The following is a 141,576-nucleotide window of genomic DNA, read 5'->3' on the forward strand; positions in this document are numbered from 1 at the left end:
TAATTTTCAACATTCACTTCCATAAGATTTTCAGTTCCAAATTTTCTCCCCATCTCATCCCTCCCCCCACCCCAAGATGGCATGCATTCTGAATACCCCTTCCCCTAATCTGCCCTCCCTTCTATCTCCCCCCTCCCTTTTCTTATCCCCTTTTTCTTCAATTTTCCTTGTAGGGAAAACTATTTTTACATGTAATTGGAGAAAAAATAAAATACTATTAAGTTAAAAAAAAGAAAAAACTGTTAGGGTCCCTATTTCAGTGCCCTTGCAAGCTGTTCAGCAAAATTCTGTTGGCTAGTCTAGAAGAGAGTAATAATGAAATGAAATGCCTTTTGGATTGTCAAGGGAGCCTTGGCCTCCATTTCTGGGCCTTGGAAGCAGGGCACAATTGGGTAATGGGAGCCAGGTTAAGACAGGGCAGAAATACTGAATAGAGACTAGAGGTGCCCTCATATGGAGATGTTAGGAAGGCTAGACAGTATGTTATCAGGAGCAGATCAGGCTCCTCAGTCTGGGGTCCTGATAAGGTTATGTGATCCATCTTTCTGCCTCTAGGAAAAATAGCTATTCCCATGTCTCAAAATAAGAGATTTCTCCTGTTCTTCAAGATCTACAGAAGGGATAGAAGGGGCCTGGGACAGGCAGGGGAAGGAACCTTGGAAAAGAAAGTCAGTCACCATATGAGGAAGGAAAACACAAAGGAAAAAAGGAGAGTAAGAATCCTAGGAAAAGAAAGGAGGCAGCAGAAAAGGGAGGCAAAGGGTTGGGTATCGTTCAAGCTCCCACCTACACCTCCCCTCCCCTACCTTGGGAGGAAGGGAACTCACCTGAGATAAGGACCAACAGCAGGTCATCAGCTGTCAGCTTCTCTGCTAAGTCCCGGATGGCCAGTGCAGCCTGCTGGGCATTCCCATCAGGCAAGTTGTCCTTTGCTCCCTCAAACACTTGGATACAGCTGTTTGGCTTCAGCAGCATCTCCCTGCAAAGGGGGAGTAGTGGGTCCAAGACAGAGGAGGCTTGTGTTCCTGACATTTTCCTACCCTCATTTCCGGGCTATAGGGAAGATTTGGAATGGGGAGAGAGGGGATGACTCTTCTAGTTAAGTCCCAAAATTTCCAAACTTCCTACCTGACATGGGGCCATCTGAGGTGTCCCCTGCTTGATTACAGAGATATTCTCTTTCTCAAATAGGCCTGAACTAGGCAAGCTCAGCTGATGGAAGAAAAGGAATCAACCTGCCAAGTCTCAAGACCAAGCCTAGCACATGACCCAAAGTATTTTATTCATCCTACGTAGATAGGCAGAAAGAATCTGTTCTATCAGGATCCGAAGAAGCCTGTGAGGTGGAAGATGGGGAAAGGACCCTAATCATAGCACCTAGAGTGTCCTCTGTAGCAGTTTCTCTCTCTCCCCTGCCCCCCATTTTGCCCCCCCCTTACTTCATGTCAGTATGTTCCATAGCTTCTTGGATACCCTTGGGCACGCTGATCACACCCTGAACCAGGTGTTCACTCAGTAGCTCCTCTGTCACTGCCGCCATGCCCAGCACAGCTTTGCCAAAGCCTACCAGGTAAAGATTGTGGTGGAGCTGGAAGTTTCTGTCCCGAACCTTCAGCTGTCCAGTCTCTGTGTCCAGTGCCAGGACCCGGTGTAACATGGGGCCTGGCATCACGACCCCCACTGCACCCTCAAACATTTTCCAAGCATGCTCTACCAGAGCCACGTTGCTAGTAGACCAGGAAGCTGGACTCCCCCAAAGTACTGCAGTGGGGCGAGCGCGCGCAAAGCCAGGGAGGATTCGCAGTGTGGCAGCCATGTCTAGCCCACTCTTAGCAGGGCCTGGCATCCATGATCATCTGTAAGAAAAAACGTCAGAAACAAATGAATTCTGTGTGTCTTTCGTGGGACTGACCTCCATCTAACCTCCAGAGACCATGGTAGGCGATGTAAAATAGTGGAACTAACGTGAGATTTAGAACCAAAAGACCTAGGTTCATGGCTCTATCACTTACTATGTGTGTGACTTTGTACAAGTCACTTAAACTCTCTTGGTTTTCATTTCCTTCTCTTCAACTTCAGGAACCAGATGGTCTCCCAGGTCCCTCCCTACTCTGAAACCCTATGATTCTATGATCTCCAAGAGCTCTAGCTTCACAGGGGTTGCTATGGTAATGGACAACTTAAAAAGCTCTGAAAGGCTTTCCTCAGTTCTAGAACTGCTGGCCCTCATTCCTAACCTCTGATCAAAACACTTCCCACTCCCATCCATTGTTTCATCGTTCTCTGTGTCCTACTGTTTCAGGCTGCTTCCCAACCCCCTATTCCCCCTTTGAAATCCCCACACCCTAAGGGCCCAACCTCTCTTCACCAGAAGCCCCCACCACCCCAGGTATAGCAGAGGCACAGCCCTGGCCCATTTTCTTACTCCCTCTGTTCTTCTGGGTTCCCAAATGGTTCTGTCTCAGAGTCCAGAGGTCCTGTTACTCAAACTCTCCAGCAAGGTCATCCTTAGCAAAAGTTAATCATTCACAAAGGGAACACCGCCTCAACAACACCCCCTGAACCCAGTGCCCCATCCCCAGATGTCTACATCCCTATCCCAGTGCCAACCACACCTCCTCATAAGCATTTAGTCCTGTCTCTCCACCACTCTTCTCTATCAAGAGACCCCACTTGGCTGTCTGAATGCCCCAAGTTCCACTCTGCTGTAAATCATTGTTGAGCCTAGGAAAAGACAAAGCCTGAAGTGCAGAGGATGATCAGGGCGGCATCTATCATCCTCATTCTGATATGTAAGAATCACAATCCACTGGGTTTAAGAGATCAATTTCTATTTACGGCAGGCTGAGGACTCTGACCCAAGGTCAGTCCTCAGGTATTCCACCCCAACACTCTTGAAATCTGATGTAGCCTCCAAGGATCAGATCCACTGAGACAGAAAGAATCTCTCTATCCCACCACTACTACCAGAGTGCCTAAAATCATGGGCTGGGGGAAGAGCAATCAACAACATCCATTCACTTCCAAGTGTGGTTCAGAGGAAAGACCCCTAATCTGGCAATCAAAAGGCCTGGGTGGTAGAGTATTTGACTTGGAGTCAGAAAAACCTGTTTTTTTGAATTCTGATTCAAACACTTAGGTTCAAAGAATTATAGGGTCATATAGGTTTACAGATTTAGAGCTAGAAGAGATTTAGGGATTATCCCCCTTCACTTTAGGGATGAAACTGAAGCACAAAGGTTAGTGACTTGCTTAAGGTCACACAGGTAGTGAGTGAGTGAGTGGCAGGTTCAAACCCAGATCCCATGACTTCAAATCGAGTGTTTTTTCCATTGTGCTGTGCTGCCTGGTTGGATGACCCTGGACAAGACTTGACCTTTTTGAGTCTCAATTTCCTTATAACACCTACCTTAAAGTTTGCAGTGAAATTCAAATGAAATACTGTAGGGAAGGCTCTTTGCAAACCTTAAAGCCCTATCAGGTACATTTATTATTAGTTCTGGCTCTGCCAATGACTTGTTATATGACCTTAGGCAAGTTATAAACTCTTTTCTCCCCTGCAAAATAAGGGGATTGAATTGAATGATTTCTCAGGTCCTTGGTGCTAACCATTTGCATTCCCTACCAAATGTGACAATAAGCCCTAGGTAACAATGAAAAGGAACCAGGAGCCAAGACAAAAGCTCAAGGACTGAAGAAGAGGCTGAACTCACTGAGGAAAGACCAACTAGCTATTTTCGCAGAGAGGGCCAGTGGCAGTGAAGAGGTGATGGGACCTGGGCCCCTGAAAGGAAAAAGACCATGTCTTTGAAAGCAACCCAGTCCCTGAATTTTCCCATACATTTCAGTAGCCCAGATCATTGGAGTCTCAGCCCAAGGCATCTGGCCCACCTCAGCCCACTTAGATGGCTTAATTAGCTTACTTGACAATCCTTTCACTGTAGCTCTTAGCCCACCCCAGACTATATAACATTCCTTTCACTATTGCACCTGGCCCACCTCAGACTACTTACCATCCAGATCCTTTCACTGTCCTTTTTTGTATATAAGCATCAGTCTCACCCCTCTTAAGTTGCAGATCCCCTAAGAATCTTGCCCACTATTATTAGGGTTATAATAAACCTTGTCATTTGACTGGAAGAAGGTCTGAGTGCATGAATTCATTCCAGGTGGACATCGCCCTGTACCCCTTTGAGGTTCCCAGCAATTCCAAACCACATCAGCAGTAAGGGCTGGAATGAAAGGCGGGAGAGGAAATGATGGTGGGTATTTCATTGCACATTGCCATAAAATAATTAACTTACAAATTAGCTACAAACTAAGATGGAAAAGCATCCCTACTGAGATAATGTGCCATAGACTTTATATTATGGATCAAATTTCATTTTCAAAGAAATCATATGGTATAAAGTATCTCTTACTTTGATGTAGAAATCTTAGAATACAACCACAACCTACCTCCCCCAAACAATAAAGCTTTGTTGTGTTTTTTCCAGTAATTATCCTAGAATGGAGAAGCAACCTGGGTTCCTAGTCACTAGACTTGGGGTTCTTTGTTCATGAGAGCTTTTTTTTGTTTTGTTTTTTGCTTGATGGTTTTTTTTTCTTTTTTTTTTTGGTTAGGCAATGGGGTTAAGTGACTTGCCCAGGATCACAGACCTAATAAGTATTATGTGTCTGAGGCTGAATTTGAACTCAGGTCCTCCTGAATCCAAGGCCGGTGCTCTATCCACTGTGCCACCTAGCTGCCCCTGTTGCTATGTTTTCTCATGTGCTACTTCTTTGCCATGGAGCCTGACAAGTCATCTCTAGCAGCGGATGTGTCACCTATAATTGACATTTGGAGGAAAATATACCTTAATCATATTTTACATTCTGGGACTATCCCTGCCTCTGGAAAGGGGTATTCAAATCTTTTGCTGGAGAGGAGATAAAAAAAACCCATCCTTAAAAAAAGCCCCAATCCTTAAGAAATAATAGCCAATTTCTAAAATGCTCACATTTTCATAAGGTTTACAAGGTTCCAATATCCTTGAGAGGTGAAAGTGCAAATGTTATTATTTCCATTTTACTGAGGAAGAAACTGAGGCACAGAAAGGTGAAGTGACTTTTGATGGTCACACAGCTAATAAGGGTTAAAACTAGAAATAAACCCACGTCTCTTGAATCCAAATTCAGGACTCTCCACTGCAGTGATGTGCTGCTTTTAAACCATGGGTACTTAACCTGAGCTCTGTGAATTTTTTAAAAAGTATTTGATAACTGTATTTCAACGTAATTAACTTTCTCTGTAGTCCTACACATTTTATTTTACCCATTTAAAAATATTGAGAAGTGGTTATAGACTTCACGAGATCGCCAAATAGTTCCATAATAAAAACCAAAACACTTAAGATTCCCTGCTCTAAGCTTCCCTTGGGCATTGATTATGCCTGCTATGCTCAATAAATGTTTAATGAATCACCCCTTCTCATGTATTCAATGGATCTGTAATCTTATCCATAGCATTTTTCAATCCCAACTCATAACAGCAACAGTTCACATTTCCATAGCCCTTTTACATTTTACCAAGAGCTTTCGTCCCAACCAGCTTGTAAACAGGTGACACCTTGGTCATAATTTCCATTTTACAAATAAGGAAACTGAGGCTACAGAGGGAAAAGCGACTTGCCCAGGGTCTCACAGACAATAGATGACTAAACCTTGGTTTCAGGATCACTTTTCAGCAAACTTCATTCCGTGATTCATTCAATAAACACTGATTATGTGCTAAGGGCTGGGGAGCTTTGGCTGGGAGCAACTAAGAGGAACCTCAGAGGTCTTATTTTACAAGAGGAAACTGAGACCTAGAATAAAATAAACAACAGTCCTAAGGTAATGCTTGCGGCTCCTCACACAAGACACTACAACTCCACCTCTCGGATTTTCTCTTCAGTGTTTCAACGGTGGGCAAACACAAGCCCAGAGGGTACAGCAATCTTGCTCCAGGTCACTCGAATACACAGGGATCATAAGATGCGGAGTTTAAAGGGGGATTGGAGGGCACCTAATCTGATTACCGTGTTTTACAAATTGGGAAATTGAGGCCAAGGGAGGGTAAGGGTTTCACCTAAGGCCACGAGTAAGTGACTGAAGCAGGAGTCTGTCTGCAAACCCAGTGCTCTTTCCAGAGGCAGGGAAGAGCTAGAAAACAGAGGCATTCTCTCGCTCCCCACCTCCATTCCCACGTTCCCTCCCCCGGCGCAGGAGCTGAGGCCCTCATCTTTAAGACCAAGCCCGCAACTGGGCCTCGCGGCCTCCAAGCGGAAGCGCGAAAGCCACTTCCGGCCCATTGCCGGCTCACACCGAAGTTGGATCCGGAAGTGACGCATTCCTGCCCCCTCCTTGTCACTTACTCCGAACTTACTCTGATTGGGCGGTTGTACATGGAGTTTCCGCCTTCTTTTTTCCGTAAACAAGGCAATTCAGCGGGAATCGCCACTGGAAGAGCGAGAAGGATGGATGAGCGAGAAGGATGGATGAGCGAAGGCGCCGACGTTCTGGCTTCAGGCTCTCTTCCCAGCTACTTGCGCCCGGTTCAATTCTCCCACGGCCTCCTGTCTTCGAAAGTTCCCTGTCTTGGGCGGAACTGGAAGTTCTTGGACGGGCGCGAGGCCGGAGCCGGAAGGGGAGAAAGAGCCGGACGGAAGTGGGGCTGGATGGAGACGCCGGCGGGGCAGGGCAGGGTGGGAGTCGCCCGCCTCCGAGGGGGAGAGTGTTGAAGAAAGTCCGGGTGTCTGTTCCGCTTCCCACATCGGCTCCTGAGGCAGAGGGCTCCATCTCCTCCACCTCGTCCCTACGTGCTGCCCTTATCACCTGCCCCCTACTCTCCTCGGAGCCCATCCCCGGTCCCCTCCCGCAGCCCTTGATCCACTCATTGCTCTGCCACCCCCCCCCAGGTCACCCAAGACATCGGAAATGTCACAAACCATGGCTTTGTCTCAGTCCTCTTCCCACTTGAAGTTCTGCTGAGAATTATCGCCTCCTTCGCTTGGCTTCCTTGACACCCCCTCGAGTTGTTTTCTGCTGCATCCCCAGTCGGAGCTGCTCGAGGGTGCCCAGGGCTCATTTTTCTGCCCAAACACTTAATACCTTTGGGGATTTCTTCAGTTTTCGTGGCTTTATCGCTGTGCAGTTGACTCCCAAGCCTTATGTGTCCAGCTTAGTCCTCGTCACTAACTCCAAATTACCCCCTTCCTGCTACGCTCCTGGATGTCCTAGCATCTCAGACTCATGTACCAAAAGAGATTGTAGCTCCTGGACCCTTTCCTTTAGATATGGTAACCTGGGTCATGGAGTAACATTAGGAAACCTGGAATTATCTAAATAGTTACAGAGCCTCTAGTTTAAGCTTGGGGGATGCTCTTGGTTTTAATATATAGCCACAGTCAACTTTTGACTCAGGATGGGCATAGGCTCTCATTCAATAAACCACACTCTATTTTTTGTATCTCCTGTATCACTCCTCTCCCTGTCACTCTCCAGATGTCAATCATCTGTGCTGGATATAGTGTTTTTTGAGCAGCTAGGTGGCATAGATTGCTGGGCCTGGAAGTCAGGAAAACTGGAGTTCAAATCTAGCCTTATACACTTAACTAGCTGTGTAAACCTGAACAAGTAATTTAATCTCTGCTCACCTTAACTTCATCATCTGTAAAATGTGGATAATAGTAGCACCTGTCTCACCAGGTGATAATTGTAAAGCACTCACTTAGCACAGTGCCTGGCACCTAGTAAGTACTATATTTTTATTCTTTACTTGTAGGGCCATAGATTTAGAGCTGGAAAGAACCTTAAAAGTCATCAAGTAAAGTCTAGCCTTCTCATTTTAAGGCTGAACAAGCTGAATAGCCCTGCTTCAGTTATATCTATAAAACCCAACTGTGTGAGTGGGAGGATATTTCCTGCATTGTCTTGGTAACAGTCCTATTTTATTTGCAGATCAGTAACGTTCATCTTCTGGTCATTGATCTGATTTCCACTGGTTCTGTATATCTGGAGGAAGCTCATTCCTTCCATCTTTCATTTCCCATGCATTCTTTATATAACATGTTTGCAACTAAATATTCTGAAAGCTGGCATGTTTTTTATATATACTATTTAGGAGCCTTCTTCATATCCTTGGACCTGAACCAACTCCTATGAGACTTGTTTCACTCCAACCCCTAACACATTTTAAGTCTTTGGCTATCTAAATAATCATCTTTCTCCCAATTTCCTTATTTCTGTTGGTGTCAACATGATCTTCTCCATCATCTAGGATCTAAACTTTGGAATCATCTTTAATTCTTTCCTCTCCCTCACATCCACTGGGTTGACAGGTACTATATAACCTTCACAACATCTATATCATCTGACCCTTTTGTTGTCAACGTTCTTCAAAATATCTGACTCCATGTTTTTCATTGCCCTGCCTGGCGCCTTAAATGTGAATGACCCCCAGATTCTATCCTGAGCCCTCTCTTTTCTAACTCTTTTGGCAGTCTCATTCTATGAAATTTATTGATTGATTAATGATTAAGAGTTGCAGTTAATCACTGGAATCAGTGTGTATGGATCAGATTTAGATTGAATGGTATAGGCCTTAGTAGTAGAGTTTGTAAGAATTTAAGTCCGCTAGTTTTCAGAGCTACAGCCTAGTCCTGCCTCGCCCAGAAGGGAGGAGGGAGCTAAGGAAAATAAGTCAACCTGGTCCTAAAATGTTTCTCTGGGTGACTGTGGGTGCTATCTGACATGGGACTTTTCCAGAGAATGTTGACTATGTGTTTTCTCCATTGCCATGGATTCTGAAGATCCATTTTTTGCAAGTAAGCATGATTAAGCAAAATGTAAAGCCTACCCTTCACCTTTGTTATAGACCAGTTACAATCTTAGTTTATTTGCATCACTGGATTTTATGTAACCAACCATATAAAAAGCTGCTCTGACTATCAGTTGTGTCTTTGGCTACTGGCTACTAAGCTATTGACCTTATTTATTGGTAATTGAGAGAGGCATTTAGCTGGTGCTGTGGGTAGAGTGCTGGGCCTGACGTCAGGAAGAGTCATCTTCCAGAGTTCAAACCTGGCCTAAAACACTTAGTAGCTGCGTGACCCTGGGCAAGTCCCTTAACCCTGTTTGCCTCAGTTTCCTCATATGTAAAATGATCTGGAGAAGGAAATGGCAAACCACTTCAGTATCTTTGCCAAGAAAACAGTATGTGGGGTCACGAACAGTTGGACACAACTGAAAAAGCAATTGAACAAATTGGCAATTGCTAGCTTTGATAATAAATTGATCACACTCAGAACTTTGTGCCTCTGTTTCTCTTGATCAGATTTTTACTGTAACAATTCATATATTATACTATGATCTCTATGTAGAAGACTCCTAAATATGTAACCATACCTAATCACTCCTCACAATATGGTCCCATATTTCTACCTGCTTGCTATTTGAAACCATTTTTAAAATATAGTTTCTCTCTTACATTTATTTCACTGCACTAAGCCTACTTTGATGCCTCATCATGGTGCAGAGATGTCCCTGGGCTCTTAAAGACCATGTACAGACAGTGGATAGAGCACTGGCCCTGGATTCTGGAGGACCTGAGTTCAAATATGGCCTCAGACACATAATACTTACTAGCTGTGTGACCCTGGGCAAGTCACTTAACCCCATTGCCTAGACAAAAAAAAAACCACATACAGGGTCTGATAGGTCCTAACAAGCTGGAAAAGCTTCACATACGAGTTTCAGAACAGGCTGGACATCTGTAATCTGAGTAATCCAGTAAAGATCAGAAAGTTTTATCACTGGAGTGTTGACTGAAGGCTGATGAAACATTCAGGAATGGCAACTCAAAAGACAGTTCATCAAGATGTACAGGAATTGTGATCTGCATCAGTGAAGGGAATAGACAAAAACGATGACTCTGACTCCAGTCTCTCCAGATTTATTTTACTCCTTGTCTTCATACCTAACATTCAGTCTTCTATCTCTGCACCTTTGCACAGTCTGTCCCCCTTGCTTCTTCCCTCACTTCTTTCCACCCCTTAGAATCCCTAACTCCTTTCAAGGTTCAGCTCAGGTATGGCTTTAGAAGGTACTTCCTGATCCTGGATAATTTTTAGTACTTTCCTCTTCCCACAAAAAGTTACATTCTATATATTTTGTATTTATCTGTGTGCATGTTATCCCCTTGGCCCCAAGAGAATATAAATTCTTTGTGAGGAAGAACTGTCTCATTTTTTTGTATTTGTATCCCAAGAAGCTAACACGGTATCTGGCACATTTTCATAAATGCTTGTTGAATTGCTTCAAGCCTCCCTGTCTAGCTTTTTCTTTTATCATTCTCCTTCACCTATTCTCATGTCTTCAGAATCATTTTTGACTCCTCTTCACCATCATCCTCATCTCATCAGTTACCAAGTCCTACCTACACATTATCTCTTCCATTTGCTTTCTTTGTTCCACCCCCCACTGCCACCTCCCTAGTTCAGACCTTCATTGCCTCTTGACTGGGCCATTGCAATAACTTTCTGGTTGGTCTCCTTGCTTCTCCTTCTCCAATATACCCATCACATTACTGCCAAAATAACGTACCGATTCTGTGCTCTCCTGTTTCTGTGCATTTATGCAGATCATATCCCATGCCTAGAACACACTGCCTCATCATCTCATCAAATAAGATAATGGAATCTCAGAGTTGGAATGGACTTCAAAGAGTATCTAATTTTGGTCAGAGCTTTACCTTAGCAAGAATGTCTTCTTGCAGCATTCCTGACCAGAGATCACCCAGCACCAACATGAAGATCTCCAGGGATGGAGTCCCCACTATAAGGCAACATGATCAGAATAGTGCATGAAGAAGTTGAATCTGGCAGCATGTAAAAGGTGGATTGGAGAGGAAAGAAGCTGGGGACAAGGAGAACAGTAAGGCTATTACAGTAGACCAGGTGAGGTACAAAAGACCTCAGGTAGGATGATACTGATAGGGAAAAAAAGAGGGAACAATAGAAAAGGGCACTGTGGGAAAAAACTGGAAAGCACTTCTCCATACAACCAAAACCCTTTATCTTTTGTGCCAGGGCTGTCCAGGAATTTATTTTCTTTTATTCAGTTTTATTTTCAGTTCTGGATTCTCTCCTCCCACCCCTTCAAGAAAGGCAAGAAAAAATTACAAATATGTATATTCATGCAAAACAAATTCTAGTATTATCCATTAAAAAAAAAATCTGGTTCTCTGGTGTCTGTGGAATAAAGCATAAACATAGTTAAGTGGAAAGAACCCCAGATTTTAGGGGAGGTCATGAGCAGGAGACATCAAATCCCAACTCAGAAAATAGCCATCTGTGTGATCATAGTGAATCTGCTTAACCTCTGTCTGTAAAATGGGGTGATTTTAGTGATATCAGATCTTTTCTACTATGAAATAAGCTTCTATAAACATGTACATATGAGTCCCTTTCATCATTCTTTGATCTCTTTAGGGTATAAGCCCAGTAGTTGGGTCAAAGAGTACACATAGTTTAGTGACTTCAGAGGCATAGTTTCAAATTGCTTTCCAGAACGTCTAGAGCAATTCATGAAGTATTTTATAAACCTTACAGAGCTATAGGAATATATTATTATTCCCCGGGCATATAAACTCTAGCAGTCTGGTATACCCCATAAAAGTGCAGGGTTTGGATACAGAAAGACCTGGATTCAAATCCCACTTCTGACACTAGCAATGTAACCCTAAGCAAATTACTTAACCTATCATGCTTTATCTGTCGTCCCAAGCTGATGAAATCTTACATCCTAGTGTATTTGCATATGAACTCACAATTCTGGGACTCAAGGATCTCCTCCTCTCCTCTCCACCCTCCCAACCTCCACCCAATTAGACATGACTAGGAATCAGATGAACTTAGTTCAAGTGCTGGCTCTAACCCTTTCTAGCAGAGTGATTGTTTGCAATGTATTCTCCCTAGACCCCTATTTATTGAGATTCCACCCTTTCTTCAATAGCCAACAAGTGCTACCTCCTCCATGATGCCTTCATTGACCTTCTTTCCCTCAGATCCTTCCCAGCACTTTGCCTGTACTTCATATTTGTATTTAATTTACTCTGACTAGTAGCTTAGTTTTTTGTAGACTTGTCTTTCCCTCCTTTAAATTGTAAACTCCTTGGCATCAGGGCTTGGGTCATAGCAAGGTGCAGAAGATAACAGGCTGAATAAAGCAAAGACCAACCAATTCTTTTCTTCTTTTTTTTAATGTTTCATCTTTCATTTTCAAATGGAAAAAAAAATTTGAACGTTGTTTATGCTAGAATTTGTTTTGCATGACTTTTTTGCATATTTATAATGGGTTTTGTTTTTCTTGCCTTCCTGAAGGGTGGGGATGAAAATTCAGAACCAACACTTTCATTTTTATTCTTAAAAACCAAATAGAATTGGTATTTGCATATAGAGAGTAGAATAGAAGATTGTACATGAAACTACAGATCTCTATTATCCTTTTCTTGTTAAGTATATAGTAAAATCAACATGTAGCTTTCAAAGTTTTCCTGCTTGTCTGACCTTTCTGGCCTTCCTGCTGTCCTTTTCTCTCTATTAAAAAAAAAATGCCTTAATAACCTTTTTGTTTCTACCCTATCTCCTCCTCTTGCCCTCTCCTTACTCCCATTAGGGGGAAAAAAAAGAAAGATAAGGAAAACATAGTTCTTGTAACAAACATATATACTCAAACAAAACAAATTCCCACACTGGCTACACCAAAAATGTGTTTCATTCTTCATCTTGAGTCTATCACCTCTTTGTCAAGAGGTGGGTAGCAAGCTTTATTGCCATTCCTCTGGAATCACAGTTGGTTATTGCATTAATAAGAGTTCTTAATTCTTTCAGAGTTGTTTTTCATTATGATATTGCTATTTATGTAAATTGCTCTTCAGCTTCTGCTCACTTTACTCCGCATCAGTTCTCCCAGTTTTCTTTGAAACCATCCTTTCACCATTTCTTATGATGAAATTTCATTATATTCATATAGTACAACTTGATTAGCCATTCCCCAACAGATATCATTCTCTTAGTTTCTAAGTCTTTTCTTCTATAGAAAGAGCTTCTATAAACATTTTTGTACATTGGAGTCCTTAGCTTCATTCTTTGATCTCTTTGGGGTATAGGCCTAATAGTTGGGTCAAAGGGTCACTGTTTAGTGACTTTGGGAATATAGTTCCAAAGTGCTTTCCAGAATGGCTAGAGCAATTCACAGCTCCACTAACAATGTATTAGTGTGCCTGTTTCCCTTCCTCCCTATTGTTTTCTTTCTTTCTTTTTTTTTGTCATCTTTGTCAATCTGCCAATCATTTATTTTCCCAAGGTGGGCCAGCTCATCTTGTGATGGTAAAAGCTGGGGGAATCCTAGAGTAAAAGATTGTGGTAGAGGCGGATTCACGCTATATGTTTATTGAACTGTCTCTTCCTTTCAACTTACTTTTTTTAGCCTCTCTCTCACTTCTCCCTTTCACACACTTTCCACTGCACCCAAACTGGTCTGACCTAGAATTGTTCCTGGAACAAGATGTGAGGTCTCCTCCCCACGTCACCTTGCTCATGCAGTTCTTTCCACATGGACGTCACTATGCTGTCCCCCACCCCCAGCCAGCTTAGCCTATCAAATTATTTGTCCTTCAAATTCTACCTCAAATGGCCCCTCTTCTCACCCATCATGGACCTTTGTTAAAACTGAGTATCTCTGAAGTTCTGTAGTATTTTGTACTATGGTCACTTTGAAAAAGTACCTTTTGATGTAGATATTTGTGTATATAACTTATAATTCCTTCATCCTTATGCCCAACTAGACTGTAAGGTATCTGAGGGCAAAAATCATCTTATGAAACTTTGTGTTTTAAACTGTTTCAAACTGATAAGACTAAGAGCTCTTCCTCAATAGATAAATGGTCAAATATGAACTGGCAATTTTCAAAGGAAGAAATCTAAGCCATCAACAATCATGTTAAAAAATGCTCTAAATCACCAATAATTAGAGAAAAACAAATTAAAGCAATTTGAAGTTCTACCTCACACCTATTAGCTTGGCAAAGATGACAAAAGAGGAAAATAGCAAATGCTGGAGAGTCTGAGGGAAAACAGGTACACTAGTGAGTGGTGCACTGTTGAAGTGGTGAATGGATCCAGCCATTCTGAAAAGCAATTTGTAACTATGCCCAGAAAGTTACCAAACTGTATATACACTTTGACCCAGCTATACCACTCTAAGGCCTATACCCCCCCAAAAAATCAAAGAAAGAGGAAAAGGATCTCTATGTACAAAAATATTTTTAGCAGCTCTTTTTGTAGTAGAAACAATTGGAAACTAAGGGAAATGGATAAATAAATTGTGGTATATGAATGTAATAGAATATTATTGTGTCATAAGAATTAATGAAATTAACAATTACAGAAGAAATGGGGAAAACCTTTATGAATTTACACACAGTAAAGTGAGCAGAAATAAAAAAAATTCACAAAAGTAATAACATTATAAAGAAAAATAACTTTGAAAAACTTTAAAACTCTGATCAGTGCGATGATAAACCATAAGTCCAAAAGGTTGAAGATGAAACATGCCACTAACTTCCTAAAAGAGAGTTGATGAATATAAAATGTTAAAAAGAGACATGCATTTTAGAACATAGCTAATGTAAGAATTTGTTTTGCCATGTAGCTATGTAGCTACTATGAACCATTTTGAGCGCCCCATCACCTGTGAAAGGCCTAAAACCTGGGTTAGCCAATCAGGAGAAAGACATTTTTGGCCCACTCTGAGCTTAACCTACCACAATGGCTTGCATGCTCTGGCATAACACACATGCTTTGCTTTGCTCTCTGAGTGAACCCAAAATGCCCCTTCTTGTGTCAGCAACTACAAAGCCAGATGAAGCTGATCAGGAGCATTCTTCTGTTTATGACTGTCCAGGGCAAGACACCTTGAACCGGACACTATCTTGAATAATGGGACTTTTCTTATCTTGGTATTTTATGAATACATGTTATATGCTCTCTCTCTCTCTCTCTCTCTCTCTCTCTCTCTCTCTCTCTCTCTCCATATATATGTTAATGATAAAAGATACACAGACATCCTAGATCTATAATTTCAACAGATACTTTGATACTTATCTTATTGTACTTGCAACCTATTAAGAAATTCCTTTCTCATATTATGGTTGACACTATGGAGACTATAATTTTGTAGGCATCCTGAGTTGGGATTGCTCTAAGTGTAAAATAGGTCTCCATCAGCTTGTTTACGTTTGAGTTCAGAATTATTTTCTAACTCCATGCATGCATGATTTTCTGACTTAATGAGAATAAATAGGCATACTATAGCACACATACAGCCTGATTCTGTTTGTTCCTTGTTCAAACCTTTGGTAAGGTGAACCACGTTTTGTTTGTTCTTTGGACAAACCTTCAGTTAAGGGGGAAACTGATTCTGTTTCTTTGGACCAAACCTTTGATAAATGGTTGACACCATTCAGTAAACCTCAGTGGCTCCCTATCACCTCCAGGATCAAATACAAAATTCTCTATTTGGCATTCAAAGCCCTTCATAACTCCTCACATTTCCAGTCTCCTTTATACTCTACATCCCATGTCTTCACCCAGAGATACTGGCCTCCTTGCTGTTCCCTGAACAAGATACTCCATCTCTTGGCTCTCAGCATTTTCACTGGCTCTTCCCATGTCTGGAATGCTCTCCCTCCTCATCTCGGCCTCCTAACTTCTCTGGCTTCCTTCAAGTCCCAGCTAAAATTCTATATTCCATAGGAAGACTTTCCTAATCCTTCTTAATTCTAGGACTTTCCCTTGGTTAATTATTTCCTATTTATCCTGTATATAGCTTGTTTGTACACATTTGTTTGCATGTTCCCTCCTCCATTAGATTAGGATCTCTTCAAGGGCAAGGACTGTCTTTTGCCTTTCTTTGTATCCCTGATAGCACAGTGCCTGGTACATGGTATGCACTTAATGAATGCTTATTGACTTATTGATCATGTATTGAGGGTACTTTATTTTCAAGTTTGTTTGTTTCTTAAGTTTGCTCAATGGGGGTTGGGGTAGTCAGAAGGAAAAATTAATTTTAAAAATACTTGCTATTTAAAGAGTTGATTGCCATCCTCAGTAACACCTGCTCTTCCAAGGGCATATAAACTATGATCCCACTGCCATGAGGGATCTTTGGCATTCAAGAGTGTCACTGACCCTTTTATTAATAAAATGCTAGCATTAAAAATAATAAACTAGTTTTTAAAAGAGTTGCCTGGGGCTATTGAGAGATGAGCAATTTGCCTCAGTCACACAGCTGGTATTTATCAGTGGCTGAATTTGAACAAAGGTCTTCCTAATCCATAAGGTCAGCTTGCCATTCATTATGCCAATTTGCTTGGCACAAAGTACATATTTAAGAAAAGTCGATGGAATTGAAATTGGGGACCAAAGCAAATTCCCTCTAACCTTAAAGAGCCTTGGCCCTATCTTTATAGAAGCAATCAATATATGTACGCAACCCTCTCATTAAGACAGTTTAAACCCCTGGAGGAAGGCCACCCAACCTCCAAATGACATGTGGAATTGGGGCCAAAGTCTTAGCTAGGAATTTTGCCCACCCTCCAACTGTGAACTAGCTCATATGAGAGGACACCCTCAAATCAACTTTGTAAAGAAAAAAAAAGAGAAAAGCTCTGTGTCCACTACTGTTGCTCAGCACCTTGCATATAAGAGGAGTGTCTATATTCCTTCCATTCAGTTTTCCAGTGCCTCAGTGTGATGTGGAGATGACCCTAGAGTCTTAAAGACTGTAGCAACAGAATACAAGCTCTCAAGCTAACAGTCTCCAGCTGGAAAGACATAAATAAACCTGAACCAGTGATGCACTATTTGTTTATCTATGGCTTAAGAACTAGCCTAGTTAAGTTCAAAGAAGTTCATCACCAGGTTAGCCAAAAAGTGATCAATTTGGGAGCCACAGAAATACTTGAAGGCTATCTACTAATAGTACCATAACTTAGTTGTGGCCAGTGTCTGGGGATGGGATACCCCCACTGCCAGAATCATAGATCCCTGCCATGTTGACATGTATGGAGTAATGTGAAGTGAAGAAAGCAGATCTCAGAAAATGGCATATATATGGATTATTTGTCTTTCTTAGATTTAGCAAGTACTTAGCACAGGGTGAGGTATGTAGCAAGTACTTAAGAAATGCTTGTTGAATCCAAAGAAAGAACTATGGAGTTTTAATGCAGATCGAAGCATACTATTTGCTATTTTTTTTCTTCTGTTGTGTTTTATTTCTTCTTTCTGGTGGTTCCTCCTATTAGTTCTAATTCTTACAACATCACTAATGTGAAAATCTGTTTAATAGAAATGTATATGTATAGCCTATATCAGATTGCGTGCTGTCTTGGGGAAGGAGGTGGGGAGGGAAGGGGAGAAAAATTTTAAACTCAAAAGCTTATGGAAGTGATTGTTGATAATTAAAAATAAGTTAATTAAAAAAAAAGAAATGCTTGTTGGCTTCATATTTATCTCTTTCTCTTTTTTGAAAGAGAGAAGCAGGGCAGAATAGTGGATAAAGGACTGGCCTTGGAGTATCAAAGAGCTATGATCAAGTCCTGTATTTGACACATATAAGTTGTATGATGTAAACATATCTCTTAACATCTTAGGACCCCAGAAAACTCTCTAGCACTGTAAGTTGCAGATAAGTTGCTAATACTCTGGAAATTCCTTAAATCACAGGTGTGCCAGCCGCGCTGTGCACTCTCCTCCTATAAGGAGCAGGCTGCCAGAGTCATACTTACCAGTCTTCGGTGCCCACCTGGATAAACACAGAGACGAGCTGATCAGGAGGTGCCAACACTCGAGCTTTATTCAGAGGCCATCACAGCAAGGCCAAGCAGGAAGGCCAGAGCAAGAGAGCAGGAGCAAAAGAGAGAGAGCTCCGAGCTCTACTGTTCCTTAAGTACCTACTTAGCCCCTCCTCCTCAGCCCGCCTACTAGTCATTGATTGTAGGATCAGATACCGGAAGGGGATGTCTGGGTTTAGCGCACCAAGGGAGAGGAAGTGACGCAGGAGGCTAGGACTGGATACAGGAAGGAGGCGTCTGGGTTAGAGCTGTACCTAGGGAGAGGACGTGACCCAGGAAGTCAGGCCCAGATACCGGGAGGAGGTGTCTGGGGTGCTACACAAAGGGAAAGTACGTGACCCAGGAAGTCAGGAAGGAGACGTCTGGGGTTAACGTTGCACCTAGGGAAGGGGACTAGACAAAGAAACTCGTTCTCTGCCGTCCCTCTCCCACGTGGCACAGCCCCCTGCCTCAGCAGCACGTGCTCCGGCTACTTCCTTGTATCCTGTTCCTTCCCCAGCTTATCACAGCTCCACATAGCACTGCCCACTGCCTCAGGAGCGTGAGCTCCGGTTACTTCTCCGTATCCAGTTCCCATCCCAGTTCACTACAACTCCGCCTAGCACAACCCCTGCCTCGGGAGCGTGAGCTCCGGTTATTTCCTAATATCTTGTTCCTACCCCATCTTGCCACAACTCTCACTTGGCAGTAGTCAACATCAGACAGTCCCTCACACACAGGTCCTGTCTTTTTTTTTTTTTTTTAATAATTTTAATGGCATTATAATTCCATTGCATGACTATACCATAATTTATTCAGCTACAGTGTCATATTCTTTTGATAAGAAATGGGATAGCTCAGAGATTGGAATAATCAACATGAATGACATGAAGTATTTGGGTTCTGAGGCTATGGAAATTATTAGGCCTCTAAGAATTTGGTTTATAGAACTTTCAGGAATATTTCCAACTTCAGAAAATTCATTATTTTATCAATGTGGGCCCTGGCTAATTTGGGTGGAAAGTAGAGTGCATCAGGGAAAATAATAAAAAATCAGTCTGAAAGATAGATGGCAAGGATGGAACCAGAGTCATGATTTTTGCCTGTGTTGGTACTTCCTCCTTTGACACAGATTACAACTTCTGTTGTTGTTGTCTCTGAAAAATACGTCAGCCTTTGGCCAACATTACAGTGATAATGTCTTTCTGATCCTTGTTGGGTTGGTCCTCAGGTAACACATGCACAACCTGTCCCTGAACCCATCTTTGAAGCCTGTCCAGCTTGCATTCTGATTATATAACTTCTGAGAGGGCAAGATCACCTCTACACAAGGATGAGGCATCAAAGCAGAACTTTAGGGGAGAAGTGAAATAAAAGCAAGTGATAAATCATATTTTAAAGGTCTTTTCAAATGATCATTCAGGAAAAAAAAAGTTTTATTGAATTCCTCTCAACTTCCTTTGGCCATTACCTATCTGGGAAAACTTAGCTAGTTAAAAAGGATAACAGTTTAGCAAAATCAATAGACACAATGACAACATATGAATGCATATGCAGCATTCCACATCCATAATCCACCACTTCCCCAAAGAAAAGAAGAAAATTTGTTTTCTCATCTCATTTTATCCCTAGGGCCAAATTAATCATTACAATTACATGACTCTCGGGGTTCATTTGATTTCCTGGCTCTACATATTTCACTCTCTATCAGTTTACACCAGTTTTCCCAGGTTTCTCTGAATTCCTCATAATTGATGTTTCTTATAAGGATTATACATTATCACCACTGTTGTTCAATGTGGTACTAGAAACATTAGATTTAGCAATAAGAGAAGAAAAATAAATTGAAGGTATTAGAATAGGCAAAGGAGAAACAAAACTATCACTCTTTGCAGATGATATGATGATATATTTAGAGAATCCTAGACAATCAAGTAAAAAACTACTTGAAATAATAAACAACTTTAGCAAAGTTGCAGGTTATAAAATAAACCCACATAAATCATGGCATTTGTATATATTACCAACAAAGACCAATAGCAAGAGATAGAAAGAGAAATTCCATTTAAAGTTACTGGAGCCAGTATAAAATATTTAGGAGTCTACCTGTCAAAACAAATCCAGGAATTATATGAACACAATTACAAAACATTTTTCACACAAATAAAGTCAGATCTAAATAATTGGAAAAACATCAGCTGCTCATAGGTAGGCCAAACTAACATAATAAAAATGACAATTCTACCTAAGTTAATTTACTTATTCAGTACCATACCAATCAAACTACCAAAAGATTATTTTACAGAGCTAGAAAAAATAATAATATTCATTTAGAAGAATAGAATATCAAAGGAACTAATGAAAAGAAATGCTAGGGAGAAGGTGGCCTAGCTGTTCCAGATCTTAAATTGTATTATAAAGCAGCAATCATCAAAACTACTTGGTACTGGCTAAGAAATAGAGTGGTAGATAAGTAGAATAAGTTAGGTATGCAAGACACAGTAGTCAATGACTATAATAATGTCCTATTTGATAAACCCAAAGACCCTAGCTTCTGGGGATAAGAACTCACTATTTGACAAAAACTGCTGGAAAGATTGGAAAAGAGTATGGCAGAAACTAGACATAGACCAAAATCTTACACCATATACCAAAATAAAATCAAAATGGGTTCATGATTTAGATAAGGTTGATACTATAAGTAAACTGGGAGAGCAAGGAGTAGTTTACCTGTCAGATTTATGGAGAACAGAAGATTTATGACCAAACAAGACATAGAGAACATTATGAAATGCAAAATGGATCATTTTGATTATAGTAAATTGAAAGGTTTCTGCACAAACAAAGCCAATGCAACCAAGATTAGGAGAGAAGCAGAAAACTGGGAAAGAATTTTTATAACCAGTGTCTCTGATAAGGGCCTCATTTCTAAAATATATGGAGAACTAAGTCAAATTTATAATAATACAAGCCATTCCCGAATTGATAAATAGTCAAAGGATATGAAGAGGCAGTTTTCAGATGAAGAAATGAAAGCTATGTGTGGTCATATGAAAAATGCTCTAAATCACTATTGTTTAGAGAAATTCAAATCAAAACAACTCTGAGGTACCACATCACACCTATCAGATTGGCCAAGATGACAAAACAGGAAAATGATAAATGTTGGAGAAGATGTGGGAAAATTGAACACTAATGCATTGTTGGTGGAGTTGTGAAATGATCCAACCATTTTGGAGAGCAATTTGGAGTTATGCCCTAAGGCCTATAAAAATGTGCATACCCTTTGACCCAGCAATAACACTTCTAAGGCTGTATCCCAAAGAGATAATAAAATTGGGGAAAGGACCCACATGTACAAAAATATTTATAGCAGTTCTTTTTGTGGTGGCAAAGAACTGGAAATTGAGGGGACGCCCATCAATTGGGGAATGGCTGAATAAGTTGTGGCATATGAATATAATGGAATATTACTATGCTATAAGAAATGATGAGCAAGTGGATTTCAGAAAAACCTGGAAAGACTTGTACAAACTGATGTTGAGTGAAGTGAGCAGAACCAAGAGAACATTGTACACAGTAACAGCCACATTGTGCAAAGACTGACTTTGATAGACTTAGCTCTCCTCAGAAATGCAAGGATCTAAGACATCTCCAAAGGCCTCATGATGGAAAATGCTACCCACATCCAAAGAAAGAACTATGGAGTTTGAATGCAGATCAAAGCATACTATTTGCTCTTTTTTTTCTTCTGTTTTGTTTCTTCTTTCTTGTGCTCCTCCTATTTGTTCTAATTCTTCTTTACAACATGACTAATGTGAAAATATGTTTAATAGGAATGTATATGTATAGCCTATATCAGATTGTGCACCATCTTGGGGAGGGTGGCAGGGAGGGAGAGGGAGAAAATTTAAAATTCAAAAGCTTATGGAAGTTATTGTTGAAAACTAAAAATAAATAAATTAATTAAAAAATAATTGATGTTTCTTACAGTAGAGTAATATCCTGTTACATGAATATATCATAATTTGTTCAACCATTCCTCAATCAATGATCCTCACTTTGTTTCCAGTTTTTTGCTACCACAAAAAAAAAAAAAATCCTGCTATGAATATTTTGGCATAGATGAGACTTTTCTTTCCATCTATAATCCTTCAGGTATATGATGAGAAGTGGGATTTTTTGGGTGAAGGGGGGAAAATTTTAATCCATTTTTTTTTCATAGATACAGTCGATGGAATCGCAGGAGGATTAGCAGGAGACTTCAAGGCCACCGTGCAACCCACCCCTCAATCTAATCTCATATAAAATTAGGATTTACCTCTCAAAGTGGGGGCAGGAAGGAGAGGGATGTACTGTTGCTCTCCTCAGAACCATTGAGGGAGAATGAAAGGGTTTTAAGGCAAAAGGGCTTGGGTTCAGGACACTTGGCTCAGATCCTAGCCCTGAGAAATGGTCTGTTCAGATCTGTCATTAAAAATCTCTTAGCACTGGTGTTATGATAAAAGAAATGTTTAACTTAGATTAGAAGGCAACACATAGCGATATTAAAAATGCGTGAGACAAGTGGTATAGAATGCGGCGAAGGGTCTTCTTCCTCCATTCCAAGTCTGGCACTCAGTTAACTAAAAACAGATGAGATGGGAACAGGACATGCTGCAAATACTCATCAAAGGTTCTCAACTGGGTCACTAGCGTTGAAGTGTCAGGTGCTATGTATGAATCAAGCCGATTTGGCAGGCTGGGAACAAAACTCCCCCCATCCGCTCTGCAACCGTGAAAATATAGGAAAGAGGACCACCTACTCCCCTTCCCCCCACCCACCCCATCCCCACCCTGAGGAGCACATTGTCACTTACAAGTACAAACTTAACAGCCAATGTTAGTCTTTCCAGTGTTCTCTGTTTTCTCTCTTCCTTTCATGTCCTCTTTCCATCAACAGTACCCCAGTGTGCCTATCTTCTTGACTTACTGAGGCAGCTAGGTGGTCTAGTGGACAGAGCACTGGACCTATAGTCAGGAAGACTTGAGTTCATTAGCCTTTTAGATACTTACTAACTATATGCCCCTAGTCAAGTTACTTACACTCTTGTCTACAAATTTCTTCTGTAAAACGAGGTTAATGATAGCACTTACTTCCCAAGGCTGTTGTGAGGATCAAATGAGATCATAATTGTAAAGTGCTCAGCATGGTGCCTGGCACATACTAGGTGTTTAATAAATGTGTGTTTCTTTCCTTTCTCTAGCTCTTTTAAAGACACTTAACCAATAAGTGTTTACCTAATCAGAGTTTATGTTGGGGCTGTGTCATCAGTTACAGTGGTGTGCAGGTAAATGTTTAACAGTCAAGTCTCCAAAAAAAAAAAGTATGCACAAAACACTTTTAGGTTTAATTTACAGTATTACCATTTTCTCCATCACTTCCTCATATCTAGACAATCAACAAAACAATAAATTAAGCCCTAATTTGTAGCATTTGCTGATTTCCAAGGTACAAATACTCACACTGAAAATTCATCAACCAGGCTCTCAAGTCAGTTTTAGCTGACTCCAGCATAGCCTTGCCCTTATATATGTAACAACAAACTGGGAATGGTGCAGATGTCTAAAAGAGCTCTCTCCCATTAAGGGTCCTAGCTCTAGACTTTTGTGGACTGGTTTCATCCCTGGGGGAGTATGGCCTCTCAAAAGAAGGTATCAGGGTCTTTCTAATTCTCTCTCTGGCTCTTTGTATTCCCACCCCAGAGCCTTAACCCTAAAACTATTTAAATATAGATTAGGTTTTCCTTATGTCTAGGGCCTCCCCAAGAGTGTCCTTTCTGGAAAGGTACTCAGTATCAAAGGATATAAATAAGTTGTTCTCAAAAAAAGAATGGCAAATTATCAACCTCATGAAAGAATGCTCCAAATCACTAATATTAAGAGAAATGTCAATCAAAATAGCCATAATGCTTCACCTAACAAAATAAGTGCTTAAAACACAAAAGACTCATAAGGCTACATTGATAGACTTAAGACATGATTTGGTAACCTATAACTCCCATTATACTTTCCCAGGAGTTTTTAAAACATCAAAATATGAGACATTTTGTGGGATTGCTGAATAGCCATTCCGTCTTTACCTCAAAGCTGCATTTTATTAGTAACTTGGACAAGACTCAAAAGTTCTGGCAAGCCTATGCATGGCTTTAGGGTCATTCTTCTAGAAACAATCATCTTCTCCAAGAAGAGTATGGTCACAGAAAGCTCTTCCTGCTACCAATCAGCTCTGACTGAGCAATACAGAATCTCCTAAAATGTCTATGCATCAGGATTACTATTAAATCACCTACACTCAGGGAAAAAAATAAAGAATAAAAGAAGCAGGCAGGGCCAAAATTCCAGACTCAGAGTTGCCTAGATAATACATACTGCCCTATGTGAGCGGTCACCATGTCTGCTGGGACTGAACAGAGTTCCTTCCTTCACCCATAGAAGTCCAAGAAGGAGGCTCACCGAGTCTCCACTGCTCAACACAAGGGAAGACAGGAAGAGTCTGCCAGAGGGAAAAGTCATTCCTTTTCAAGTATGCTGAGTGGGCCCGGAGTAGGTCATTTCTCCTTGCTCAGTGACCAGTCCTCTTTGGTACAGTGACTTGCCATGGATTGTTGGGGGTGGAGAAAGGAGTAAGAGGCACACAGGGTTGAGTGAGTCTGTTTGCAAGGAGGTAAAACCCCGTTTCTATCTCCTCTTAGGCTATAGTACACATTCCATTGGGATCACCTCTATTTGACCTATATATTTCTAACAGAACAACAAAAACAAATGATAACTCTCTTCTTTGCTGCCACAGGCCCCATTCCTTGAAACAGCTTTGTGAGGCTGCAGAGTTTAACAAGCTAGATGATCCTTGGGTGAGCAGTTTTCAGTCAAATGAGCTGTCCTTTTAATTCTATCAGGGAAGAGATTCACACATTTCAGAAAGGACTATCGGGTATTAAAAAAAACAACAACTTGTTAGTATATGTAATCTTTTTGCCTCTTATGATTACAATCTTCTTTATACTTAAGTTTAATACCTCCAGATTAGGCTGATTTAATTCAAGACAAACTCTCCCCTCTCCCCATAGATATATATCCACATAAAGACCAGATACATTTAGAAAAGAATAATCTACATTGCAATGGGCCTATTTGCATATAAATCACCAAGAGATAGTGTGGCATACTGGAAAGAACACTAAACTTTGGAGTCAAAAGATCCAGATTCAGTTCCTTACTACTTATATGACACTGAGTAAATAATAAGCTTTTTAATTTGGAAGAGGTCTTGGACTCCAAGTCCAGTTGTTTCAATTTGTAGATGAAAAAAACTAAGGCACAGAGAACAGAAATGACTTGTCCAAGGTCATACAGTAGGGACCCCAACTTCACTTTTCTCACCTTAGTTTCCTCATACATAAAATGGGGTAATAATATATTTGCACTATCTGCCTCCCAGAGCTGTTGCAAGGAAAGGGTTTTCTGTAAGCCTTAAAATGTTATATAGAAGTCAGTACCATCATTAATAATAAATGGGAAAACTCAATTCATTACCTGGCATATAAAGAACTTTTAGGTGAAGCTTTATGTTTCCTAAGTGGAAGTAACAACAAACAAGCATTGTGTGATGAATACAAGATAAAATTCAAAACTCGTTTAGGACTTTTTTTGAAAGCAGTCACTGATGAATGTGATAAATTAAGAAATGAATACACTTATCAATTTCTGTGCCCATCAAGAGGTAGCCCTAGAGGGTTGGGAAGGAAGATCTTAGGGTGAGCCTGGCCCACCCTGCCAAGCTGGCCCCAGTGGAGGGGAGAGCCTGAGCCAAGAAGTCTGAGTTTCCACCCCGCTCGGCTTTCCCTCTCTCTACCATCACCATTCCCTGAGCCTGACGTACTTCCTTTTTATAAGCATGTGCAGCATATTACATTGGATTGTACAAGCTCAAGGAATTTTGTTTATTAATTTTTTTAAAGGCAAACATTCATTGAGTCTTCAATCATAAAGGACTTATTTTTATTCATCAAACAAACTGAAGAAACTAAAACTTCACAAACTTTTTTTTTTCAAATTTGCAACTAAACTTTATTTTAGAAATACAGACTTTGCAAAAAGTTCCTTTTAATTAAACCCTTCCCTGTTTTCTAAAATACAGAACAGCCTTTGCAGCCTTCTATTCTTCTTGGCTAAAAAGGCATCTTTCTGCTGGACCCTGTTCCCCCAGTCCTGCCCTTCGCCCTGAAAGGCTGCTGGCAGAGTTTAAAGGCCGATAACCAGAAGGGCATCTTTTTCAAATGTTAACTTTTTTGTTTCCATGCCACACTAACCAGACCTCCGAGTCCAAGTTCCTGCAGGCCAAGTCATGGAAAACAGTGGCCGGAGGAGACTGAGGACCACAAATAAGGCTGAGTTTATTTTTCCTTGCCCATTGCCGGCTGGTGTCCCTGGGCAGGAACAGGAGGGGGTGAGGGGTGGTTGTGCTTCCTGGGCCTGGAAGGAGGAAGAGACATTGTACTTGACCCTGAGAGGAAAAGGGATCTACCAAGCAGAAATGCCACTGAAGCAGGTGAGGCAGCCCAGCTGGAGGGAGTACAGGCGGATGTCAGAGAGGAAGGGTCTTTAACTGTGGGGTAACTTCATATGGGCTCCCACATCAGAGGGAAGCAGTTGAGGGGAAAGGGGTGAGAAATGGAACCGTGTGCTGGTGGCAATGTTTGCAGCAGCTGAAAGACCCCAGAGACTGGGAAAGTTGCCTTGAGAGGCTCCAAACTCCAGGCATGAGTGGCCTGGCTGGGGGAAGAAGAAACAGAGACAGAGAGAGGAAAGAGAGACAAAGACAGTGACAGAGAGAGGAGGGAAGGAGAGGGGGGGGGGAGAGGAAGAGGGGGAAAGAGAGAGAAGGGAAAGAGGGGGAGAGAGAGAAGGGGGGGAGAGAGGGAGGGAGAGGGGGAGAAGGGGAGAGGGGGGAGGGAGGGAGTGAGAGGGAAGGAGGGGGAGGGAAGGAGGGGGAGGGAAGGAGAGGGGGAGAGAGGGAGGGAGGGAGAGAGAGAGAGAGAGAGATTGAGAGAGAGAGAGTTCTGGCACATACGTGCTTGGGCACACATTTCTTTTTGCCTCCAGAAGAGCTAGTAGTAATATGATGTCTCATTTAGATGAAGAATTCTACTGCATAAGAGTTTATGTTTCACTTATGTGTTTATTTGCACTTTTGTCTTCAAATTATTTTTGCCATAATGAAGTTTCTAGGTTTCCTACAAATCTGATGCCTGGGATATGCTGAGCCCTGTTCTACCAGCACTAGGTACTACTAAGTTGGGCCCCATTTGTAATCAAACAATCAATAAACTTTTTAAAAAATGCCAATGTTAGGCACTATGCTAGGGTGCTGGGTGTACAAATGCAAAATATAAAAAGTGAAACTATTCCTGTTCTTAAGGGCTTTCACTGTAAGAGACAGCATGTATATAAATTTTTATATAGAAAAAATACAAAATAAATACAAGATGGTTAAATATAAGGTAGTCAGGGAGAGGAATGCCTTCACAGTTGGGAAATCAGGAAAGGCTTGACTAAAGAGATGTGCTATAATAGGAAGTGACTGAAGGTCCATCGAGGCAGAAACTGAAGGCACAGCCTCATGCCAATATTCCTGGCAAGGAGCAGATCTAGGAAGCCCAACAGAGCAATATGCCTAGAAGAGACACCATACTTAACGAGAAGCAGACTACTAAGACAATTGCAAAAACATTACCAAAAGACATCCTGCAGCATCATATGTGTGTTGTCCATCAACCCTCACTCCCTATGTGTGAGCCCCTCATATATGATCCCTATGCTTATTCCCTCTCTTTACTGTTAGAGGGGACATTTGTGAAAGACTCTGCCCTTTGTTTTTGGGGAAATGTTCTATTGTATATATTTTTAAATACTATTCCATCAAATCTTTGATTTAATTGTAACCTCTGGCTGACTAGAGAAAAAGTAGACACATGGGTAGGGGTTTGTGAACTACTGTTTTGAGTGGATGTGAACCCACAGAGATACATGAACCTGGGTTAGCTATTATATGGGGTACCACAGGTTCTATACTATTATTAAGGTATATCCCTAATCCCAATTTAGCACATGGGGCAGCTGATAAGAGTGCCAGGTCTGGAATCAGAAAGATCTGAGTTCAAATACAGCCTCAGACACTTCCAAGCTGTGTGGCTCTGGGCAAGTCACTTAACCCTGTTTGCCTCAGTTTCCTCAACTGTAAAACAGTTGGAGAAGGAAATGGCAAATGACTCCAGTATCTTCGCCTAGAAAACCCCAAATGGAGTCACAAAGAATCAGACATGACTGAAACAAATGAACAACAAAATTAGGACACAAACCCTTCTCTGGTCAGACCCCACCTGGAGTAAATGGACTTTACATTTTAGAAAGGATGTTGGCAAGTTGGCACTTTCAGAGGACTTCAAGAAAAAAATAAATATAAAAAAATTTCCTAGATATAGTGCTCCCTCTGGATTTTCTAATGGTTCCTAAGTAGACTCTAATGCAATATGATCCTCTTCTGGCTGAAATTCCACCAATAGTACTTGCTCCAGCAAACTTTTCTGACGTAGTTATTATTGATTTCCTATTTGGAAGGGCTAGTTAGGGCCTCTGAAGCGGTGCCCCTAGTGGTCAGGAAGTTACGGGGATGACTGAAGTACAGGAGGGAGTGGGTGTCAGGAACACAGAACAGTGGGTGACTCAGGCAGTTCCAAACCAGAGCTTTCTTCGTAGAGGGGGGTTCCTGATGAAATGCCATTCTAAATATACTGTTAGGCCAAGGCAATTTCAGCCTTGCCAGTGAAATCTTTGACAAAATACATATTCATTAAGGTTGTCTCTGCACTTACCTTGGTTGATACAGACACACAGAACACTGTAGCCATTCTCCAAAAAAAAAAAAAAAAAAAAAAAAAAGACCTGGATCCTGACTTGACATCAGGATCTAGGAGAAAATCTGTTCCTAGACTTCTTTTCGTCAGCCTTCCCACCATGCAGAAAGGGGCAGGGGAACCAATGTACTTGGTGATAAATGACTCAGAATACTGGGATGTGGAATAATAAGGATAATAGCTGATAATATAGCACTTCCTATGTGCTGGGCACATGAGCCCTTTACAAATATTTTACTTGACCTTCAAAACAACCCTGAAAAGTAGGTAGTATTATTACTTCCATTTTACAGATGAGGAAACCAATGCAAACGGGTTAAGTGACTTGTCCAAAGTCACACAACTACTAATTGTCTGAGGCTGAATTTGAACTTGGGTCTTCCTGATTCCAAGCCCAACGCACTATCCATTGAAACACCTAGCTGCACCTAGTAGAATGGAATGATTTCCCTTCCCGGCTTTTGTACTTTTGAAGAATGACATCCAATTAAATTTCACTCAAACAGGATTCTTCAAAGCCCCTGGAAACAATACCCAGAGATTATGTTGGAGTTTCAATCCAATTCAAGAGATTTATTAAGTGCCTACTCTGTGCAAAGTAGTGTCAGGTCCTGGCGATAGACACAGACAAAACCAGTCCCTGCCCAACATGCAGACAGATTAAGTGCAAACTACATACCACGCAGAACAAAGCAATTTCAAGAGTGAGACCCAAAGATGGAACCTGAAGGGGTAGGAAGCCAAGGCAGCTAAGAGGCAGAGGTGAAGGGGTGAGTACCTTTCAGTCATGGAGATAGGAGACGGAATGTTGTATACGAGGAACTGTAAGTAGGCTTGCTGGACTGAAATGAAGAGCACATAAAGGGGAGTAATATGAAATAAGAATAGAGAGATAAGTGAAAATCAGATGACAGTGGGCTTTGGAAGTGTTTTGTGACAGTCCTCTGGCATAAGGGAGGCCCTAAGTTTCTCTTGTTGATACTTGCTTTCTATGACTGGGCTCACAGTGCTATGTGCTCTGGCTACCAATGGGTTAAGGCCTGGGCTGATTACTAACCCAGTTTATGTTTAAAGGAAGGCCCATGGGCCAGCAAGAGAGTTAAGGGAAGATAACCCCTGAAGGAGTTAGACTGCTGAGAATAACAGGTGAAACAATAGGAGACAGTTCACTGCAAAATTTTATTGGCAAATAATGGGGAAGAGGAGGAAAGGGAAAGGGAGGAGAGTCTTAACTCATTTAAGGGCGGTGTTGTACTGGGAAGCAGATTGGGAAGTCCCTTCTGCTAGAAAGTAGTGCTCCAAGGTGCCCTCCTGAGAGTGGAACACTTATACCCTGATTTTGGTGGCCACTTGGAGATGGCTGCTTTCCATGTCAGGGTTTGGGATTCACAGAGGACTCCTGGGGTGTATAAGTACAAGGAGAAAAACAAGATATTTGTGGATACATAGCTGCACTGATCTTAAAAAATATTATTGCTAACATTTTTTTTTTCACTCATCGATTCTATAAGCGACAGCCCCCTTTAAGGGGAAACTGTCATGGTGGTCTCAAGACTACCAGACCTAATCTTTTTTTTTGGCTAGGCAATGGGGTTAAGTGACTTGCCCAGGGTCACACAGCTAGTAAGTGTTGTGTCTGAGGCCGGATTGAAACTCTTGATTCCAGGGCTGGTGCTCTATCTGCTTTGCCATCTAGCTGCCTCTTACCAGACCTAATCTTATAAAGATGCCAGGCTGGAAAATTTTTATTTTATCCTAGAGACAATAGGAAACCATTGAAGATTTTTTTAGAGGAAAGTGACAAGGTCAAATCTTTGTTTTAGGAATATCAGCCTGACAATAGTAAGGAAGATGGATTGGAGAGGGGAAAAGAGGAAATGGAAGTAGGGAGATGAATAATTAGGGTTTTGAAGCAGTTGCTGTACAGGTTAATCTAGGTCCCCTTGTGATGAGAACAGCTTATCTTTTAATTTTTTTTTTAAGGCAATTGGGGTTAAGTGACTTGCCCAGGGTCACACAGCTAGTAAGTGTCAAGTGTTTGGTCTGAGTTCAGATTTGAACTCAGGTCCTCCTAACTTCAGGGCTGGTGCTCTATCCACTGTGCCACCTAGCTGCCCCAAACAGCTTATCTTTAAAGAAAAGAATTATGTTTTTTAAAGGTCTATACTCAGGATAAAATCATATACTTTTCCTTGGTATGCATGAGAAGCAGTATGATGTCATCTGCTTCTTCTAGGAAGATCCCAAACTATTGTACTACTTTTTTGTAGGGTTCACAGAAAAACCATCCTGTTGCCTTATTTCTGTAAATGAAATGATTCACCATCATCCCACTTCTTTTTTCTCCTCTCAGTTCAAGCACTTCAGCTTTGCAAAGTAAAATAAATGACTCATTTCCATTGTTTGCAGCTTCAAGCAATTATGACTTTCTTGGCCTTAATAGTGAAATTTTAATAGCTAAAGGGAAAGTGATAAGAATTTCTTAAGTGGAAAGCATATCCAACAAACATTTATTTGTTAAGCGTCCAACAGATGCAAGGCATTACATATTGTATATTTCACCTTAATAATTTTCAAACCAGGAACTTTAGTTATTTCTCTCATCAGTTTTTAACTTAGTTAAATTTCTAATTCACTAATTTCTTAGCGCTCAACTTTCCCTCTTCCCCTTTTAAAACAGACCTTTAAAATACATCCTTTATATTACACTCAACAAAGTAAAGGTACCACAATTATTATGAACCTCTCCCAGTTCTTTTTCCTCTTTGGTGACTCCTCTATCTCCTTCATGTGTTCACTGTCCTCCTCTAATCTACCAAGTGTGTGTATTCACCAAGGCTTCAACTGAAGCTCTCTTTTCCCTGTTTAACACACTCTCATAAAGATCTCATCTACTTCCAAGAGTCCAATTGTTATCTCATATTAGTATTATCAATTATTATTGTTATTCAATTATATATTTAAGAGTCATCTGTATAGAGATAATTACAGATGATTCCTAAACATATACTTCTAGCCATAAGCACTCACAGTTCTGGTCCTGTATATCTAATTGTTCAATGGACATTTCCACCTGGAACTCCTCTCCCACCTTAAATTTAAAAAGTCCCAAACTGAAGTCAACACCTATCCATCTTCCAAACTTCCTTGTTTCTCTTAATGGCGCCATTATCCTATTCACCCAGACTCAAAACATTGAATTAATCTTGGCTCTCACATCCAATCAGCAGCCTATCAATTCTACCTTTGCAATATTTCTCTTATCCAGATCCTTTCTCTTAAATTTCCACTGCTACTTAGGTTGATAATCTTGGAGTCATCCTCTACTCTGTACTTTCATACCTCATCTCCAATCAGTTCCCAAATCTTAATCATTCTGCCTTTTACATTCATCCTTTCCTGTCCACTCACATGGACAGCACCCTAATCCAGGTCCTCATCACCTCTCATTTGCATTTTGCTTTATACAGTTTTACACATGATTTTCTTGCCTCCAATCCCTCCCCTCTCCAATCTGTCCTCCACAGTGGAGTGCATTGCTAAATTGTTATTCATAAAGTACAGGTCTGACCACACCAGTCCCTTATTCAGGAAGCTTTTGGTGTCTCTCTATTGCCTCCAGGATAAAATACACATTCCTCTTTCTGGCATTTAAAAACCTTTAAAGAATGTCTGGACTCAAAGGGTGGTCATTAATGGTTTGATGTCAATGTGGAAGGAAGTTACCAGTACAGCACTCCAGAGATTTGTGTTTGACCCTGGGTCATTTAACATTTAAGAGGATAACTTGAATTAAGGCATAAATGATATGCTTATCAAACTTGCAGATGGACACAAAAGTGGCCAAACAGAAAAAAACTCTAATCCTTTTTCTTTGTGAGAGTGCGTCATGCCCACAATTGAACAGTGTAATCCAGTAGTCCAGATTTGGTTGGATAGGAAGAATAAGTGGGACTATTAACCCCTTCATTCTGAAAGTTATACCTCTCTTAATGCAATCTAAGATAGCATTAACTATTAACTATAGAACTGAGATTGAATTCCAGTTCTGCCAACTACTACAGGGGTGACCTTGGGCAAATCCCTATGCCTCAGTTTCTTCATCTGTAAAATAAAGGAACTGGGCTGTATTACTTCTAAGGTCCCTTCCAGCTTTAAGCTATAATCCTATGATAATGAACTTTTTATTTATCCTTGTTAAATTCAATTTTTATCTGCTTGGCCCATTGTTGTAAACTGTTGAGATCACTTTAGATACTTATATCATGAATGACAGGTTTATATCACATTATTATTATATCACAATAAGCAAGTCTTATCTTTGAATTGATAAAAATATTAATAGGACCAGGGACAGGTCTCTGCTGGCACACTACTATAAAGCTTCCTCCAAGATGACCTTGACCCATTAATGATTCAGTGTGGGAGTCTTTGTCAAATGCTTTACTGAAATTGAAATACCCTATGAGAAGCAATATGGTGTCAAGGAAAGAACACAGGACTTATATGAGTAAGAGATGTATTCTTAATCAACAAGAGATAGAGGAAATTACAAAAGATAAAACAGATAACTGGTTACTTGAAATTGAAAAGCTTCTGAAAAAAAACATTAATGCATCTACGATAGGAAGGGAAGTTGTCCAATGGAGGGGGAATCTTTGTATCAAAATTTCTCTGATAAGAGTTTGGTATCCAAGATATCTAAGTAATTAATAAATATACACAAAACTAAAAGCTATTTCCCAATAGATAAATAGTCAAAGGATACAAACAGTTCTCAAAAGAACTGCAAAATATTTACAACCACGTGAAAAATGTTCCAAATCACTGATAACAAGAGAAATGCATATCAAAACAACCCTGAGGTTTCACTTCACGCTCTACAATAGGCAAAAATGGCAGAAAACGGCAACAGTGTTGGAGTTGTGGGATGTTAAGCACACTAATACATTGTTGGCAGAGCTGTGAAATGGAAAGCAACTTGGAATTATGCAAATTAAGTGACTAAAATATCCAGCCCTTTGAACCAGAAACTCCATTACTGAGATTATTTCCCAAGGTCACCATCAATAAGAAAAAAGCCCCCATATACTCCAAAATATTTATAACAGCACTTTTTGTGATAGTTAGGAATAGAAACAAAGTAGATGACCATCAATTGGAAAATGTCTAAAAAAATTTTTGGTACATAAATGCAATAGAATATTACTGTGCTGTAAGAAATTATGTGTGCAATCAATACAGAGAAGCATGAAATGATCTATATGAACTGATGCAGAATGAAGTGGAGCCAAGAAAACAATATACATAGTAAGTACAACCATGGAAGTGAAAAGAATAATACATAAAAAATAAAAAGAAATAAATGTAACAAAATTATAAAGAACAAGGGGGACATATGAGAAGATACCTCCAACCTACCCCTTGATGGAGGTGGGAAGTCCACAGGTGTTACACACTACACTTTTTTTTAGACTTTTTCAATGTATTGATCAGTTGTTCTGACTTTTTTCCCCCAGTGTAAAAAATATTATTTGTCATATAGGATGGCTCTCTGGGAGGGGAAAGGGTATGGGGTACTGTGGTGATGTAAGAACAGAACATATCAATAAAAAATTCGTAAACAAAGCCTTTTCTGCATCTACAGAAATTAAAAAAAATAAAGCAAAAAAGTTTACGGAGCCAGAGGACCTGGATTCAAATGTGAATTCTGCCACTTACTACTTAGGTGACCTGGCTTCCTTCAAATCCTGGCTAAAATCCCACCTTCTAGAAGAAGCCTTTCCAGATCTCCCTTAAATCTAGTGCCTTCCCTCTGATGATTATCTGCAGTTTATCCTGCATGTATTTTGTTTGTATATGGTTGTCATTAATTTCCATTCTTTTCCTCCCTCAGACTGTGGGATCCTTGAGGGCTGGGACTGTCTTCTCTCTTTCCTTGCTCAGCACAGTGCCTGGCACACAGTCGGTGCTTAATACTTAGCCAACTGACCTTGGGCAAGTCACTTCACAGTCTAGACTTCATTTCCCTTTTCTCTAAGATGAGTGGGTAGGGCTTAACTCGTGGAAGAATTATCCAGATACTCCGTGTTTTCTTGCTTAAATAAGCTGTTTATTCCTACAACTGGAGGGAGTCAGCCTTCATAGACACCAAAAGGCATCCCATCAGTCAACAAGCACGTTTACTGCGTGCCAGACACTGTGCTAAGAGCTAAAGTATTCTTTTGTGCTGGATTGAGGGAATAACAGATAAATGAAAGGAGTACACAGTTGGGAGGTAACTATGGGTAGTTTCAAATTGGATCCAGGTTGTGGTTGGAGAACTAAAGGAGAAAAGTAACACATTAACCGGATAATTTGTTCCGCCAGCTGAGCAGGTGTTTTTTTCATTGTTCTGCCTAGAGAAGGCAATTTCCCATAGTTCTTCAGGGCAGCAATAAATAACCGTCCCATAGCCCTTTGCAGGAATGCCAAGCTCTAGATCTGGAAGCAAACACATATAGGAAATCCTAGAAAACTGATTTCACAGATGTCTAAGGGGCCCTTTATAAAACGGGGGGAGGGGCAGGTGGCCTGAGCTGGAACTTGGCCTCAGGGTTTCCTTGGGGAAGTTTGGGCCAGCTGGCCAAGCAAGCTCCCTGGTAAGCTCAGCCCCAAACTGCCTTCACTATGCTCCCAGGACTGGGAAGAGAAGCCCCAATAAGAGCATCAATTCCCCTCCCATCCCCTCCCCCACGGCGCTAGGGGGCAGGACTACGGGAGACAGAGGCCCCACGGAAGTCCGCTCCCGGGATGGTGACGTCACCCCCCCCCCCCCCCCCGCCTTTCGACGATCCCATAAGGCGCCGCGACGCATCGGTTCCCACCTTTTCCCACCGCCGCCCCCCGCGCCCCCTCCCCCCACCCGCACAAGCCCCCCTCCCTTCTGATTCCTTTCCCACAGTGCACTACGCTGGCGGCGGTGGTTCCGCGCCCCCGCGCCCCCTGCTTCTGCCTCTCGCCCCAAAATGGCGGACACAATGAGCCGGAGCCGCGCCGGTTTGCCCTGAGGAGCCCGTGAGAAGGCTCGTGGCCCAGGCCGAGGGACGACGACGACGACGAGGAAGGAGACGAGGAGGGGGTCAGCGAGCCAGCCGCCCCGACTCTCCTTAGACCTCGCCTCGCCTCCCCCGGGGGCCCCGCCCCGGCCTCCCCCGGCCCTCGCGGCCACCCTCCCTCCTTCCCGCCGCCGCCGCCGCCGCCGCCGCTTCCTCCGGCGCTCCCCGCCCCTGACCCCGTCGCCCGGCCCGGCCCCGGCGCCATGAAGCTGACGGACATCGTGCTGCGGAGCTTCCGCGTGGCCAAGGTGTTCCGGGAGAACTCGGACAAGATCAACTGCTTCGACTTCAGCCCCAATGGCGAGACCGTCATCTCGAGCAGCGACGACGACTCCATCGTCCTGTACGACTGTCAGGAGGGCAAGTGAGTGAGCCGCCCCCGGCCCGAGGAGGCCTAGCGCCGCGCCGCCCCGCGCCCCCGGCCCCGGCCCTCCCCGCCTGCGCGCCCTCCGGCCCGAAGCCGCGTGGCAGCGCTCGTTGAGTCCCCGGGACGCTTCCGGGAAACTGAGGCGCGGACGCCTCCCCCGCTGCCGTGCGGCGGGCCCCGAGCTGGGGGGTGAGAGTGCGGTGTAACGTGGGGCCCGCGTGCCTGCCCTTCCCCCTCACGCCGCCCCCTCCCACCTTCCAGTAATAACAGCCAGATTTGTCTAGTGCATCCACGCGCGTCCGGTCCCATCTGTCCTCGGGGCTTTCCAGAGATTGCCCCTCCTTCAGGAATTCGAAACCGTTTTTGTGTCATGGACCCCTACCCACAATAACGGCTTTAAGTGCATAAAATAAAATGCCTAGGATTACAAAAGTACCAAATAGATCGAAATAAAGATAGTTTTTCCCTTCCATCCAAGTATTTGATTGATGAGTAAGACGGTCTCACATGGGGGAAGTGACTTGTCCAAGGTCACACTAGAACCCACGTCGGATCCCCAAACCTTTGCCTTTTCCACTACATCCACTGCGAATTTTTCATCTGAGGAAGCATTTTGCATTCTTCTCTGGTCAGAATCTGACCTTATTGACAACACCTTTGACATGAATTCAGACCTTTTCTCCCTTTTGCCTCATTAAACATTTGCATATTCCTGGTACTTTCAAACTGTAATCTTGAGGTACCTTTTCGAACAAACACCACCTTGATATTACTAAGCAAATAATCTTTTTACGTTTTGGTTACTGTTAAAAAAAAAAAAAAGCTTAGCAAGCTATTGCACGAAGATTGCAAAAACATGTTGATTTTCTTTAAACAATGTAAGCTTTTGGTCACATCCCGAGTGACCTCAGTTAAACTTTTGGCTGTGTTTTATAACCTCTGCCCACTCAACTTCCTCACTTCTTACCGAATCAGCACATTCTTAGTAATTACAGTTTATAATGGTATTATTTTTTCGGCTTTTTTGTGAAGTATAACAATGTCTTTTATGGAGAACTCTTTATACTACTTTAAACTTGTCCTTTAATATTTGGTGTTTTGTTTTCTGGGTGTGGTGGTATGAGTGGGGTTTTTTTGTTTTGTTTTGTTTTTTGGGCTGCTTCCACAAGGGAACTTGGCTGATCTGTCTTAATTTTGATTTAAATGCTCCATTTCTCATACTTAATACTTATACCAGGCTTCCACACCTCTCGTGCCAAATACTGTGATAATAAACTTTATTGCTTCCTCTATGTACAACCCTGGTGAGATGCATTCATGTCTTTCCCAAATCAAGACTGGTAATACTCAACTTTTACTTATTATCATTCCAGGTCCAAACTTTCACCTGTTTATTTTTAAATCTTGGAAAGATTTTTTTCTCTGTATTTCTGCTACATTTTTATTTTAGTATGTTCGTTTTTCTTGTCTCAAACTATGTGTTTTTAGGAACAAGACCTTTTTGTGATTTCTGTAGTCTAAGACAGCTTTTGGATTGTCTGGTATGTATTTAATTTATGTGAGGTGTTTTTTTTTCCCTACTCCATATTTCAGTTTTTAGCACTTTTATGTTACAGCTCTTTTGAAGAAGACTTTTGCAGTAATTTTGTTGAAGAGTCTGCTGATGGGTTAGTAATTGTAAAATGGTGTGGAGAAACAGATTAAATTTGGATGGTGGAGTAGCCTTTGACAGTAGGCTCTTTAGAGGGTGGACTAAATTCTCAATGACTGATCAAAAGTTAGTTGATGGACTACTAGTAGAGGTAGCTCTTTGCCCTTGTCTGTGTCCTTGAATGAACTTTGGGTCAGTGAAGCTGCTTTGAGATATGCAGACAAGTTTGAATGAAGGGATTTAGTAGTTTTCTGTGCTTGGATTATCTTTCTGTCTTGGAAGTGGAAAAAAAAGGTCATCTTTTGGGGCCTGTTGGAAGTAATCAAATAGACTTTATAATAGTCTTTTGAATGCTTGTTATTGAGTGGCTTGTCAGCTGATTTTCAGTGTATAGCATGAATTTCTTTACCTGTTATTCTTTCCTTTTTCCCCTTAATCACGTATGACTTTGGGAAAGTATAGGATTGAAAAGAACTACACTCTTATTTCTGCTCTGCTGCCTATTAGTTGCTACTTAAACTTCCTGGGCCTCAGATTTCTTACATAAAATCAGGAGACTGGAATAGATGGTCTTGAAAAGTTCTCTTTTAAATCTTAGTATGAGTCCAAGTTGCTAAAGCTTGGGAAAGAGTAATTTTTTCCATGTATATGGGGAGGATAAAGTTTTTTTCTAACATCTGTATACTGTACCTCTGCTCTAAGCTGTTAGGACTTAACTTAGGAATAGAAAAATGATTAAAACAAGTACCAATTGCTCAGCATTTTCCTGTTTATCATAAATTCAAATTTTCCTCATGGATTTTTCATCCTTTAACAATTGTGTTTTATTAGGATACTTAACTTTGTGTAAAGCAGAGGTTCTGAACCTTTTTGGTGTCCGGTCATTTTGGGAGTTTTCTGGTGAAGAAGCCTATGGATTTCTCAGAATCATGTTTTTAAATGTGTAAAGTAAAACACTGAGGATTACAAAGGAAACAATTGTATTGAAATACAGTTATCAAGATTGATACAAAAAAAGTTCACAGAATTCAGATTAAGAAGCTCTAGTGTAGAGCACTGTGGTAACTTAAAATTTAGGTAAGAGACAATCTCTGCTCTCTTCACGTTTTGTCTAATGAGGAAACAAAATCTGACATAGATAATGCTAAAACAAAATAGATTCGAAATTCTTCAGAGATTTAAAAACATTGAATGATTTCACCCCCAAAGAACTTTCATTCATGTGGGTAATGCTCATATTAGAGTAGGGGAAACCTTAAAGGTCATTTAGTCCAATCCTCTCATTTTTACAGATTGAGGAAAATGAGTCCCAGAGAGGTTAAACAATTCTGCTCTACTGTTTTCTTGGACCTCTGACATCTCCCTTCCAACTTAACTCTTCTTACGTACTCTACCAAAAAGATATAATTAAATGCATACCTAACCTTTCCTCTCCAGACCTTATTATTACAATATTTTCTTAATTCATAATTTGAAAATATTATTAAGTCTGTATAGTGGCTTTCCAAAGTGAGCATCATAAAGACCACTTTTAACTGATGTAATCAGAAACTAATTTTGTGGGGTGGTGGTAAACTATCATAGAGTGTTGCCTAGTGTCAAGACAGTTGCTTATAATTATAGTTATAAGGGAGGGTAGGTTGGCATATATATGGAAAAATGACTGGTGTGTAAAAAAAAAGTCAATAAAACTTTTAAAACTAATCTGTCCTTCAGACTAGGTATAGCATATCAAGTCTGGAAATGTTTCTTTGCCCCTGCCATCTCTGCCCTCCACCCCCGACAAGGATAGGAATGTAAAATATATATATATAAATGTAAACCCATTTTCAGCTGCTACTTCATTTCCCCAGTAGCTTTCTTGGTAAACATGAGAAAGTCTACCATGTCTGGGTGTGGAAACTGAAAGTTTTAGTTACATAATTCCTTTTCACATTGATGTTAACTGCTTATATTCTCACTACCATATATAGACTAAATGAAGATAAAGCTGCCCATTACTCAAGCTCTAAGTTTGCCTACTAGCTCCTAAGATTAATTTTTGTCTTCTCGCCCTAAAAAGCTTTGTTGTTGTTCACTTGAGTCTGAGTCTTTGTAACCTCATTTATGGTTTTGTTGGCAAAGATAGTGATGGCAAAGTGCTTTGCCATTTCCTTCTCCAGCTCATTTTACAGGTGAGGAACTGTGGCAAACAAGGTTAGGTGACTTGCCCAGGGTCACATAGCTAGCGTCTGAGGCCACATTTGAACTCAGTTCTTCCTGACTCCAGGCCTGGTGCTCTGTCCATTTCGACACCTAGCTGCCCTCCAAAAAGCTACTTGCTTTCTAAATAAGGGCTAACTTAATCGGATTGATAAGTAGTTAACGACTCATTCATATTTTATATATTTTGGGTACCCACCGAGCATCTGTATTACTGATGTCATATTTGAAGAATGTGGCAAAAATTGTCCTTATTTTTTGCTGTATATTCTCATATTACTAGTATACTTTACTCAATTTTATGGTCTTTTAAGTGCTTTATAAAGTTGGGTGTCTGACCTTAAGCTAATCTGTGGGTCCAAGCTCCAGACATTTTTATAAAGGAGAGAAATACTGCCTTCTCCCTTTTTCCTCCTCCCTTTTTTGGTTATGCTTGATAGAATCATAAATTTAGAGATGGAAGAGAATATGGAGGTCATCTAGTCCAGCCTCTTCATTTTACAAATGAGGAAACAGGCCCAGAGAGTTACATGACTTGCAGTGTTAAATAGTTAGTGACAGAACCAAGATTTGAACCTAGGTCATTCAGTTCCAAATCCAGTATTCTCAGTAGTTTAGCTGTAGGAATATAGGACTCAGCAGCAGACTGAAGCTAAAACATTTCCATTCATTCAACAGACTTTTTATTGAACTATTTTTATGTGTAAGATAATAGGTTATAGGACTAGTTTTCAGAGAGCTTGTGATCTTGATCTTGTAGGGAAGGCTAGGTGGAAAAAAGTGAATAATCCAGGCTAGGTGGAAAAAGTGAATAATCCAAGTTCAGAAGTGATCCATTTCTTTCAGCTGTTGGAGAGGGGAGAGGCAGAAAGGAAAAGGGATGGGGAAAATTTAATGTAGATACTGTTTTGTGTGGGGTGAGTTACTCTGGTGGGGGTAGGGGGTTGTAAAAAGAGTAAGAACAGTTAGTTCAACTATGTGGTCCATAGAAGGATAGTGCAAAATTTCTTGTCTCATTGAAACTTAGATAACAAATAAAATCTTTTTATGGCAGACTGTAGTGTCATATATTCTTTAGCCTCTCATTCTCGTAGTGGAAAAAATGGTTCATTCAACAAGATTTTCTTTTACATTGCGAAGATTAGTAAACATAGTTTCATTAGATTATTTTGTATACCTCTTGGATTGGTCATCTTGAATCGCTTGAATGAGAATGGCTTTGCCTAGAGTTTTCTGTGGTGAAGGTGGCAAGGGAAAAGAATTGACCGAAAGTAATAAGTAGCTTTGCTAACTTTAGAAGTGTTTTTAGAGTGCTTATCAGTGAAATGAGATTGTTACCAAACTCAGCTATAGCTTGGTCTGCAGAAGCTATGTGAGAACTTTAATAACCAGCTTAAGCACTTGATTATACCTTTCTACTATGTTAAAAGGGGCATGATTCTTACATTGTGGAGTTGGAAAATTAAGTAAAAAGTGACTTTAACTTCTCTAGAAATCAGTTCTTGGAAAGCCTAGCAAATAGGCTGATTTTTAAAAACTGTATTGTAATTGTAGGACAGTTATATAGTTCACTATTAAAAGCCCTGCTTTTAATTCCAGTTTTTATAGACCACTGCCCAGCTCTTGACATCTTGACAGGAAAGTGCCTCTTTCTTCCTGTGTATCTGAACCAGGGCATTGTTTTTTAATCTCTCTCTCTTTTTTTTCCCATTAAAAGAAGATAGTTTTAAGAAATAACTGGGAACCTTTCAATTCTATTTACTTCCTCTGTGTTTAGGGAAATTCTTTGTATCTGGTTTGTTTTTTTTTTCCCCTTTGTCCCAAACTGGTCAAATTCTTAAAGCAATTTAGATTTTTTTTTTCCCAGAAATTAAAGATAGAATCCATCAGATTTTTTTTTTTAACTCAACTTGTCGTTTGACACTTTAAACAGATGAAAGGCTTGTTTTGAACCCAATGTATTGTGTTTCCCTTTTTTCTCAACTTACAAGATTGTACCTGTTCTCTGTTCCACAAAAGATCAACAGCTAAACTCAGGTGCCTGTACTAACGGTGCTGCGCTATAATGTAAGTTGGTTTGTTTAGTGATCTGGGATTTCTTTATTTCCCCAGACCAAAGAGAACACTGTACAGTAAGAAGTATGGAGTGGACCTAATCAGATACACACATGCAGCAAACACTGTAGTGTATAGTTCTAACAAAATAGATGGTAAGTAAACTTTCCTTTTATTTTTTTAAGACATGTTTAAGACCATTACTCCCCTCGCCCACTGCGGCCCCTGTAAAACAATGCCTGGAATTTGCATTTTTATAAGAATATTTTGAAAATTTTGCTTGTATCAAAGTCTCTCGGACTAAATACGTTCTGATAGAACTTGTTACTCCAGTCATGTGAACTGAAAGGAAACTAGAAACAGGTGACAGCTTTTACTTCAGAAGTTCCTTGAATGCAAAGGTTAATGTATATATATCATAAATTAAAATGGGTATGTGTTAGAGAAACCAGGATGAAACATCTTAATAGCCTCAAGAGATAGAAGTTACTTTAAGTGGTAGGGTTAGCGTACAGATAAGGAACTACTTTATATACAAGGTAATGTACAGGAAGAAAATGGTTCAAAAAGGATTTAGTTGATTCACACATGATGATGGCATTTTGGTATGTTTGCAACTATATCCTTAACATTTTGAAATTTCTGTCATGAAGAGTACTGATCCTTTCTTGACACTGTTTCATTCTTCTTAGGTGAACTTAAATTTTACCTGAATTCTTTTTGTTATTAGTTAAAGCTACAGGCTGTGGTCATATAAGATTGGGTAGTTTGTCCTAACTGATAACCAAACTTCTGAGTTTTTTTTCTGTAATAGGTGGGCTGGGTCTCAGTTAAATTTTTTCACTTAGTGTAGGTTTTCCCCATTAGAAGGAGTGACTAGTATTTGGTTGTCATAGCTATTTCTGCTTTCCTAGCCAACCTATTTGTTATCTTAGGGCATGTGCTCCAGTGCGTCACTGAACACAAATTGTTTAAATTGCTGTCTTAGTTATATCTGTAAATCTACTTTATTTTAAGGGTAGATGGGTGGGAGTGTCATTTTTAGGAGACTTTCCTGTATATAAATTGATTTAGTGAGTATCTTTGTTTCTAAGTTTGCCGACTTCTGTGTATAGGTAGTCTTCCAAGTAAATAGTGTAGCCCGTGCAGTTGAGCTAAGAAGGAATAATTAGGATTCACTTGACAGGAAATATATTTAATTGCAAACTGAAAGAGTTGGAAGTTTTTTCTCTTGGGCTTTTTTCTCCTGATTTGAAAATCCTCCTCATATGCAGTGAGGAGACATGTATATAAAACTTAATATCTAGGCTCCAAGTTAAAGAAGATACCTTGCTGGTTTTGTACTTTAAGGATGTTGCCTTTCTTGTAACCCTAATTCCCCCCTGTTCTTCATGAAGAGCTCCAGCTTCGACCCCGTTTCCTTCTGCCTGATTCCAGGCTGAGGTAGTAGTTTGTACAGTTTGAGGGTCTATGATACCACCCGGTACAGGAGATAACTGTACAGGCCACTGCCTTGCCAGGGACAGAGCGCTGCCACCAACAATGGTTTGTAGCGGAGCATGGGGACGGTCTTCCTGCCTTCCTCTGTGAAACCAGGTAACTCTTTCTAACAGAAAAGGGATCTAATGATTCTTTGTGGGTAGGTAATAGTACTGAAAATATTAACTAGTCCTTAAATTCACTGTACTTGCTAAACTGAGATTATAATGTAGGTCCTAGGCCTAGCTGTTTGTCACATAGGTTACAAATAGATGGCATTATCAAGCAGTTGTTGAAATATTTAGAAACATAAGGACATTATAATGAAAAGAAAATTCTTTAAAGATATCACTTTTCCCTCATAGATGGTCATGAGATACCTCATTAAAAATGACCTTATATTCCATTGCACTGGGTACCTTTTTCTAGCATCTTTCCTCTTGTTTGTGAGTGTCTTTTCTAGACTGTCATTTCCTATAGACCCTCTCACCAGTTGTCCCTCAGTACTACTGTTAACCTAAAGGACTCTTATGACTTAGCAGCCTTCTTTCCAGCATTTCACCCCTTTTCTGTTTTTCAAATTAAGAGGACTTGTTATATCAAAGGATATACTTATTTTCCCACAGACATTTCTAGGAGCAATTAATTCTCTGGTGTTTGTCACAGCCTGATAATTGCTTAAATGGTTAATATTAAGTTCCATTTGAGAAAGTAAGAATAGTCTGGAGTTGATCAACAGGCATTCAAGTCGCTTTTGTATTCAGAAGTTTACACAGTCTTAAGACCTAGTAGGGGTGAAAATTTGCGCTTTATTAGATTTACTTTTGATGAAGAATAGTTTAAGACTGAGTCATTCACATAAGCTTAGCTTTAACAGGTTGTCTGGGAACAAACTATAAATCAGTCCACTTATTGTGTAGTGTTAGGGAAAGAATACTGAGAGTCTAAAAACCATGGTTCTAATTCAAATTCTGCCACAGACTTGGCTAGGTGACTTTGAGTCTTCTTCCATCCCTGTCTCTAAAATGAAGAGTTTGAACATAGTCATTTTCTAAGGTCCTTTTCAATTTTGACAGTCTAAGATTCATTGTGTGCTGATAGCCAGAATCTTTTTCTTTAATTAAAAAAAAGAAGTAATAGTTTTATGCCAAAATTTATACATAGCAACTAGTGTTTGGATGAATCTTTTATCATCTAAGAAGGTCCAACTTACTTTCCAGAAGCAAAAACTGGGAAATAAATTATTTTTTTGAACTCTATACCAAATGCTATCAACAGTTTTATTTGCCAGAATTTTTTTTGATGAGAAATTCAGTTAAGCTGCTCTTCCTGCCCACCGTCTTACCCACCATAACCCAGCATTTCAGAAGTTTTACTTGACATTTTTATGTTCCTAAGAGTCTTCTGATCACGTGGGGCAAATATTGCTCTCTCATTTCTTTGCATCTATGGGTGCAGTCTGGGTGGATATTTTAGCTAGTTTGGCTGACCTGCTTTCCTCCTCTGTTCTATACTAAAAGGGTCAACCTTTTGGGGGAGGTAATGTTTATAGATGAAGACATGTAGAAACTATATGCCAGTTTTTAAAGAAGAATTTAGGTCTTCTGACCATGAATTAATTTTGTATCTTTTTTTCAAATTGCAAAGAAAGGGCCCAATAAATTCTCAGCTGATTGAGGATATTGCTTTGGTACTTTGTGTGTTTTCAGATACAATCCGCTACCTGTCCTTGCATGATAACAAATATATCCGGTACTTCCCCGGACACAACAAGAGGTAAGACCCGGAAGGAGTGGGTGGGATTCTTTCAGTGCTCTTAGGCTAGTGAAGCAAGTAGGGAAAAAGTTGTCGTTTAGTTTGAAAAAACATCATTTATTCCCCTAGTGTGCTTTCTGGTTCTTCACCAGTCTTCTGCATTTGGCAATGTCTTCTGGAACACTGAGGATACATAACATAATAAGTATATGTCCAGTGTCTGAGCTGGAGAAGAAGCTCTTCTTATCTACTGTTTTTTTTTAAATCTATATATGCATGTACACCTGTTCATTTTAAAACCTCAAAGCACGTAGGATTTTCTTTGATTGGCAGAACTTAACGTATCTCTCTATGTATCACTAATACAAATAAATGATAAAAGTTAGCATTTACTGAGTGCTTTAAATTTTGCGTAGAACTGTGTATGTGTTGTCTCATTTGAACCTCACCACAGCTTTGTGAGGTAGTTGCTACTGGTATCCTGTTACCAATGAGGAAACTGAGACTGAGAGATGTTAAATGACTTGTTCAAGATCACACAGATTTTAAAAATTTAAGTGTTCATGACTTAGGTATATTCCTAAATCACATGGCATTGCTTTTTAAAAATTATCATCTCATTGTTTTACTTATCTCTCCCCAAAGTACATATGAAGATAGGCTTAATAAAAATACTAATAAACCTAGCATTTATATAATGCTGTAAGGTTGCAAAGTGCTATCTAAATACTGTTGTTAATTCATCTCTATGCTTTGCTCTATTTGTAGTGGGCTTATAGGGTCTTAGAGAAGGATGGTAGATTTACTCTGACAGTGATTTGGGGCTTGTTTACATTTACTTCTCCCTTTTTTCCATGAATTGTATTTGTCTTGGACATATTTCAGGGTGGTGGCCTTGTCCATGTCACCTATAGATGACACTTTTATCTCTGGGTCCCTGGATAAAACCATCCGACTTTGGGATCTTCGATCTCCTAACTGCCAGGTAAGTCATAGGAATTGACTGGTCCCAGGAGAGTCTGTTAATCAGAACTTTGATGGAACTGTAGGTTTTAATACATTATTTAGTGTGGTTTGCTTTGAAAGTTAACCTTGAGTTAAAAAACTTTACAACATTATTTCTCTTTAAATTTCAGAGTTTTTTAAAATCTTAAGCAAACTTTATATTTCCTGGTATGTTGATTGATGGGAGAAATATCTCTTCTCTGAGTTAATGTGGTGGGTAACTGCTACCAAATACATATTTACCACAATCCAGAAATTATAAAGGTAGCCTAAACCTAGGTTTTATTATTCTACTCAAGCATAGGTTCAGACTCAAAGAAAATCCGAACAATCTTTAGAATTCTAACCAGGCTTCTTTATAGGCAAAATTATATTAGAGTGATAAATAGTAATTTTACATATTGCAGTCCATTCCTCTTAGACCACGAAAGTTAAAGAAAAGATAGATCCACAATCCTGTACTTCCTTTATTGTCATAAAAGTTTAAAGCAGAGTCATAATCTCATATCCCCTAAAGGAATAACTTTATCAAACAAAATCTATAGATAAACTAAGTCAAGTTACAAATTAAACTACATTTAGAGAGTTCAGGCTGATGGAGGTGATGTGATTTGAGGGCTTCAGGGACACCACCAACCCTCCCCCCCCAGGACAGAATTATACCACAGGGTCATCTGGAATGAATTCATGGACTCAAGCATTATTTAAGTCAAGTTGGCAAAGGTTAGGTTATACCATTCATTGGGCACAAGTACTTAAGGAATCTGACCTTAGAGGGGTATAGTTAAAGTTTATATAGGAAAAATTGCAGTAAAATATGTGCTAAGTTTGCTAACTAGGTGATTTAGGGAGTGGTTAAGGAGTGGTCAGTTCTTTGTTTTTGTTTTTTGTTTGTTTGTTTTATGTGAGGTAATTGAGGTTAAGTGACTTGCCTAGAGTCACACAGCTAGTGAGTGTTATGTGTCTGAGGATAGATTTGAACTCAGGTCCTCCTGACTCCAGGACTGGTGTTCTTACCACTGCACCACCTACCTGCCCCTTTTGTTTGTTTTGTTTTTGTTTTGTGTTTTGAGTGGTCAGTTCTTAACATGTACTTTTTGTATCTGCTGCCCAGGCATTTAACCCAGAGTTCACCAGGAAAAGGGAGGGGCCCCAAGGAGGTGTAGTTTTTAGGTCTGCTACTTCACTGAGTTAATTAGTGGTCAGGGCTGACTGAGGATTGCCTAGTCTGCCACAAATCAATGTTTTGTTTGACAAGGTAGATGTAGGGAGGATACATATGTTTGAAGTCTAGGATACACATAATGAGTTCAGGATGCAAATAATGAGGTAGGGAGTTGTCCAGTGAGTACTGAATATCTTTATGAGCCAGTACAAAGCCAGTTCAAACTAATAATTCCTAGAGGTATGGTTTATTATCACTCCAGGGAGAAAGAGAAGTGTTTTGCTGGGGCCCATTCATGAGTAATTGCTAGGCATAGTGTCCTTGGGCTGGGGAGAAACTGCCAGGGATAGTGTTTTTGAGGCCAGGGAGAAATACGGTCTTAGAATTAGGGTCCAAGCACAGGCACCCAAACACCCCATCAGGCAGATTTACATGCTGCCAAGGAGTCAGGGATAGTTGAGATTTTTCCTCTGACTTCTTATCTAAGGCATGTTTAAGACTCTAAGTAAATTTTTACATCTTATGAGATAGATTTCAGTCAGTGAGGTTAATGTGAAGGCAGACTTTTTAGTTAACCAAATTTGCAGGAGGAGTGACCCTAAGTCCTAAGAAAATCAAATTGATGCTGATTCCATTTTGTAATTGATTCTATTCTGTATCACCCCCAGTATTGTAAGATTGTCTAAGACTCTGAGTTAAAAAGTTCCAAAGTTCATCTTTCCTCTCTGAACTGAGTTGTCCTATAAATCACCTCAATTCAAAGAAATATAGTCTCTACACGTCTTACTGCCCTCGTACAATTAAGGGAGATCTGTTATCTCACTAACAAGCCTTGCAGGATGCATGTGGGTGCCAGGAAGTCTGTTATTCCTGCAAAGCTGGCTATCTTTCAAGAAAGTCTGGCGTGTTAGCCGTGCAGGTGGACACCACCAATGAACTTTCCATAGCAACAAGATGAAAGGAGGGGCTGTTGCTAGTCCTGCCTACCTGACTTCCATCCAATCATGTTGTTTTCCATCATCTATCAGATTTCAGATTTTGTAACCAATCATATTGTTTTATGCTTCCTGTTCTTTGTTCTCATGTACTTCCCAAAATTATATGAAGGTTGGTAAACCTTACCTTGTGGTCTTTTGACTGACTGAGAAGTTGAGAGACCCCTTTTATTGTTAATTGCTAGCTTTACTAATAAATTGAATGGAACTTTGTGCTTCAATTTACCTTAATTTCAATTGCAACAGTCCTGAATGATAAAAGGAAAATTTTAAAATTCCCATAACAATGGCAGTCTCATTTTGAGGTTCCTTGATGATGATTATGGTTAGAACTGGCAACAAGGAAGAAAACTCTGAATCCAGTATGGATTCAACAGTATGCTATGATACATCAATGCAAATTGTCTTAATTTGGGACCTTGGATCAATATCCTTATTGTGTTCAGTTCCAGCTGTATTTGGTAGCCTACCTGAAGTCTGAGTTCTTTTGCATGTTCTTTCTATAATGTCAAATCTTGAGGGTGTTGTAACCCCTCTTTACCTATCTCCCCCAAATCTCAGGTTATCAAGAGGTTAAATGTTATCCAGGGTGACTGTTGTGTGCCCCATGGGTCTGTGATCTTCATTAATTTGAGCAAAACAACTTCCTATGGATTCTTAAAATGTCTGTCGTCTTCTCATAGGGCCTAATGCATCTCCAAGGAAAACCTGTTTGTTCTTTTGACCCAGAAGGGTTAATTTTTGCTGCTGGCGTCAATTCTGAAATGGTTAAACTTTATGATCTTCGTTCCTTTGATAAGGTAATGTGTTAATATTTTTCATTCTCTCTTAGCATTTCCTATGTTTAGGGTGGGTTTGGAGGTAGTAGAGGAGGATAGCAGAATTTAGTTGTGAAAGAATGATATTTTAAAGTAGTTAATGCTAATTCATTTAAATATGTGCACTATCCTTTGTGACTGTGATTCAGTTTCTCTTGTTTTGGGTCACCATCAAGTAGGTGCTATCTGGAACCTATGTAACTTTCCAAAATTTGGATTTTATCACTGTACTTGTAATATAAACCCAGTTTTTCTGTGTCCATTTCTGCCCTCTGTGACAATTGGCTAATCTCATAATATCTGTGTAAGATGGGGCTTGTGTTTATATTATCTAGGTCACAGAGGAAAGTGCTTTGTGAATTGTAAAGAACTATGTAGATGTGAGTTACTGATTTTGGCCAGAAAGGAATTCAAGTGACCAAGGATTCATTATCAAAAGTAATTTGGGGGGTGGGGGGGGTAATTTTGATGTTCCCATGTTGCCTTGTGAATCCACCTTTGTTTTTCCATTTAAAGGGGCCATTTGCTACTTTCAAAATGCAATATGATAGGAACTGTGAGTGGACAGGCTTAAAGTTCAGCAATGATGGCAAACTCATCCTTATATCTACCAATGGCAGTTTCATTCGCCTGATTGATGCGTTTAAGGGAGCAGTAATGCATACGTTTGGGGTAAGTTCATAATCTTGAAATTGCAAACTGTTTTCTCTTCAGGCTGTATTCTTATTGAGGTAGGTGAGTTGGCTGCCTTCTGTTAGCTGGATTGTGGAGAATAAGAGCCCTGTCCCTTCACCTCATGCCCATAGAACATGGACTATAAAGGACTGGGAAGAGGCAGGAGGTGGGGGGTGGAGGTCAAGAGAAAGAAGTTGTTCAACTTTCCTGGATGGTGGGAATAGTTAGAGCTGGCTGCTGTTGGTGGATTTTTTTGTTTGTTTTAAATCTATTACAAGAAAACAGTTATTTTGTCCTTACATTTTAGGGGTATAACAACAGCAAAGCTGTCACATTAGAAGCCTCCTTCACTCCAGATTCTCAGTTTATTATGATCGGTAAGATATTTACTCATTGTCTTTGGCTTTTGTAACTTTGACTTACAAACTTTCAGCATTTAATCCTCTAGTAGTATGGCAGTAATTATTAAAAATGATATTAATAATCACTTATGGAAGTGTTTTATGGACTGATCAGACCACATCTGAAATATTACAATCAGATCTGATTACACACTGAATTTTAGCAAGGACAATGATAAGGTTTCAGGCATTTAGCCTAGAAAAGACTTGTGTAGGTGGGGGAGCATGGTAATTAATCTCCAAGTCTCTTTAAGGACTGTCTTGTAGAAGGGGATTTTATTTTTCCTATATCAGAGGGCAGAATGAAGATTGATGGGTGGAAGTTGCAAAGAGATAAATTTAAACTCAGTGTAAGGAAGAATGTCCTAACAGCTGTCCAGAAGCGAATGAACTACACTAGGGGCAGACTTCACCAGAGGTCGTGGAGCACCACCTGGATGGTTGCGTTTCAGATAGATTTGTTTTAGACAGGATTTTTGTTTAGATGTGGATTGGAGTAAAGCAGAGGATCCTCATGCCACTTGTAAACTTGTTTTTAATATTATGATAACCATATTTCAGTATAATTGGTTTTCCTTGTAATTTGATGCATTTTATTTTATACATATAAAACATGATTTGAAGAAGGGCTCCAGAGACTTCACTAGACTGCTGAAAGGATACATAGCACAAGAATGGTTTAGAACCCCTGGTCTGTGGAAACTAGAATTATAAATCTATGTGACAGAAAGGGTGGGTAGTGCCTTCAAAAAACTAGAGAGGTTTAAGAGAGAGTTAAGTTGTGGAGTAATGGTGGAGGAAGTCATTACTTTCTTAGAATTGTTTCTAGCGAGGTGGAGGTGATGAATGCATTTGACAAAGTGGGCCTAGAACTTGGCAAGAAAAGTTAACTCTCTCTCCCAAGACCCACATCTGGGTTGCTAGTCTTATTCCCTGGATACAAGATTTTTTTTTTTAAGAAAAACTTGATCTTTGCCAGAGTTGATGCCGGTGTTTTACCTGCAAGCACTGTGAATTTTTGGGAAAGTATAATTTGTTACTTGGTCTCAACCATTTGCCTGTCATTAATGAGAATTAGCTAGGATGTTCATAATAGAATATAGAATCTGAGAGCCAAAATACAGTATGTCCCCGAAGTCTTAGTGCCATTTTAAGCTATTAGCTACACTAAGACTTTGGAGACACCCTGTAGTATCATACTGTTCTTCTATTTTGCTACAGCTTCATAAAGGTAAATTGGATATGGATTTTATCAGCGCAGCTTAGTATATTAAACCTAATTTCCCAGCTGGGTAGAGTGTGATAATGGATCTTAGGGATAATGCAGGATTGTATACTTCAGTAACATCTTCAAGCAAGGTAAAGTAAGTATTCAGCATAAAAAAGGGGTATCATTCCAATCAGTGAAGTAAGTAAGAAAGATAATAGATATTATACTCCCTTTCAGATGGGATTTTTTTAGTTGTTTCCAGCAATTGAATATCCCTCCTTCATAGAGACTGAACACATCAAGAAACCTAATGAGGCACTCCTTTCCTTGAGTGCCCTTTCTGCATTTTCACCAGGGAATTACTCTTAGAATGAGGCTTCTGACTAGGATTTCTGAACACTTTGTTTTGTGTGTTTTTCCTCTTCTATGTATCTTGAATTTAATGCAGTGTTTTGTTTTGTTTTTTTAATTCATCATCTCTAGGCTCTGATGATGGTAAGATTCATGTCTGGAATGGAGAAAGTGGCATAAAGGTGGCTGTGTTAGATGGAAAACATACTGGTCCCATAACCTGTTTGCAATTCAATCCCAAGTTCATGACCTTTGCCAGTGCATGTTCTAACATGGTAAGTATAGCAAAAGTGCACAGGCTCAAACAGGATTTCTGCTAGGTCCCAAGAGTAGGTCTCCCCCAAAGATACTGACTCTGGGATTTGGATTTATTGCTTTACTTTATTTTATTTTCTGTGGTACCCTTCTTTCCCAGTATCTCCTGCTTTAAAGCTCACATAACCAACCATGGTAATATACACATTATTTTCTCCGTGTGTGTAATACATAATTTCACATTAAGCCAATTCAAACTATCAAGGAGTTGGGTAAAGTGTTACACATTCTCTTCCTCACTTCTTGTATTACCTCTCCAAGGAAGTTATTCTACTTTCTTGCTTAGTTCATCCACATGTCACCAGTCCAAGATTTGAGTTCTTTCTCTCTGCTCCCTTGATCCCTAGAAGCTTCCAAATGCTAACCCATTAGTGGACTTAAAGGAAAATCCTTTCTTTCCAAACAGTATTAGAACAGGATAGTACCTCTGCAGTTTGGTTCTTCTAGCCCCTTGCTGCACTTATTCCCATATCTACCTATAAACTGAATTGAGGAGAGAGGGCATGGATTTTTATTACAGAATCTACCCCGTGACATATATTGTCCTCTTTTCCTTGCCAAAATTCCTAGCATGTCAGTACTATTGGGACCTCTTCTAGTCTAACCCTTTACTTTTACAAAAGAGGAAGCAGAGGTTTACTTACTCAGGGTTTAGTGATAGAGGGAGGATTAGAACTCTGGTCTCCTGACTTCTAGTTCAGTACTTTCTACTATACCACAGTTCCAAGTTTGTAACCTTAACATTAGACTCCTCACCTTTTCTCACCCCACAAATCCAGTCAGTTGGCAAATCCTGACATTTCTACCATCGCGGCAACCCCCTAACAGGGATTTGGATCCTGTGGCCTTCTAGGTCCTCAGGTTTGGCCTTTTGACCAAGTCCAAGTTTTACAGAAGAAATCCATTTAATTAAGGGGATTTGTCTGTAAAGTTTGGATTCAGTCAAAGGGCAGCACTTGAAGACCTAGAGGGCCACGTGTGGCCTTCAGGACTAGGGTTCCCCACCCTCGCCCTAGTGCATCCCTCCACTCAAACAGTTAGCACCTTAGTTCAGGCCCTCATCACCTCTCACCTAGATTATTTCAACACCCACCTGGTTTTTCTCTCCTTGCCTCAAGTCTTTACTACTGCAACCTCCTCCTGCAGCCAAAGTGCTTTTCCTTAAATGTAAATTTGGACCGTATCACTCTGCTACTTAACTCCAGTGACTTCCTGTTGCTTGTAGGATCAAATATGAACTCTGCTTAGCTTTTAAAGTTTGGACCCCAACCTGTCTTTCTGGTCTTGGTGAATGTTATTCACCCTCCCATACTCTTTGTTCGAGCCCAACCGCCTTTCCCTCTGTTCCTCACATATTACATCAGCTCCATCTCTTGTCGTGTCCCTTTGCACTTTCCATGGCCCAGACCTGAAATGCACTTGTCCATCTGCTTCATGGAGCTCTTAGTTTTTGTAAGGTGTTGAAGCAACATCTTTTTATGTGAAACTTTCCCTATTCTTCTCCCTCTCCACCCCTCCCCCCAGTTCCCTGCCATCCAGTCTATCCACTACTTTGTATATTGGTGTATGTGCTTTCTGTGATCCTCATTAGAATCTAAGCAAGCTCCTTGTTTCATTATTTGGGTTTGTATCCTCCCAGCATGGCACAGTGAAGACAGGATAACAGAGTCAGTGTGTTCCACACCTATTCTCATCTCTTCTCCTGCCCAAATATCTGGTTTTGAATCCTGATTCTTTTTACTTGTCATTTGTATGGCCAAGTTTTATAGAACAAATCCTTTTATTAAGGAGATTTGTTCTGTGAAGTTAATTGAGAGCCTTTCCCTCCTTGGACCTGGTTTCCTTAAATATAAAATAAAGAATTTGGACTAGATGACCTCCTATATAGAGGCCCTTAAGTTGTATTGCAAATATAATTTATCTTTTCCTTACCAAAAAGATTCTAGAATGTCAGCACTGTTGGGGAATCTCGTGGAGTCCACCCTTATTTTATAATGGGAAACAAGTTGCTGAAGATTCAAATTTCATCCATTTCCCTGGTGTTTTGCAGAAGCCTTTGGTCCTAAATACAGAAAGCTTATACTGTTCATCCTGCTTTGCTTAGAACTGAAATAATTTTCTTCTCTTTCCAGGCATTCTGGCTGCCTACCATTGATGACTGATCATTTGTCAGCAGCGTCTGCACATTGAAGGGCAGCCAATAAGAGGAGGAAAGGGACTGTGTATTGGGATTATGTTGTTCTTCTGACCTGAAGCATTCTTCTACCTAGCCCTTCTCATGGACATCTCAGTACATCCTTTTAAAAAAACAAAACAAAACAAAACACAAACTCCTTTGCTGCATTCCTTCAAAAGGACTCTCGGTGCTGCAGACCTGAAGTTGGATTCAGATTTCCTAGTTGTGGCCTGTATCAAGCTCCTCCTGAGGGGTGAGCTGTGTCAGGCTCATCGGCATCAGTGCGGACCCTTGGCATAGCCTCCTCTTTTGAATGTATAGGGAGCCTATAAAATCTTGACTCCACATATCTTCTTTCCTGCACCCTGTCCCCATAAATGCATGGAAATCTAGTTCTGGTTTTGAGGTACTAGTGCAGTTTCCCCTTTTCCCTCTGCATGTGTCATGATTGAATTTTCCCAGTATTGTTGTGGCTTTATTCCATAGCCATCATGTTTCTTCTGTGCCAAAAGTTTAAAAATAATCAGTTCATAAGTCCTAGGTACAGAGGGAAGGACAGAGCTATGTAAGGTCTTGGTTTGCAGGGAACTCAAGGAACTCTGCAGACTGTTAGGGTGAGGGTGCTAGGTATGGACTTAGTTGTGTGGCTAACTCAAACCTGGTTCAGTCTGCTTCTAACTGATGTGGGGAACATAGAGAGGCCAGGGGGACGTGAAGAGGTAACGAATCAAGTGCCTCCAGCAGTCAGGGAGGCTTACCTCCTTAGCAGACAGGGGCCCAGCCCTGTGTAAGCAAATGGCAGCTGAGCTGGGATACAGCCGGGTTGTCTCTGTCCAATGATCTTTTGTGTGTACATATTTATGGGGGGTGGGAGGGGTGGGAGCCTATTTTTTTACTTTAGAAATCAATAACTATTTCATGTGGGCCAGTATTGTGGAATGAGTCCAAATGGTTTACACTGATGCTTTCTTTCCTCTATCCTCCTCCCCACCCCCCAAAAAAAATCCTGTAAATAACCTGCAAATAGTCCTACCCCCTTCTCCAGCCTCCCAAACCAACAAAGCTGATTCTGGGCTTGTATTTTTGTTAGTGTCTAGCCTTTTTATATGACTTTTCTTATTTTACATTTCAGCTCTGTGTGTGCACCTTCATTTTAAAACAAAAACCTACACATTGTAACATCAGGCTTTAGTACAATAGTCTTGTTCTCTCACCTGGTTCTTGGTGTTGTCAGTTCTTTAGCTGGGCCACAGGAGAAATGCTTTCATCTTTGAGATGAGGAACAGCCTGCTTTTCTGCCTGAGAGTGTTGCCACAAGTGTTAGAAAGTGTTCCCTCTTTTCCTTTTTCCATTTCTTGGAGAACAAGCACAGTTACTGCCTAGCCTGGAGACCATTGATTGGCTCCCTCAGGTGATCACTGGCAAGCTCATAAGAGCAACTACTCTGTATTTTCCATGTCTTTATGGTGGAAACCTCTACAGTATTAGTCCCTGTTGTACTTTAGCCCGTTCTGTCTTTGCGCATGTGGTGTGAACAAAAGTCACTCTGCATGATAATGTCTCAGAAATTGTGATTCCCAAACCAGTGGTTTCAGTTTGTAAATAGCCTCTGTGCTAATTATATTGTGCACACTTATGCTTGTATCTGTGTTCTTTGCATTCCTTTAGGGGTAAATAAGAAGAGAAAGTTATGTTCCTCCTTTGTTGAGGGGAGTGTTTTTTAAACGGTAGAAGAATGTGATGGGAAGGCCTGCCCTGCTACCTCTTTAGGGCTAGATGGAAGGGGCACATTTCAGCTGAGAGACACGCATAGGCCATGTGTGTGCACTACACCCGGGCAGTGTGGGATGGCGTTTTAAAAAGCAAATGTGCTGGACTTACTGTCCTTGAGTCACCAGGTTTGAGTAGGAAATCAAGGGATGAGGTTAACAGTTCTGGAGTAATGATAATTTATTTAGTTTTGTTTATTAACAAGGGAGGTTGCCTCCAACAAGAGATGTTCTTTCTCCTTGCTTCAAACAGTTAGATGAAAGGTGCAATACAGAGGTAACTATTTTTGGGTCATGATGGTGGTATCTCTTTGCTTTGGGGATGGAGAGGACCACAGTTCATGCCATAGGTATTTGGGAGGTACTAAACAGCAGTAGACTTAGAGCTTTAGGGGAAATCACTGGGTGCCTATGGGATGAGGTGTATAGGCCAGGGAGAGCAGAGAGGCTGTGAGTTCTGTGTCATTTGTTTCAAAGAAGTCGGGGTGGCATGGGAGGTGAAGTTAAAAGGATTCTCACCAGCTCTTGGTGAGAGTTAGGCCTACCCACAAATAAACATCCTTTCTTTGTAAAGGTCAACTCTTCCCACTGAAGAGTATTTATTAATACTGTTGGGGGATATGTTTTTGCAGTCACTAAGGCCCAGCCTAGTGTACCCACCAGCACATCTGTAAGTTGCCCCAAACACCTCACTCCATCCCCCAGTTTTTCTTATGTTCAAAGCTCTTATGAGCTTAAAAACCGTTTTTTTTATGGCCTCTGCCCCAATCCTAAAAAGTACTGCTGACCACGGAACCTAAATCTGCCCTCTCCTATGCAGCTGGTAGATGAGCCCTTAGGCATAATGACTCACTCAGTCTGGGGGAATTTAGGACATAATTAGAAGGAAGTACCCTCTAGTAATCTACATTTCCCTGGCATTTTGATCTTTGACACTTTTTGTGATGCCAAGAAGGGTTAGGAGGCCAAAGCTGAGTGAAGGGACAAGATAGGTAAAGACAGACTACTTTGGATTTTGGGTGTCCAGGAATATGGATGGTCTCCAGGAGGGTGGCCAAAGTGATAATTGATTGGAACTCATCATTGCTGGCTACCTGGGCACCTAGAATGCACTGGTAGAGAAAGTTAAACACAGATAAGAATTTTTCTTCTGTTGAGTTAAACATCTTAAATCAATTTTACCTTCTCTAAAAAGTTTTTTAAAACAATTATTAGAAAAGGTTTAGCAAAACTGGCTAACATTTCATCTGACAGAATATGCACTATTCTATAACCATAAGTCTTCTGTGATGACATGGAGAGAGGTGCATTTTTTTTCCTGCTTTTCGCTGGGGTCTAGCTTGATCCATGTATTTAACATTTAATGGAAATATTTAAAATTATGACATATATCTCTCCCCCATTTCAAATGGATCATGATAGTATAAGTTTTCATTAATGACAGCATTCTCAGGTTTTTTGGCCTCTTCTCCAGCTGTCACTTTTTTTGGGGGGGGGGGTGAGTCTGTTGGGGTTAAGTGACTTGCCTAGAGTCACACAGCTAGTGAGTGTTATGTGTCTGAGGCCGGATTTGAACTCAGGGCGTCCTGACTCCAGGGCTGGTGCTCTATCCACTTTGCCACCTAGCTGCCCCAAGCTGTCACTTCAAGAAGTGGAGTTTTTCACTTCAAAGGTTGCCCGTAGTAACCCCAAATCTTCTATGGCCAGGTAGACAAAAGACAACCTGTTAGAATTGTTTATAAATTTTCACAGTAGGACTTCTGTGAAAAAAATGAATCAGTTTTTGTGCATAGAATTTGGGATATCTCAGTAGTCTGCTTCCTGCCAATCTGGCTCAATCAACCTGTGGTGGAGGGCAAGAGCACTGGATTGGGAGGGGGAAGTTTCCTTATCTTTAAAATGGTTGTGTGGAAGGAATCTTACATTTCCAACATTTTATAATACCTGTGAGGTTCTTAGATAAGCATTGTGGTGCGTATTACAAGGTAAGAAGGCATCTGGGTCAAGCATTCACCTCTGTCTCTATAGCAACTCTGACAAGGCTAGATGATTTTACAAAGACAAAAAACAAATCAGCTTGTGCTACCAGTTAGCGTTCTCAGTCCTGGCTCTAATGTATATGATAATTTAAGTAGCATAGCGAAACCATTCTGGAGCCTCATCCGCCCACAAAATGCTTAGACTCAGAGGACCAGGTGTGTGGATCCTGGAGGAATAAGGAAACTTCTTGGCTAGGATCATGTGGCTTCATATAATACCCTTTTCTCAGCAGAAGCATGATGTTCCCTTAGGGGAAAGGTAACTTTCCATCCTCTCCCAAAGTTAGGTTGGACAAAGCAGGGAAGAAGCTTTCTGGAGACAAAGAATGGGAGGAACCACCCATCCCTTGCCATTCTGGAAAGTCTAAAGTCCTTGCTGTTTAGGCCCCTCTTCTCTATAACCCTCAGGTAGGGGCTTTAATTGGCAGGAACCATGGAATTACTCTCTCAAGGTAAGCCAGATCTCTCTCTCTTTGTTAAAAGTTCCTTGAACATGCTTCGTGGAGTAGATTATCAACAGATGTCCCCTGGGTCCTAGGGAAAGCTTGTGTAGCAAGAGCTGGGCCATGTCTTTCTGGTTCAGAATACGTTGGTCCTGAGCCTGCTGTGAGTAAACAGGGCACATGTGAAACCCAAGACAGGTTGGGTTGGACTTAGACCATTCATTGTCATCAGCTCCTCTTGAGATTCCCTTAGCTTGGCCCTTTGTCCCAGGTTTCAAGAAGAGGTGGGGCTTAGCTAGTAGTGAAAAGCCTCAGGAATCCTTATTTCTTTTTTTTTTTTTATGGTGCAAAGGAATCACAAACACTGAAATGTCATCATAGGACACCAGCACATTGCCTGCTGAGCTCTGTTCCCAGGTGCCATTCTCTTTGCCCTGGGTCCTGTGGATCAACAGTTTGGCCAGCTCTGAGAACCTGAGGAAGGGAGGACATCAGTGGATTAGTCTCCTTGACTAAGTACCTTCAGGGGGTTGGGGACGAGATGCTATCCTTTATCCTGAGGGAGTAACTCTGATTTCTATAGTGCTTTCCTCAAGACAATCCAGATGGAGAAAAGGCGATTTAGTGGAGATCGGCCTTACATACAGCCCCAAAGCCAGTTGTGTTGGAGCTGAGATCTGAATGTATCTGCTGTTTTTGTCCATCTTCACTTCCTATCTGCTACATTCTGCCATAATTCCTCACCCTCTGAAGCCTTGAGTTGATGGAGATAATATTGAAATGTTGGTTGTGTGTGTTGTACAAAAAGTTTCATCTCACACATACTTTAAAGATTATGGAATACTCATTACAGCTGTGAGGTAAACTATGCAGTTCATTCAACATTCTAGTGTCAGAACTAGAGTTTGGACTTAAATCTTCAGATCCCAAGTGCTACCCTCTCTTGAGGTGTATAGTCAGTCAGGGCTGAGCAGCCTGGTTTCAGAGCCCTGTCATCTCCCCCTCCCCAGTTCTCTTCATTATGTTCTGCTGCCTGTCCCACATTAGAATTACCTGTTGGGGTCATGTCTGTTATCCTGGAGGAAGGTGCGTGTGAGCTGGGCTACTTGTTCATTAGACAGGACATCCCAGAGCCCATCAGTGGCCATGATGATCACCTCATCCTCCTGGGGCTCCTGCTGTTCTAAATCTATTACAGTGACCTGTGGTTACAAGATCAGATCTTCAGTGTCCTCTTCCCAAACCACCAGGGCTGCGCTTGCCGCTGGGCCCAGCTACCTGATTTTTAGGAAGGGAGGGTCAGATAGAATCAGAAAGCTTCAGAATGGCAAGGGACGAGGCAGACCACGGAACCCAACATCCCTCTTTTAAAGAGGAAGAAATGAATGTTCAGGGGTGGGGGAAGGAAGAAGTGTCCCAGGTCTCCCGCTTCCGTGCCCAGTGTTTTTTCACCTAGGGAGGGAGGTGGCATGATAGAATGGAAAGTACCCTGCTCTGAAGTCAAAGGACTTCAAAGCTTGCCTCTAACACACACCAGCTGTGTGAACTGTGTGTCTCGGTTTCTTCAGTTACAAAATGAAGGGGTCTGAAATGTGAATTCATGGCCTGTGAATCCCCTTTCAGCCCAAGTTCTAAGAGTCTATGGTGCACTGAGGCCCCTAGGAAACGAAGGGGTTAGAGGGCAGAGTAGGTGGGTAGTATCTCGTGAGACTAATCAGCATTATGTTACTTCAAGGATCTGTAATTGTGTTACTGCAGATTGCCATCCCTTTGACCTTTCTCTGTGGCTGAAAAAATTCACTGCTACCAACCAGGTGATGAGCCTCTCTCAAACTTGGATGGGTCTTGGATGCTCAACACATCTGGAGCCTGGAAAGGTTGTGTGAGAGCTTGGGGCCCCCGAAAGAGACCATGAGAACCCGAGATCACTCCCACCAGTAAGATCAGGAAGGGCTTTAGTTGAGATGTGCAGTGTAAATTGCAAATATGCAGTTGCCTCAATCTCAGAGGCTGGGCCTGGGCTCCAGGCCATGATCAGTCCCTTCCTCACCTCAGGGATGGAGAGAAGAAAGGGCTTGATGTCGATATCTGAGTCCAGGACCTTCAGCTGATGGTCTCCCAGTCCTCTGGACACAGCCAAAGTACCCAGCAAACGAGCCTGGTGGGAGAGAGGACATGGGAACACAGCAGATGAGCTGGTAGTGACCATCTGGTGTCTCAGTGGTAACCCCCACAGGAAGGGAAATTAGGCAGCCAGAGAGACTGAGAAGCAGTAGGCTTATCCTGTAAGATTACTAAAGCAGGACCCCATATTAGGTTCCTTTGGGAGTGAGGGGTAGGGAGGCTGGCCCTGATCTAGTGATGGTTTCTGCCCTTGATGAGTCCCCACTCCAAGAGACGCCCCTTTTCCTGGCCCACCCCCATCCACCAGCCAGGGTCATAAGTGTCTATTAGACATTGAATAATGACATCAAACACTGGTGGGATTAACCAGAGAAAACTGGGGCAGGAGGTAGCGTGAGAATCACTGACCTGCTTGCCCTGTCCGTGAACCAGTGGGTATTTGAGGTCTGATTTCTCCACTTGTTTGTAGCCCCTGAGAGAAAGACAAGGTCATAGCCCCTCCAAGAACCCCCATTGTTAGGTCCCTGAGCAGCGCCTTGGTCGGAGCCAGAGCGGAAGAAACAACTTTCCTCCTGTATCCACTCACCAGCCATTCATGTTATAGTCTCGAAATAGGACTTTCTGTCCCACGTCTTCACTTTTTAGGCGCCGGGGAAACTCCAGCCGGGTAAACTCGTTAGCCAGAAGCCTGGGATGAATGAAGGCCTGAAGGGCAAGAGCAAACTAGGTGTGGGACACTTGCTTCCCAGGTTGTCCCCTGGCCTCTCATGTCCCTCTCCCTGAAATAGCCCAGCCTTTTGCCTGGTAGGCTCAGGAGTTCAAGTCATTCTGGCTTCTTCGATCTCCCTGACCACCTCCCAGGGGCTTACCAAGTGCTGAATTCGCCGTCTCTCTGTCTCCGGGGTAAACTCGGAGCTCAGAGCTCTCATGCCCTCTCTCTGTACAAGTATGGCTCTGGGAAAGAAATTCAGAGTAAGCACGGTGTGAATCGTGGAGTCTGAGCCTTATCTTCCTTCAGCTGGGCTTTTTGGACAGCTTCCTAATGAATCACCAGCCTCCAATGACTATGTCCTTCTACATGGATATGTCTAAAGCTCAGTTCTGCCCAGACCTACCACTTACTTGCCTGTGTGACCTTGGACAAATTACTTAGCCTCTCTAGGCCTGTTTCCTCATCGGTAAAATAGACTGATGTTCTTTCCAGTTCTTAAGCTAGAATCTCTGTGATCATCATAATTGTAGCGTACCTCTCCAGCCCAGTCTTTCACTGCTGTCCTACTCAGAACTCTCTGCTCTCACCTCTTCTTTCCTCATCCATTCATTCCTATTGCCCTTCTTGCCTCTTTGGCTAACCTGAGCCATCCTTGGAATTTTAGGAAGCTACAGCTGACCTCTGAGATCACCTAATTCAAACCCTTTTCCAGAGAATGAAAAAGGCCCAGAGAGTGCAAGGAATTTCTTCAGCATCACACACTAAGTCAAGCCAAGAGCCAGGACTAGAACCCAGACATCTGGACTACCAGGCCTAGGGCTCTTCCACCTATACCTCAACACCACCTCTGAGAGTGAGACGTAGAGGGAAGGTGTAGAAGACAGCTCCTTAAGTCTGCCTTCTGGAGTTCCCAGTCTAGTCGATGCAGATAAGACACAGGCACAGCCCGGCCCCAAAGAGAAATATGGTAAGTGCGTAGAGGACATGTACAAAATGTGAGTTCAACAGGAGGGGGAGATCCCTACTTCATCTTAGAGATGGGGAAATTTCTGTACTAGAACCCAAATCTCCTGAATTAGGAGTCTGACTCTACCATGTTATGAACAATAATTTATTATAGTAAGTATTTAATATTCATTAATGTAATTGTTAATATTTTCTAATAGTATGTTTTAACATACATGAAGTTATTAATAATAACACTTTGCTATAGTACTGTCAGTTTTACAAAGAAAGCACTTTCCTTACAATAGTGATATTTAGTAGGGAGTTAGAAGAATTATCATTTTACAGAAGTAATTGAAGCTTAAAAACATTGTCACCTACCTTACTGCTGTAAGTCAGTAATTGTTTTTTGTTTGTTTTTTTGGTGAGGCAATTGGGGTTGAGTAACTTGCCCAGAGTCACACAGCTAGTGAGTGTTAGTGTCAGAGGCCAGACTTGAACTCGGGGCTGGTGCTTTATTTACCGTGCCACTTAGCTGCCCTATCAGTCCTTGTTAGTACTAGAATTTGAACCCAGGTCTCCTGGCACCAAGGGTTCTGTCTACTATTATGCTGCTTCTCAAAGCCCTGTTCAGATGCTCCCAAGCCACAGTGGTAGACTTTTTTTTTTAGTTAACATATTTACCAGGTTCTCTTTTGAACTACAGCTATATCTGTGACTTACTTGCCCTAACTAGATTGGGAGTGCCATGAAGGAAAGGATATGGATACTGTCTCCCTGATTATTGAATCCCCAAGGTCATTTATCTAACCCTCTTGTTTTATAGAGAAGAAAACTGACACTCAGGAAGGGAAGTCCACCCACCCCTCCTTGAGGCTCTTGTCCAGGGGCCCACATCTGAGATCCAGTATAGGCCAGGACCCAGACAGTTCTTGGCATTCACCTGCTATCCCCAGCATTGGCAACATATAGCTTCCCCTCCAGGTAGAGGATGGCCAGAGCTGTGCAGCCCCCAGACTGGCCAGTGGCTGTCATCTCCTGCCCAATCATTGTGTCCTGTTGACATAAACCCAACCCCCACCCCCAGATTTCATCAGGCAGCTGTCCCACGAGAGGAGACCCAGCAGCTACTGAGGAGACTAAAAGAGCAGAGACCCACCCTCCCCCCACCCCAGTCCCATACCCTCTGTACCTAGTCCCCCAATCAATTTTCCATTATCCACCTGGGGAGGGGTTTCTTTATGGATGATCCACTCTCCCAGGGAGCACATAAAGATACCTCTCCAGCACCATTGGGTGTGCTCAGGAACAGGGATTCATTCTATCCCCTCCCACAGTTCTCCAATCCTATCCCTGCCTTCTCCTCTGGATGCCCCCAACCCAAGCTTCCTCCCCAGCTCTGGTCTTAAGACTCACACATTCCTGGAAAGCCTCCTCTATGGCTCCAATCACCAGATCTTGTGCCTGGATTCCTTTCTCCTCCACAAACACAGGATCGCTGGAGCAGATGCAGCAGCCACTGAGATGCATGGGGGGCTGGGGTGCCAGGATGCCCTCCACTACATCCTCTAGCTTTGCCTTCAAGCAGCTGTGCAAGACATTGGAGGCGATGACTGCAGCAGCGGGACCCCCATGACCATCGAACAGCGCCCAGTAACAGCCAGGAACATACTGTGCCAGGAAAGCAGATGTTAAGTTATGGCAGTGATTTGCCTGAAGCCTAGGTCCTTCCCCAACTTCATACATGTGGGCAAGGACCTAGCCTTCTAGGCATAGGCCTGCCCAAGCCCAGACCCCAGCCTGGCCCCTCACCTTCTCCTGGCACAGGATCATCCACTCCTGGTCTTCATCATCCCCTAATTCCCTATGTTTGATGGACAGCTGGCCACATGCTGCCTGGTCTTCATTGAACTCAGACTTCTCTGCATTAATAACCCTGCAGCCACAGAATTGTGGTTCAGGCCCCACTCCAAAAAATGTCCTGCAGAGCCTACAGGCCTAGATAAGGGTAGGGTAGCTGGAAGTGGGGTCCCCCTCCCCATGCTGAGTCCACAAGCTCTTCTCTGGACAAAGGGCACCATCAGCGAACCAACCATTTTCTTCTCACTTAGCCCCACACAGCCAAAAAGAGAAAAAGAGGCCACCAAGAATATAATGGTATGAGTCAGTTATTATTAATCCCAGCTGCTACAGCACTTTAAAGTTTACAAAAGCACCTTCTTCACAGTACCCTGTGAAGTAGGTAATGGCAGTCTAATTTATTCCCATTTTACAGATGAAGAAACAAGTTCACAGGGGTGAATCCCCACTTGACTACCTTGGTGTTAATGTTCATGCTTCCCTCTCCCTCACATGAGGTATAGATGATATAATACCCAAGTTACCAGGTCAAGTCAACATATCGATGTAAACAAAAAAAAATTACTAAAAAAAAGGCCCAAGTTCTGGAAGGTCCCAGATGCCAGATAATAAAACATTCCCTAACCTTCACCATACCAGGGAAATAAGGACCTCCTGGGACACAGCTTGCATACAGGTCAGGTTCACCAGATGGTTTTTGCTTAATTGTTTTTCTTAGTCAAAAGGGAGGTTCAATCTGAAGGGGGTGGAGGTGAGGGTTAAATGGTTAGGATATAAAGACAAAATGCATCAATAAAATACATTCTAAAAATGTTTTAGTGGTTTCCTACTCCTCCATTTGGCATTCAGTAGATGTTCTTTATCTCATAATAGCCTTCTCTACCTAATTTAGGCTCTCACCAAATTAGAAAAATCTCTGCTGCAAACATGCCCTGGTCTTTCTGGCCTACTTTTTTATTTTTTATTTAGTGAGGCAATTGGGGTTAAGTGACTTGCCCAGGGTCACACAGCCAGCAAGTGCCAAGTGTCTGAGGCCACATTTGAACCCAGGCCCTCCGACTTCAAGGCCAGAGCTCTATCCACCTAGCTGCCCTTATACATTCTTTAAAACCCAATTCAAAGGCTACCACTTCCAAGAAGCCTTCTCAGATCCTCGTTTCTAGAAAAGACCTTCCTTCATTTTGTTTGTAATTCTCTGATCTAATATTGTTTTATGATTACATATCATATGTAATACATACATATGGCCAACTTCTAAACTATAAGCTACTGGAAGGCAAGATCTTATCTAAGCTCTGTATGCTGGTGGCCTTCGATAAATGTTTGTGGATTTATTTTCTGCTTACCAGCTTTGTGACCTCTGGCAAGTTACTTAACCTCTCTGGCTCTCAGCGTCTTCATCTCTATCCACTAGGTTGTCCTTGAGATCCCTCCCAGCTCAAAATTCTGCTTATCCTATCAAGTAACTCGCCCAAGGTTAGTTCTGAAGCTCACATGGCAGCCCTCCTCTCCTGATTTCAGGTCTAGGACTTTTCCCACACACTGATACTTAACAGAGTCACCAACACAGATTCAAAGACATTCTCCCAGTCGACCTACCCTGCGAATTTACTGAAAGAGGAACTGTTACACTTGGGAGAGCTCAGGCTCACACTTGACACCCACACCTTCCCCAGCAAAACAGGCACCTGAGAGCTAGGCTGAGCTGTCTCCCCTTCTTCCGAAGGGCAAACACTTCCTCTTGGGCAGTCTTTTCCTCTTTCTCCCATCCCCTTTTTCATCCCCAGCCTCAAGTATCAGGATAGCCTGTCCCTAGAACAACACGCCCCTAATTCCCGACCCCAACTTACAGTGGGGGTAAGTGAGGTCCACAAAGGGGCAGGGTAGGTAAAGTGGTCCCAGAGGTACATTTCTCTCTGGTTCTTTCCCAAGACCTGCTCTCTCCCCAAAGTGGTGGGGTTAGAATCTTCCCCTCCTTGGTATTTCTTGTTCCCTAAGGGCGCACACACGCACACACACACACACACACACACGTCCCTATGCCCCAAGTCAGCCCCTTAGCCCTGCCTCCACGCCCATCCTTCAGGCCCGAGCTGAGGAAGGGAGGAAGCTAAAGTTCCACAAAAGGATGTAATGAAGGGGAAGGAGGGAGGGAAAGGGCTCGGAGGCAGGGGGGTTTCGAGTGTGGAGAGAAGAGAGGCTAGGATGGGGGAGACCCCAGAGCTGGGGAGAGGCTGGAGGGGAAAGTCGCTCACTCACTCGGCGTAGCCCGCGTTCCAAGGCAGGGACCGGTCCGGGGCCGGACAGTACACTGGCCTGGGACGGGTCTGAGGATCTGGGTAAGGGTCGGGCCAGGGAGCCGGACTGACACCTCGCAGAAACTTGGGCCGCCGATAGGGGAGCGGACTAGCCGTCTCGGCTATGCCACAGGCTTGGGGTCCCCGACTCCCGACAGTGTCCCCGAGGCCGGTTCCCCATCCCCTTGCCTTGGATTGGCCCCGGCCCCAGGAGGGGACCCGGTGCAGGAAGCGGCGCCGCAACCACTGCGTGGACATGGGTTCGGAGGCAGGGGGCAGCCCACGCGGGGCCCTCATCCACGGCCTCGTCCCCAGAGCGGGTGCCTCGTGCCCGGCCGTGGCCCGCAGGGATCTCGGACGCCCTGCTCACGGAGAAGCTGCGAAGCTGCCCCGTCCTCCTGATCGGACCCGGGCAGGCGGACCTCGGGGCCCCGAGCCTGGAGTCCGGGGCGCAGGAAAAGGCGGGGCGAGGCGAGGAGGAGGGACCAGAGCCGGGCTGGCGGTACAGGGGAAGGAGGAACCCACACTGCCCGGAGGGAGGGCGGGACTGTCCAGCTCCGAGACCCGAAACTTGGTGTACAGTACAGAAAGAGCCCCTAGGGTATGGAGCCTCAGGCGTGGGCTCGAGGCCCCGCTGGGCTACTTAGTAGCTGTATAATCTTGAGACAATCACTAGCGGGTCTTCATCTGTCACCTAAGTCTGCAGTTCTCAAAGAGCGGTCTGGGGTTCCCTGCTTTCGTAATGCCGAGACGTTTTCATTTCTAATACAGTAGATGTGCGTACATAGAACACACATAAACTAAAGCTTTTGCGGGTGGGGAGCCTCAATCATTTTTAAGAGCTTAAGGGGGTCCTGACTGACACCAAGAGAGTTGAGACTCGCTGGCCTAGAAAGGTTACTAGATTTGTAAATCAGGAGAATGGAGAGAGATTATTTGCCCAGCATCTGTCAAAGTCTCATTCTATTCTTTAGGAAAAGAGAGCTAGATGAGGCAGTGGTTAGAGTGCTGGAGGTGGAGTTAGGGACATCCTGAGTTCAAATCCTGGCTCAGACACTTAATGGCTGTGTGACCCTCTATAACATAGGGGTAATAATAGGACTTGCCTTCCCAGAGTTTTGGGGGAGGATCTAAAGCATTTTCATTATGGAAAACACTCTGCCAACCTTAAAGGTTTATCCTCCTCCTCCTCATCATCATCATCCTCACCCCCACGGTGGGCTATGTTGGAAGGGTTTTTTGGTGGAAAAGGAATTAGACTTGTTCTTTTCATTTTCTACTCATTTTGGACTCCTTGGCTTCTCCATTATGCCCTGACTCCAGTACCTTCTCTTCCCATCCCCCTTTTCTGCTTTCTTTTATTTTTTTGCCTAGGTAATGGGGTTAAGTGACATGCCCAGGGTCACACAACTACTAAGTGTTATGTGTCTAAGGCTGGATTTGAACTCAGGTCCTCCTGAATTCAGGGCTGGTGTTCTATCTGCTTCACCACCTAGCTGCCCCTCAGCTTTTTTTTATGCAATGTCTTCTCCCATTAGATAGTAAGCTTCTTGAAAGCAAGGACCGTTTATCTTTTTCGTGTTTGTATCCCCAGCTCTTAGCACAGTGCCTGGCCTGTAGTAAGTGCTTAATAAATGTTTACTGACTGTTGACTATCTAATGCAGAAGGCAGAACAAGAGACAAGGCCTTATGAAAATTACAAAGAAGTGATTTTAGGCTTGGTATTAGAGAAAGCTTGTAACCACTAGAGTGATCCAAAAATGGAACAGGAAGATTGTGGTTTTCTTTTTCTGAGTTCAATTAATAATACTTCAATAAACATTTATTAAGCATCTACTATGTGCCAGGCAGGTGGTATTAGTGGATAGAGCACTGGGCTTGGAATCAGGAAGACCAGAGTTCAAATCTGGCCTCAGACACTTACTAGCTGTGTTGTGTGACCCTGGGCAAGTCACTTAATCCTGTTTGCCTCAGTTTCCTCCTCTGTAAAATGAGCTAGAGAAGGAAGCGGCGAACCACTCCAGTATCTTTGCTAAGAAACGCCATGGACATGGGGTCATGTAGTCAGACACTATTGAATTACATGTTCCAGTGCTGGGGACACAATCTAATGGGAGAAGACAGTACACAACAGATAGCTGAAGATGGGGTTGAAATGGAGAAGTCAAAGACTAAAATGAGAGCAACTGGGTGGGAAATGAGGAAATTTCTGTCCTGTGCACCCTCCTTAAATGGAGGTTAAGGAATTCATGACTCTACCCTCCACTCAGAGCTGGAAAGGGTATGGATGATGGGTTAGAATTAGGGCTGATCCTTTCAAGATTCTGCAAGATGTTGCAGAATGATGGGATTTCCCAATGAAAAAGTATAGGAGAGGGGGCAGAAGAAGGCACAACATGGTGGAGAAATAAAAAAGAAGTCTAAAATGAGTGCAGTCAGATGGGAAATGAGGAAACTTCAATTAAATAAGGTCTTCCATTAAAACCCATACAATCCCTGGTAAAACAATAGGGGAGATTTTTGTTCAGTTAGGAGTTGGACTAGTTCAGAAGCCTGCTGAGACTGAAATTCTGATATTCTGGGAAGGCCTGGCTCCAGGGTCTATGATCTGTGAATGAGTGTGTGTGCGTGTATGTGTGTGTGTGCTCGGGCACGCATGCGGGCTGCGTATGCATAGGTGTATCTCTCTTTGTATTGGTCCCTGAGAGTATGCACCCTATGTCATTCATTCAGATTAGTATGTGCACAGCTTATGGGAGTGTTGGGCCAAGACACAAAGCTACACAAAGCTATACCAGGATCCCTGCTTTCATAGAGTCTACAGTGTGGCAGGAGAATATGAAACAATAAAGATACCCCCAAAAAAGGCATTCTGGGGTGGCTCCCTGGAGGAGATGGCATTTGAGATGGAGCTGGAAAAAAATAGGCTGGAATTCAAGAGGTTGGGAAAGAGAAAATTCCAGGCATAGGAAACAATGAACAAAGACATGGAGTGTGAGGCATCCTCCTTTCTCTCCTCAGGAATTGTACAATTCCTTTCAGTTTATAATCCCAAAGCACCTCTAGTGGCTTTGGCCCTAAGGGAGAATAAATCCCAGTGAAGGAGGAGATCTGTGTGGGTGGACGGTAGGGAGTGGCTGGAAGGGCCACTTCTTTGGAATCATCTGGTTCTTCCAACTGTGCAGGCAATTCACAGCCAGGAAGTCCTTCCTGTTGTGTCCATCACGTCCTCCTTAGGTATGTCCTACATCCTTTTCCTTTCCTTTCGGCCTTAGTAGAGACCTAACTGCTTCCCTTCTCTGGGGTGGCATTTGAGTGTCTTCTGCATCATGGAGTGAAGGGTCAATGGTGAGTCTGCAGTGGGCCTGGGACAATTTAGGGGAGTTAAGTGCTAGTCCAGTCCTGGGGTTCATTGTCTCTGTACATCAGGATGGGTGCTCACAGCCAACATTAGTCACCTCTTAGGGTTCAAGGTTAGGGTGCTTCATAAAAAGGGGAAGATGTAGGGGAAACTTTCAGAAAGGGTGTCTCCTTGACGTTGTTACTGTCCTTAAAGGTTGTGCAAGGGCCTCACAGAACAGAGCATACTCTGAGATCATCATTTCTGCCTGCCTACATTCTTCTAACCAATGGCAAGGGAGTATGACTTGTCTGTAACATAACCTCCCTCTCTCTGTTCTGCTTCCCCTAGTAGAAAGTAAGCTTCTTGAGGGTAGGGACTGGGGTTTTGTTTGGTCTTTGTATGGTCTCTAGCACAGGGCCTTGCACACAGTAGGTCCTCAATCAAAGCTTATTGAACTTAATTATCCCTCTCTTTTCCCCCTTCCCACCCCCATGCTGCCATCTAAGGTAATGGTTTGCTATTAATTAGTCTGTAATGTCCTTCTCTTATAGACTGCTTATGACATCCTTTCAGCATGGCAGAGTCTGCAGTTGGCCATGTTTCTACGGAGCAGCTCATCCACAGCATCTCTCCCTGCCTTCCTTCTTCCTCCCATAGACTGGGGTTCAGCAGAGGTGAACTAGCCCATCAAGTCACATCTCAGAAATATTACCACTCTGAAGAGCTGCCTTTCCAGTCTTTAATGCCCTAGGCCTGATTGTGACCCCCAAGCTTCAGAGTGCTTATTCCTGGCTGAGCTCAACTAGCTTTTCTGTAGTAACCCATTCTTGGCCCCTAACTTTCCTAGGACCGTTTACATCATGTCTGAAACTTCATGCCCCTATTTGGAATTTTCTTGGCAAAGATACTGGAGTGGTTTGCCATTTCCTTCTCCAGCTCATTTTACAGATGAGGAAATCGAGGCAAACAGGGTTAAATGACTTACCCAGGGTCATCCAGCTATTGAATATCTGAGGCTGGATTTGAGCAAGGTCCTCCTGACTCTAGGCCCCATACTCTATCCACTTTGCCACCTAGCTGCCCTTTAAAAGAAGAAGCACATTAAAATAAAGGAGTTTCTAATATTGAGATTTCAGAAAGGAGGACTGGGGAAAGAGGGACAAGAGATTCAGGTGGAGTGGGTGACAGGAGTCTAAGAAATCATTAGATGGTCCAGTCTCACTATAACCTAGTGGAGTCACCTGCAAACATAGTGACAAAGCCACTTAAGTGAGTCCCTTTAAAGTAGTGGTCCTCAAACATTTTAGCCTCAGGAGCCCTATACAATCTTAAAAATTATTGAGCAGCCCCGCTCCCACCCCAAAGAATTTATCAAGTCTCTTCTCCAAAGACCCCATGCTGGAAAATGCTATCCACATCCAAAGAAAGAACTATGGAGTTTGAATGCAGATTGAAGCATACTATTTGCTCTTTTCCTTCTTCTGTTTTGTTTCCTCTTTCTTGTGGTTCCTCCTGTTAATTCTAATTCTTCCTTACAACATGACTAATGTGAAAATATGTTCAATAGGAATGTATATGTAGAGCCTATATCAGATTGCACACCGTCTTGGGGAGGGAGGCAAGGATGGAGGGAGGAGAAAAATTTTAAACTCAAAAGCTAATGTAAGTGATTGTTGATAAATTAAAATAAATTAATAAAAATTAAAAAGAAAGAATGTATCAAGTCTCTTACCTCCATTTTGTCATAAGTTCCTTACAATAGCTCTGGGAAGGAAAGAAGACAGGGCAGAAATTATTATTAACTCCATTTTAAAGAGGTAGAAACTGAGCCTCAGGGAGTTTGGGATGTAGGGCTGAGAATCCTGGACAGGTGGTCAGAAGACTTAGGTTCGAATCCCAGCTTTCTCCAACTTTCTGGGTGACCTTGGACAAGTTGCTGCTCCTTTCTGGGCTTCAGTATAGCCCTTCGTAAAAGAAAGGGGTTGGAAATATCACAAAGTGAGGACAGCCGAGCTAAAAGGACAGTATTAATGATGACCATGTCAAAGGAAATGACAATGTGAAAGGGAAAGAGGAAAATACCAACACAAGTCAGGTTCCGGGCCAGTGGAGAGAACAGTAGGGAGCTAAGTGGGGGGAGTCATTGTTTGATTCTTAAATAGGGTAGATATAAGCTTAATTGATTGTATTATTGTTTAAAACTAAGCTCACAATAAATCATATGGTACAGTGGGAAAATCGTTGGATTTGGAATTAGGAGGTCTGAGTTCAAATTTCCATTATACTGCCTGCATGACCTTGTCAAATCTCTAAATTTTTCTGGGTTCCAGTTTCCTCTCTGTAAAATAAGGGAGTTGGACTGGATGACTTCTGAGGACCCTTTCAGTATTCTCCTCTTTCTCTGTCTCTGTTTCTCTGTCTTTCTGTGTCTTTGTCTCTCCATATATAGGTATATGTATGTATATATGTGTATGTATGTATATGTATGTATATGTGTGTGTACAAATATATATATATACTCACTAGCTGTGTGACCCTGGGCAAGTTACTGAACCTGTTTGCCTCAGTTTCCCCAAATATAAAATGGGGATAATAATAGCATCTACCTCCTAGAGTAGTTGTGAGGATCAGATGAGGTAATATTTGTAAAACACTTAGCGTGGTGTTTGGCACATAATAAGTGCTATATAGATGCTAGCTATTATTACTATTATTATATGAGCCTGTGATTGAAAGTTCCTTCCTGCAAAGAAAAAAGAGAGGTCTGGATCAAGTATGCACTAAGTTCCTCCCAGGCACATGCTCTGGGTGCTGATGAATCACCAGCATGATCATCCCACAATAGCAGGTGGCAAAACTACTTCCTGTTCTTGGGTTCCATCTAGAAGAGGCTACCCAAGGGCCCTAGAGGCCCCAGCTGACTTCCACCTGGGTTCTGTGTTAGCAGTTTGTCCTTTGGCACCTGCCAGCTACCCACTAGAAGGGAGGAGGAAGGGGAGACAGGGAGGCAGACTGTACCTCCTAGAGGAGGAGAGGAGGAGGAGGATGAAGAAAATCAGATAGCATCAGTGGGACAGTGGGAAGAGCCCTGGTGTTGGAGCTCTATGACCTTGAGTAAAGTCTCTTTACCTCAGTGAGGCTCAGTTTTCTCATCTGTAAAAAAGGGGTTTAAGGACAAGATGACCTCTGGTCTAAATCTGCCCTGAGTTTATGATCCCTCCCTGTCAGAGTACCTTGAACTACAGTACTTTGTATAATATGTGTATATTCACACGCAAGGGTGCTAAGTGGCACAGTGGATGGAGTGCTGGGCCTGGAGTCAGGAAGACTCTTCACTGAGGCCATATCTGGCCTCAGACACTAACTGTGTGACCCTGGGCAAGTCACTTAACTCTGTTTTCCTCAGTTTCCTCATCTGTAAAATGAGCTGGAGAAGAAATGGCAAAATACTCCAGTATCTTTGCCAAGAAAACCCCAAATGGGGTCACAGAGTCAGACACGACTGAAAACAACTGAATAACAACAAATATATATATGTATGTATATATATATGTATATATACCTATGTATATGTACTTATTAACTTTACATAAAAGTATATGATTTTATTGGTACTTGTTGCCAAGTATATATTAGAATATGTTCTTTTTGAGTAGGGATTATTTCATTTCTTTGTCCTCGAGTCCCAGACACCTACCACTCTACCCACCACACATTACGTACACAATAGATACTTGTTGAATGAATCATTTAACCTAAATTTGGCTATGAAGGGAAGAGAAAATATCATATCGAAAGAGGAAGAACATGATAGAATGAGAAAGAGACATAGTACCCAGACTGAGTGAGGTGAGGAAGGGCCCACACTCCGTCCTGCTCAGACCCCATCAGGAATATTATATCCCATTCTTCTCGGCATGTTTTGAAGACTTTGCTAAGCTGGAGAGGGTCCAGAGATGGGTGAGCAGGCTGGTAAAGGGCCTCGATCTACTTTTTCTACTTCTACTTTTTTTAAATAATATTTTATTTCTCCCCAATTATATCTTTTAATGTTTTAATATTTCAGTTTTCAAAAGTTTTGAGTTCCAAATTCTAACTCTCCTTCCCTCTTTCCTCTCTCCCTCCCTGAAATGGTAAGTGATTTGATACAAGTTATACATGTACAATCATGTCAAACACTTCCATATTAGTCATTTTGCGCAAGAAGATGTGAACAAAAAAAAAAGAATGAAAGTAAGATAGAAAGAAAGTGAAAAACAGCATGTTTCAGTTTGTATTTAGAAGACATCAGTTCTTTCTCTGGAGGCTTGATAGCATGCTTCATCATGAGTCTTTTGGGATGGTCTTGGATCATTGAATTTATGAGAATAACTGAGTCATTCACAATTTTTCATCATACAATATTGCTGTTACTGTGTACAACATTCTCCTGGTTCTGCTCACTTCACTTTGCATTAGTTCATGTGACTCTTTCCAGGTTTTTCTGAAATCATCCTACTTGTCATTTCTTATAGCACAATAATATTCCATCCCAATCATATACCACAGCTCGTTCAGTCATTCCTCAATTGATGGGCATCTACTTCTATTTTTCATCTCTCAATTACTTGACCTCTTTGAATCTTTCTTCTCAACTTCTCCCACCTCCCATCCTACTACAACTGCTCCCTCTCAGATTATCAGTGACTTCTACTCACCACATCCAATGCTTTTCTCAGGCCTGATTCTTCTCCATAGCTTTTGATAAGTGTGAATGAATATTCTCCTCACCATTGGCTTCAGAGAGACTGTTCTCCTCTCAACTCTTAGGTATGAATTTTCCTCAAGGCCTTGTCCCAAGTGCTATGGTCGTGGTTTGTCCTTTGTTCTCAAAGGGGACCAAGACATCAGGAAGATGATGCCATGACTTGTGAGTGAATTAGATTTAAATGAGAGAACACTGTGCAAAGTCACCAGCCTCACTTTCTCCTCAGGAGCCATCTGGGTCCAATGGCCAGATATAGATCAGGACAACTGGAGATGGCCCTACTCCCAAGCGCTACACTATTTGTGTGAACCTGGGAGAGGCCCTTATCTGCATCTTAGTTTCCTTATCTGTCAATAGTCTTTGTATTTCATATCTTAACAATCTTATTGTGGGGAGACTACTTTATTAGTAATCTAGTGCTCTAGCCAGCGTGTGGGAGAGATTGAGGTGGGGGTAGGAATACAGGAGACCTGCTGGTTAGGAGTCAGGAGCCTGCCATCCTAGGAATTTTCGTGTTCCACTTTAGCATTTTATTTTTTGAGTTAAGTGTGACCATTGACGGGTGCTCAGAAAACAGTAAATTTTTTTCTTTTTAAAAATATTTATTCATTTGTAGATTACATTCTCATTTTTAACAGAACTAGACTCAAACCCTTTTTTACAAAATTAAGAGGAATGTGATTTCTTCCAACCACTGTGTTAGGCTTAATAAACAACAGTAAATCTGAAAAGAATATCATTTCTGTTACAAATATTCAGAAGTTTTCAGTTAAGCTATGGTAAAGCATCTTGCTCAGTAACCAAGGCCTTCATGAAACCAAACTATAAACATAAATAAAATCTTTCTCTATTTCATACTGTCTAGATGAAAAATCCCAGGAAATGGTAATTAAGGTAGAATGGTAGGTATACTCACTGCATTTGGAGTCCAAGGATTTGGGTTTTAACCCTGTCCCTAGTACTTGCTACCTGTTTTGTGAACTTGGGGAATTCATCTCCTCATCTGTAAAATTCTCTAGATCCTCCCTAGGATCGAAAGTTTCTTCCCTTTACTGCCCCTGGGGCTGAGCTGGCCCAAGCGGGTCAAAGATTTAGGCCTGGAAGCGCCCCCAGGAGGCCATCAAGTCTAACCACTTCCTTTAACAAATTAGAAAAAGGAATCCCAGAGTGCTTCAGCAGCTTACCCAGGTTCACACAGCTAATATGGGTTTAAAGTAGGATTTGAACCTAGGTCTTCCTGACTCCAAGTACAGTTCTCTCTCCACTATATGTGGATAGATAGTACTTTATCCACACTGCCTCTTTCTTTGGTAGGTGATTTGACTGTAATGTCACTTAGGGAACCATCTCTAGCCAGCCTCACATAAGACCAAATTTCATATCCCATCCAGCCATCCACCAAAATCATCTAATCATCAGCTCTGTCACTAGATGCATGCAGCCCTTCTGTCCCCTTCCCTTCATTTCATGCTTTGGACACAGTAATCAAATCCATACTACCATTGCTCCTGGGAAGGAGAATGTCAGTCAACTCCCCAATGGATTACTTTAGCATCCCAGTGACTCTCCAGACCAAAGCTTCCTTTTCCAATCACCACTCCCCTGTACGTCATCTTCTGTTAGAAAATAAACTTTTGTTTGTTTGCTTGTTTGTTTTTTTGTTTTTTTTTTGTGAGGCAATTGGGGTTAAGTGACTGGCCCAGGGTCACACAGCTAGTAAGTGTCAAGTGTTTGGTCTGAGTTCAGATTTGAACTTAGGTCCTCCTGACTAACTTACCTGGCACATAGCACTTAAGAAATCCTTTTTTATTCATTCATTTATTCGCTCATTCATTCATCCTTCCATCCAGCTATCCATTCATTCCAGCTGTAAGTTTTATGATCATCTGGAGCGTGGGGCCTGGCATGGTGGCAGGATTGATAGCGACTAAGGGAGTTTAGGGAGGGATAAGCTCGACTTCTGCCCAGGTTCTGACAGAAATCACAGGGCTGTTAACACCAAGGTAGGCTCTTAGTAGAGGAAGGTGGAAGCTCCCAGTTTCCTCTCTCTGCCAAGCTGTGTTGCTCATAGCGTCTTCTTCCGCTGGGTGGACTCCGTGCCCTCCGAGCCGGGCGGGGAGGACGCAGTAAGAGCCCCGGGCAGCCCCTCCCCTGCCCCGACGTGCTCCTGGATGGTGCAAGCCTCCACCTTCACCTGCACACGCTCTTCTGCATCCGCCTGTCCTGATCCCGCCCCCCTACGCCCGGCGGAGCCCCGGGGAGGGAAGGTTCTGGGGGGAGGGGATTCTGGAGCTCCGCCCCGGGCCGGCCCCCCGAGGGGCCGGGACGGGGCGGGAGTTACTGCGGCACCGCCCGGGAAGCTTCGAGTGCCACATCCTCTTGCTCCTGCAGGTCCTGCTGCTGGTGTTGCTTCTGCGCCTGCTGCTGCTGCTGCTGCTGCTGCTGCTGCTACTGCTGCTACTGCTGCTATCGCTGCTATTGCTGTTGCTGAGGAGCTCGGCGGAGCTGGGCCGGCCCGCGGCCATGGCCCATCAGACTGGCATTCACGGTGAGCGAGGGCACTGGGGCCCAGCGGGGGATGGTCCAGATGGTGCCCCCCCCCCCACTCAGGGGGCGGGAGGAGCCGCCTAGTTCACCAGCAGCCCGGGCTCCCTTCTCACCCGCCAGCGACCCCACCCCCACGTCCCTGGTCCGCCTTCCATCTTCCCTTCTAACGATCATCTTCCCCCACCCATCGCTTCCTTCCCAGCAACTGGGGCCCACGCCCCGGAAGCCTTGGTTGCACCAGTCGGGCTCTGGGATGGATGCACATGCATCTGTTTACATGTATGTGCATGCACCCATCCATGGGTGCATGCGTGTGTATGCAATGTATGTGAGCGAGTGTATGCCTTACATGTTGTCTGCTCTGAATGCATCCTGTAATAACTGCACCCGTTTCTATACTGCCTTGAGGCTTACAAAGGGTTTCCTTCTCACCGACCCCTTGAGCTTTGTGTTCATATGTGTAATTGTATGTGTGTGTGTGTGCTCTCTGCATCACAGGGGGCATTTGCACATATGTGTGTGTTTGTGTGTATGTCTGTGGATGTACCGTGGTGTATGGATGCACTGTGATCAAACAGCCTATACTTTGATTATTTGTGCACGTGGGTGTACCCAGTGTTTCTGTGCTGCTAAGGAGTGCCTCTTGAAGGAATTGCCCCTACCTAATCCTCTTCCCTACCCCTTTTCCTCCACCCAGCCTTATCTGAGAACTGAGCACTATACATCTCTTGTACCCTCTGGGAAACTGAGTGACCCATAGACTCTAGAGGCTGACCCTTGGAGATATTACCCAAACTCAGCATCTCCCCAAGACAGGAAGAAGGAAGAAAGAACCCAAGGCCGTTTGGAGCCTTTCTAGGGCTGTTTCTTCCTCTAAAGTGGCTGCATCTGGGCTGGGGAGGGGCAGCTGTGCCCAGTAGCAAACCAAACTAGTCCGGCTGGAAGGGACATAGAAGCTTGAAGCTGGGTGATCTTAGAGCCCTAGAGATGATAGGGGTTGAGAGGACAGAGGATCACAGGCTCAAAGCTGGAAGGACCTAGTCCAACCTCGTCATTTTACAAGTGGGAAAACAAACTCCGATTGGTGTGGAGACTTGCCCCGTGCTCACTTTGGGAGTGAATGATAGGGCTAGGACTCCTTCACCCCCACCAGCTCACATCTGATGGGTGGACCCTGAGTGAGCCTCTTCCCCTTTCTTGACTCCAGTTCTTCCATCAATAAAACGAGAGGGTTAAGCTAGATTAGGTTTCTTAATTTAGGGGTTTCTGATTTCAGGGGGTCCATTAACTTGGATTGGAGAAAAATGGATCTTTATTTCAATATAATTGGTTTCTATTATGATACTGTATATCTTATACATTTAAATGCATTATTTTGAGAAGGGGTCCACTGGCTTCACTAGACTGCCAAAGAAACCCAACACAAGAAAAGGTTAAGAGTCTCTGGACTAGATAAAACTCTTCTTCAATGTGGTATAATGGAAAGTATCTTTTAGATTTAGGTTTACAGGCCTTGATTTTAAATCCTGGTTCTGCTTCTGAGTGTTTCTGTGACCCATGCACCAAGTCCCTTTATTTCTCTGGGTCTGCTTTTTGATCTGTAAAATGAGAGGTCTAAAGTAGATCACCTCTGGAGGGTCCTTCCAGCTCTTAATCTAGGAGTTTGCGATAATTCTCTGGCCCTCCGGTTCCTTCTCTGTCAAATGAGAGTGCTGAATCAGATGGTGTCCGAGGTCCTGTCCAGCTCCGCCATTGTGGTTTTTCCTCCTGGTATATATACCCTCGGTATCCTCTAGATTTAGACCTAAAGCTCGCTGTGGGAGTCATGGGGTGAGGCTTCAGTTCAGTGGCAAATGAGCTGAGAGATGGCTAGGTCATTGGAGGCTTCTTACTATAGTGACTGCTTCTGCCACCCCATTGGTTCCCTGGGATCTTTAGGAATAGTAAAGGAGGCCTTGTTGGTGGGAGTCTCTGGGGGGGGATGGTGCAGCTGGAGGCTAGGAGTCCAAATAGTGTTTAACAATACCTACAGTTATCTGACTTCAAAATCTAGGTCAGATCATGCCTGCCAGGGCTTTCTGTAGGGGTTCCTACCACGGACCCCCTGCTGTGAGCTGTCAAACTGTATTAGGTTCATGATAGGACTATATCACTTGGGTCCAGCCTCACTGGTACCCGTGGGCAGCATGTCTGGGGTCGATGAGAGACTGGGGCTGGCCCAAGTTCATCTCGAAGGGGTGGCCATCCTCATACCTACTATATGTAAAGGCAACTTTTGTCCTCTGGCTCCCAAGGCTGACCGCTCAGCCCTTGGACCATAAAGTTCATGACCCCTTCTCCCCATGCCACCTTGGAAGCCCCATGACCAGAGAGTGTGACAGGCTTCCCAGCCAAACAACCCTTAGTCTCCTAGACCCAGCTATCTCCAGCTGAGGATGACTCAGGCCCCTCTGCATGAGGTCCGGGGTCCCTCTCAGATACCCCTTCTTGTCTTGCAGGCTGAGGCTCCGAGCGTTGGGGCTGGAGCTTGGTGGAGATTGTCTCTGAACCCTCAGGCCCTCCCTGTTCTTCGCTCAGAACTGAGGGAGGTGGGAGCAACCATCGCAAGTCTGCTGTCTTCTGGCTTCCAGCTGGAGAAAGGGGGTGGGTGATTCAGGCTTTTGGAGTTGCATCGCCTTCAGACAGGACTAGGGAGGCAGAGATGTGGAGAGGTGCCCATACCCCAGCAGCCTCAGGGGCATCTTTTCTTCCTCCCCCTCTTCCCATTTCTTCTTTCTGCAGAAAGTTGGCCTTCCCACCGTGGCACAGTCTGCTCTTACCCCAGTTGCCTCCTGACTCAAACCTTGGACCTTCCTCTCTTTCCCTCCTCCCCTCTAGGCCCTAGATCTTCCTTTCCCCTTCCTTCCCCCACCCTCATTCCTTCCCAAACACATCAGTGACTGAGGGAATATCTGTCTGTCCCTGAGCTGGAGCCATCTGAGGGATAGGCAGACTCAGGCCTCCCAGCTTAGGGTCTCAGCTCCCAAACTTGTCCTCATCAAGGGAAGTTGTCATGGATGCCACAGAATATCAGAGCTTGGAAAGGCACTGTTGAGACAATCCAATCCAACTCTCCCTTCCGCCATGTTATATATGAGGAAATTAAAGTCTCAAGAGGGGAAGGTCCACAGTGAGTTAGTGTCAGAGACAGACCTGGGACCCAGCTCTCCTGGGCCAGGGCTTTCCCCAATACAATAAACTTCCTTCTCTAGGGACTTCGGAGAGAGGAAATAACCTGGGTTGTGGGGATGAGGAAATCATGTTACCTTGGCTGTCTCTTCATCTTCTTCTCTTACCTCCCTCCCCACTCCTCAGATTCTGGGCTTCTTGTCTCCTCTTCCCAACTCTTTGCCCATCCCCCATCTAGTCTTTAATATTTCTATCCCTTCCCGTGCTCCAGCCCCTTCCTCCATCATTCCCCCCAGTTAGGCCCACCAGCCTCTGAATTGCCTTCAGGCTGATCCTTTGTGGGTCCCCTCTCAGTGGAGGGAGTTGAGCCTGTAACCCAAGGAAGCTGTGCTGGGGCCTGGGGAGGGGCCCCATGAAACATTTATGGGGAAGGCTTAGCTCAGCTCAGCTTTGCTCAGCTCCGGTGTCCTAGGCTGGACCTGGATTATTGATGGGGACTGACTGACTGGTGGGATGGACCAGTAGGGGGAAGGGAACGAGATCAGTAGGCTGGGAATGGGGTAGGGTTGGGGAGGCCAAAAGAAAAGGAGATGCTGAGAAGGCAATGGATTGGAAGTTGATCGATAAGTCTATTAATAAGCATTTATTAAAATGCTAATTCTAGGCACCGAGCCACGATCCGGTGGGATAGGAATTAGGGATCCAAAGAGAGTGGAGGAAAGGATTGGGGAGGCAACAGGTTAGGGATGGGAGGACATGGGGACCAGAGGAAAGGGCAGTGAATGTCAGCAGAATAAGGATTGGAGAAGTGGGGAAACCAGAAGAAGGGGGATTTCATGGAAATTTTCATTGGGAAGTCTGTAAGATTGAGGCAAGGTGGGATGTGGGAGCCTGGGAGGTCAGAAGAATGGGGCTCAGTGAGCTAGGGGCTAGGGAGCCTAGGAGCCTTGTGGAATGAATTGGGAGTCTGGGAGAAGGTAGGGTCTGTAAATTTGGGATGGGTTACTGGGGAGGCCAGGGGGGTGGGGCTATGGATCAGGAATGGGGACAGAACCAGGAAGATCTTGGGAATCAGTCATGGAGCCAATAAGCAGGATGGGGCTTCAGGGTCGGCAGGCTGGGGGTCAGGGAGGCCAATGGAATTGGAAGGCTGGGAAGGCCAGAAGGAAGGGAAATTGGCAGGTCATCAGTTCTTGTTCTGAGTGACAGGGACTTTTTCCCTGGCTCTCGTGGCACAGAGCTTAGGGTTACTTTCTCCTCCCTGGGGAAGAGAGGAGTACCTTTTTCCCCTCAGCCTCTTACTATTCCCTCTTCCCCCAAAGTTTTCTGTTCTGTTAGGATTATGATGACAGTGAATGGCTTATCCTAGGGGTCATCTAGTTTAATCCACTCATTTTACAGATGAGGAAACTGAGGTCCAGAGAGGGGAAGTGAGATAGGGATTTGAACCAAGGTCCTATGGCGACACATTCAGTACTCTTTCCGCAAGATGGTAGGAGCAGACTCCCATTGCCCTGTGGAGCCATTCCCCAGCTTTTTTCTGTAGCACCAGCAAAGCCCCAGACAGAATATGGAGGATGGGGTTGGCCAGGACCCCTTAGAGGTGGGGTTACTAGAAACCAGTCTGGAGGAGCTCCAGTGCCCTGCCCCTCCCCCCCACTTTGGAATGGGATTGGGGGTCAGGGACCTGGGGGTGTGCCTCTGCTTGTTTATATCCCAGAGGGCTGGCTCCTCGCCTAAGTATAAAAATACCCATTGACTTCAGCCCATAACTGTGTGTACAGCATCACACATTCTGTTGCGTTCCTACTCCGTGCCAAGGACCCAAGGTCAAGAGATCTCAGCTCCAGACTTGGGGAAGCATAGACCTCTCTAATAGTCTTTAGAGAGGTCATTCAGGTCATCGCATTTATCCCCCTGCCACCAGGAAGTACAGCCCTTCCCTCCATCCTCTTCTGTCCTCTGCCCCTGCCTCCCTTCATGACCCCCACTCACCATTTTTCCAGGATGAGAAGTCCTTGCTCAGCTTACCTGCTTCTTCCCATTGCGCTCCCGCATGGCCTCCCCACGGCTGGTTCTCTGCTGTCGAGGGCCTGGCATTAGCCAGGGTCTGTCCTCACTGACGCTGCTGTGGCACGTGGCACATTCTCTGGAAGCCCGTGGAAGGAAGGCCTCCCCTGTACCCTGCTCTCAGCTCCCCAGACTACCAGCCTTCCCTTGCGCAGCTTCCGAAGTGCTCCCCTCTTCCAGGCAGCCTGCCCTGACTACCTGGAATGAGGAAGCAGCTCTCTCTCCTCTGTCGACCTCAAGATCCCACTGATACTGGAGCTTCTTTGGGGCTGGGCCATTTTTCTGAGCCTCTGGCTTGGTGTGGGCAGCATTTGACATCCTGGCACTGCCCAGAGGGCGGGCACCTTGGCCAGCAGGCTCAGTGTGCTGCCAGCTTCATAGATGTACTCCATTGATGATGAGGCTGGACAGGCTTGAAGGGCTATAAGCATGCAACTGTGTTTGTGTGCATTAGAATATACCTACATTTTTAGGTTTATGTCATTGCAGGGGTGTCTGTGCACATAGGTAGCTGCATACCTGTATATTCGTGCTTGTCCTCTATCACAATGCAATATCATGCATGCACAATGCACACATGAGTACATGTGCATGTGAGCACGCATGTGCAAGCGAGTACATAAGTGTGTATGCACACATATGTACATACTTGTGTGTACTGTATATGTAACCACGTGCATCTGTTCTCATGAGTCATTTATGTAATTGTGTGCACACGTGTGTGAATGAGTATGCATGATCTTGGACTGTAGAATGACTAACCTCTTTTCTCTCTTCTAGGAAGTGCTTATTGGGAAGGGGGAGGGCCTGGGTCTGAGTGTGAACAGGAGGTACAATCTTAGGCCAAGGTCAGCACATTATCAGTTCACGGTCTGCTTTTCAGGGGGCCAGGGAGTCATGTGTCAACCCTGGGGTGCTTAGGTTATGTTAGGCAGGTGGAGGAGGGCAGTGGCTCCCAGACTCTCAAGGGGACTGATTGGGGCCACAGGATACTTCTTTGGGAAGGTTGGAGAAATTGTAGTGGCAGCCATGAAGTGGACAGAAGAACCAAGACGCAGGGCTGGGGGTAACCGGCCTCAGATATAGTGGGGCTCGTGAGCTGGAAGCATCTTCCTGCTGGCCTCTTTTCCTTGAATGTGTGATTCTTGTAGTGGAGATAGTGGGGATCAGAGTGGGGTGCTGGGGAGGGTAAGCCTTCCCTTCCCCCCACCAGACTCCTTGTCACCTGATCTGGCCCCCGGCCGTGCCCGAGACACCATCAGCTAAATTTGGGAGATTATGTTCAACTGACCTCGGGATCAGGTTGCCTGAGTCACATGGTGGGGCTCTATTTAACTCGAGGCCTTCAGGCCCCCCCAAGTCTGTTATGCCCTGCTCCGGCGGACTCTTCTCCAGGACTTGAGCCTGTGGCTACGTGTCCGTTCCCCCTGGTCCTCACCTGACCGGCACCTCTGACCATCATGTTTTTGGTCCTTGTAGCCACACCTGAATTGAAGGATTTCTTTGCCAAGGCACGGAACGGCTCTGTTAGGCTCATCAAAGTCGTCATTGAGGATGGTGAGTATCTCTATGAGGGGGCAGGTCATAGGTTGTTGTCATATGGAGAGTTGGAGGGTAGCTTGGAGAGGGCTCAGCTCCCCCTTCCCCTCCCTGCTAGGAAACCAAAGCCCAGAGAGGGGAAGGTACTGCTCCAGAATTACACAGCTGGTCAATGAAAGAGCAAGGATTCGAACCCGAGCCCCTTTGAGTCTAAAGCCAGACTCTTTCCTCCATAACTTTCCGTAGGGTTGATGGTTGTGGAGTGAGGGGGAAGCGGGGTTCTCTTCCTGGCCATTTTGTTTACATTTGGGGGGATAAGGGTTTGGGGGTCAGAGTGAAAATATGGATGTCTCAGGATTAGAGGGAGTTTTAAGAGTAGGGGTGAAGTCAGAAGATCAGAATTTTAGATTCAAGGCCAGGGTTAGGGTTGTGGATAGGGGAAAAGGTGAGAGAAGGCCGATCTGGTTTCTGTTTCCTGGTGTGTGTGTGGTCTGTGTGTCTGTGTGTGTGGTCTGTGTGTGTGGTGTGTGTCTGTGTGTGGGTGTGCCTGTGTGGTGTGTCTGTGTGTGTGTGTGTGTCTGTGTGTGTGTGTGCAGAGGCTGGGGGAGAAGGGACTGCCATGCACCTGGAAAAGTTTGGGGAGGTCCATGTGTGGTCAACCTGCTCCTTCGCTGGTGAATTTGGATTCTGTCATGGCTGCAGATGGTAGCAGTCCCAGCTTGGGCTGAGAAGGAGCAGAGAGTCAGTGGGTCTTGGGAACCTCAAAGCCTGAGCCACAAAGAACAGCCCCAGATCTGGGTCTGCCCTCAGGGAGCTGACCATCTGGGGGAAGACGGGGACAGCTAGAGAGGAAATACAAAGGGGTGGATCTAGCCCCACAGCCTCTACCTCTGGGACGAACTGTAGTCTAGGGATAGTCAGGGAAGCCTTCCTGGAGGAGATGGGGCTTGATCTGGGCCCTACCGGTTGGGTCTGCTTTACAGATGCAGAAAGATTGGGGCATTTTGGAGTGATCCCAGTATGTGTATGCGATGAAGCTAAGGAGGAAGGTCGGGATCACATCGAGATGTGTCTTAAATGTCAGGCTGAGGGTTTGGGACTTAATCTGGTGGGTAATAGGGAGCCATTGAAGATTCTTCAGTAGGTGAGTGACTGGATCAAAGCTGGACTTTGGGTTCTGGTGGAACCCCTCCCCTCCCCTTCCTACCCTGAGGTAGGAGTGTTCTCTGGTGTTGGGCCAGAGATGCAGGGGCCAAGGGAGGGGATATTTAGGCATCCCTCACTTTGCACAATGAGCCCTGTTTTTGAAAGGTCTCAGGTGAATGTAGCATCCATCAGACCCTCTTTTCCACGCTTGGGCTAAGTCAGATCTGGCTGCTCCTAGACTGGACCCCACAGGGACGGAGCCTTTCCCCTTGCATTTGGCTTTGTTGTAAATGGTGACCTCAGTACCAGGATTCACATGTATCATTGGCTTAAATAGGGACCTTCCCAGGCTCCAGAGAGCCGGAGCGAATTCCAGATTTGGCCCAGAAAGCTGACTGAGCCTCTTCTGTGGGTCCCGCCTGTGCTCTCTGGGGGCCAGGGTTAAGGGGGTCAACCATGGAGGATTGTGGAATGGCCTCTGACTGCAGGGGCTCTCCGGGCTGTCAGTTCCCCTGCTGTGCCTTACTGCTGCCTGCCCGTTGCTGTTTAGGGACCCCACTGGGCTGGGCCTCGGGCCCAGTAGGTCACTGGCGTGGCTCCCGAGGATGTTGGTGAGGCTGCTTGGCCTCACATCTGTGTTCTCACATCTCAGTTGGCCCTTATTGGGGGGAGGGGGCAGGCTCCCTCTGGCAACTCAGCATCTGATTTCAGCACTGCTACCCCCAGGGACCCACTGGAGCCCATCTGGGGATTGCTGACTTACTGTTTGCCGAGGGCGGGGTGTGAGAGGGGAGCCAGGGAGCAAGCAGAGCATCTCAGGGTGCTTGTTACAAAAAGGTAAACATGGATCAATCCAAGGACGAACCTTCGAGCATCCAGAGCCGTCCAACGGTGAACTTGGCCGTGTAAATATGAGTTATCATGACTACTGCTGAGTTCGTCGTCCCTGGAGGCATCCAAGCAGATGTCTCTGAAGCCCCACTGGTTCCTTGGTTCTCTGACTCCCCACTCAACTCCATCCTCTGCACAGATGCCAAGGTGATTTTTCTAAAGTGTAATAGGTCTGACCATGTCACCCCCTGCTCAGATAGCTCCTCTGGCTCCCTATTACCCCCAGGACCAAGTATTAAGTCCTTCTTTTTTTTTTTTTTTTTTTTGGCTAGGCATTTGGGTTAAGTGACTTGCCCAGGGTCACACAGCTAGTGTCAAGTGTCTGAGGCCAGATTTGAACTCAGGTCCCCCTGCCTGCAGGGCTAATGCTCTATCTACTGCGCCACCTGGCTGCCCCCAATTAAGTCCTTCTGTTGGTCATTTAAGAGTCCTTCACAACATGGCCACTCCCTACCTTTCCAATCCTCCCCCCTCCATGAACTCTGTGATTGAGTAGCCTGGGCCCAGTTGCTGTTCCTCGACCTTGTCCCTCCATGTCCTGTCCCTGTGCTGGCCACCCTCCAGGCCTGGCCTCCTCTTCCCCCTCACCTCCACGTGCTGGTTTCTCTGGCTTCCCTCAAAATTCAGCTTAAGTCTCCTGCTTTGCTGACCTTCCCAGGTACTCATGCCCTTCCCAGGTACTTATGCCCTTTCCATCTTCTCTGTATATATCTCTACTATCCCTGGTTACCACGTTGTCACCCCCTGTAGACTATGAAATCCTAAAGGCAGGGACCATGTTTTTCCTTTCTTTTTATCTCCAGTGCTTAGCACATAGGAGGCCCTTAAAATATTTTGAATTGAATTGAATCTAATTTCAACGTAACCAGTTAACAAGTAACTAGATTGCAATTCTCTGACTTTCGCTCGGCTGGCTGTGAATCCCCCTGTCCGAGGACGAGCTGTCCTGGGCGCTCTTATCCTTCTCCTTTCCTTTCTGGTACTCTGTCACCCTGTTTCATTTCATCTCAGCTAGGGGCTCATTCCTCCCCCTGCATTTCCTCTTCCTGACCCTCAACACTCAGTCCTCACCCTGCGGTGTTTCTGTCTGTCAACTTTGTGAATAAGGCTATCTGTACCCTCTGTCTGTGTCAGTGGTCAGTGGTAGTGTTTAGAGCTGTGGACTTGGGAGTCAGGAAGACCTGGGCTGGAATCCTGTGTTGGGGACACTTACTAGCTGTGTGACTGTGGACGAGTTACTCAGCCTCTCTGGGCCTCAATCCTTCTATCTGTAAAATGGGGATAATAATATGTGCAGTGTTTATGTCTCAGGGCTGTTGTGAGGGTTTTGTGAGCTGAAACTGGCAAACCGTAAATTACTATAGAAATATCTGTTATTGTTATTGCAATAATTATAATACCTACCTTCTTCTCCCAGATATGTTGACCAGAGGAAGGTGGAAATGAGTGTGGGCCTTACAAAGTCACACCTTGCTGGGGACAGGGTGGGCTTGGCAGGAGGGAAATCAGGAGACCTGACTGTCATTTTTTCCATGCAATTCTGCAAGTACTAATTAAGCACCTATTATGTAGAGGTCCTCTTGCTGGGCTGTGGACGGTGCAAAGACAAACTCGATATGTTCTCGGTCCTCAGAGCTTGCATTTCCCTCAGGGGAAGGGGGGAAGGGAAATGTGACTTCAGGAAAATATAGCTAGCATAGCATTTATGTAGCACCTGCTCTGTGCCAGGCACTCTACTTTACTAATATTATCTCATTTTATCCTCATAACAACCATAGAAGGCAAATGCTATTGTTACTCCCATTTTACAGTTGAGGAGACTGAGGCAAACAGAAGTTAAGTGACTTGCCTGAGTTACAGCTAGTAATAGGCTGGATTGAACTCAGGTTTTCCTGACTACAGGCCTAGCTGCCTCTGTGTTAGGTAAGTATAATACAAGATAGAAAGTGATGGAGGCCAAGGAAAGTTTCAAAAAATTTTGAGAATATTTGAGGAGGTTGAGGTCACTTTCAGCTGGGGGTTGGGTCGGGGAATCAGGGAAGGCTGAATGAAGGAGGCGGCATCTGAGCTGATCCTTGCTTGCATGAGGAATGTGAGAGGCAGAGGTCAGTGGGGAATGCACCCCAGGTATGGGAGATAGCTGGCTGGACTGTCAGATTTGGGGAACAGCTGGTTTACCAGCTTGGGTGGAGCATAGGGTGCATGAAGGGACATAATGTGGAATAAGGAATGCAGAGGTCAGGATGGACGGGGCGTTCAGTGTCAGCCTGACAAGTTTGTAGATTTTCCTCATGGCAGTAAGGAGCCTCTGAAACAGGAATTACATGGTTATTCCCAAGGCACAGGTCTAGGGAAGGTTATTTTGGCAGCAGCAAGAGATAAGACGGAGAGATAGGTAGAGGATAGAGCATTTATTAAGCACTTGTTGTGTACTGGGTACCATGCTGAGGAATACAGTGAAAAAGCCAATGACACAGTTCTGGTTTTCACATTCTAATGGGAGAAGATGGTACATAAAGGGCAACTGAGAGAGATTTGAGATAGATAGAGGCCGGAGCATTTATTAAGTACTTACTGTATACTGGGTGCCGTGCTAGGGATATAATGAAAAAGCCAGCGATGCAGTCCTTGTCTTCACATTTTAATGGGGGAAGACAGTATATAAAGGGCTACAGAGAGGGGGTTGAGTTAGGTAGAGGATAGAGCATTTATTAAGCACTTACTGTGTACTGGGTGCTGTGCTGGGGAATACAAAGAAAAAGCCAGGGACACAGTCCTTCTCTTCACATTCTAATGGGGTACATAAAAGGCTACTGAAAGGGGTTTGATGTAGGTAGAGGATGGAGCATTTATTAAGTACTTACTCTGTACTGGGTGCCATGCTGGGGATATAATGAAAAAGCCTAATGGGGGAAGGTGGTACATAAAAGGCTACCGAGAGAGATTTGAATAGGTGTGGGGAAATGAAAACCTGGATCCAGGAAACATAAATAAGGCAAACGTTTGCCTGTCAGAGCCCTGGAAGGTTCCAGAGTCAGAGTTCAGAGTGGTGGAGAAGTCTTGAAACCAGTAAGACCTGGGTTCATATCCCACCTCAGACCCGTGCTGGCTAGGTGACCCTCCGAGGCTTGGAGTTTATGGGAAAATGCTAACTTGCATCAGGAGACTGTTTCCTCGCTATCCTGAGGAGATCCCAGATCTAGTCCCTGTGCCCGTGATGGATGGATTGGAGAGGAGAGACTGAGGAAGAGATACCAGTTGGAGGGCTGTTAAGATCCCCTTTCAGCTCTGACATTGTGTGATTCTGTCCCCTTTGGAGTCTAGCTTGGGTCCAGCCTGACATTTTGGGGAGGAGGCTCTGGGGCTGGGGGTTGGGGAAAGACTGTCCTGCTTTTAGCGCCTAGATTCATTATCATGTGAGCTCCAAGGTGAGGTCTGGGGAGGGGGAGTAGCTGCCGTCCTGCTCAAGGGGCTGACCCCGCCCTGCGCCCCCAGAACAGCTCGTGCTGGGTGCCTTCAGGGAGCCAGCCCAGGGATGGGAACAGGATTACGACGCTGCCGTCCTGCCTCTGCTGGATGAAGGCCAGCCCTGCTACATCCTGTACCGGCTGGACTCCCACAACGCCCAGGGCTTCCAGTGGATCTTCATCGCCTGGTCTCCTGACAGCTCTCCGGTGAGCCTCCTTCCTCCTCCCCCACTAGTGTACACACACAGGACCAGGGCCCATCAGACTTCCCCAGGCACGACTAGGGCTGGGACTGCATGGGCTGAGACGGGGGCAGTGTCTTTCTCCTGATCCTGCAACTGAGGCTCTCTTGGACCAGAGCCCTTATTGGGGAGCCAAGGGGGAAGCCTGGATCCTGCCTTCAGAGAGCTAGGTGGAGAGAAGTATGTCTGTCCTGCCCTCGGGGGGTTCTCTTGTCTGAGGACAAGATATGGTCCAGCCCTTTGATCTGAGGAAGCTGAGACAGGTCTGAACTCAGAGAGCCTCCGGTCGGAGGGAGACATGTTGCCGGCCCCTTGGTCATCAGCTGAGATGGACCCTCCCTCCCCCAGGTTCGACTGAAGATGCTTTACGCAGCCACGAGAGCGACAGTAAAGAAGGAGTTTGGTGGGGGCCACATCAAGGACGAACTCTTTGGGACAGTGAAGGTATGTCCCACTTCCCCTCGCCCCAAGGCATCCTATGGTATGAGATAGAAGGGATCTGTGGGTACCTGGAGCTGGGCACGGCCCTGATCGCTGACTCTACCACATCCTTAGGTACTGGGGCAAGCCCCCATTCCACCACCCTTTGTACTAATCAGACGTGGTCCAGGCGGGGGGGGGGTTTCTTCAGTTCCTGGCCCTTCCCCTCTCTGGCCTCAGTTTCTTCATCTGTAACATGGAGAGGTCTTTACTAGATGACCCTAAAGTTTCTTTCTTTCTGCTTCAGATATCCCTTAGATCTGTACTCTAAAGTGGAAAGAGCTCTGGACTTGGAAGTCAAGAGAGCTGGCTTCAAATCCTGACACTTGGTAGCTGCAGAACTATGTTTGTCACTCAGTATCTCACACCTCTGTTTTTTCATCTGTGAAATAGGGATAATTATACTTTTGCTGCCCATCTCACAGGGGCATTGTGAGTAAAGCACTTGTAATAGAAATGTGGGTGGTTATCACGCGGTGTCTGGAACAAAGTAGGCACGCTTAATATGCTTTATCTCTATGTCTCTATTACCCTTCCCTGATATCCATCAGTCAGTAAGCATTTATTAAGCTTCTGCTGTGTTCCAGGCACTGGTCTAGGTGCTTAGGATACAAGTACAGAAGTGGGACAACTTCTTTCAGGAAGCTTACGTTCTCTGAGAAAATGGCAGGTTGGTGTTACTGTCCCCTTTTGACAGATAAGGGAGTTGAGGCCCAGAAAGGGAAGGAGACCCAGAATCTCACGAGTTGGAAGGGGTCTCAGTGGCCATCTGGTTCCACTCTTACTTCTGGATCATATACCTGACAAGCTGTCATCCAGCCTTTGCTCGAAGACCCCTAGTGAAGAGAAAGCCCCTCTATGCCAACGTAGCCATCCTGCTTTGAGATAGATGTCATTGTTAGGGAGTTTTCCTTGATGGGAAGCTTAAATTTGCCTCTCTGTAATTTCAATTTAATTCAATTCAGTAGACATTTATTAAGCACCTACTGTGTGTCAGGGACCCTGCTAAGTGCTTCGGATGCAAATAAGAAAAGGAAAGATGGGTCCTGCCCTCCAGGAACTTAGAATTGAATGGGGGAACACAACACTAAAAGAGATGGGGAAGCTAGGAAGCAGGGTGGGGGGGAATGCCAGGGGGCACCCAGTGACTCATAAAAAGTTTTAGAGACGTGATTTCAGGGTAATTAATTATTTTATTAATTATTCTAGCAGATAATTAATAAAAAGGGTCAGTAACACTCTTAAATACCAAAGACCCTTCATGGAACTCGCTCAACGCTCATGTGCCCTTGGAAGAGTGGGTGTTCCTGAGGGTGGCAGTGGACTCTTACTGGTTAACAAGTGATGAGAGAGAATGAATATTATAGTGAGAGGTGGACCTGTTCTAATGGGAGGCTGGGGGACTGATTATGTCACCCAGGGACAAAGAGAGACTATCTCAAGCCTGACCACTCCCAGCCTTGGGCAATGTACCCTGCCTTGGGAATGCTATGGGCTAGAATTCACCTTAGGTTAAATTCTTGGTAAGATTTCATCTCATCACAGGCCCTGCCCTTAAGAGAACTAAGCTTTGACCTAATCTCCCGATGAAGGGAAAAGATGCTGGGTCTCCCCAATATTTGGTTACTTGATAACCATTTCTCTCACCAGCAGCTGTTTCTAGTCTTATCTTTCAGGGCCAAGCAGACCAGATTGAATCCCTCTTTTCCATAACAGCTCTCCAGGTCTCTAAATATAGCCCACTGAAAGTCTTCTTTTTACCAGGAAACCTCCCCAGTTCCTTCAGCTAACCCTCAAAGTCGTTCTCCATCCTGGTCACCCTTCAGTGGATCCTTTCCAGCCCTTCTTCAAATGTATGGCCCAGAACTGACCCCAGTACTCCAGGTGTGACAGTCTTTCTCTCTGGCCTCTGGCCTGCCTCTCTGGGAGCAACCTAGAAGCACATTCTTTTCTTGTGGTCAGGCAGAGAAGGTCGGCTTGCAGGCCACTAAACCCTCTGGGTCTGGCCTTATTGTAACCGTGGTCCAACCCCGGCTTGGGTGTAGCAAGTTGATTCATTTGAACCCAAGTGTGATACCTGACATTTTTTCTTTTCTTCTTTCTTTCTTTCTTTTTTTTTTGTGAAGCAGTTGGGGTTAAGTGACTTGCCCAGGGTCACACAGTAGTAAGTATCAAGTGTCCGAGGTCAGATTTGAACTCAGATCCTCCTGACTCCAAGGCCAGAGCTCTATCCACTGCACCACCTAGCTGCCCTTTGACATTTTTTCTTTAGTAAACTTCATCTTCCCAAGTTCAGCCCAGCTTCCAAGTCCGTGGAGCTCTCCTGGATGACAGATAATAAATCATAAATGCTTGTGGGTTGCTTGATCCCATAGAAGGGTCTTGGCAGTCAGATGAGAACCTGGATCTCCCAACTTCCAGCCCAGGGCTTTTTCCATCTCACAGATATAAGCAGTTAGGAATGAAGAAGAAGGAAGAGAGGGAAAGCCGGAGGGCAGGATGGGGCACTTTATGTGGTAGGTACAGGGAGGCAGATTTAGGCTTGTTCTAAAGAAAGACTTCATGATGATTAGAGCTCTGAAAAAGTGGGATAGGATGCCTGGTAGGTAGTGAGCTCTTTGTCCTTGGAGGTCTTTCAGCAGAGGCTGGCCTTGATGCCCCAGCTGAACGCTGGGCTTCCTCCTAGGAAGGTGGTTCTGGGCTGCGGCCCAGTGTGAGCCGCCAGGGGGCAGCATAAGCCCATGTACTGTCCCCCGAGTTGCCGAGGACTCAGGGTGTCCAGGCTGAAGCCTGGCCCTTCCTGGTTAGAGGGATCCCTGCTAGGCTTCCCTGCTTACTTCTTCACCGCCCCTGGCCCCGGCCTGCACTGTGCTCTCTGGACATAAAACACACAACTCAGAGTCCCTGTGGGGAAACTGAGCAACGGGGAGCGGGGGGAGTAATACTAGCTGTGGTGTGGTCCAGTGGACAGGATGGATTTGAGATGAGAAGACCTGGGTTCAAATCCTGGCTTTGTCACTTACTAGCTGTGGCTGTCAGCCAGTCAATACGCGTTTATTAAGCCCCTGCTGTATACTAAGCACTGGGGATACAAAGAAGAGCACAGAAGAAACCGTCCCTGCTCTCGAGCTAGTACTTATGTAATGCTTTACGGTAGCTCATTTTCTCCTCCCAATGACCCTGCAGGGAGGTACTGTTATTATCCCCACTTTTTATAGACTGAGGCACAGAGAGATTAAGTGATATGCTTGGAGTCACACAGCTAGTGTCCATAGCTGGATTCACACTCACATCTTCCTGACTCTAAGGTCAGTGCCCTCTCCCCTGCGCCGCCGGGATTGCCATTTCTCGAGCACTTTAAGGTTTACAAAACACTTGCCTCGTGACATTCCTGTGAGGTACAGTGCAAATATTATTTGTTGTTCCCATTTCAAAGAGGTGGAGACTGAGGGGAGAAGGGAAGGGAGATGCCTAGGAGATGCCTCCTGCCAGCATCTGTTGGGCATGCTGTGATTCCCGCGAGGGGGTAGCCGGCTCTCAACCCATCTCCCCCTTTCCCGCTCATGAGATTGTCTTCTACCCCCAGGATGACCTCTCCTTCAGCGGCTACCAGAAACACGTGTCGTCCTGCGCTGCCCCAGCCCCACTGACCATGGCAGAGAGGGAACTCCAGCAGATCCGGATCAATGAGGTGTGGCCCTTGGACAGGGGAGAAGAGAAGGTCCGGTCCCAGAAGGGGCGGACACACATCAGGAATCACCTGTGCTAAGCCTCAGAGCACTCCCATTGAGATGCTTATTGGATCCTCCCTAGCCCTTCTGGGGGCGAGTCTGGACAGAAGTCTTTTCTGCCCATTTAATAGAGAAGGAGACTGAGGCACTGAGAAACAGTGACTCATCCCAGCTTATATTGGGGAGTTGGTCAAAGTAGGACCTCTCATTCTGTCTCAGTAGGCCCCAAGGAGGTCACAAAAGTCTCCCGTCTACAGCCGGTCACCCCCCAAAACTCTCCCCTAAAGAAGCTTAATTATTGGCTTTTACTGACATTTCCTCCACAGTGCAATCAGAGAAGTCTGAGAAGGCCCACAGAGGAGTGGGCCTTCCCGAGGGAGGCGCCCTCGGGGTCCGAGTCTAGAACCCAAGGATCCTCACTCCCAGCCCAGAAAGAGGGACTCTGGCTAGGGCAGACCCTGGCCCCCTCGGTCCACAGAGGGCTGGACAAGGCAGCCTTGTGATGGATGGGGATTGCTTCAGGGACGATGTCAGACCCCATGTTGGTGTGACATGAGCTGTCTAGTGTGGGCTTGCTCTACTTAATGAAACCTTCCAGGCTTCTCCTGCAGAGCAGAGCGCAGCAACAGGGGAAAGTGTGGTGTGTGTGTGTGTGTGTGTGTGTGTGTGTGTGTGTGTGTGTGAGTGTGTATGTATATGTGTGTGTATATGTGTACATATATGTGAGTGTATGAGTATGTATATACTATCTGTGCATAAGTGTGAGTGAATGAGTATGTATGTGTAGTATATGTGTATAAATGTGAGTGTGTATGTGTGTGTGAGTCTGTATGTATAGATGTGTGTATGTATGTATAAGTGTATGTGTGAATGAGTGTGTATGTATGAGTGTTGTATATGTGCATGTGTGTATGTATATGAGTGTGGGAATGAGTGCATGTGTATGTATATAAATGTGAGTATGTGCATGTGTATGAGTATGTATATGTGTATAAGTGTGTGTGAGTGTGTATGTATGTATAGGTGCATGTGTGTAGTTGTGTGTGTGTGTGAGCAGGGCTAGCTCCTCTCGAGGATTTCTCAGCCTTCAGCCTATGGGTCGAGGGGTGCAGGATAGGTCTGACTGCAATCGTACCAACCCCCACCCAGCGCTTCTCAGGGGACATCACTGAGGGGATTTCTGATCAGGCCCAGGTTGGACTAGATCTCTTCTAAAAGTCCCTCCTCGCTTGGAGATTCTGTGATTGTTTCAATACCGTCAGCTGCGGCTTCTCCTGGGGTGGAGGAGGAAGCTGGGGTTCTAAGCCCCGGATAATCTCAGACTTCTCCCACTTTGTACCAGGGGCCTTCTCTCCCTCTTCTCCACCCCTGCCCCGTCCTGGCCAGCTCAGCCCATTCATCTTCCTCTCCTTGTTTGATCTGGAGTGTATTCTGAGAGCATCTCCCAGGGAGCTGATCCTGGGGTGGGCCCAGACCCAGAGCTCGGGAAGGGAGCCGCCCTAAAAAGAGGCTGGCTGGTCTGGGATTTGGCCTTTTCTGTAGTTAATAGGATTCCTTGCGGGGTGGGTGGGCGGGGTTGGTGCTTAGCCCAGCTGGGGGGGGGTGGCGGCTTCCTGAGCAGTGGGTGGCAGTAGGGATGGGGCTCTAGGCTCACCCCCACCCCTCCTGACCCTGTGGCTTAGGTGAAGACAGAGATCAGTGTGGAGAGTAAGCATCAGACCCTGCAAGGCCTCGCCTTCCCGCTGCAGCCGGAGGCCCAGCAGGCCATTCTGCTGCTAAAACAGAAGAAAATCAACTATATCCAGCTGGTGAGGCCCTTCCCCCCATTCCTCCAGGCTGCCAGGACCCCTGCTTTCAACCCTTCCCTCCTGTGTTCATTCTTCCCCCCCAAGACTGATTCAATCCTTCGGGCATGTTCCCTGTGAAGGACCTTTCCTTTCAGAGACACGTCCCCCAGGGTAGAGATTGCCCTGTAGCAGACTTTCTCTTAGAAGGATGCTGCCCTTACAGCATCATTGCTCTGTTAAGGAACTTCCCCTCAAAAGGCAGTTCTTTTATGGAGGGGAGGGGGTGGGGTCCTTATGAAAGAGTTTGTAGAGGAATTTCTGCATAGAAGGGTGCCCTGATAGAGGAGCACCCCTCATGATAGGAGCCGTGGGTGCCATTTTATCTGGTGTTAAAGCACTTCACACACAGAATTTCATTTTGAGGCTAATAGTAAGTATAAGACAGGGACTATGGGAATTGTTGTTATCCTCATTTTTACCGATGAAGGAACTGAGGCTCAGAGTGATGTGGCCTGCCCAGGGTCACACAAACTAGTACACTGGTTCTGAGAAGGTGTGCGCCCTATTGTGGCCGGTTATGATGGATGCCAGTTCTCCCTGGCATTGGGTGCCGACGTGAGGGCTTCAGTATTGATTGGGTCACAGTGGGCAGTGAGCAAAAAACGTTTGCGAACTGTTGAGCCAATGTCAAAGGTTGGCCTTCAACCCAGGTCTCTCCTGACTCTGGACCACCCTGACCTCCCTGCCATCATCACCTTCACTGTTACAGCTGCTCCCCTTCCTTTATCAATCCATTCCCCCCCATAGTGGGACTGCCCTTACAGAGAGGTATTACCCCCGTTAAGGACGTGGCCTTATGGAGATCTTTCTAGTATAGTAGAATTTCCCCAGTAAAGGAGCTGCCCTATAGGGACCTTTCCCTAGTAGGTTCAGCCTTGGTCCAAGGGCATCAGACGGGGACCCTCAGATTTTCCCTTGGAGAGGAGCGGTCCCTGTAGTCAAGTTTCTCCTCTGGTGCAGTTGTTTCCATGAAGGTCTGGGGAGGGTGGTGTTGGCTGGGAGCCTGGGACACCAGGGCCCAGCCCTGCCTTGACAGGGGTTGCCTCCCCCAGAAACTGGACCTGGAGAGGGAAACCATCGAGCTGGTCCACACGAAACCCACAGAGGTGGCGGATCTGCCCAAGAGGGTGCCCCAGGACTCTGCCCGCTACCACTTCTTCCTCTACAAACACTCCCATGAGGGCGACTACCTGGAGTCTGTGGGTGAGCAGGGACTTAGTACTGGGGGCAAGGTGCAGGGATGCCAGGACAAAGGGGGGGGCACCAGGATCTCCGAGGTGGGATGGAGTGGGGGAGGAAGGGGAGAGAGGGTGGTGTGGGTGCAGGTGGAACCCTGGGGTGCTGGGGGCAGAGAGGCTCCTGGAGGGAGGCTGTGCGCTCAGCTCTGACCCCCACCATCTTCCATTGGCCCATCTGCCCGGGGCGTGCCACCCCCCACCTGCAGTGTTCATCTACTCCATGCCCGGATACAAGTGCAGTATTAAGGAACGGATGCTGTACTCCAGCTGTAAAAGCCGACTGCTGGACTCCGTGGAACAGGATTTCCAGTTGGAAATTACCAAAAAGGTGTGTGTGGTGGGGGGGTAGGCCTCAGTGGAGGCTCCTGAGAACCCCACTACCTACTCCTCCTTCATTCCCCATCCATGATACATCATCCTAGACTGTTCTCCTGAAGGAGTCTCTTAGCTCAGGGAAAACTCAAAGGCTCAAGTCACTTGGGTTATAATTCCAGCTCTTGGTAATGTGATTCCCCTGCTTGGGCCTCAGGTTGCCTATCTGTACAATGGGAGAGTTGGACTAGTGTGAACTTCTAGCTCTGACATCCTAGGATGTATCTCACCAAAGCCTTATGACAGCCTGTGAGGGAGGTGGGGCAAAGATATTAACCCCATTTTACAAGTCCCAGTGAGGCTAAGGGATTGAAAGAGTGAAAGAGGCAGGATTAGAACCCGGAGGTCCCGGGTCACAGCCGAGGACTCATTCTATGTGTTGCAGAGAAGGAGGCAGGGCGGGCTTCTCACACTGATTGTCTGGAAAGGGAAACAGGCCCAGAAGGACTGAGTCACCCTACATGTTTGTGTCAGGGTTGGGACCAGAACCCAGATGCACGCCCTGATTCATCACTCAGGGCTCTTGCCCCCTTCCCTGCCCCAGGGACCGTTCCTTACCTGGGTTGGAAGGACATATGCTCCAAGGGTTCAGATGTCAGCGTTTTGGGGATATTGCTTCATGGATGTGAGAATGTGGGCTAACTATAGGTGTTGGAAACTCCTCAGAGTCAGGGTTGAGAGGTAAGAGGGCCCTAGATCTGAGTGGATCCATCTCGGGGTTCTGAGAGACAGGCGCTGGGGTGCCCCCTGCTCCTGAGCAGACTCTCTTCATTCCACAGACCTAGTCCAAGGCTGAGCGTTCTGGACCTCCTAGTTCTCAGTGGGGTGGCATGGGGGCATGAGGGCCTGTCCAGTCTAAAGCCCCCTCCCCACTCTCCCCAGATGGAGATTGACGATGGGGCAGAGCTGACGGCGGAGTTCCTGTATGATGAAGTCCACCCCAAACAGCACGCCTTTAAGCAGGCCTTCGCCAAGCCCAAGGGCCCGGTGGGCAAGAGGGGCCAGAAGCGGCTTATCCGGGGCCCTGGAGAGAATGGGGATGAGAGCTAGGCAAGGGCCCGGCCCTCCTGTACCTGTCGTCTGCCACAGGCTGAGCTGGAGTGGGCTGAGAACTGTTTGGTGTCCTCGATCACAGTGACCTGGGCTCAGCCTGACTCTGGCACCTGGAGAGGCCCCTCCCCTACCCCCAGGAGTTACTGTGTGTTTGCGCTTTCTTTTTCTGTCTCTCTTCCCCTTTTTCTCTCTCTCTTCCTCCTCTCACTGTCAACCCTGAGGGAGATGTGTGAATTCCTGTCACCCATAGCGTCACTGTCCTGTCGTCATCTGTCTCTTCTCACCGAGCTCACCCTGTGCTTATTTCCATCTTGGCCACCTTCACGTCCACCACTCTCCATCTCTGTGTCCTCAGCCCCTCTCCCCTAATCACTCTGCCTGTTGAATTGAGTTGAGCACCTGCTTTTGTGTTCTGCAGGCCCCACCACCCCCATTTGTGTTACCCCCGCTCCCATGCCTGTACCGGACATTCTTGTCCGTCCCTGCACACACCATCTCCATCTTTATCCTTCCCTGTGCCCTCTGTCCCTGTCCTCAGTCTCTCCTGCCGAGGTTGGGAGAATAGGGCTAGGCTTTTTTTCTTTTATTTTGAGATGGGGGAACACCACACCTGGCAGGCCTTCTAGGTTTTAGGGAGGAGATGGGCAGAGGGATGTTTGCTGAGGCTAGGGAGTGGAAGTGGGCTGCCTCGGGGTGAATAGGAGAGGATGTTAGCTGGGACCTGAGCCCGACTCAGTTCTGAGACCCCCACCCCCCAGGATGGCAAGTGAGCTCTGGGTATGATGGTGGGAGTTCAACCCTCCCCCCTCCCCCGGAGGCTCAGGGCTTAGCTGGGCAAGCAGGGATGGGGGGGGTCACTGAGGGAGTGCAGGACTTACTGGGCTGAATGCTGTATTTTCTAAGGAATAAAGTATTTTTAAATCAACGTCTCCATTGGTTCTTCTGAGGGCAACTTTCCTGGCAGGGGTGGGGCACTACCCCTTCCTTTAAAGGGGTACCAGTCACCTCTTGATTTGTTCATATATGTCTCCCATGCAAATATGTGTCTGCAAATAGAATCACTGAGTGATTGGGAGGGACCTCTGAGACCTCTCATTTTATGTGTTTTATGAATGTAAGGGAAAAGGCCTTGCCCTGCGTCACTCACACCTCTTCTCTCCAGCTCCAGACTGCATCAGTAACAGCTTTTTGCATCTGAAAACACTTTATTGGAGGTTTCTGAGATGCCTCCCCAGTGGCCTGTGGGGGTGGGGATGGGTTTGGTACTGATGGAGCTCAGCCTGAAGTCTTCCCCCCACCCCAAGTTTCTAAAGCTGCCCCCTCCCCTGGGGGTCACTAGCACCATTGATCACAGAAATGGAGGGCCAGACACAGCACAACAGAGGACACACAAATAGATTGGTGTGGAATCCTTACCAGCAATGAGCCTGGCATTGTGTGAACGTGTTCCTGTGTCATTCCACAAAGGGAGGGCCTCCTGTGGTCAGGAGACCTTGAGGGTGGACAGGGAGCATAAGGTGAGGAGAGCTAGCGGTGGGGCTGGTGGGGTGGGCCTAGGGTCCTGTATGGTTTGAAAGGCTCTAGCCTGACCCTTGGCCTCTTGGGGTCATAGGACCATGGGATTTTAGAGTTTGAATGGACCTTAGCTATATGATCTTGGGCAAGTGATATAAGCTCTTGGCTTCAGTAACCTCATCTGTAACAATGTTGAACTAGTGGGTCTCTAAGGGACCTGGAGGCCTAAGACTGTGGTCTTATCTAATAGTAAAAACCAGAGAGAAATGATATGCCCAAGGTTACAGCATCATAGATGGAGGTTAGATAGGGCCTGAGAGGCCCTGTAGTCCAACCTCCTAACTTAGGGAGGTAAGTGACCTGCCCACGGGCATGCACATGGTCATCATCAGAGGCAGAGTTTAAATCCAGGTCTTTTGACTATAGCTTCAGTATTCTTTCCAAGGGGCCACCTCCTACCTTGAGCTTTGAAGACCTTATTTTAGAGGGTGGGAAGGAATTTCTCCCCACTTCTGCAGGTGACTGTGGCACAGAGTCCATGCCCAGAGCCCCCCAAGGCTGGCAGCTAGAAGCGGCGGGGACAAGGATGGTGCCTCCCCAGCCTGGTTCCTTTCCTGGCACCTGTCCCCCTGCCAGCCCTGGTAGCAGTGACAGATAAAGTCTCTGCCCAGGGCCTCCTGCTGCCTGGGACCCAGTCGGCCTCGAATGGAAGCCTGGGTGTGGTTGGCTGCCGTGGTCACGTGGATCTGGAAGGTGCTGGGCTCCAGGTGCAGGTAGGTGGGTGAGTCGGGGATGCGACGGCGACAGCGGCCGTGCCCGTTGCACTGGGTCCGGCTGCAGAGGGCAGCTGCCGTGGTCACGTTTAGCACGTAAGGGCCCAGTCTGCTCAGCAGGTAATGGCGCATCTTTAAGCAGGTACTCTGGTGGGAGAACAGGGCGAAATGAGGAGGAGGGGTAGTGGCCTCTTTGGATCACCCGCTTGTGGAGGTGAAGAAACCTAGAACCATAGCAGTGTCTGAGCCAGAAGGGTATTTGAGAGACCATTTCATCCAAACCCCTCATTTTTCAGTTAGGGAAACTGAGGCCCAGAAAGATTTTAAAAAGAAAAAAAAACTTACCCAAGGTACCACAGTAGGTTGGAAGCAGAGCCAGAACTTCAGTCCAGATTCCAAATTTCTAGTCCAGGGCTCTCTCCACTAAACTATTATGTACTTCCTGTATTTGAAATCATCGAGCAAAGGGGCCTCCCTTAGTCACCCATAGGTTTGATTGGGAACTTTTGTCTTTAGTCTAATTTCCATGTCCCTCTACAAGAAGCATCAAGGGTCCCCCACCTAGGAAGGAAGACGCGACCTAGAAGCTCTCTGTCCTGCGGCACATTTCCCTAGGGTAACAGGAGTGGAGAAAACCGTGGGAGCTGATTCAGGGGGTAGGGTCCCTATTTGCAAGTCATCTCTTGATATATTTTGGCTTTGGACTGGCTCGGACTCCTGCCTCTGCTAATTCTGCCCAGGTGGCTTTGTGCCGGCTGCCGCCCATCCCCTCACACCCTGAGCTCGGCCTGCTATTTGGAAGCAGGATGTGGAGTGGCTATTTGCCGTGTTCTGCTTTCATCCCCACCAGGCTCCAGCCCCAAGCCCTTCTGCTTACCTGGTTCCTGGCGTAGTCTGCCTCCCCCCAGAGCACCACTCCCTGGGCTCCCATGGCAGCTGCTTGACCAATCGTGTGCTCCAGGTCAACCTTGGGGTTGGGGAAGAAGGGAAAATACAGTTCTATCCATTTTTCGGTCCTGGTTCAAGGCTGCTCCAGCCCCAGACCTCATCTAAACTCCCTTGTCCCCGCTACTGCCTCGTTCCTTATCTCTGTGGAGGACCCAGCCTTTGACCCAGCCCCTGCCACTGCTTCTTGGGTGACCTGATGCTGAGGATGACCAGGAGCTGGTCATGGTGGAACCACCACTCTGCCTAAGGCTGAGAGAGCCTTTGGGGGATGGAGATCGGGAATTTTGAGGGGTGGGAAGGTAAGGATCTGGGCTGGTTGAAACTCCCTGGGAATGTCCCAGATCTAGAAATACCCTCTGGGAGGGAAAATAGCAGAACTGAGAATGCTGTGTAGTCACAGTGCCAGGATGACAGCTTCACATTCACGCAAGGCAGCTCAGTTCATCGAGACCAGTGAGGCCAGTGGTCTGACTCCTCCATCCACACCAAGCTCCAATTGCCAGGGTCACAATTTCCTTCCTGTACCCTCAACCTGGTGCACGAGTCCCTGCACATAGGAGGTGTCTAGTAAACGCTTCCAGGATTGAACCTAATTCATAGGAATCGGAGCTGGAAGAACCTGAAAGACCATCTCATTCAGACCTTCCTGCAGATGAGCAAGGACTGAGAGAGGGAGGGGAGGCAGGAGAGGGAGAGGGAGGAGAGGAAGGAGGACGGGAAGGAAGGAAGGAGGAAAGGAAAAACGGAAAGAAGCATTTACTAGACACCTACCATGTGACAGCTAATGTAAAGCTAATTGCTTTACAAATATTATCTCATTTGATCCTCACAACAACCCTGGGAGTTAGGGGTTTTTATCCCCATTTTAGTTGAGGAAACTGAGTCAGGCAGAGGTCAAGTGATTCGCCCAGGTTCACACAGCTAGTAAATGTCTGAAGCCAAATTTGAATTCAGGTCTTTAGGACTTCTTCATGCCACCTAGCTGCCTGAGGGGAGTGACAAGCCCAAATTCAGCCAGCTAGTAAGAAGCAGAGGAGGAATTTGAACCCAGGTCCTCTGGCTTCAAGTCCAAGGCTCTTCCTTCAGTACCAGACTGGCTCAGCCTCCCCTGCCACCCCTTTGCTCTCCTTTGCCCAGAATCAGCCTCTCATAGAGGTCCGCTTACAGCCACACCTACAGTCACTCTGGGTCCTAGGACAGTCCCAGCACCTTTGAGGGGCCAGGTGCCAGTCTAGCTCCGCACCTGTGCCAGCTCCTTCAGGGTATAGGAGTAGAAGGGTCGGGCATACACAAAGACAGGCAGTGAGTAGCTGGCAGAGGCGGGCAGTTCGGCCACCCTCAGGGCCTCCCACACTTTGGCCCTTACAAAGCGCTCGCCCTGGGCAGAGCCTCGCAGCACCTCCTCCAGGTAGATGGAGGGGTACAGAGCCCGGCTCTGCTCCCACAGCCAGAGCAGGGCATCGTTGCGCTGCCGCTCGATGCCTGGGCAGTGCCCTGTGAAGTTTTCAAAGTCCTCCCAGTAGTGGTAGTTGTAGCAGTCAGGGAAGAGGTAGTAGCCCCACCAACCCCCGGGCCTCCGTGCCCTTGCCAGGCGCAGAGTCTCGGACATGAAGCGGGCGGCTGCTGTCTCGAACTCCCACTGGGCTTGGAGCTCCACCCGACCCTGGGGCCAGGTAGGGTAGCGCTGGCGCACCAGATGAGCAGACATGGTGCGGTAGACGCCCTTCTTGTCCCAATTCCGGACCCAGAGCGGACGCCAGGTCTCCCAGTCAATGACAGAAAGACCAGAGAAGGCCCGGGAAGGGATGGCCGCCTCCAGGTCACGTTCCATGGCATCCAAGTGGGCACGGAGGCTGGCATTCTGTGGGCAGCCACCATGCACTGGCAGAGGCACTGGAGCTGGGTCTGCCTGGTAGTGTGGGTATAGCCCTAGCTGATGCTGGTAGAAGATGGTGATATTGCCACCAGCAAAGACCTCCTGGTCGTTGGCTACCACACCAAAGGGCTCAAGGGGCAGGGGCAGGCCGAAAGCTGTACGGCAGCGGGAGGTGGGAGCATTCCATACCACTAGGAAGGGCCGGTTCTGTAGCACTGGGGACAGTGACGGCTTCAGCGTCCAAGGGTCCGTGGGGCTGGCTGAAAGTAGTAGCAGCAGCAGGAAAAGATGGAGGCGGAGGTTCAGAGGCCCAGGCTGACCTTGGAAGCTCAGTGCTGAGGATCTGGAAAGGGAAAGAATATTGCCATAAGACAAAGTCCCTAATGGATTGTTCCTCTGCCCTCAGGCTCCCATCCTGACCCTCATGGCTGGGGTTAGAGTCAAGTGGAAAGCTCCTATTAAGGCAGTTTGGGGAGCTCCATTCTGGGGATACAAATGTTGATCCAAACCTACCTAGTATTTCTTCCCTGGGTTCTAAAGGCCCTGCCAAGAGGGCCTTGTCCCCAGAACCGCTCTGGTCCTTTGTCACTCAGGACTCTTGGCTGGGAGAAAGTGGGGGAGACTCCATCTTTCAGGGGAAAAGATGATAACAGAAGCAGTGGAGACACCAAACCTTTCTCATCAGTCCGGCTGGACACCTCCCAACTCCCTGAGTCTGATTCCATGGCTAAGGGTTATCATTCTGCCTGACTCTCCGGAACATTCCCATCTCCTTGGCCTCAGGGCATCTGTCCCCTTTATACCAATCAGCTGTCCTTTCTACACCTATCTTTCCTCTCTCCCTTATCTCCTCTCTCATCACCTCATTTTCCAGGAAAACACCAACCAGCACCCTCTGATCCTGGACCTCCGGGGTGGGCATCAGTTAGAGAAGGGTAACCATGGCAACCACTGTCTTCCCAAAGCCCCTAACACCCCACACCCCTCCCATCCCCGCAACCTGTGTAGGAATGTAGGTCATGCTGAGAGCGGAAGGGGCGGGTGCCTGTGCATCTGATAGGGTCATCCCTGCAGTGTACCCCATAATTCTATGCTCCCCTGCTCTGGGCAGTGGGGTAGTCTGTCCTCCACTCCCCCTTCCACCAACTCTGTGAGTGCAAGATGCAGAAAACCTGAGAGTTTGGGGGAGTCACAGCTGAGTGAGGGGGGCTGGAGACAGAAGTCGTGGCCACCACCCCACATAGGGGAAGCTCAGTAACTAGGGCTCTAAACTTCCCTAAGATAGAAGGTGAGATAATGCCCTCCTGCAATAATCTCTCCTGTCACACCTAGACTAATTTCCTCTATTTCTCCAAGGAGCCCTTTTCCTGAAAGAGAGGTGATAGCCTGCCTCTGCACCCCCACCCCCCACCAACTACAATATGGTAAATCCTTTCTACTCCAGGAAGAATGGGCAGCTCAACCCTCCTTTGCCCTGTCTCTAGCCTAGGAGCCCCAAGTAGGGAATGGGATGAGAGGAAAAAAGGGAGAGATCAACCCATCAATCAACTAACAAGTACTTCTTAAACTCTTATTGTGTGCCAGGGTGCTAGCCTCTGGGGGTATAAAGACAGAAATGAAATGGTCCCTGCCCTCAAGACAGCTAGGTGGCACAGTGTATAGAGTGCTGAGCCTGGAGTCAGGAAGACTTGAATTCAAATCTAGTCATAGACACTTATTAACTGCATGACTTTGGGTAAGTCATTTATTTAACTTTTGTTTGCCTGTAAAATGGGGATAATAAAAGCAACTACATCCCTAGGGTCATTGTGACAACTGAATGAGATAATATTGGTAAAAGCAATTAGCACAGTGCCTGGTACATCATAGGCATTATATAAATAGTAGCTATTATTATTATACATTTTATTTGGAGGAGATAAAACATGTATAAAAATATGCAAAACAAAGTGATTTGGTGGGGGAGGGCACCAGTAGCTGGGGTGGGGGGGGGCTGTGTGTGTGTCGAGAAAAGGTGGTTTGTGAGTTGAGTTTTGAAGAAAATTAAGGATTCTTAGAGTTGGAGGTTGGAGGAGTCTGCATTCAAGGCATGATGGTGGTGGGGGGAGACAGTAAGTGGACTATGGAAAGAGGAGTAGTTCTATATTCAAGGAATAGTAAGAAAAGGTCAATCTGGGTGGACATCCGAGTTTGGGAAAGGAAATAATGTATCACCAAGCCGGAAAGAGAAGTTGAGGCCAGGTTCCAGACACAGTTTTCTATTTCATCCCAAAGGCAATAATGGAGGCATCAGACTGTATTGAGTAGTTCAGTGACTCATCTGGTCTTTAGGTAAATTACTCTGTGGAGGAGGGACTTGAATTGGGAGAGACTTAAGACACCCGGACCAATTAGGAGGTAGTCGCCATAACAGGTGAGAGGGTGACGGCTGGTGACTAGTGAGAAGGGGTTGGATTTGAGAGATATTGTGGAGGTAAAACCAGCAAGGTTCGGTAACACTAGGAGGGAGGAGTCAGGAAGACCTGAGTTTGAATCCTGCTTCAGAATTCTTCCAAGTGTGACCTTGGACAAGTCACTTTAATGTCTCCCAGTCTCAGTTTTCCCCTAGGTAAAATGGGGACAATGACCCTACCTAGGTCACAGAGTTGTTGTAAGGATCGAAGGAAACATGTAAAAGACATTTCAAACTTTATAGGGCTATGAAAATGTCTGCTTCTGGGGCAGCTAGGTGGCGAAGTGGATAGAGCACGGGCCCTGAAGTCAGGAGGACCTGAGTTCAGATCTGGCCTCAGACCAAACACTTGACACTTACTAGCTGTGTGACCCTGGGCAAGTCACTTAACCCCAATTGCCTAAAAAAAAAATGTCTGCTTCTGCTGCTACTGCTACTACTGCTATACATGGACAGGGTGAATGAGAAGGAGGAGTCAAGAAGATTGTCTGGGCTTCAGATATATTTCCCTGAAAGGGTAGTGGTAGCCTTAACAGAAAGAAGGAAGTTCCAAAGGAAGAGTGGGTTTGGAGCTCTGTTCACGAGCTCTGTTCCGAGCATGTAGAGTTTAAGATGTTCATGGGACATTTGTTTGAAATGTCCAGGAGGCCATTGGTAATAGGGCACTGGAGCTCAGGACTGAGCCTGGGGCTGGCTGTATCTGGGAGCCATTGGCAGAGAGAAGACAATAATCTAATGGAATGATGAGATCTCTACGTGGAGAGTAGAGAGAGAGGAGGGTCTCGGGGAGAGCCTTGGAGCACATCTACAAGTAGAAGTCATGATGTGAATGAAAAGCCAGCAAGGGAAACTGAGGACAGTCAGATAGGTGGTATTGTTGTTCGGTCGTTTTAGACTTTTCTTGACCCCATTTGGGGTTTTCTTGGCAAAGATACTGGAGTGGTTTGCCATTTCCTTCTCCGGCTCATTTGACAGATGAGGAAACTAACAGGGTTAAGTGACTTGCCCAGGGTCACACAACTAGTAAGTGTCTGAGGCTGGATTTGAACTCAGGAAGATGTCTTCCTGACTCCAGGCCTGGTACTGTAACCATTGTGCCACCTAGCTGTCCCATCAGATAGGTAGGAGGAGAATTGAGAGTAATATCATCAAAACCCAGAGAGGAGAGACTATTCAGAAGAAAGGGGAGTGTCCAAAAGGACAAATATATTTTTTTCTGAGTAATTTAATCCTTTTATTAGTAAGGCCAGCAGGTTATTAATAAAAGGGGGGTCATTTAGCTCTCAAACCAAAGACCCCTAATGGCGGTGGGGTCACAGCTGATATGCCCTTCAAAGAGGAGGTATTCCCGAGGGGTGGCGATTGACATGGATTGGTTAACACAAAGACAGGTGCGGGCTATATTAAAGTGAAGGTCTTGAGATACACATACATGCCTTGGGTCACTCACGTCTTGGTCAAAGAGACATCAATTTCCATATCACCTTTCTGGATAATAGAGAGAATCAACCTTTCCCCAGGCCTGTCTGAGCAAACACAATGGGCAGGAATACATACACCCATTAGCCCATACTTAGAATTTATCTTACTGTCTGATTAGATCTTGACCTGGGTAAATCTCCAAGGGAAACTCCCCACACTGGTTGGTTTCTGGATGAGGAAGTAGAAAAGGAGAAAAATGGCCCAAATATAATAATTATTTATTAAATATAAGAGAGAAATATCCATTTCTCACATTCTGCCGTTTGATTCTAATTGAGAGACGAAGTCTTCCTTAATGAATCACTAACTGATATTACAAACACTTCAAGAGGTCTTAACTATGAGGCTTATGATGTGTAACAATGTGAGGGGGAAAAGGGGAGAAATCCAGCAGTGTATTGACAAAACCAAAGGGGGCAGTCCCCTTTAGTAAGTAAACCTTACAGATCAAGAGATGCAAAGGGAAAAAGTAAACAGTAAAAAAAAAATGTTCATTTAAGGCTCAGAAGTCTCATATCATACAGTAGTCTCGAGACACCATCTGATGCAGCTCTGGTCTGGGTATCAAAAGGATAAATATTGAGATAAGGCTATCACACTGGAAAAGGTGGTCAGCAGAAAGGTGGAGAAGAATGAGGGCTAAGATGGTGAACCTGGCAAGCAAGAGATCACTGGGAACTTTGGAGAGGATGGTTTCATTTGAGCCGTGATGTTGGAAGCTAAATTGCAACGGGCTGAGAAATGTCTGAGAGAAGTGGAGGCAATGACTAGAGACACATTTTTCTACCATTTTGCCTGTGAAAGGTAGGAGAGATGACAGCTTGAGGGGATAGGAGGGTCTAGTGAGGTTTTTTTGTTGTTGTTGTTTTAGGATGGGGAGATGTGAATATTTGTAGACAGTAGGGAAAGAACAACAGATAGGAGAGATGGGAAGATTATGGGGGTTGTAATTAACTGGAGAACACAGGAGGAGATAGGATTGAGGGCATATGTGGAAGGGTTGCCCTTGATGAGGAGAAGAGTAACCTCTTTATCAGAGAATGAAGTTAGGGAGGAGAGACTGGGGGAATGATCTCAATGGAGTTGGAGTTGAGATGTAGACAAAGGAATAAAGCTAGTAGCCTCTATTTTCTCAATGAAGTATGAAAGCAGACTCTCAGCTAAATGGGGGAAATGGGTGATATGAGAGGTTTGAGGAGAATCTAGGTTTGGAACAGTCTCTTTGGGCAATGGGATAGAGAATCTCTTAGGGAGGAGACTTGAGACAATGAAGATCCAGTTGAGATCAGATAACATAAGTTTGTAATGGGCACAGTTAACTTGGTGTCATGACTTCTAGCTTTGTTCAGAAGCACGTGAGTAGGAGCAGAGGAAGCAATAGTGGGAATGATCCAGGGTTGGGGTTTGGCCATATGGGATGCTTGGCAGAAAAAGGGAGCAGGGGATTGGAGAGTATAGGACCATGGAGGGACAAACTGGTTAACTATCCAGTTAGGATTGGGAAGGAAGGAAAGTGAAGTTTGAGCAGGGATGGTGGCCTGGGAGAGTAGGGGGGATGGAAGGACTGGCAGTTCTGGTAAGGATGAAAAAGAGAAGAGGGGTGAGGCATAGGGTGGAGAAGGGAGTCTAGACGTGTGAGGTAGAAGAGAAGGTTGGGACAAGGAGGGAGAAAGGGTGGGACCTCCCTCACTCAAAAGACCATGAGGCCATCTCATGCTTTCTCTACAGAAGAGGCTTCAAGGCAAAGACTTAAGTCTCTAAAGATTCCATGAAGCCCAGGCAACGTCCAGTTTTCTGGCCCTGACTTTGTTCCTTGATCCTGATTCATCCCTTAGGACAAAGAGCAGACACCACACACACACAAACACACACACACAAGATGCCTAGAAGTTAATGTAGGTTATAGGCTATGAGACCTAGAGTTGGAAGAGTTCTCTGAAGCTATTTAGTACATTCCTCTTCTTCTACAGATGAAGAAACTGAGGCTCTGGAAGGTTGTGACTTGCCCAAGGTCATGGAGGTAGTATAAAATGTGAGATCTGAACCAAATTCCTCTGAATCCAGAACCTCCCCCTTCTTTGTACAACAATGCTTGCTATCAGCATTTGCTGAACAGAATAAAATTGAGATTTCAGACACAATCCTAGGCACATCCATCCCCAAAGATCCACATCTACACAGAATCCCATAGGCACACATATTGACCCCCCAGGCTCCTTCTCCCACCCTCACCTCCACCCCTCACCTTTCTCCTTACACAACCCCCTGCTGGACTGGTTCAACTTGCTTTTTAGAGCTCTGTCCCTTATCTCATCCAAGGTACAACTCTCCTCTTCCTCCCACTCCCCACCCCCCCAACCCCTGTTTTCACCCCCTCCCTCCACCTCTCAGTATGACTGACTCCAGCCCTTGCTATTAGGAATCCCAAACTGCTGTCTCAGAACCTCCCCTCTTCCCACCCCCAATTCCCCCCCAAAATTCTGAGTTCCAGGGCTGCTGACCAGGCATGAGCTTCTCTTCGCTGCCTTCTTCTTCCAGGAGCTCCGAACCCCTCCCTCTACCCCTACAGGGTTCCCATCCCTACAGGGTTCCCATCCCCACAGGTGCCTCCTATCCCGTACAGCCCCCTTCCTCACGGGGGAATGTGTTGCCATCCATGACTATAGCCATTCCCAATCCTCAGAGCTGTCCCCAATCCCAAAGGTGTCCCCCATTCCCACGGGTTTGCTCCACACCTCCAGCTGTCCACATGCTTCTGGGTTTCTCCATTCCCACAGGTATTCCCCATCCCTACAGGTGTCCCTCATACCCACAGGTGTTCTTATCCCCACAGGTGTTTCCATCTCTAGAGAGTGCCTCTATCTCCATAGGAGTCCGTTATACCCACAGGTATCCCCGATTCTGATAGCTGTTCCCATCTTCACAGGTATCCCCAATCCCCAATGGATATATATCCATTATGTCCACAGGTCTCCTCGCCCCGCTTCTGACAGGTGTCTCTTTCCCAATTGGTGTCTTACTGCCCCCCCCCCATCCCCACAAGGGTCGGATTGGGGGATGAGGAAGGTGGGCAAGGATGCACCTACCGGAGCTGTCCCGAGGCCATGGCTTGCCTGGTCCCCACCGCCACCTGCTGCCTCTGCTCCACTCCCACCGTCTCGCCCAAGCCAGCGCTGGCTCTGGAGCTCCTGCCCTCCTTTCCCCCGCCAGCGCGCCCCCCTCCCCACCATGCTGAGTCCCGCTCCGCCCCGCCCCCGCACTCCTTCGTCCCCAGTCAGCGGTTGGATGGTTGTGGTAGGGTCCCCCAGGGTCTCTCCGGAGCCGCCCCTGCCTTTCGCTTTATCTGGTTTGGTCCTTTCAGCGTGGTCTGGGCTCCCCTGACTCTTGCAGAGCGCTCCGCCCCCAGCCCCTGCCTCAGCCCCCTCCACCTTCCCCACCCCTACCCCCCACAACCCAGCGCCCACCAGTGTTTGCTGAATGAATGAGTGACTGACTATGCCAGAGTGTGTCTGAGGTGTTGACTGGGCTGTGTGTGTATGGGCAGATGTAGAATGTCAACCCTGAAGGGACATGAGAGATCACTTCAACCAGCCCCTTCATTTTACAGATGAGTAAACTGAGGCTCAGAGTTGTGAAGGGACTTGGGGAAGATCACAGAGCTCATGAGTGGCCTTACTGGGCCTCGAACCCACTTCCTGAGTGTGCTGGCTTTGGAGTCAGAAGACCCGATTCTAAGGGGCTGAACTTCTCCTTGGCTATGTACTGCCTACATGAGGCTATTTACTGCCTTGACTTTGCTGAGTCTCACTTTCCCCATCTATAAAAGGAGGATGCTGTACCTGTGGATAGCACAGCATTTGTACCTCTGCAGGTCTCTATCTAGGTACTCGTAGTACACAGAGCTTACTTTCTCCTCCCATTTCCTTCTATGCCCCCCAACTTTGCTCAGCTCTCTCTCACCAGAGACTACTCGTCTTTTCCCTCTGCTTACCCCACCTCCCCCCATCCCTCATCTGTACCATTGAGTGGCCCACCAGGACAAGAAAGAGGGAAAGGGAGAAGGAAAACTTTCAGCCAGAAGATGCAACGGATAGAGCATTGGACCTGGAGTCAGGAAGCCGCGAGTTCAAACCAGATCTCAGATATTGACTAGCTGTGTCGTCCTGGGCAAGTCACTTAACCTCTCTGTGCCTCAGTTTCCTTATCTGTAAAATGGGGAAAATAATAGCACCTACCTCCCAGGAGCGTTAGGAGGACAAAATGAGATATCTATAAAGCATTTTGCAAACCTTAAAGCGCTATATGAATTTTAGCTATTATTATTGAGTTTGTATGTGTATATGCTTATGTAAGTGGGTTCAACTATACACTCCTCCCCAGGAAGTTTCAGGGACTCATGTTCATGTTTTGTTCAACTATAAGAGGCCTTGAGGGTACAGAAAGGAGAGAGAGAGAGAGGAGATAGAAAATCCAGACTCAAAAAGGGAACCCCAGAGTTGGGGGAGAACTCCTCGGCTTCCTAGATTCTTCCACTTTCTAACATGGCCAGTGCCTGGGAATCCTGCCTCCTTGCCCCTGGGAGAATTGTCTGATTATCTTTTTCTTCCTCAGGTCTGAGCTGATGAACAGACAGGTCATGGTCTCCTATCCCCCGTATTCCACTCCTCCTCTGCTCCCCCTCCTCGTTAATGCCAAAATGAGATCTGGCACAGAAAGAGACACATTTCCCAGCTCCTCCCCGCCAATCCCCTGCTCTCCTGATGGGAGAAAGCAGACACTGCCACCACCCCCTGCTGCCACTACCAGAGCCTCTGTCTGGGCTGGGGTAGGAGGGAGGGGGCAGCTGGCAGCTCCCGGGGAGTCTGGCATGAGCAAGATGATCCACTTAGAATAGGGGTTCTTAACTTTTTTGTGTGTTGGCAAACTGGGGAAGCCGATGGACCTCTTTTCGGAATAATGCTTTGAAATAAAATAAAATATTTCAGATTACAAAGGAAAACTATTAAATTGAAATACAGTTATCAACATATTAAAAAAAGGCAATGGACCCCAGGTGAAAACCATTTTCCTTAAAATAATGTGGCTTTAAAATATTAGGATGATAGAATCTCAGTATAATAGGCTCTTAGAATTCTAAAGTCTCAGGTAATGACAGACTGGTGCTGGCCCAGGGGATCTGAGGTGAGTTCTCATACCAAGGGCCCCTATCTTTGGGCTTCCATAGACCAGGTTCAGTGCTAGGGCAACCTGATCTCTAAAGAGAGAGGTCAGACTCTCATTGTCTTTGGCTCTTCATACCCCTAACACAGAGAAAATCGCTTAAAGCTTCAGTCTGACTCGATATACAATGTGGGTCAGGTCCTTAGGACAGCCATTTATTTATTCTACACAAAAGCAATGTTTAAAATATAAAAAAATGGATGAGCATGTACTGCCTTAAATCAACAGTTACCTATAATTCAGGTATTCACCATGAGCTCCCTTCTCTCTTTCCCTCAACACCCCTTAATATCATTCCTCACTCCCTCCTTTCACTCGCTCTCTAATAACAAGGTTGTTGTTCAGTTGTTTCAGTCTCGTCCAACTCTTCATGATCACATTTGGAATATTCTTGCCAAGGATATTAGAGAGATTCACTATGTCCTTCTCCAGCTCATTTTACAGATTAGGAATTGAGGCAGACAGGGTGAAGTGACTTGCCCAGGGTCACCCAGCTAGTAAGCGTCTGAGGTCAGATTTGAACTGAGGAAGATGAACCTTCCTGACTCCAGGCCTGGCACTCTAACCACTGCGCCACCTAGCTGCCCCTGATAATGAGGTAGGCAAGACCAACCCTTCATATATGGCCATGAGCCCAACCCTTTCCCAACCCTTCCCCCAGCAGATTACTTCCTCAATCTTTTCCCTTCTCTCTAATCTTCAACTTTTCCCTCCATACTGGTTCCTTCCCCACTGCCTTAAAACATGCTGACCTCTCCCACCCCTAACTTTTTTTTTTAACTAGACAACACCTTCAAGCTATCATCCTATATATCTCCTGTCTTTCTTCAGCCAAAACCCCCAGAAAAAGCTGTCTATACCCACTGACTTCCCTTTCTCTCCTCTCATTCTGCAGTCCTTTGTCATCTAGCTTTCAACCTCATCACTCAACTGAAAGTGCCCCCTCCAAAGTCAGCCATGATCTTTTCTTTACCGAATCAGACAATCTTAGTTCTTATCTTTGATTGACCTCTCAGCTGCATTTGACACCACTGACCATCTTTTCCTCCTGAATGCTCTTTCTTGTCTGAGTTTTGTTTTGTTTTTATTATATTGCCCTCCCCTGGTTCTCCTTTGTTAACAGATGACCTCCAGAAAAATGCTCTAAATCACAATTGATTAGAGAAATACAAATCAAAACAACATCATACCTATCAGATTGGTCAACATGACAAAACAGGAAAATGATAAATGTTGGAGAAGATGTGGGAAAATTAGAACACTAATGTGTTGTTGGTGGAGTTGCGAAATGATCCAACCATTCTGGAGAGTAATTTGGAACTATGCCCAAAGGGGTCTAAAAATGTGCATACCCTTTGACCCAGCAATAGCACTTCTAGGGCTGTATCCCAAAGAGATCATCAAAATAGGGAAAGGATCCACACGTACAAAAATATTTATAGCAGCTCTTTTTGTGGTGGCAAAGAATTGGAAATTGAGGGGATGCCCATCAATTGGGGAATGGCTGAACAAGTTGTGGTATATTAATGTAATGGAATACTATTGTGCTATAAGACATGATGAGGAGGGTGGGTGGGGAAGGAGGAAGGGAGAAAATTTGGAACCCAAAGTTTTAAAAACACATGTTTAAAAAAAATGTTTTCACATGCAACTGGGAAACAAGAAATACAGGAAAAGGGGTACAGAAATCCCATCCTGCCCTACAGGAAAATTGAAGGGGAAGGGGATAAGAGAAGGGGGTGGGGTGATAGAAGGGAGGACAGATCAGGGGAAGGGGTACTCAGAATGCATGCCATCTTGGGGTGGGGGGAGGGGCGAGATGGGGTGAAAATTTGGAACTCAAAATCTTGTGGAAGTAAATGTTGAAAACAAAAAAATAAATAAAAATTACCATTAAAAAAAAAGACATGACGAGCAGGCTGACTTCATAAAAACCTGGAAAGACTTGTATGGTCTGATGCTGAGTGAAGTGAGCAGAACCAGGAGAATGTTGTACACAGTAACAGTCACTTTATGTGATGACTAATATTGATAGACTCGACCCTTCTCAGCAATGCAAGGATCTAAGACATCACCAAAGGCCTCATGATGGAAAATACTATCTACATCCAAAGAAATAACTATGGAGTTTGAATGCAGATTGAAACATACCATTTGCTATTTTTTTCTTCTGCTGCATTTCGTTTCCTTTTTCTGATGGTTCCTCCTATTGGTTCCAATTCTTACAACATGACTAATGTGAAATATGTTTAATAGGAATGTATATGTATTAGATTGGGCTCCATCTTGGGGGGGGAGGGAGAGGGAGAAAAATTTCAAACTCAAAAGCTTATGGAAGTGATTGTTGATAAATCAAGATAAATTAATTTTAAAAAATGACCTCCAGGCCCATAAAGGGACCTGAAATGAAGCAGAATCCAATACACCAATTAAATGCATTTATTGTCTGAGAAAAGGCTTGTAGGGGAGAGAAGATCCTAGAGAGAGAGGGAGTTCTCATCTTCTCAAAGGCAAGAGAAAAGGGCTGAGATGTAGTTTCTGGAGACTTTCAGAGGGGGAGGGAAGGTGTTAAGGGAGAAGATATCTGTAGATACAATAAGCCAGGGAATAAGGTGTTTGGAAAGTGCAGCTGCCGTAAGGCCATCCTTGAGCCATTCAAGGCTGGTCGGGCCTCAGCAGCCATCTCCATCTAGTTCATCTAGAGTTCACTTTGCAAAGTATATACTGGTATATCAAGCAGCTCTGAGCTTCAGAAATCCTTCTCATTGGCTGGTTTTTGTGTGATTCCATTCTCCTGCTCCTCTGTAAAGAAGGGAACTCATAATATATAGTATAGTCATTACAGAGCTCATGTCCACAGCTACCCATCTGAACATTCCTCAGTCTCCTTTGCCGGATCAGCAGCCATTCCCCATGCCCCTAACAGTGGGTCTTGTCCTGGGATCTTTCTCTTGGTGACTTCATTAGCTCCCTTCGGTTTAACAGCCATCTCCGTGGAGATGACAATCAGATCTACAAATTCAGCCCCAATCTCTCTCCTGAGCTCTAATTCCCCATGACCTGTTGGTGGTACCAAGTAGAGGCAGCTAGGTGGAACCGTGGATAGAGTTCTGGGCCTGAAGTCAGGAAGACCTGAGTTCAGATTTGACTTTAGACACTTGCTAGTTGTGTGACCATGGGCAAGTCACTTAACTTGTCTGCCTCAGTTTCCTCAGCTGTAAAATGAGGATCATAATAGCACCTATCTCCCAGCATCGTTGTGAAGATCAAATGAGATAATATTTGTAAAGCACTTCACACAGTGCATGGCACATTGTAGGTGTTTTAATAAACACTTGTTCCCCTTCCCCACTGGACATTTCAGACTGGTGTCCCTTAAACATCTTAAACTCAACAAGTGTCAAACAGAACTTCTTATCTCTCTCCTCTTCCAAATTTCCCCATTCTTGTTGAGGACACTACAGTTTTTCCATTATCCTTCACTCCCCACTCGCCCTCACTCCCTATTTCTAATCAGCTGTCAAATCTTGCCAATTCTACTTTGACTCTATTTTTTGGAGCTGAGCTCTTTTCTCTGCTCACACAGCTACTACCTTTTAATACACATTACTCTTCTCCACACACTCTCTGGACTAGCCACGATGGTGTACTCGTTTTTCCTAACCCATGGTTCCATCTCCTATCAAAAGCACGAGGCATAAGGACACTGCCCTGCCTCTCCTCCATGCCTGGAACGCTCTCCCTCCTCACACTGCCACCCCACCTAATATCCCTGGGTTTCTTTAAGACCTAATTTAACTGCCATTTCCCTCGAAGACTACCTTCAGCTGTAAGGGGGCAAGAATCATTCTGTCCTAATTATGCCAATTACAGGATGGCACACCTTCCAAGAGAATACTGAGATACCAAAGAAGGAGGGGTTCATACCAGCTTTGTTGCTAATATTTTTATTAGGGTTAATTAGGTTAATTAGGAGACTTTATTCACAGGAGGCCAGTCATCCTGGGTGGCAGAACAGAATGGTGGATCCTCACACTAACTCCAGGTCAAGCCAGGTCTTATATATAGAAATAAAACAAAGAAGGTATAGTGCCAGGGATGGCCCAGGGTCAACGTGCAAGTTTTCCCATAGGAGAGTTGGAGCTTCTTTTGCTGTTTATATTTACTCAAAGTAGTTTACATTCTCTATGAATCTCGATGTCATGTCCTAGGCTCTGGCTACCACTGTCCCCTTTACCCCTTGTGACCTGCTCATACAATCTTTCCAATAATATCTTCTGCAAAGTTTTCTAAGTGGTGCATGAAAGGTTTCATTAACATGGAGGAAACAGAGGAGCCTACCGATGAGTTACATTGGACGCACGCACCACCACAGCAATACAAACACAAGTAGGGAAGCAACATGACCAATAAGAAAATGGCCACAATTATCGTAATTTTATTCCATCCCATTCCTAGGGAGGCAAAGAAGAATCGATGGCATTTGGTGATTAGTGGGAGAATTGGATGTCTAAACTTAACTTATTCCAGGCTAGCTGAATTTCTGAACTAAGTTCAGAGACAAAGTAACATGGCAATGTCACAACATGTTGGGAGTTACACAATGGAATCAGAGTCACTGGATTTTCTTAATTTCCCCTTTTTGTCAATGGGAGATTTGTCGCAATTTTCCCTGACAAGTTAATGTAAGGATAACAAGATTGACTAATCACAGTACAAGCCATAGTAAGAATGTCTAAAGCCACGGACTAATTTTATATGACAACAAGATAACTGAGAGAACTCAGTCTACATATACAGTGAAACAAAAAGCCAAGGTGATATAATAATGACCATCAATATCAGCTAACATCAAGTCTTTTTGTATTTTAGTTACCCACTCCCAATGTCCATTTAAGCAACATGTTTCATTTTGGATCTCAGATGTCCCATGCAGTTAGTTATCTGGTCTCTGGAAATATCTTTTCTTGGACACTCTGGGATAGGTCTCCTGTTTAGGAGATTTGCTTCTCTGGTTCCAAGTTGCTTATAGAGGCTCCTTAGATGTTCCTGCTGAAATCTTTTACAAAACAGAGCTCAATACAAATTGGTACAGCCTCTCAAATTTTACTTCTCCAATAACTGGTTCATGTGGTGAAAACCAGCTGGAACTTTATAGTTCTGATCTTATCAACAATAGAAACTCTAAGGGGAACATGGAATTAGGAACTCATAGTTCACTTGAAACTTCAGAGAATTTAGCTGTTTGTGTGCACCATTAGAATCATTTACATTTGACATACAGGAATGGCTGATCTTGTTTTCTCAAAAATTTTCCATTCTAATTAATTCCAGTTCCCTTAGGAGGAGCAGATGCTAGAAAGGATCTAATCCTATACATGAAAATGTAGGTGACAACACTTTGCAGGTAGATGCTTTCCACCCCTAGGTTCAATGGTTATACAAATGAATTTACTTTTTTTTTCTTTTTCTTTAAACTAGGCCATGGGGTTAAGTGACTTGCCCAGGGTCACACAGCTAGTAAGTATCAAGTGTCTGAGGCTGTATTTGAACTCAGGTCCTCCTGACTCCAGGGCTGGTGCTCTATCCATTTCACCACCTACCTGCCCCACAAATTACCCCAATTACAACAAAAGACTTGGAATGGGATGTGCAGACACACTTACATAATTAATTTCCAATTGTATACAGAGAACAGTGTATGTCAAACGGGTTGCCTGTAGTAAAACATGTTCAATTATTAACTATATTCAAATAGAACAGATATTACACAAACATTACTCTTTACTGAGATGACTGATTACAATGAAATTCTAGTACTTAAAATAAAACAGAAGAGGTTTCTGATTTTACCCTCACAAGTTAATAGATTCATATTTTTGTTTTACAAGCTTTTTTACCTTTGTCCAATTATCACCATAGCATTTTGAAAGAATGAACTATTTTAGGGACTTAATCTTATACATGACTATATAAGTACCAGCAGGCAGATGGTAAGCCCAAGTACTAATTCATTTAGTTGTCTGGGATATGGGATGAGCACCCATGTATGGCAGGATAAAGCATCCTTAGCTCTGACTTCAGGTAAGAGTCATAGTTGACCACCAACAACGTAGTTACTGTAATTCCACCTCACAATCAGACTCAGGAATAACCAGGTGGGAAACATTCCTGTTCAAATCTCAGTCTTTTCTCAGATACAGACCTCCACCTGTAATAGTTCAGGATCACTTTCCCTCTGAGTAGCTTGTAGCATATCTCTCAAATGGTGGACTATTGACTTAATGATCCATCAGACAACTATACCTGAATTCAAAACTCAAAAACAAATCAGTCACAGTCCCAAGGGCTTTTACCTCAAATGGCAAGTTTCACTAATCACAGCTTAGGGCTAGATACAATTATTTTTACTCTCATGGAATTGCAATAAGCAATAAAAGTTGACCAGGACTCACACATATGTAAGAGATTTCACTTAACATCCTTCCCTTGTTTTTTTCTTCCTCTTCTTGAGTTTAAATTCATCCCTGGTATAAAGATCAATAATTAGAACTCACGTCTATATTATAAACAAACTTGTAAATTCTCAGTAACCCAATTTCATTGTTTAGGAATTCCATAACCCATAACAAGTTCTTTTCCCAGGGATGATGAAATGTATGACCTTGCCCAAACAGATGGTTTCTAGAAACCTGGCAAGTTTCCAAATTAGGGGAGTCTACAAGGTCTTTTCTTGTATCTTTTCCCACAAAGTAATTGCCAATTTTTCCCAATTTTCCACAATTTTTCCAGTCCTTACCATGTCTTATCATTCAGTAATGAACCTGACTGGCAAGATTTTCCCCAAGCTATTGCAGCTCATCTATCTGGGAGTTCTCAAGAGGGTTTGGGGCTTGTCCCTCTTGTTCACTTAAATAAACTTCTCTCTCTTTTTTTTTTGAAGCATACTTTTTTTACTTTCTTTATTATTCTTGAGTTTTTTTATCTATGTTTTCTTTCACAATTTGACTAATATGGAAATATATTTTGCATGACTACATGTGTATAACCTACATTGAATTGCTTGCCTTCTCAATGAGGAGGGGTGGGGAAGGAGGAAGGGAAAGAATCTGGAGCTCAGAGTTGTAAAAATGAATGTTAAAAACTGTTTTTACATGTAACTGGGGGAAAATAAAATATCAAACAAGAAAAAAAAGATGGTGCCACAAGAGCAGTTGCCCCTCCCCCCCAGGCACATCTACCACTTTGCCTCCCAGACCCAGTTGTGGCCCTAATTTTCTTTCTTTGAAAATCTCCACCATCTGTGCAGTTGAGTAAGTTTCTCTTTTTGTAGAGAGGAAGCAAGACAGTTCTTAAAATTCATATTGAACATAATCTATTACAAAAATGGGTAGGAGTCTTATATAATTTACAGCCAAATTTTCCAATTTCAAGACACATAGAAATTTTAAAAGTTCCTATTAAGTCAATCAGTACTTTAGTTTGTAAGACTCACTAAATATGTAACTAGATGTTCCAATCATACTCAATTATTTTTGGTTGTTTCCTAGTTCACAAACCTTTTCTCTTCACCTGAACCAGCAAAGAGTTAATAATAATATAGGAATATAGGCAGGCAGTTTCTAAGTGCCAAGTCTATTTTCCCCTCTCTGAAACCTCACTGGCATTGCACTCAAACCTGTCAGTGAGATGACCTCTCACTGTTAAACAATAAATCTATCATTCTAGTGGTGGGGGTGGGAAATGCTCTTAATTCCCTTAAAACAAATTTTAAAGAATATTAATCCAATTACTTGCTAACATTTATTTCAAAATTTATAAGAACATTCAAATCACAATTTAGGTCTGAGAGGAGAAGATTTCCTTTCCTTTTTTTCCCCCTCATCTATCCTTCTATGCTCCAGAACCTGGCCACTGTTCAAGAATGTAAAGAGAGAGAAAGAATCTTTTTGAAAACTTGGAGAGATTCACTTTAGTTAACAAGACACAGAGATATAGATTTGCCAGCAAAGTTCTCCTTCTAAACTCTGGGATTAAAACTTGATTATAATAATAAACTGCTAAAAATAAAATAAAACAACATAAAAATAAAAATGATTAAGCAAAGGAAAAATAACCTGACCACAGATAGCTACTTTGGTGAAAAAGAAGATCTTGTTTCATATTCAGAAGAGGACAGTGAGGTTAAAAAAAAAAACCATTATATTTAAAGCAGTTCAGCCTCAATTTGATTCAACTCAGTTCAATCTAATAAATATTTATTAAGCTAATTACTATTGCAAGGTCCTCTGCTATGTTGAAAGGATGCAGAGATAAAAATCCCAACAGTCTCTCCTCAAGGAGCTTACATGCTATGGAGGAGGGTGATGCAATATGAATACAAACATAGGAATCTGCAGAATTCCCCTCCTCACTCTCTAGTATCTAGACCTTCTGAGAGACTGTAGCTTTGGAAGGAGGAACAGTGAAAGGAAGTCATAGTTCTGTGAGACCGAACATGACCCTCAATTTCTCTTTTCCATGTCTTTGCTAATATTATTTCTTAAGCTTGGAAAGACCTCTCTTTCCCTGGAATTCCTGTCCAGCCTTTAAAATCTAGCTTATATGTCAACTCCAGGAAGCCTTTCCTGGTTCCTCCTGCTAAAAAAATTTTTTTCTCAGACATGTTGCACTTCCCTAATGCACTTATCATGTCATAGTATAGTTATTTGTCCTTGTGCCTTATAGGCAACTAGGTGGCACATTGATAGAGAGCTAGACCTGGAGTCATGAAGTCCAGAGTTCAAATTTGTTCTCAGACATTCTCTATCTGTGTAACACTGAGCAAGTCACTTAACCTCTTTCTGTCTCTATTTCTCCATCTATAAAATGGGAATAATAATAGTGCCTACCTCCCAGGGTTACTATGAGACCAAAGTGAGACAATATTTATAAGGTGCTTTACAAAACTTAAGGTGCTATATAAATGCTACCTAGTAGCTAGTATTATTACATTCTCTCTACTGCAAGTCCCATGAGGATGAGGGTAGAAACCATTTTTCTAAACTTTTTTTTTGCTTTGCCCAGCCCATAGGCACTTAATAGAAGTTTCTTAACTTGAACTGAATAATTTGAAAGAGGGTGCAGTGAATTGAATGTTTGTATTCTACAATCTGCCTGCCCTGACCCCAGCCCCTAACTCCTTGCTTCAGTAATTTATCTGGATGTTTCTTTTTTTTTCTTTAAAAATAAGTTTGCATTGATGTCTTTTGTTTTTTAATGCCATCCTAATTTCCCCCTCCCAATGAGCCATCCCATATAACAGATCATTTTTAAAGACCAAAAATAGAGAAAGAAGATGGGAAAAATCAACATAACTAATCAATAAGTTGAAAAAGTCTGAAAATATGTACCAAGTGCAATATTTGTGAACCTTCAGTCTCTGCAAAGGAGTAGGGTAGGACTAGCATCTCACATCTCTTCTTTCGAGCCATGTTTGTTTTTTATAATTTTGCAACATTCACTTTTCATTTGTGTGTGTGACATTTACATTGTTGTAGTCATTGGGTAAATTGTTTTCTTGGTCCTGCTTACTTCACTCTGCATCAGCTCATGTAGATCTTTTCATGCTTCTCAGTATTCATCACACTCATAATTTCTTATAGCACAATACTATTTTGTTATAGTCATAGATCACAATTTGTTTAGCCATTCGTCAATCAATGGACAGTTGTGAAAGAAAAAACAGATTAAAAGGAAAAAAAAACCAAAGTGAAAGTAGTATGCTTCAATATGCATTCAGGGTCCATCAGTTCTTTATCTGGACGTGGATAGCATTTTCTGTCATAAGTGCTTTGTAACTGTCTCGGATCACTGTATTGCTGAGAAGAGCTAAGTCAGTCATAGTTGGTCATTGTACAATGTTGCTGTTACTGTGTACAATGTTCTCCTGGTTCTGCTCATTCCACTCTGCATCAGTCTATACAAGTCTTTCCAGGTTTTTCTTAAATCCTCCTGCTCATCATTTCTTATTGCACAATAGTATTCCATTACATTCATATCCCATAACTTGTTCAGCCATTTGTGGAGAAGGGTATCTTAAGCGTAGTAGCATTCAGTCTGGGACTAAGTTTGGACATAGTCTCACAGAAGCCAGTCTAAATAAGGTTTCTTTTCCTATACCTCAAATTCCTCCACTAACGTGAATTCCATGAGGGCAGCAATTACATTTAATTTAATTTTTTTGTCTCTCTGAGCACTTAGTATAGTGAATACTCCACATGCAGAAAGTACTTAATAAATGCTTGTTGAATTTGAATCTGTAACATGAAGACATTGGACTAGAAAAATCTCTATCCTCACAGGACAAACTCTGACATCCTAATTCTAATATTCTGTTTTGTAGTTGAGGGTTCCACTTAGATCTGGTATCCTTTGTTCAAAGTTCTAAGTCTTTCTGAATTCTGACGTTCTATATTCTATGGCCAAATGTCCATCTCAGCTCTGACTCCTCTCTATTTGATGTTCTAAGGCCCCTCCCAGTTCTGACATTCCCACCTGGCTGTTTTGACATTCTATGTTCCAAGGGTTTTTCCAGCTCTAAAGGCTGTGTAGTATATATACTGGGCCAACTCTAGGAGGCAGAATGCATAGAGTACAGGGCCTGGAGTCAGAAAGACTTGAGTTCAAATCTGACCTCAAACACTTATTTAGTTGTAGGACCTTAGGCAAGTCACTTAACTTCCATTTGCCTCAGTTTCCTCATCTGTAAAATGGGGATAATAATAACACCTAATTCCCAGCATTTTTATATGAATCAAATTGGCTTAATAATTGTAAAATTATTAAATTATAAAGCACTTAGCAAAGTCCCTGGCACATAGTAAGCACTATATAAATGTTAGCTATTATTAATATTATTATTATTTTCCGATCCTACAACTCACACCAGCAAGTTGGGTCCTCAGAGCAAGGCTGCTACAGTTGCTGCTAGGGTTCAAGGGAGTAGCCCTGAGGGGTAGGAGCTGGTTTTTTAATGCTATAAGCTCACAAGTCCCCACTGATGTGCTTCCCGCCATGATTATCAGTTATCAATTAGTTATCTAGATTTAATTAGCTTTTAGTAACAGGTATTTACTACAGTAGTATAATTGGTACAAAAGAGCCCTCCAAAAGTCTCACACTCTTCAACAAGTATATATAGAGTGGAGGGGAAGTTAGGCTGAACTTCAGGGCACGTGTGGCAGAGGGGATAACTTATAGCCACTGGAAGTCCTTTCAGAAAAGTCTCCAAGACATCATCTTTAGGTATGGTAGAGCTTTTCTGCTAAGCTCCTTATGGAGCATCGGATCTGCCTTTCCTCACCGCGTCTAGTCTGTCCTTGCTTCCTCATGTGGACTCTGGGGAAAGAGAAGGGAATAAGCATTTATATAGGGCCTACTATGTGCCATGCACTATGCTAAGCGCTTTTTACAAATATCATCCCATTTGATCCTCACGATAGCTCTGGGAGAGAGTTGCTATCATTATCCCCATTTACAGATGAGGGTACTGAGGCAAAAGGAAGTTAAGTGACTTGCCTAGAGTTATCCATCTAGTAAGTCTGAGGTCAAATTTGAACTCAGGTCTTCCCGAATCCAGACCCAGGGCTCTATCCATTGTGCCACTTAGGTGCTATTCTGAAGATGCTTCTGGGAAAATGACAGAAATCCCCAAATCCTTAGAATCCTTAAAAATTTGCAAGTTCCTGCTCCATTGACGTGGAGGCACTAAGACAGACTGAAACTCTTCTCCACCACCATTTCAGGGCAAGGCTTCTATCACTCAAGTTGCCAGACACTTGAAATCTTAGGTACTGATCCAGTCTGCTATTTTAGAGATGATCCATAGGACAGTGACCAAGTTTCTTCAACCAATCTGGACACACTCCCTGCTCAATGTCGCTCCAGTTCATCCAATAATTTTCAAAGATGTCTGAACTGATCGAGTACTTTTTGCCCAACTTACTCTCAAACCTGTGATTGACTGATTCCATGAAGAAGTGTTCCTGCCTGGTTAAGGTATCTTGTCAGTTACTTTAAGTGGGACAGAGTATCTGATTGATTGACTCAATCAATCCCTACCCTTACTTACTAGGGCCTCCTGACGCTGACGTTCTATGTTCGAGGGCCGTCCCAGTTCTGACATTTGGTGTTCTGTGGTTTAAGGTCCCTTTCACTTCTCTGATGCTCTATGCCTTTCCTTCCTCAAATTTTCTTAACCCACTTAGTCTGGGATCTCTCTTTTATTTCTTTTACATTATGCCTACCTACTTCTTCCCAGGGCATGGGGTAGGCCAGGAGTGGGAACCATGCAGCCTCGAGGCCCCATGGGACCCTCTAGGTCCTCAAGTTCGGCCCTTTGATGGGTAGATTCTGTGGGGACTAGAGTTGTTTGAGCTCCCAGGGTGAGAGTTTGGGAGGGGGAAAAGAGGGAAGGGTTTATATGGCCAGGGACTGTTGTGTGTGTGTGTGTGTGTGTGTGTGTGTGTGTGTGTGTGTGTGTGTGTGTATAAAGCACCTTTTATAAATATTATCTCATTTTGAGCCTCATAACAACCCTAGGAGGTAGGGGTTGTTATTAGCCTTATTATTATTATCCCCATTTTACAGATGAGAAAACAGTGGCAAACAAGTGACTTGCCCAGGGCCACACAGCTATATATGAACTCAGGTCTTCCTGACTGCAAGCCTAGGGCTTTAAGACACCAACTGCCTCTAGTCTGAAGCTCCAATTCATTTCTTCTTGGCCAGCAGTTACTGGTCCTGAACTTAACCTTGCAGAAACTGGACTCATTTTAGACATTTCTCACAGCTGACTTTGCCACTCTTCTACTTTATTATCTATAGCATTTATTCCCATGTCATAATAATCCGCTGTCCACCCCTTCTCCTGTTAAATTATGAACTCCAGGGTCTGTGGCAATTTCTATCTTTGAACCTCCTATACTGTAGAAAGAGCCCTGTTCGTAGGAGATAGTCAATAAATGGAGTTGTACTCTGTTAAACCTCAGACCCAGTTCTTAAAGCCCAGTTGAGCCAGGGCCTGTAAGGTGTAAAACAGAGAAAGGAAGTGAAGAGAAAGGGGATATTCTGCTATAAATGCATGCAAATGCTGCTATAAAATGCATGCAAATTTACCCCGCTCTTCATTGGGAGCCAAATGAGCTGCCCCAACATCTCCAAAAGAAACCTACGCTGGGTGAGAAACTCCCAATGCCCCCAATGGAGTCTAGAGCCTGGGATTAGAGCAAGAGAGCTCCCCAAATCACATAAGGTCCTAGATTAGAGAGAGAGGGGGTTTGGGGGCAGACACTGGTAGAACTTCTCAGGGCTGGGCCAATTGTTTCACTTCCTCTTGCTCTTTGAGCCAGACACGTACCCTTCTCAGGAGCTTAGAGCATGCCACCTTATGCCTTTGGCTGCTAGCTTTGCTTCTTGGACCTGATTTTCTGCTGTGATCAGATCAAATATTCCTCAGCTCCAGAGAGCCATGGTAAGACTTCAGATTTCAGCCACCAGATTGGTGGTGCCTTGGCCACTGCTTTGCCTCTGGAGGAGGGTGGTTCTTGGGATATAGGGGAAAGGTTTGGGCTACACAGGGGAGTTGGTTTCAGGAGGTTTGAAAGGGGATAGCCGATGGACGTTCCGGGGGTTCTGGAAGATGGTTCTGCATCAGGGAGACTGTTCTATTTCTGTTGCTTGTGCTCTTTGACTCAAATCTGATTTTCATTCTACTGCATCAAGGCGGTCCCAAATGACTCAGAGTGGAAGGATCCTTTTATTTGTGTGTGTGTGTGTGTGTGTGTGTGTGTGTGTGAGAGAGAGAGAGAGAGAGAGAGAGACAGAGAGAGAGAGAGAGAGAGAGAGAGACTGTGAGCTAGGGACAGTTTTCCCTTATGCAGTAGCTCCAGTTCATCCCCAGGGCTCCTGGGGGCTGAAGGTGTTGGCTAGCTGCCTGGGACCCTGACTATGAGATGGAGTAGTTCAGGGCTGGAGTACCTGCAGCCTCAAGGCGACATGTGACCCTCTAGGTCCTCAAGTTCGGCCCTTTGAGTGAATCCAAACTTCATAGAACAACTCCCCTTAATAAAAGGATTTGTTCTGTAAAACTGGGTCTCAGTCAAAAGGCTGCACCCGAGGACTTAGAAGGCCACCTGCAGCCTTGAGGCAAGGCTGCAGGTTACCCACCCCTGGAGTAGACACTCCATAGGCAAGCATCTCATGGACAGGATGTCTCTTCCCAGAGAGAACTGGGTCCACCGGTAGTATCCTCTGCTTCTCCTTTCCTGTTGGTATTTAAGAGTAAAGGACAGGGATGGGGACCCAAGGAAGAGGTAAAAGCTCAAGGGAAGAGAAATCAGTCAGGCCTTTGACCACAGGAAAGCACCAGACCTTGGAGAGGAAAAGAGAAGTGAGGGATAAGAAGGAACCTTTACTCTACACTAACCCATATGCAAGAGACGTACTTTAAAAATGGGAAGGCCCTGAGCTGGCCTGAGCAGCTCCCCAGTGGAAACTCTGAGGTCAGAAGTCCAGTGTGGTTTTTTGAGGCCCTTGCACATCCTTCAGGCTGTTGCTTCTCCTTCTGCCTGGCTTCAGGGTGGCCTCTCTGGTTAAGCAGGGCTGCCTCCAAACCTGAGAGGTCAAACCCAAGCAGAACCACATATTGGAAGACAGTTGAGGCCCCAGGGACAATGGCCCCTTCCAGCTCTTTTGTTTTTCCTAAACCAGTCTGGTCAGTCAGGAATACTTTTCTGCTATCTATTAAGATTGTAGGTGGGGCAGCTAGGTGGTTCAGTGAATAGAGCTCTGGCCTTGGAGTCAGGAGGACCTGAGTTCAAATTCAGCTTCAGACATGTGACACTTACTAGCTGTGTGACCCTGGGCAAGTCACTTAACCCCAACTGCCTTACAAAAGCAAAAAAAAAAAAAAAAAAGAAAGAAAGAAAGAAAAAAAGGGAAAAAAAAGATTGTAGGTAAAGATACTCTTTGTGGTTGTTCAGTTGCATCCAACTCTTTCTGGCCCTATGGACCACAGCACACCAATAAAGTCCATGGGGTTTTCTTGGCAAAGATGCTGGAGTGGTTTGCCATTTCCTTCTCCAGTGGATTAAGGCAAACAGAGGTTAAACGACTTGTCCAAGGTCACACAGCTACTAAGCATCTGAGGCTGGATTTGAACTCAGATCTTTTCTGATTCCAAGCTGAGCACTCTATCCCCTGAGCCATCTAGTTGCCTCTAAAGATACTCTCAGGGCCCTTCAAGTCACAGGTCTAGTGCCTTGTAGCTCTAAGAGTTAGGTCTTCATTTCTATTCAACATTTACTGACTGTCTGACATCACCCCAAGGTGGGCGATGTTCAGGAAAGTTGTAAATAATAATAATTAATAATAAAAGCATTTATATGTACTTTGTATATGTTATTTCCTTTGATCCTTGCAACAACCCTGTGAGGCAGGTGCTTTTATTATCCCCATTTTATTGATGCAGAAACCAAGACTGAGAGAGACTAAATAACTTGCCCAGGGTCACACAGCTAGCAAATGTCTGGAGCAGGATTCGAACCCAGATCTTCTTAACAGTGCAGCTCTATACATTGTGCCACTAGCTGCCTAACTCTTCATTCTTGAGTTCCTTATTTAAATTCAGCCTTCTCTCTCCTTCCAGTGCCACAGAAGGAAGCCCTTAGTTATGATCTCCAGTATGGTAGCCGCTGGCTTACAGGGCAAGGCTGCCCTGGCTGGAAATCAGGTTATTTGGGTTCTAGTCTGGGTGCTGCCAATGATCGTCCTCAGGTGCTGGACTGGATGGTTCTCCAAGGTGGAAAATTCTGCGAGGTTGGGGCTGAGACCCAGGGGAGCTTGAGGAGGAGGAGGAGCGGGGAGCTATAGGATTTTCAGAAAGAGAGTAGGGTTTAAGGACCCCGAGGACGGGGACCAGGGGAGTGGCTGGAGCTATTTCTTAAGCTCTCACCTCTCTCCTTCCTGACTCGACTCCTCTGCAGGGCTCCAGATGCGGTTTCTCAGGCTTGCGCTTTCTCCTGATCCCTCTCCTGGACCTAGCCTTGACTCTGGCTGACACCAGCTTCCCCCAGTTTCTGCCTTGCGAACTTCAGCCTTTGGGTGTGGTGGACTGCGATCGGCGGAGCCTGGGCTGCGTGCCCTCCTTTGCTGGGGCAACTCCGACGGCCTTAGCCAACGTCACAACCCTTCTGCTCCGGCACAACCACATCAGCCACCTTCAGCCGACTCACTTTACACATCTGCGCAGCCTACGGCAGCTCTTGCTTAGATGGAACTGTGCGCCCACCAACCTCACGGCCCTCCACCTGCCCTGCCACATGGTCATCGAGCCAGCCACCTTCCTGGAGTTACCCAAGCTGGAGCTCCTTGACCTGTCAGGGAACAGCATCACGTCCATACCTGACCTGCCGCCGTCTCTGACCAGCTTGGTCATCAGCTACACCATGATCCTTGCGCTGGACTCCGCCACCTTCTCGGGGCTCCGTGGCCTGCGCTCCCTCTATATGGATGGCAACTGTTATTACAAGAACCCCTGCGGGAGGGAGGTGGCTGTGCCGCCGGGGGCACTGGCCAACCTGCACCACCTCACCACCCTGTCGCTCAAGTACGACAACCTGACGTCAGTCCCAAAGGGGCTGCCTGGCAGCCTGCAGATGCTGCTGATCTCCTCCAACCGCATCGCAAGCTTATCCCACCAAGACTTCGCTGGATTCCCAGCCCTGCGAGTGCTCGACGTGAGTAGGAATTGTCGGCGTTGTGACCATGCTTACAACCCATGTGAGGAATGCCGCGAGGGGTACCCCAAGGTGGACCCGGACACCTTTAGCAAGCTGGTAGCATTAGAGGGCCTGGTACTGAGTGACAACTCTTTGGGTCAGCTTGACCCCCGCTGGTTCCAGAACCTGGGCAATCTCACCGTGTTAGACCTCAGCGAGAACTTCCTCTCCGAGGACATCACCAACACTACCGCCTTTCAAAGCTTGCCCAAGTTGAAAAAGCTGAACCTGTCCTTCAACTACCATAAGAAAGTGTCTTATGCCCGGCTCCACCTGGCCCCCTCCTTCCAGAATCTGACGTCCCTGGAGGTGCTGGATATGACAGGCATCTTTTTCCGATCCCTCACACGGGCTACCATCCAGCCTTTGCTAGGGCTCCCCTCCTTCCGGAAGCTGCTCCTGCCCATGAACTTCATCAGCAAGGCTGACCTGTCTATCTTCGGTCACTTCCGCTCTCTAAAGTACGTGGACTTGTCTGAAAACAAGATGACAGGTGTAAGCAATGTGACAAGCGGGAACAGAACACCAGCAGCCAGCACGGAGCTCCTAGAAGGAGCTGGGCTGGAGAGAACCTCCCAGGACCATCCTCCTACTTCTGAGGTCTTTATGCCCCGCTGTGACTCATCCAATTTCATCTTAGACCTCTCCCAGAACAACCTGGTGACCATCCAGCCAGAGATGTTCAATCAGCTGTCTGCTGTTGAATGCCTGAGGCTGTCTAGCAATAGCATCAACCAGGCAGTCAATGGCTCCCAGTTCAGCCCACTGACCAGCTTGTGGCTGCTGGACTTGTCTGAAAACAAGCTGGACTTGTATCATAGCAGGTCATTCACCGAACTGCCCCGTCTCAAGGCTCTGGACCTCAGCTACAACAGCCAGTCCTTCCAAGCTCATGGCATTGGCCACAATCTGAGCTTTATAAGTCACCTCCCTAATCTGCGCTATCTTAGGCTTGCTCACAATCAGATCTACACCAGGGTCTCCCAGAGGCTCTTCAGTAACTCCTTAGAAGCCCTCGACTTTAGTGGCAACCTGCTAAGTAGCATGTGGGCCGAGGGTGACCTCTACCTGCGCTTCTTTCAGGGTCTCAGCAGGCTGTCCCAGCTGGACCTGTCCCAGAACAAACTTCGTACTCTGCCGGACCAGGCCCTGGACTATTTGCCCAAGAGCCTCCGTCTGCTCTGGGCCAAGGACAACCACATTACTTTCTTTAACTGGAGCAGTTTGCACTTCCTGCCTTCCCTGGAGGTGCTCGACCTATCTGGGAACCTGCTGGGCCGCCTGTCCACGGGCCATATCCCCAGCAGCACCCGGCTTCACACCTTGAACCTCAGCAGGAACAGCATTAACTTCATTGCTCAGGGCTTCTTTACCCCAGCCACCAAACTGCGGGCACTCAACCTGTATGGCAATGCTCTGAAGACCTTGGACCGAGGCTGGTTTGGGGGTCTGGCGCTCTCCCTGCAAGAGCTGGACATTGGGGCTAACCCGCTGCATTGTGAGTGTGATGCCACCTTCTTAGATTTCCTATTGGAGATTCAGGCAGCCGTGCCAGGCCTGACCGACAAGGTGGTGTGTGGGAGCCCCTTCCCACTTAACGGCAAAAGCGTCTTCATGCAGGACCTGCGGCTGTGCCTGGATGTGAGGCTGGCCTGTAGCTGCTTTGCTTTCTCCTTGCTGGGTACACTGCTGACCTTGGCCACGCCCACCCTGCAGCGGCTGTTTGGCTGGGACCTCTGGTACATCTTCCATCTGGGCCTAGCCTGGCTGCCATGGCGAGTCTGGCAGAAGTGGAAGGCCTCTGCTCAGTCCTATGACTATGATGCTTTTGTGGTGTTTGACAAGGCCCAGGAAGCCGTGGCTGACTGGGTATACAATGAGCTGAGGGTGCGCATGGAGGAAGGGAAGGGCAGGGGAAAGGGGAGGCAGCGGTTCCGTCTGTGCCTGGAAGACCGAGACTGGCTGCCTGGGAAGAGCCTCATTGAGAACCTTTGGGACTCTGTGTATAGCAGCCGTAAGACCGTCTTCGTGCTATCTTCTCGTGGCCCGGTAGTCAGTCAGCCGGTCAGTGGCCTGCTTCGTGCCACCTTCTACTTGGCCCAGCAGCGGCTGTTGGATGACAAGCAAGATGTAGTTGTGCTGGTCATCCTGAACCGGGCAGCCCGCAAGTCCCGCTACGTTAGGCTCCGTCAGCGTCTCTGCCGCCAGACCGTCCTCTTCTGGCCTCACCAACCCAGTGGCCAGGACAGCTTCTGGGCCCAGCTCTGCACTGCCTTGGCCACCAACAACCGGAGCTTTTATAACCGAAATTTCTGCCAGGGACCTTGAGACCTCTTTGGGAGGGTGGGTGGGGACAGAAGCAAGGTTCCTTCTCTGCAGGGGAAGCCCTTCTGGGTTAAATACTCAATCAGCAAGCATTTATTAAGTGCCTACCATGGGCCTCTCATTGGGGATACAACCAAAGTGAAACCCTCTGTGCCCAGTGCCTAGGACAGTGCCTGGCACACAGTAGATGCTTAATCAATGCTTATTGGCTGACTGCCCACAAGGAGTTTACATCCTATTGGGAGGAGACGACGGTGCATAGATAAATACAAAATCGATTCCAGAGGGTTGTGGGGGGGGGAAGCACTAGCAGATCAGGAAAGGGTTAATGCAGAAGGTAGTGAATGAGCTGGGTCTTAAAGGGAACTAAGGATTCTAAGAGGCGAAGGTGAGGGGGTGCATTTCATGGGGTCTTGCTTGGAATAAGAGTAATAGAAGGGACGTGGCTTGAGGATCACTTCTCCTGGAAAAGTAGGGAATGGGGATAATTTGGGGTAGATTTTTGGGGAAAGCCAGGAAAAGGAGATGGTTTGGGGTTAATAAAGGGAAAGGGAAAGAGAATTCATTGTTCTTAATTCATTGTTTGTATGGGGTCCATGGACTTGGATGGGGAAAAATTAAATTTTTATTTTTCATTAACCTCTAATTAAAATTTAGCACTACCTTCAATTATTTAAGGACTTTATTCTGAGAAGAGGCCCATAGGCATCACCAGGGCCTGTGACCCCAAAAAAGATTAAGAACCTCTGACCAAATGATAATTTGCAATTAAGAAATAGGAAAGGAGGGGGGCGTGGGGATAAATTACACTTGAGAGGAAAGGAGGATTATTTTCAGATCACTTGTTAGAGAAAGAGAAAAGTGGAATAGATTGTGGCTTATTACTTTCTTTTTTTAAAGAGGGGTTTATTTCCATTGACAAACAGAGAAGGAAGATGGCTTTTGGCTTGTTTCATGTGGAGTGCTGAGGCAGGGTTTTACTCACAAGGCAGCCCCTTGGAACGAGTACACTTATAAAGGCAGCAGAATGGCTTGGGTATCTCCTGGAAGGCACTATAACGGATAGCAAAATGACACCTACTAAGCGCTTATGTGTCCAGGACTATGCGTCTCTTCCCACCTTTACCTAGCTCTGAGATGTTTAGGAATCAAAGTTGTGTGTGTGTGTGTGTGTGTGTGTGTGTGTGTGTGTGTGTATTTTAGGAAGGGGGGTCAGTCCCTAGGCCCATAGCCTGAGTAAGTAGGTCAGACACTTGAGACTAGAGACAGAGGACACCAGGAGGGCCATGGCTGCATGCCTGGGAAGGGAGGGAGAAGGAGTCAGAAACTGAGCTCTAAGGACAATCTTCTGGTGTAATAGTTTCACCAGTAAGGGGCCCTGGGTGAAAATTATATCCGGATCTAGGAAAGTATTAACTCACCTCTGGCAGGGGGTGAGGTGGAAAGAATCCTGGTTATTGGAGCACAGGATTTAGAACCAGAAAGGCCCCCAGAGCCCAACCTTCTCATTTTACAGACAAGGAAACTGAGGTCCAGAGAGAAGTCCACAGGTAACAAGTGGCAGGAAAAAGTCTGGGAATCTGGCTCCAATGCCAGCTCTAACTTTAGCTCTGAGGGACTTTGTCACATGGAATCCCCCTCCACTCCTACCCCACCCAGGCCTCAGTTTCATCATCTGTGCAGCAGATAAATAACTTTTGCCCTGCCTGTTCCAGGCTGTTGTGAAGTTCCATGAACAGAGTGGACAGCAAAGGGTTTTGCAACCTGGATGGCAGTTTAGGAAAGTGTTCTGATCCTGTCCTTTGGTGACCTGCCCCTGCCACGTTCCCAGGACAAATGGGGACAGAAAGGAGAGGGCAAGGGACTCTGAGTTCAAGTAGGAGGCTGAAACTGAAGAAACACAATAATGACAATAATTATAATGCTAAGGAGCCCTGTATCTGTGGTCAGGAGAGCTGAGTTTGAATCCCAGCTCTGACGCTACCCTTGTGAGTTAGAGTCAGTCACTTTACCCCCTTTGGGTCTCAGTTTCCACATCTGAAAACTGAAGGGTTTGGACCCATTTGCCTAAGGTCACTTCCAGCTCCGGAGTGGATGATTCAATTAGGATTCACTTTAGATGTCACTCTGTGATTTATAAAGTGCTTCCCACGTTACAAGCTAGTAATGGAGAAAATTAGGACCAGAATACTCCAAGTCCAGAGCTTAATTTAAACTGCCTTTTAAGGTAATTTCTCCCCAGCCCCAGGCCTCTGGAGAGTCCTGGAATCCAGCAGGAGGACTGGAGGAAAGCAAGGCCTTTCAAGAATCTGGGCCTTGCCTGGCTGCATTCCTGGGAGGGGGCCATAGCACTATCAACGGCCCTCAGGCCAGAGGCCCATCTGTCTTTCCTTTCCAAGGCCTTGTAGACATTTGTCATGAGAGTCATATATATGTTGGCAAAGACAGGCCTCAAAGTTCCCATGCAGTTGACTGGCACTAGGAAGGACAGCACTGAGTCTTGTAACATGTTCACATAAAAATACCGTCATGGATCAGTGATTCAGTCCTTCTGGGTGTTCCTTCTTTGTTACCACCCCTCAGTGGCAAGCCACAGCTAGGTTCAGGGAGTCAGACTCTGGTCAGTACCTTCCTGGGGAAGAAGGGGGCAGTCTGAGGGGGGCCTCAGAACTGGGCTGCCAGAACTGAACGGGGCCCTGAGCTTCCTCAGTGTTGAGGAGGATCCCAGGATCTGGGAGCTTGAGGGGAGACAGGTTCAGCACGTGAAGGTATGCTTCTTAAATTCAGAAGCAGGGCTGCAGGGCTCCTGACAGGCTTACAGCCCCAAATGCTCCCTGGTCTTTCCAGACCTTGGGAAGAGTGCTGGATGCCTGGTTTAGACCCTCAATCTAACAAGCTTCTTTCTTAGCAGCCCTGTGTTCTCAGATTTGTGCTTGCCCAAGACAGGGATGGGAAAACTCAAGACCAGTTCCCCACCCCTGGCTAAGAGAAGACCTGGATCTTGTCCTTGGGAAGGCAGAGGAGGAGAAGGTGAATGCCCTGCTCTTGACAAGTTCACAGAGGAAGAAGCAACCAGGGTCCCACCCTCAGAGAGCTCACAAACTTAGGGGACACTAGACTCCTGCCTAGGAAAAGGATCACTACAGGACAGGATAGAATTGAGAACTGGAGTGTGCTGGGAGCCTTCTGTGAGGGTACAAGTTATGTGTCTGTTACCATCACTGCCTTTGGCTGTCATAAGCCTTTCTCTTTTCCATGATTTCCCCATTGGCAGAGATGAACTCCCTGCCTTCTCCGGTCACCCCAGGAGGTCCTTTACCCACTGGGGCTGCTAATGAAGTCTCTTCCTAATCCTAGAGGAGGGCTGTGTAATGAGTTATATAATGCACCACCATTGCCAATAGGGCAGCTCATTCCCCAGCTCTGATTTCAGGGACATGATCCAGCCCTAGTCTCTGGGCCCATTTCTGAGTGTCACTGGCCTTTCTTCTCCCCCTCCCCGCTCCTTCATCCTAAAGTACCACTCCAATCTCTGGCCAATGGGTCTTCCAGTCTCCTTTCTCCTGAAGAAATAATGGGTGACCCCACCCTGTGTAGCCTCTGGGACAGAGTTACCTTTTCTCTTGATCTTGGCTTGGAAATACATGAACAGCTTCCACACTGTTTCTGCCATAGAATCTCAGGACATCAGAGCTGGGAGGAACCACAGAGACCAATTAGTCCAATCTGCTCATTTTACAGATGAAGTAACTGAGGCCAAAAGAGTCAGTCGGGGCAGAATAGGCTCTCCTTCCCAGTCCAGGGAACTTTCTCACGTGCTGTACTCATGTGCTGTATGACCTGTCAGCTGTCCATCCCACTGGCATAAAAGACAGAAGGTTGCTTCTATTTTACCTAGTCCTTCCTGATTGGACCAGTCCCTTTTCAGGTAGAAGCCCCAGGCAAGAAGAGCCAGGGTTCTGGTTATGAGTGAATGGTACTAAAAATATTTCTCTGTCCTTGCTCACTGACTTCCTTGGCTACAGAATGTTGGTGGTGGAAGGACATCATGTAACTAGAACTCCACCTTTCTTGTGGTTTTCTTTTTTCTTTTTCTTTCTTGTGGTTTTGAGGAAGACTAGAGAAATCACCCAGCCAGGTGGTCCTCCATGGAATCTCTTGGGGATGGACAGAGGGATGGAAGGAGAAAGGAAAAGGGGTCCAGTTCTTGGGACTCTCACATTTTCCTGTAAGCCATAAAGCAGGAAGTTAGAAAACACAGAAAGTATTTGCATCACATTTACATAGAGAAGATCACAATTCGCTTGTAACTGCAGTGGAATTTTCCCTAGGGCAATGTCCTAATGGGAAATTTTGTGATTGGTCCCTTTGCATGTTATCACTTCTTTAGAATCATAGGATTTAGAAAAGGAAGGGTCCCTGGAGATCATCTTCCCCAACCCCTTCATTTTCGCAAGTGAAAATTGAGGCATGGAGATGTTAAGTGACTCTATCCAAGGTCTTGTAGGTAGTAAGCAGAAAGCCTGGGATTTGGACTCCTTCCATCCCTCTGTCCACCCTCAAGAGACTCCATAGAGGAACATCTAGCTGGGTGACTTCTCCAGTCTTCCTCAAAACCACAAGAAAGGGAGAGTTGTAGTTACATAATGTCCTTCCACCACTAACATTCTGTAGCCAAGGAAGTCAGTGAGCAAGGCCAGAGTAATATTTTTAATACCATTCATCCATAACCAGGAACCCGGATCTTCTGGCCTGGGGCTTCTGCCTGAAAAGGGACTGGTCCAATCAGGAAGGACCAAGTAGAATAGAAGCAACCCTCTGTCTTTTATGCCAGTGGGATGGATAGCTGACCGGTCCCACAGCACATTGAGTGCAGCACATGAACTCTGATTCCATATTTCGTTGCTCTTTTTACTATATCAGATTTAATTCCTTTTCTCTTCTCTTGCTTTTCAACTAGACATGGGCTGTGGCCCCAGTACCCAAAACCTAAGAGTGAGGCAGTCTATCTCTTTAAGCAGAAAGAGGTAGGACATTTTCACAGAGGTAATGGGGCTGGATGGCATTGTAGAAAATCCTTTCGGCCCCAGTTTGGGGAATCATTTGGTTATTTTGGAAAACTGGCTGCAACAGGTATAGAATAGTGGTTTCTATACCATTGACTCCTAGGGGTGGGAGGGCAGAGTTATGGCAAAAAGTCCACACCCAGTCATATATTTTCTCCATCAACAGATGGTAGTAATATGACTATTATTTATTATCTGGATACATTTTTTGCATTTAAAAGGGCACAAAGGTTGGAAGGGCGGTGGAAAAACGGGCACATGTATTATGGGTGGAGCCAATTCAGAAAGCAATTTGGAACTATGGCCAAAAAGTCATGAAACTGGCCATATTCTCTGACCCAGCCAAGCCACTACTAGGCCTAAACCTCAAAGAGATCAAAGAAAAAGGAAAAGGACTTAGGACCTGTATGCTCAAAACATTTATAGCAGCTCTTTTTTTTGTAATAGCCCTAATCTAGACACTAAGGAATGGCTAAATAAATTATGTTATCTATGAACACAATGGGATATTAAGTTGTACCATAAGAAATGATGAAATGAGTAGTTTCAGAGGAAAATGGGAAGGCTTCTATGAACTGATGATTCACAGAGTGAAATGAGCAGAACTTGGAGAATAATTTACACAATGACAACAATATTATGAAGGAAAACAAGTTAAGGAACTTTAGAATCTGATCAATGCAATGCCAAACCATGATTCCGGAGGACCAAAGATAAAGTTTGCCACCTATCTCCTGCCAGCGGTGATGAAGGTAAAACAGAATGAGAAACACATTTTGGGGCATGGCCAATGTGAGACTTTGTCTTGCTAGACTGTGTCTATTTGTTTTGAGGATTATATTTTATTTTTATTGTTTAATTGGGGGGAGGGAAGGTGGGAGTGACAAATAATAAATGTGTGCAAAATGGATAAATAATTGCATGAATGAATAATTAAATAAGTGAATAAGTAGCTAAATAAATAAAAGGGCCCCCCACTTAAAAAAATCAATAAATATTTATTAAATATATGTTCCCGGCACTGTGCTGAGTGCTGGGAATACAGAAAGAGGCAAAAAACAATACCTGTCCTCAAAGAACTTACAATTTAATGGGGGAGACAACATGCAAACAAATAGACACAAAGTAAGGTATATACAGGATAAATAGGAAATACTTGATAAAGGGAAGGCATTGGAATTAAGAGGTTGGAAAAGGCTTCCTATAAAAGATGAGATCTTAGATGGGACTTAAAGGAAACCAAAGAAGTCAGTAGATGAAGTTGAAGACGGAGAACATTCGTGGCATTAGGGACAGCCAGAGAAAATGTCCAGAGCTGAGAGATGGAATGTCTTGTTTCTGGAGCATCCAGGAGGCCAATGTCCCTGGATGGAAGAGTATGTGTTGGGGAGTAAGGTGTAAGAAGATTGGAAAGGTAGGAGGGGGCTAAGTTATGAAGGGCTTTGAATGCCAAAGAGAGCATTTGGTATCTGATCCTGGAGGCGACAGGGAGTCACTGGTGTTTATTTAGTAGGGGACTGAAATGGTCAGATTTCAGGAAAATCACTTTGGTGGCTGCATGGAGGATGGACTAGAGTGAGGAGAGACTTGAGGCAGGCAGACCCACCAGCAGTGATCACAATAGTCCAGATGTGAGGTGATGAGGGTCTATACCAGAGAGGCGGCAGTGTCAAAGGAGAGAAGGGGACATATATGTGAGATGCTGCAAAGGTGAAATCTGTAGGTCTTGGCAGTAGCTTGGATGTGAGGGGTGAGAGATGGTGAGAAGTCAAGGAGGACCCCTAGGTTTCCAGCCTGAGGAACTGGGAGGATGGCATTGCCCTCTGCAGTAACGGGGAAGGTAGGAGAGATGGAGGCTTTTGGGGCAAAGATAATGAGATCTGTTTAGGACACATTGAGTTTCAGATGTCTACTGGACATCCAGTTTGAGATGTCTGAAAGGCAGTTTGAGATTTGAGACTGGAGGTCAGCAGAGAGGTAAAGATTAAAATTTGGAAGTCACAGCTGATCCAGGCCACAGTTAGTTCTATCCCCTAATGATCTGTGTGACCTTGGGTAAGACTTTTTTTTGTCATTGTTCAGTCCTTTCAGTCATGTCCAACTCTTTGTGATCCCATTTGGGGTTTTCTTGGCAAAGATACACATTACCCTCTTTCTGATCCTCAGTTTTCTCTTTTATGAAATGGGAGATCTGGTATCTAAGTGCTTGCTGAACGATAATGTTCTATGAGTCTACTTGTGGAAGAAGAGGTGCACAGGGTTTCTCAACTTCCTTGCATTTATTATTAAATTTTAAAAAATTATTTATTTTTATTGATGCCTTTTGGTTTTTCCCCATTACAATAATTTCCAGATATAATCTTCTCTCCTTCCAAGCCTGTCCCTGTCACAAAGATTAAAAAAGGAAAACAATTCATCAAAACCAACTGACATTACCTGCTTTTGACCAGTTATGCAACATTTCCTGCCCATGGCCTCCCTCTTTTACAATAAAAAGACATTTTCTCCAGGCTTCTCTAGCGCCAAGCTGAATCATCAGAATTATGCTGCTTTTCCTTTTGTTTTGTCTGATTGTTCTTTGCAGGTACATTATTATAGTCTTTGTGTAGGTTGTTTCCCAGCTTTTACTTCACTGTGCATCAGTTCCTTTGTCTTCTTATGCTTTTAAAAATGCTCTGTATTTGTTCTTTCTTGGGGGAAGAAGGGAGTGTTTCCCTACATTCACATGCTATCGTTTGTTTTATTGTTGTTAAGTTATTTTTCACTTTGTGACCTCATTTGGGGTTTTCTTGGCCAAGATACTAGAGTGGTTGGCCATTTTCTTCTCCAGCTATTTTACAGATGTAAGAAACTGAGGCAAACAGGGTTAAGAGACTTGCCCAGGGTCACACAACTACTAAGTGTCTGAGGTGAAATTTGAACTCATAAAGATGAATCTTTCCTGATTCCAGGCACATCACTCTGTTCACGGCATCACCTAGCTATCCCTTCATTTGTTTAGCCATCCTTCAGCTGCTCAGCAGCAATTTTTTGTGTTTAGTTCTTCACTATTACAAAAAATACTGGTATGCATATTTTGGTACATGTGTTAACGTCTTTTCTCTTTGACTCCATTGGATTAGATGCCTCATGGTGGTATTGATGAGTTCAAGGGGATGGTACATTTCAATCTCTTTCTTAAATCCAGATTGCTTTCCAAAGTTGGTTGGACCAGTTCACAGCTCCACCAAAGGGGTATAGGTATGGTTAACTTCCTGTAGTCTCTCCAACATTGACTATTTCTATTTTTTGCCACCTTTTGCCAATTTGCACTGTGTGAGGCGAAACCTTGGGGTTGTTTTGATTTTTCATTTCTCTTGTTAGTGGTTTGGAACAGTCTTTCATTTCTCTGTCAATTGTTTGCAATTATTTTGTTTGTATGTTTGATCACTTAGATGTTGGACAATCTCCCTTGCATTTAATTTCAGAAACATAGCTTCTATTAGGTTCTCAAGTCCAAGGGATCATAGGATTTAGAGCTAGAAGTGACCTTAGAGACCATGAAGGCGAACTCCTCCATTTTACAGATGAGGAAATTGAGGGCCAGAGAGGGGAAGTAACTTGGCCAAGGTAAAAAAAGCTAGTAAATAGCAGAGCCAGATTTCAAGTCCACCTTTCTGACTCTAAATCCAGTGCTCTTTCCACTAGACCACAGTTTGGTAAAAGGGAAGGCACATGGAGCATAAAAAGTATTACTTTATTGATGGCATAGTGGGTGGGGTGCCAGGTCTGGAGTCAGGAAGACCTAAGTTCAAATCTGGCCTCAGATACTTGCTAGCTGTGTGACCCTGGGCAAGTCACTTAATCTGCTTGAATCTGTTTCCTCATCTGTAAAACAGGGATAATAATAGCAATTACCTCCCAGTTGTGAGGTCCAAATAAGACAATAATTGCAAAATGCGTAGCTCACTATCTGGCACATAGCGGGCACTATATAAATTTTAATAATTATTGTTATTATTAATTATCATCATCATCTTCAGTTTTAATTCCTTCATGCAGCTTTGTCTGATCATTATCAACACTAGGCATTTCTGGCTTCCATTTCAGGATTCCTACAGGTTACTTTGGCACTTCTTTGCAACTGCCTTGTGTCATCATTAAACTTTTTGGTTCTACTTTATATTCCCAACTAGACTTGAGCTCAGAGCAGGGAATGGCAGAGGAAGAGGGCAGGATTAGGTCTTATTCCTCACTATCTCTTCCCAGCATAACTAAGCATAAGATCCTGTCAATGAATGGCAGATATTCCTGGATATATGTGGAATGCGGATCTGTCCTTTCTGGAAAAGGAAGCCTTTGGAAATGATATGTTCTCTCCCATAATCATTCCTGTATTTGAATCTCAGTTTCTTCCTACTCAGAGCATGTAGGACTTGGTGGATGTGGGTTTAGCATTCTCT

At 44.7% G+C, this 141,576-nt stretch overlaps 7 protein-coding genes across 13 annotated transcripts in view; 3 read left to right on the forward strand and 4 right to left on the reverse strand.

The window, feature by feature from the left end:
• GLYCTK (glycerate kinase) overlaps nt 1–6,656 on the reverse strand; it is a 9,257-nt gene extending 2,601 nt beyond the window's left edge. The window contains exons 1-3 of one of the 4 annotated variants that reach the window (XM_027837291.1): nt 6,407–6,656; nt 1,440–1,856; nt 828–979 (exon numbers count right to left, since the gene is read on the reverse strand). In XM_027837291.1, coding sequence (XP_027693092.1) covers nt 828–979; nt 1,440–1,846 — 559 coding nt within the window. In that variant the 5' untranslated portion in view covers nt 1,847–1,856; nt 6,407–6,656. Of the gene's footprint in view, nt 1–827; nt 980–1,439; nt 1,857–2,012; nt 2,304–2,358; nt 2,378–2,425; nt 2,506–6,406 lie in introns of those variants that run through there. The other 3 variants (XM_027837292.1, XM_027837294.1, XM_027837293.1) reach the window with 3 other exon arrangements.
• Nucleotides 6,657–35,609: 28,953 nt separating this feature from the next.
• LOC114024278 (keratin, type I cytoskeletal 9-like) lies at nt 35,610–36,171 on the reverse strand. Its single transcript, XM_027837275.1, has 2 exons — nt 35,693–36,171; nt 35,610–35,622 (listed from the first exon to the last, which is right to left on the reverse strand). Exons 1-2 carry the CDS (start codon nt 36,169–36,171, stop codon nt 35,610–35,612), a joined length of 492 nt encoding a protein of 163 aa, XP_027693076.1.
• WDR82 (WD repeat domain 82) lies at nt 36,127–56,281 on the forward strand. The gene is made up of 9 exons (XM_027837132.1): nt 36,127–36,330; nt 42,299–42,396; nt 45,430–45,496; nt 46,361–46,460; nt 49,324–49,440; nt 49,975–50,130; nt 50,441–50,510; nt 52,228–52,370; nt 54,543–56,281. Exons 1-9 carry the CDS (start codon nt 36,170–36,172, stop codon nt 54,570–54,572), a joined length of 942 nt encoding a protein of 313 aa, XP_027692933.1. The 5' UTR covers nt 36,127–36,169; the 3' UTR covers nt 54,573–56,281.
• Nucleotides 56,282–58,076: 1,795 nt separating this feature from the next.
• Nucleotides 58,077–67,197, reverse strand: PPM1M (protein phosphatase, Mg2+/Mn2+ dependent 1M). 3 transcript variants are annotated; one of them, XM_027837129.1, is made up of 10 exons: nt 66,738–67,197; nt 64,431–64,554; nt 64,035–64,289; nt 63,562–63,674; nt 61,831–61,915; nt 61,548–61,666; nt 61,370–61,433; nt 60,888–60,995; nt 59,891–60,039; nt 58,077–59,311 (listed from the first exon to the last, which is right to left on the reverse strand). In XM_027837129.1, the coding sequence occupies exons 1-10, from the start codon at nt 67,070–67,072 to the stop codon at nt 59,149–59,151; spliced, it is 1,515 nt and encodes a 504-aa protein (XP_027692930.1). In that variant the 5' UTR covers nt 67,073–67,197; the 3' UTR covers nt 58,077–59,148. The 3 variants fall into 3 exon arrangements, with proteins under 3 accessions (XP_027692930.1, XP_027692932.1, XP_027692931.1); XM_027837131.1 differs by having other exon boundaries at nt 66,965–67,043; XM_027837130.1 differs by lacking the exon at nt 66,738–67,197 and adding an exon at nt 65,104–65,472.
• Nucleotides 67,198–77,265: 10,068 nt separating this feature from the next.
• Nucleotides 77,266–99,582, forward strand: TWF2 (twinfilin actin binding protein 2). The gene is made up of 9 exons (XM_027836911.1): nt 77,266–77,414; nt 84,131–84,208; nt 89,723–89,901; nt 90,285–90,380; nt 94,003–94,107; nt 95,830–95,955; nt 97,047–97,197; nt 97,439–97,560; nt 98,487–99,582. The coding sequence occupies exons 1-9, from the start codon at nt 77,390–77,392 to the stop codon at nt 98,652–98,654; spliced, it is 1,050 nt and encodes a 349-aa protein (XP_027692712.1). The 5' UTR covers nt 77,266–77,389; the 3' UTR covers nt 98,655–99,582.
• Nucleotides 99,583–99,850: 268 nt separating this feature from the next.
• Nucleotides 99,851–102,120, reverse strand: LOC114024223 (hyaluronidase-2-like). Of its 2 annotated transcripts, XM_027837228.1 has the most exons (3): nt 101,823–101,887; nt 101,291–101,387; nt 99,851–101,092 (listed from the first exon to the last, which is right to left on the reverse strand). In XM_027837228.1, the coding sequence occupies exon 3, from the start codon at nt 101,075–101,077 to the stop codon at nt 100,649–100,651; it is 429 nt and encodes a 142-aa protein (XP_027693029.1). In that variant the 5' UTR covers nt 101,078–101,092; nt 101,291–101,387; nt 101,823–101,887; the 3' UTR covers nt 99,851–100,648. The 2 variants fall into 2 exon arrangements, with proteins under 2 accessions (XP_027693029.1, XP_027693028.1); XM_027837227.1 differs by lacking the exon at nt 101,291–101,387 and having other exon boundaries at nt 101,823–102,120.
• A 23,976-nt stretch (nt 102,121–126,096) lies between these two features.
• On the forward strand, nt 126,097–132,071 carry TLR9 (toll like receptor 9). Its single transcript, XM_027837164.1, has 2 exons — nt 126,097–126,436; nt 128,949–132,071. Exons 1-2 carry the CDS (start codon nt 126,434–126,436, stop codon nt 132,069–132,071), a joined length of 3,126 nt encoding a protein of 1,041 aa, XP_027692965.1. The 5' UTR covers nt 126,097–126,433.
• Nucleotides 132,072–141,576: the final 9,505 nt, after the last annotated feature.

Source organism: Vombatus ursinus, unplaced genomic scaffold (genome assembly GCF_900497805.2).
Source record: "Vombatus ursinus unplaced genomic scaffold, bare-nosed wombat genome assembly UNPS02014820.1, whole genome shotgun sequence".
Lineage (NCBI taxonomy): Eukaryota > Metazoa > Chordata > Mammalia > Diprotodontia > Vombatidae > Vombatus > Vombatus ursinus.

Excerpts from the sequence above, each read along its gene's own strand:
- LOC114024278 (XM_027837275.1), bottom strand. The coding sequence starts at position 36,171 with ATGGCGCCGGGGCCGGGCCGGGCGACGGGGTCAGGGGCGGGGAGCGCC.
- TWF2 (XM_027836911.1), top strand. The coding sequence starts at position 77,390 with ATGGCCCATCAGACTGGCATTCACG. Across the intron at positions 94,108-95,829 it reads AGCAGATCCGGATCAATGAG|GTGAAGACAGAGATCAGTGT; the intron begins GTGTGGCCCTTG and ends CCTGTGGCTTAG. Across the intron at positions 95,956-97,046 it reads AAATCAACTATATCCAGCTG|AAACTGGACCTGGAGAGGGA; the intron begins GTGAGGCCCTTC and ends TGCCTCCCCCAG.
- WDR82 (XM_027837132.1), top strand. The coding sequence starts at position 36,170 with ATGAAGCTGACGGACATCGTGCTGCGGAGCTTCCGCGTGGCCAAGGTG. Across the intron at positions 46,461-49,323 it reads TTCGATCTCCTAACTGCCAG|GGCCTAATGCATCTCCAAGG; the intron begins GTAAGTCATAGG and ends GTCTTCTCATAG. Across the intron at positions 52,371-54,542 it reads CCAGTGCATGTTCTAACATG|GCATTCTGGCTGCCTACCAT; the intron begins GTAAGTATAGCA and ends TTCTCTTTCCAG.
- PPM1M (XM_027837129.1), bottom strand. The coding sequence starts at position 67,072 with ATGAGGGCCCCGCGTGGGCTGCCCCCTGCCTCCGAACCCATGTCCACG. Across the intron at positions 61,916-63,561 it reads GCCAATGCTGGGGATAGCAG|AGCCATACTTGTACAGAGAG; the intron begins GTGAATGCCAAG and ends TTTCTTTCCCAG. Across the intron at positions 60,040-60,887 it reads TTCTTCTCTCCATCCCTGAG|GTCACTGTAATAGATTTAGA; the intron begins GTGAGGAAGGGA and ends TTGTAACCACAG.
- LOC114024223 (XM_027837227.1), bottom strand. The coding sequence starts at position 101,876 with ATGGGAGCCCAGGGAGTGGTGCTCTGGGGGGAGGCAGACTACGCCAGG. Across the intron at positions 101,093-101,822 it reads CAGACTACGCCAGGAACCAG|AGTACCTGCTTAAAGATGCG; the intron begins GTAAGCAGAAGG and ends TTCTCCCACCAG.